Source organism: Lynx rufus, unplaced genomic scaffold (genome assembly GCF_022079265.1).
Source record: "Lynx rufus isolate CCGP_SWC_20201006 ecotype Redwood Valley unplaced genomic scaffold, mLynRuf1.p SCAF_55, whole genome shotgun sequence".
NCBI classification, from domain to species: domain Eukaryota; kingdom Metazoa; phylum Chordata; class Mammalia; order Carnivora; family Felidae; genus Lynx; species Lynx rufus.
In genome coordinates, this window is record NW_025814873.1 from 450439 (window position 1) to 567406 (window position 116968).

Sequence of the window (116968 nt, forward strand, 5' to 3'; positions counted from 1 at the left end):
CTTACACCCGCATGTTGCAGCTGCGCACAAAACCCGCCAGTACTGTCTTTGCTTACAGATGCACTCCGTTCCTTTCTTGATGGTCTCAGAAGACAGTATTTTGGAATAAGCAGCAGGCCACCATAGGAACCAAGTGCTGTTTGTTCCCAGATGTGGGTTCCTGATACAGCTCTCATTTGGGCCGAACTTGGGACAGTGCTGCTGACATCCCAGAAGTCTGGAGTCCCTGTCCCCTCAGACATCAGTGAGCCCCGACCCCATGTTAGCACCGACCTCCTGCTCCTCACCTGCCTCCCCGCGATGTGGACTTGTTTTTGGTTTCCAAAATGCTGCCGTGCATCTCAAAGGTCAAGTGAAATGCTGCCGGAAAGGCAGGTCTGAAGATGAGAGAGGCGGCAGCACCAACTTCCCTGAGGAAGGAGGGGAAGGGCCTGCTACCTCCACCTCAGGTCCTGGCTGGTCTGAGGGTCCAGGGCTCAGACTCGGGTTCCCACGCGTCATGCACACCGGAGGTCAGATGTATTGCCTGTCACTTGTATCCTCTGAGAAGCCGGCACAGCCCCTGGCATGTCGCAACTTTCTAGAAAGTGCCGTGGGGCTGGTGCATCTTGGGTCTGGGCCTTGGCCCCTGGTGGGTACACGCCCAGCAAGGCCGTCAACCCCAGGAAACACATCACCGTGGAAAACACTTGCCACCGCTGCTGCAGCATTCTGGCAAGTCTGGGCTCCTGTTTTCTTTAAAACATTCACAATAGCACCTTGAAAAACCAGTAAAATAAAATTTTATTTTGCAGTTATTTCCAAAGTTACAGAGAAATGGATCAGATGTCCCAATTAGTTGCACAGATTGCAGAAAATGTTCATAACCACCTCACAGGAAGTTTCTCCTAAGTTAACAAATACTTGGAATGGACACATCACGTCTAAACAGTTTCATCCGTAAGTGTAAAGGGTTAACAGCCAGAGGCAGACTAAAGTGTCTGGTATTTTACTGAAACAGGACCCTGGCTGCACTGTCGCTCTCCGGTCCCCTCCCTCACCCATCATGCTCCTCTGAGGTGCCGGGAAAGGCCTAACAACACAGGGCAGTTCAAACCCAGCAGTGTCACGGGTGCAGGACTCCAGACTGAGTGGTTACCAAAGCAAGAACCCAGATGAATAGAATCTTTAATTGACAAATATTTAAGTGATAGAGGTTTAAGAAATGAGAAGAATGTATGACAAGTTCTGAATGGAAGCACTGGTGGCCCCTCCTCCGTGGAGCCCCTCGTGCCTAATGGACTTTGCCGACAGCCTCGAGGGGCTCACGTGGCCAACAGCGGTCACAACCAAAGACGCCTGGGCAAACTGGCCGTAGTCCCCGCAGACAGCGTCAGTGAGGCCCCGTCCTGGCAGACAGGGCAGAGAACCCCAAGAGAGAAATCAGGCTGATCTGCTCGGATGATTCCCTTTTCCATCCTGGGCCGAAGTACAGACCGAAACGCCACATTTTAGATACTAAAGACATTCGTGCTTTTTCACCTTCCTCCCCGAGAAACAGCATCACCGCAGCTAAGCCTGTGGAAGGAAGATGGGGAAGGAGCCGTGTCCGTGGCGGCACCTGTGCGAACCAGGCTGGGGACCTGGAGAGCAGGTCCTCCGGGCAGCCCTCAGGAGCGGGAGATCTTGTCCGGAGGCATGAACCCCGTGTCCCCGAGGGCCCTGAGCGCCACTCGGCCATCAGGCCGAACCACCAGGTGGGTGATGCTGCCATTGTTGAGAGAGAGGCGGAGCCAGCCTTCTGGGGGGAACTGCAGCGCCCTGGAAGAGAAAGAACATGCTGGAACAGGGGGCTCAGTCACCCCTCAGACCTTCCCGGGGCCAGGACCCGCAAAGGGAAGGGCTGGGCAGACACCAGCCCATCGAGTCAGGGGACCAACCCAGCTCAAGAGGTGCAGGTGAGTCAGAAACACACGGTTTCTACAGGTGAGTGTGGCTGATCTCTTTCCAGTGTAATCAGAAGGGGGCAGGGGGCGCCAGACGGTGCAGAAGACCCACTCCTGACCCGCTCACTGCCGGGAACCGGGTGGTGTAACCCATAATCCTTAGAGCAGTGTCTTCTTGTTCTTAGAAATGCTTTTTAGGCGCGATAGTTGCTGAAAAGCCCAGTGTCGTAATGGCTTCCCTTTGAGTCGTCAGACGTCCTTTGAGCCCCGAATGTCCCAGTGGACGAGCGCCATCCCGGCGGCTCACCCTGCGGCCGACAGCCTCGGGGAGAGCTACCTTAGTGCTGCTTTCGAGTCTTCTTCACGTCTCCCCCAGGCTCTGCAGGGCCCTCATGTACCGTGACGGGGATGCTCTGGTTCCTTCTAGCCCTTTGTCACACGGGCCACCTTTACGCCAAACCCACGATTACTTCTGTGTTTTCAGCATTGGGGTCACTTCCTAATGGCCGCCTACGTCAGCCTACCCCAGGCCGTGTTAGAAGATGGTGCTCACACACGGCTGATCCACGCATGCCAAGAGCAGCAGACAGGAGGGCGCGGAGGAAACGGTGTGTTGTACACAGGAGCTCCCAGACTACGCCTTCTGGGGGCACTTTAGCTGGAGGGTGTGGAGCCCCGTCTCAAGTCGCCCTCCGTGTGGCCTGGCGTCCCTGTGCACCCTGCCCCGGATGCTCTGAGCTTCTCACCAGAGGCTGTACGCGCGCCCCACCCCCCAGCTCTGGCGACAGGCCCGAGGGTCAAGCAGGGTCAGCAGAGACCCTAGGCGTAGGTTTGGACAGCACCACAGGCCAGCCGGCCGGGCTGTGTCCTGTCCTGCTGCTGCCATACTTGTCATCTCACGAGAAGGGGAAATCCCACAGCTACTCAAATGCCTGACACACATTTTCTGGTGGGTCCGGGGGCTGGCTGGGCTTACGGCTATTTCACATTCTGCACTAAGTGAGCTTTGGTCAGATACGTAAGCGCCAGCCAGCCTAACCACCTCCAGAGCCCTCTGACACACAGCTGCGCCTCAGGGCAGGCGTCGCTCATGGGGGCTCCGGAACCTACTATAGTGCCAGGAAGTGAGGCCCAGCAGCCAATGCTGGGGCAGCCAGAGCAGCGACGTGCTGATGCGTTACGACCCACGGCGCCAACTAAAGATCTGTGAGTCCATAATCCTACAAACAAACCAATGCAGAGTGAGAGTGAGCTCTTACCAAAGAATCTGAATGAAGAAATGCAGAATGAGGGAAACACGAAAGCACCGTCAGGCAAATGCCGCCACAGGATCCGCTGTGGCAGGACCCACTGGCGGGTACTAGGTACAAACAGTATAAACTGGAAAGAGAATGTTTGCACTGTCTCCCAAGATGGGGGGAAATAGACTGTACGGTGCGAGGAGTCCAGGGCACACAGAGCCCTAAGCAGGTGGCCATGTGGGTTTCACCCAGGAAACACCACTGGCCAGGCGGCCCGCCCTACACTAGGCCAAGCGGCTGCGTCTGTACTGTTTCCTCACCGGCACACGATGTAGCGGATGACATTGGCATGGCAGATGAAGATCTCGTAACTGTCCTCCTGCTGCTTGGCGTCTGCCCGGTGGATGTAGTTCCGGAAGGCGGCCTCGATCCGGGCCCCATCTTCGTAATACTGCTGGGGGCAGAGTAGAGAATCTTAAGCATAGGGGCAGCACGCAGGCCACAGGTCGAGGGGTGTGGAGAGAGTGGGGGGGTGGAGCAGGGGGTGCTCCCCGGGGGAGTGGGGGTTTTACCACAGCCTCTGGCTTCCAGTGGGACACGGGTGGGTCAGGCTCAATGGGGGCGCCTTCCCTCAGCAGGTCTGTGCTGACTTTGGAGACGCCTACAGGAAAAGCAGGGACTCAGGTTACCCCTTCGGGAGAGGCTGCCCAGAGCCCTCCCATCTCAGTCCTGCCGCCAAGGGGCCTGGGGCGGCAGGGCACTCACCTGGCAGGTGTTTGCTGATGATATCAGTGGTTTCGATGGCACGGGTCATGGACGAATGGACAATTTTATTAAACTTCAAGCCCAAGCTTGCAAGTCGGAGCCCAGTCAGTTCAGCCTGTTCACGACCTTGAAGGTGAAACACACCAGAGAATTCCATGTTGCTGCAGCCCCTCTTCTGTTTACAAATACCCCAGTCCTCACCCAAGTACCATGAGGGTTGGGGGACAAGATGGGCAGGCCCTCCTGGGGCCTGGGCCTAACTGGGGGCCAGGCACTCAGCAGGTTAGACCAATGAGATAATCCAGTTACCTTCAGCCCCATCCAGAAGAAATGTTGAAAACAATGACTAAGGTTGAGGCTCGCTGAAGTCTAGGTAGGGTCCTGTTTACTATTTCTGGGTCCCTCATGCCACTTTTATTCAGTTTTGCCCAAAGATGGAGTCGCAACGTGCCACCGATCCACCAGCTGTGCAATCATCACAGATGTCAACACATAAAGACCCGATGGCCTCAGAGTGACCAGCACAGGAGGCTGGAGAACAGACTGCCAAGCCCTCTATGCCATCTGAATTTTTCAATACGCGCACAAATGGGTAAGTGCAGCGCAGACCACTGTGTACTTCTCCTCCTGGAGTTTCTTCTACAGACATGCTTGCATGCAGCACACGGTGGACAGGCATGCCCGGCAGTGCCGCTCACGACGGCCAGAAACTGCAACACGCGGCACTTCTGGCCAGTTAGAGCGGCTGTCACCCGGTCTCGTCGGTTTATCACAAAGCCGACTCTAAACAGACCTGCATGTGCAGACACAGGGTCTTCAGCAGCAGGCTGAGTCAAGCACACAGGGTGCACAGTAGGCACCCACAGGGCGTCGGGGGTACAGAACACCTCTGCTGTGCCTCAGATCTGATCGCTTGCAAGCCTCACCATCGATTTTTTAAAGCCGAGGGTGTTTTCAACGACTGTCTTGTGTCAGTCGGGCTGACGATCACTGTTAATGACCGTGCTTGAATCTTGGCCAGGCCCCTGACACAGGTACAATGGAGCCCGGTGCGACCAGCACGTACCCAGGGGCGTCAGCGTGCGGTCCTTTTCCTGGGAAGCATCCACATGGTACTGGGAGTGCCTAATGAGGAAGATGTGTCGCGTGGCCTTGGCTTTGTAGTGGTCCAGCCTGGAGGCCAGTTCTTCTTCTCCAGATTCCAGGTTCCTCTTCCGCAGGTTCACCAAGGACAGCGGTTCTCGCCTAATGTTGAAACAGGAGAGGGGTGCCTGGGTGGCTCAGTCGGTTGAGCGTCCGACTTCAGCCAGGTCACGATCTTGCGGTGCGTGAGTTCGAGCCCCGCGTCAGGCTCTGTGCTGACGGCTCAGAGCCTGGAGCCTGTTTCAGATTCTGGGTCTCCCTCTCTCTGCCCCTCCCCCACTCATGCTCTGTCTCTGTCTCTCTCTTTCTGTCAAAAATAAACATTGAAAAATTAAAAAAAAAACAAAAACAGGAGAGGTGTCATCTTTGTGACCCCTGTTCACAACTCAGTCTGGAGATTTCCGGCAAGCCAGTCTTTCTGTCTTAGGAAAGCACAGGGACAAGCCAGTTGTCCTCTGCCTTCTGCCACTGGCCCCTGAGAGTCCCTCCTCCCAGAGCACATCTCATTTACTGCACAGACCCAAGCACCAGGCCTGTTTGGGGTGATCAGCGAATGAAGCAGACAAGCGAAGCCCTCGTGCTACCTACGTTCTAGCGAAGACTGGTAACAGCCAGGTGGTCAGTGACATGGGGAAAATGAAACCAGGTAACAGGAAGGGGCAGCGGAGGGAGGGCTGGGGGAGTGCAGTGCCCACAAGAAGGCCAGTATGAACTTGCTGACACAGAGGAATGACAGCCCCTGGCCATGTGGCTACTTACAATCAAGATAATGAAAGTTAAAATAAAACTCCCATTTCTCCAGTCACGCTAGGCACACTTGAAATGCTCAGCAGCACATGGGATAGTGGCGATCATGGTGGACAGTGAGGAGGAAGACGTTCCCAGCATCATGAAGTCGATTGGGTGGCACTCTTGGAAAGGTGAGGAAGAGCTGATGGGAAAGTGGGAGGACAGCAGCAGGAAAGATGCTGAGAAATGACCAAATGTCATGAAGACAAGCATGTCTGGTGGCTCCCAGAACTGAAACTAGTAAGAGCTAAAGGTCTATGTCATGGGCAGAGCTAGGGAAAGAACATACTCAGCTGAGACAGTGGTGAAAGCGTAAGGTCTGGGGGGAGGGGTGGCGACTCAAGGGTTCTGCAGGGCAAACCTGGGGTGCCCTAATACAGATAGGCTGAGATGCCACATGGGTTAGGGTTAGGGTTAGAACCTAGGGCTGAGCCAGAGAAGACCCCTGGGCATGGCAGGCACAGACACAGAAAGCCCAGACTGGATGAGGTTCTTCAGGAAGAGGCTGGAGGATTCACTGGATGAGGTCCTGGAACTCTCCAGCACAGACAGCATCCCCCTTCATAAATCTAGACTTGGTGAACAAATACAGTGTGTCAGCCTCAACCAATAAAGTGAGTCCAGGGCTGCTTCAAACAGAGTCAGAGTCCACCTTGTTTCCTTAAAAAGCCCTAAGAAATTCAGAAGTTGTACTGATGTTAAAAAAAAAAAAAAAAAAAAAAAAAAAAAAAAAAAAAGGATATGACCCTGGTCCAATCATGAGAAAAACAGACAAATCCCATTTGAGGGACGTTCTATAAAATTCCCGATAACCATCCTCAAAATGGTCAAAGTCATCAGAACAAGGAAAGTCTGAGAAACTGCCAGTCAAGAGAAGCCTGAGGAGACATGACTAATTGTCACGTGGGATCCTGGAAGAGACAACAATAACTGAAAACTGAAGAAACCGCAAAAAAGTACAACCGCTAAAAGAAAAAAAAAGTTAACACACAAATATTGGTTCACTTATTATGACACATAAACCATACTAAAGTAAGATGTTAGTAAAAGAGGAAATCAGGTGTGCAGTATACAGGAAGGCTTATTATCTTTCCAACTTTCCTGTAAATGTATTCTAAGTCTTTATTTTAATTAAAGGTTCTAAAAGAAAATACCCGTGAAGTTCGTGATACAACTAGGCTGCTAGTCAATACCAGTTCTGTGCACTCATTCAGATAAACGACAGAGGAGGAGCTGGGGTTGCGTAAACCATCCCACAGTGGCCACTCCCAGACTCCAGACCAGTGCTGTCCAATAGAAACAGGACACCAGCAACAAATGTAAGTTTCCAAAAAGCCACCTTTAAAAAGTAGAATGGGACAGGTGAAATTTCAAAAGTTTACTTTATTTAATCCAACGTGTCAATACCACCACTGCAACACATAACCTATATTAAAAAACCTGCACTGCTTTGATTTCTAAATTTAAATTCACTAACATCAAATAACACTAAAAAATGTTTCCTGATCACAGGTGCCACATCTCAAGCGCTCGATAAGCACGTGTGGCCGATGGCTCGCGCGCGTATCCAAGACGCACATCTTCCCCGCACACAGGTCCCTTGAGGGGCCAGGCTAGCATCCTTTGGGCCCCTCGTCCCCATTCCGCTCAGCTGGGAGGCAAGGATCCTCCAATCCGCGCGTTCAGAAGTCGAGGGAGGGAAACGAAGACAGGGAGATCTAAGCCCTCCGTCCACCGCCCACCATCGCCGCCCCGGGCTCCCCGGTGCGCAGGCAGCGCACTGCTCTCTCAACACGACCCCCGAGGCAGCCTCGGCGGCCCGGGCCGGCGGCGGGGTCGTGCGGCACGGCCGGGGCTCCGGGGGCCGCGGGCGCCTCCGCCCGCCCCCACGGCCGGCCTCGCGGCCAGATCCGGAACACAAGCCCGCACGCGAGCCGGTCTCGCCCGCGCCTCGGCGGAACCAGCCGTCTCAGACCCAACGGGACGGCAGGCGGCCCGCAGGGTCCCCACCGCCCGACCGTCGACGCGCCCGACGCCACCCGCGGGCCCCGCACCTGTCCCAGTTGGAGTCCCAGACGCCCGGCCCGGGGCGCGCGGACCCCGCCCACGCCGGCGCCTCGACCACGCGCGGCTCCGCGTCCCCGCCCCCGCCCGCGCGGGGCTTTCCCACCGCCACGGCCGAGAAGAGCACGGCGGCCGAGCCTCCGGCCAGGCCGCAGGCCGCCAGCTGCAGCGCCTGTCGGAACGCCATGCCCGCGCCCGTCGCGCGCCGGCTCCGCGCAGGCGCTCGCGGGAGGACGGCGCGCCGCGGGGGACACGATTCCTCCGGCGCCCGCTTCCGGCCGGCTGACAGCGCCGGGACGGAAGTCCCGCCCCGGCCAGGCAAAATCAACTTCCGGAAACAAAGTGGAAGGGGTGTGGTGCGCGACGGGGCTGAGACCTTTTCCCCGGATCCGGTGCGGAAGGCCGGCGTGCTAGTCATTCCTGCCTTCAGACGGCGAGCGTTCACGCGGCGCCTCCCGTTTGCCCTGCGCTGCCCGCGTGGAGCCTCCTTCGGGAGCCCGACGGGAGCGCCAGAGCCAGCGGCGGGGCCGCGGGTGTGTGTGTGTGTGTGAGACAAAAGGGGGGACCGCGGGTGTATATGTGAGAAAGGGGGAGGGAGCTGCGGGTCGGGGGGGGGGCGAGGGTGTGTGCAGCGGGGCTGCAGGGTGTTTGTGTGTGTGAGAAAGAGAGCCACGTGTGTGAGAGGGCGGTGCGTGCCTGTGTGTGTGAGATGGGGCCGCGGATGTGTGTGACAGGGCGGGGGGGGGGGAGGGGGAAGGGGTGTGGTCACAGGGGTGTGTGACCCCGCAGGGGGCGGGCGGGGGGTCTACTCCTTGGGGGCCCCCGCCTCTGGGAGTCCCAGCCTTGAGGCCACGAGGAGCTAGGAGAGATGAGGGAGCCTTGCAGAGAGAACCTAGTATAACTAGGAAACCAGCGAGTTTGTTTGGTTTTACTGCGGCAAAATGCATGTAACAAAATTGACCGTTAACCAGTTCGGGGTTTTGTTAAAAGGTGGGGTTTTTTGTTGTTGTTTTTGTAAGTAATCTCTACACCCAACGTGGGCCTTGAACTTACAGCCCTGAGATGAAGAGACCCATGTTCTACTGACTGAGCCAGCCAGGTGCCCCACCATCTCACCCAGGCGTCAGGTACACTCACATTATAGTGCGGCCACTCCACCATCCAAAGTGACACTGTCTGCATTAAACACAGACTCCCTATGCCTCCCCCCAGCCCCCAGGTCCCACCTTTCCCTTTTCTGTCTGGAGGAACTTGACAATTCTAGGGACTTCGTGTAAGTAGAGTCACACAGTATTCGTCCTTTTGGAACGGCTTGTTTCACTCAGCATAGTGTTCTCAAGGTTCATCCGTGTTGTAGCGTGTGTCAAAGTTCCTTTTTAAGGCTGAATAATATTCCACTTTATGCATATATCACATTTTGTTTATCCATCATGCATCACTGGACACTGGGTTGCTTCCACCTTTTGGCTGCTGTGAATAATGCTATGAACTTAAGTGTGCAAATATCTCTTCAAGTCCCTTTCAGTTTGGGAGGGGGGTATGCACCCAGAAAAGGAATTGCTGGGTCATCTTTGCAGATTTTTAAGTAGGAAATTGACATGATCTGACTTACACTTTTTTAAATGTTTCTTTAAGAGAGAGAGAGAGAGAGAGAGTGTGTGTGTGTGTGTGTGATGGGGAGGGGCCGAGAGAGAGAGATTGAGAGATTGAATCCCAATCTAGCTTCACACCCAGTGCAGAGCCCAATGCGGGGCTCAATCTCATGACCTCAAGGTCACGACCTGAGCCAAAATCAAGAGTTGGAAAAAATCACTCTGGGTTTTGGAGAATGCATCTGTTCCACAGAAATACCCAGATCTCTGTTTAAACATGGTGCCTTGGGGGCGCCTGGGTGGCTCAGTCGACTGAGCGTCCGACTTTGGCTCAGGTCATGATCTCACAGCTCATGGGTTCGAGCCCCACATCGGGCTCTGTGCTGACAGCTGGGAGCCTGGAGCCTGCTTCAGATTCTGTCTCCTCTCTCTGTCCGTCCCCCATTCGTGCTCTCTCTCTCTCTCTCAAACATTATTTTAAATAAATTAACAAACAAACAAACGTGGTGTCTTGAAACCATACATTCATGCCTCTTTCTTCCAGAAGGCTGCTTACTAAAATGATAGTAAAAAGATTTTGAAAGGAAAAAAATTAGTCCACAGGAAGAAACAAAGCAAAAAGATCAGTTGACAAAATTTTGGAAGCTGGAAATCAGATCACCTTTGACCTGAGAAATGGAGCATCTGTTGCCAGTATTGTGGGGAAACCAAGAACAAGCTCAGTTAGTCCAGTGAGTCTGGAAGAATCTGGGAGTTACAAGCCGTAGCCCCACCTCTTAGGAAGGGGACAGGGTTGAACAAAGGAGGACTGACTGAAGAGCCTTTAAGAGACTGTCGTCTGCACACCCTCCGTGACCTGTACCCTCAGGTGAATACCTCACCTCCATCATGGCAGAAGACGTTCATTCCGGAGGATTTAAACCAGAAGGACTGTGGATCTGAGGACACCAGACCACAGAGACGAAGATACAGCAGTACAGCTGAGATTATGGAGTTCACATACTAATAGGACCTCTAACTCTTTTCCTCTAGTTAGCCACAAGAATGTTGGCCACTAGGCTTATACCATGCTCTGCTACAACCACGACCCTTCTGCTGGGCAAGAAACTAAAGAATTCCTCTCTGGGAAAACTGACCAGTCTAAGAGAAAAGGCCTCAGTTACTGAAAATGAGTCATCTCCAGCCAAATTGGTCAGCCCACACTGAGGGTACCACCTGAGTGGCTCTGACTCTTAAACACTGATGTATGATTAGCAGACTTTGGGGGAAATCCTGATTGGGAGAAAGAGCAAAACAGGAAGGAAAGAAAAAAAAAAAAAACGTGAACCCTGAGAAAATAGAAACAGCATATGCAACAGAAGAGAGATTTTTTAATATAAAATTAAGATCCAAGGGTATTGTAGCTATGAAACAAGAATGGGATATTGAGAATGAGAAAAGGTGAGAAGGAAGGTTAACGAACGAGTGATAACAGAGCAGAAAATCCACTGAAAGGTGGCGTATGGTTCTCGCAGGGCGAAATCCTGCTCTAGAAGGGCCCTTTTCCAACGGCTCCACGGAGGTAAGCAGTTGTAGAACAGATTTAACCACAACTTTTTTTAAAGTAAAAAAAAAAAAATCAGCCCTCTAGCCACCCATTTCTTCTTCCAAAGTGACAGCAATTATTCTGAGAAATTAAAACCATCACGGAAAAGGCTACATTATAGTTTATTGTTGTCCTAACTCAATTCAGGGTGACAAGTGCAATCATTGCTACTGCATTCTACGACTCTGAGGCAGCATCACCCGAAGACAGTTTCTACCTTTTTAAAACACGAGATTCTTACATTCACAGATTGTTTCGCCATCTTGAACCACGTGATCTGGAGTCAGCTACAGTCTTGACCAGGTGGTTTCTGCTCTCTCACCCTAGGCAGGTGTCCCTACACAGCTGGGTGTGTTCACTGCAGGCCATCTTCACTTCCCCAGAGAGGCCAGGTAGATGTACCAGAACAGAGACACCAGGTTGGCAACAAGCACCCGGAACTGCCAAAGCGAACACAGGCCACAGTGAGCGAAGTCCTGACTGCGCTTCCCAGGCACCCATCCCCCAGGACTGAGCCCATCCGCCTACTACTGTATTCACTGAGCCTTACTTTGTACTGAGCACCGTGCTGGAGGGGTGAGCGGGACTCTGCCTAGCCATGTTACAGGCCAGGAGGGGAAACTGACGAGAACTGTCCCACATCCTCCTTCGCTGAGCACTAGCTCCTGGCTTAGCTTCCCAGCCCAGGACTGGTCAAGTGGTGGCCTCACCCAGCCCACTGGTGGCCGCCAGCCCCCCCACCCCAAGCCATTACCCTGCTTTGATGCTCTCATGGATGTACTCCCACCTGAAATGCCTTTAGTCAGGGAGTCTCCCTGGCATATAAGCTCCATGAAAATAGCGGTCTGGTCTGTCTTGTTAATCACTGTACCCCTAGAGTTTAGAACAGTGGGGCATACAGTAGTTGCTCAGTATTTGCTTAATAAGCTTCACTGCCCCTGAGGCACTTGCCTGCGACCACCTCAAATGGAAACCGTGACCACAGCCTCCTGGCGCTCTGTCCCAGGGTGCCCAGAAGGGTTCCATTTTCCAGGCTCTCCTACTCTCCCATCCACAGACCCCTTCACATCCTCAGCCCTTCTGCCTTTCTGTGTCTATTTCCTTTGCTACATACATTAGAATACAAGGCCCAAAGCCCTCATTGCCTTCCCTCCCTGTTCCTTGGTTATACTCCTTGGCAAAGCTCCATTCTCCCTGCTCCCCTGCCACGCTGGGGCCCTAGGTCCACGCACACGAGGGGCTCCAGTCGGCTCCCTCTGCCGTCCTCTACAGGTTTGCCCCTCCTCTCCCCTCGAAGTACCCATCCTACCTCCTTTTGCCTCAGTGTGGCCCCGCCCTGGCCTCTGCCTTCCCCAAGGAAAGAGGTATGGATGGGAGGTCACCAGTGAACAGGCACCACTCTCTTGTCTTAGTGAAGAAGAGCCTCTGTCCAAAGCATCCCTCTGCCTGTGTCCAAACCCCATGCACCCTCTTTAGGGTAGAATATGGCCTCTCCAAGCTTCAGAGACCCTCTCCTATCACTTCTCCTCACCTCGTCACACACTTCTTGAGAGAACTTCGCAGACTTAACGATTTCTTTTCTACTTCCCCACCCACTGCTCAATTCACAGCAGTCTGGCTTCAGCCCTCACGGAGCCACTGAAATTGCTCCTGGGAAGGTCACTGATGAGGATTGTTGTTAAAGTCAATGAAACTAACTGATTTTCATTTTCCTTTAACTCCCTGCAGTGACTGTGGTTGTGTCACTGCCACCTCTGGTTTTCTGCTACTCCTTGGTGTGTGTGTGTGTATATGTGTGTGTGAGTGACCACCCGGCCTGCACCTCCCTCCCTCTTCCCATCCTTGCAATGGAGCTCTGCTCCAGGGGGTTCTGCCTCAGGTCTGTCTCTCCTTTCTAAAGCAGGGGGAAACCAAGTAGGTTACTTAAATGGTGTGCAAAAAAAGCTTGAGGCTGCTCTCCTTGGAAAGGCCTGTCAGAGTGGCTAGCCCTTGCCTGGGCTCCGGGAACTTAGAGTTCCTGTGGATTCCTACCTTTCCCCAACGGATAAGAATGGCCTCTGTGCTTAGACTGCTCGCTAAAACAAAGCAGTTCTGCTGAGCACTGACTCTCCTGGGAGTCTGGAATTGTGGTAAGCACCAGGCAGAGGGTGCCTATGTGACTAGCTCTCCCCCAAACCCCAGGCACTGGGTCTTTACGGGGCTTCCCTGGACAGAAACGTGGCCTGAGTGTTGCTGCGTTTTGTTGGTGGGTGAGAGCTTGCCCTGCGTGACCCTCACGGGAGGGAGGGAGCGTAGGAAGGCTGCAGTGGATTCCTAAGATGCAGTTGCAAATCCTTGCTCTGAGGCTGTAATACACCCACGGCCGTCAGCAGACGCTGTGCCAAGCCCCGCCTCCAGGTCTCTAGCCCTGGGCGTGGTCTTGGGGCTGGACACAGGTGGGCTGTCCTTGGTGTGTAAAGACGGCGCAGGACGGCGGGCCCCTCAGCCTTGCCCTGGTGAGCTCTTCCTGCAGCTCAGAGCCCCTCCAGGCTCCCACCGTGCTCCGAGTGGAGGCCCAGTTTCAGCAGCCTGCCTCGGGCCGCGACCCCCGGTGCCCAGAAGGGCTGGACCTGGTGCGCGGCGCCCCGACAGCATCCCTGCCCCCAGGGTCCTGCCTGCCGCTTGCCGCTCAGGGCTCAGGCGCACGCTGATGTCAGGGCAGGTAAGGCCGGACTCGCCTCTGCCCCACACCCTGCTGGGCACGGCCACCGCTCGGCTCCCGCACACAAGCCCAGCTGTGACCCACGGGGCCAGGCACTGGCAACGCCGCGCCCCTGGAAAACTCGAGCTGTCCTGGACTGGAGGCTTTTCAGAAATGTTTCTGGGACCAAGGGATGAGGTGTGGGCACACGCTTCGCCCGTCCACATCCAAAGCTGCTAATGATTCTGCGCGGAGAGAAAACCACCCATGGTTCCAAGAAGGAACAAGGCTGGTGGAGGATGAGGCCCCCTCGGGCTCCGCATGGTGTCAGCTGGCCCTCACCTGCAGAGGGACGTAGTTGATGTTGATGAACTGCACCGGGGTCCAGACTCGCCAGTTCATGCGCAGCGCCGGCCAGAAGCTTCTTCTTATCTGGACAGAGAGAGCAGCCGCGTCTCTCCCCTGGAAAGGAGGGGAGTGTGGACAGTCAGTGATCACCACTGCCCTCAGAACTGAAGCGGGGGTGCCACGGTCTGGAGGGCCCCAAACCCTAACACGATGGTTCTGAAAACTGGATTTTGTTCCATTTGTATAGAGACAGCACATCTGTGTGTCTCATTAGCACCGCAGGGATCAGGAGCCAGTCACCTGGTCAGAAAGCCGGCGTGAGACGCCCCTCGGCTCCTCCTGTGCCCACTGCCCGCACAGACCCTCATCGCTCCTCGCAGAGCTGATTAAGTGGTGTGACCCGCACTGCTGGCAGCGGGCACCAGAGCTGCTATTTATGGCCCGGCTGTTCGTGTTTCCCAAAATGGCCTCCAAAATTGATGCGTTTTTCAAGCAAAACTTGTCAGGAGTTTTTAAAAAATGAGCCCCAATAAGGTGATTCTGAATGTCATCTGAAAGGGTAAGTGCATAAAAAATAACTATCTTGAAAAATAATAACAGGGGAGGCCTAAATTACTGAAGATTTAAAAAATACTCTATGGTAATTAATACTAATAATTATGGTAATTAAAAGCTAAAAAATAAAAGACATACGATGGAAATAGAATCCAGCAAAAGATCAGAGAGTCCAGATAATGGCCTGTACATATGAGAATGACAGTATATGATAAAGTTGACACTTCAAGGCACGGGATTGTTTGATAAATGGCAACGAGAGAATTTGCAGTTGAAGTGGAAGAAACAAGCCAAGTGTATCTCCCACATATAATTAAAAAAATAAGAATACTGGAGGAAAATATAGAATATTTCTATTATGTTTGCATTTGTCAAAATGCACATAATATCATAAGAGTAAAAGAACAAAGTTTAAGAGAATATTTCCAGTATCTTCCTTTAAAGAAACCCACAAAGAAAAAGAATCACATATTTGAATACATGAATTTTTTAAACTCCTGCATGGAGAAACACACTATAAATGAACTATTTTTGTAACTTCAAATGTTTAACTTTATATGAAGTTAAAAGATAAACACCTAGGAGCGCCTGGGTGGCTCAGTCGGTTAAGCGTCTGACTTCAGCTCAGGTCATGATCTCATGGCTCATGAATTCGAGCCCCACGTTGGGCTCTGTGCTGACAGCTCAGAGCCTGGAACCTGCTTCGGATTCAGTGTCTCCCTCTCCCTTTGCTCCTCCCCTGCTCATGCTGTCTGTCTGTCTCTCTCTCAAAAATAAACATTAAAAAAAAAAAAAAAGACAAACACCTAAAAAATGGGGAAAATATCTGCAATTTGTATCCGGCAAAGGATTGATCTCCTTAATATATACAAACACACAATCAGTGAGAAAAAGCCAACACTGATAGAAAATAAGCAAAGTTCATAGAATATAGGAGGTGTATAAAAAGATATTCAACCTTATAAAGGTGTATATGTTGTTTTTACATATCAACCTGCAAACTATTTAAAAGAAAAGGATAACCATGATTGTCAAGAATGTGGGGAAACAAACCTCACGTGGAGGAGAAAGAAGCTCTGGGGTCACAAAGCCTGGGTCTGACTCGATTCAAGGGCTCGTAAGTTATGAGAACTTAAGCCATGGGCCTCAGCTTTGTCATCTGTAAAATGGGGTTGCCTTGTGGCTCAAATGACACGAAGGGCTCAACGCGGGGCTTGGAACAAGTGCTCATAGATGTCCGCCGTTTGTATTACTCTGTACCACCGCAGGGAGGACACGTTGAGGACAGCCTTTTTGGATAAGGGACGGACATACGGTGGACTAGAAAACACTGTGTGGTCCAAACATGATGTCTGTGATCAAGAAATGCTAGATGTCGGCACAGCGCAGGGAAGAGAGAAAGGGATGTTTTAACAGAGTCGTATGCTGACACTTGCGGTGAGCATAGCGTAATGTATTGAGAAGTTGAGTCACTGTGTTGCACACCTGAAACTAACATAACATTGTGGGTCACCTATATTCAAATTAAAAAAAAATTTTTTAATGCAGATGCAGAAGCATCTATCGTGTGTGTGGTATAACGTGGTCCAACACAAGGCATTTATGTTGGGCGCTTTACACACCTTGGTAACATACGATACGTGGATTTAGGGTTTTTGTCTATTAATGAAAAGGATATTCCTTTCGTAGCTAGAAGGAAAAAAAGAGACACTCCTGTACCTTCACTTCTAATGTGGGTATCCTTTGCTTCCTACCTCAGGTTCTCTAACGGCTTCCCAAACACTTCTTCTTACTATCAAGGACTTATTAGTGATCATGGTCGAGGTTACGCATCTTTCCTGCTTCCCCCGCAAGGATCACTTTTGGCCACGGGGGCATTCTCTTCAGTAATAAGACCTCAAGGTGCTGCTTCAAAATAAAACCTGCAGAAGCATTTGCCTGCTGTGATTGGTTGGAACGATTACTTTCAGGGCAGAATGTGATTGGTTGGAACGATTACTTTCAGGGCAGAACAGGACACATCTCAGGCACACAGTGGACAGAGAGACGGTGAGAGGCTGGAGGTGTAGTGAACTGGGAAGGGTCTTAGGCTGGGCACGTTAGAACAGACATGCCTAGTGATTTGCGTGAACACACCTCTCCTGCGGTGAGTTGTGAGGTTTTCAGTCTATGCTGGTCTGTTAGCCTCTTCAGAGCACTTATGATGTTCAGGCACTGACTTAGCACAGGCTTCTGCGATACCATTAGGGGCCTGAAACTTCTGTGTCGTGAGTCCCATAGACCCCCTTCTCAGAATCCTGTTTATATAACATATATAAGATTGCCAGGGAACTATACTGAATACAGCTACCAAAATATTCAGAAAAGAATCTTATCGGGGCGCCTGGGTGGCTCAGTCGGTTAAGCGGCCGACTTTGGCTCGGGTCATGATTTCGCCGTCTGCGAGTTTGAGCCCCGCGTCAGGCTCTGTGCTGACAGCTCAGAGCCTGGAGCCTGTTTCAGATTCTGTGTCTCACTCTCTCTGACCCTCCCCCGTTCGTGCTCTGTCTCTATCTCAAAAATAAATAAACATTAAAAAAAATTTTTTTTTAAAAAAAGAATCCTATGATAGACCAGTATATGTGCTTCCTTAACACATTCAGTGACAAGACTTGAAGGCAGGTGCAGGGGGTCCAGAAACATAAAAGATATTTTGGGATGTGTGATATCAAGACCTCCGTGATTTCTTACTGCGGACCGACAGGTACCGCCAATATGACTGGGGTTTGTGTCTGACATTCATAAAAACAAGAGAGAGAAGTTTCAATTTTGGTGTGCTGGAAAGTTCACAGACCCTCTGAATTCCACCCACGGATGCCAGGTCAAGAATCGCTGTGCCCCGCAAAGAGCTATATCGCAAGTACTATGGCAGCGACCAACCTCCAGGAAGTTCATGACGAGGAGAAACAACAACAGGAAGGCCGGTGCAAAGAGGAGGCGGTCCAGGAGGAGCCTCTTGACCCCAGCCCAGGGGACCTCAGAAGGGATCCAGTGCTCCATGAAGAGGTAGAAGAAGTGACTCAGTGGCCCTGTGAAGAAGAACCTGAGGCCCCGCAGCGGGGGTGAGCAGGACTGCCATTTCCTGGATGTGTCCTTCTTGGGTCCAGCTTCACCCCCCAACCCCAGGTCCTAAGCCCTGCTCCCTGGGCCCCCCATCCCTGACCACACAGGTATGTGTGGTCCTTCTAGAAAACAGGCTTTCTTTGAATCTGCTTCAAGCATTGTCTTTTGTCCCTGATAGACCAGATCCCCCCTCAATCTTCACGCGGCCAGCTCCTTCTCAACACTGTCAGCTTGGAGGCCTCCTCATTGTTCTGGACGACGCACCAGCTGCTGTCTCAGCCACTCTCAACTCCAGGTCCTGTTTCACTGCCTTCATAGCATTTATCACTACATGTCCTCATCTCATTTGTTTAGTCACGTGGTGCCCTCTTCGCCCTGCTACAGGTACGCGTCACAAGACGGATTGTGTCTGTCTCATCACTGCTGTGTCCACAGCGCCTAGAACATGGCCTGGCTCAGAGGAGGTGCTCAGTAGTAAGTAAGTGGGGGCACCCCTGGTATTAGAGCTTCTCAGCAAATCCTGTTGGGTAGTTAGCAAGAGTGAAGCCTGGTGCTGGGCACTGGCTTGTCTGTCCTGCTACTGTGCATTCCCAAGTGTAGAACGCTTGGGACAGAACTGAACCCAGCCACGCCATCTGCTGGTAAAACACATCCACAGTTCCGTAAGATTCAGCAATAAAATGGGGGGTAGGGACCTAAGGGTCTTCTCATTTTTGACACTAAAGTCCTTAAACAAGTGGTTCTCAGCTGTGGCTTCCTGTCCTGCCACAGGTTATGTGGCCGGGAGCAGGGTCCTCAGTGAGAGGGAATGGAAGTCAACGCCATAAACCGTGAGTGGGTGAGGCCTCTCAGGTGATCCTGACTCCCTCCTTCCTCCAGGAGGATTATGGCTTCTCTTTATCTACATTACAGGACAGCTGTGGTGGCTGCAACCAGCGGGCTTCCGAAGACGAAGGGATATTTGTGAGTTTTAGATCAAAAACAAAACACGACTTCAAAACAATCCATCTATACAATCACTATTGTTGGCCAGAGAACGTGACGTGGATTTAATTGGGTAAAACTCCTGAATCTCTGTGTTCTTTGCAGTTCCAAAAGTGATTCCGAAACTGGACATTTTTCAGGATTCCTAAGTATTTATTTTCTGGTTGTTTAAGCTATGAAAATAACAGAAACAACTGGCAATATTTGAGTAGTTTTCCTCTTTCACGGTCTTTGTGTCTTGAAGTCTAATTTAGGTTCAGGTGAATTATCTGCCCTCAGATCTCTCGGCCCAATGAGGACAGCCGCCCCCACTCATGCGATTCAAAATGAAAACCATAAAACAAGTTAATGTTATCCATCATTCTGACTTTTTCCCCATGATTACTTCAACGCTTTTTAAAAATTATTTCTCAAAATTAGGTTATTTCAGAGACTTGGTCTTGATACCCTAGCTTTGTCATGGTTAGTCTGCTGCTGGTTAGATCAGCCCCTTTGTGAAACTCACCCATAAATGGCGTATCTGAGAGGCCCACTGACATCTAGCCTTTGGGAGTTTTCTTTTTTCCGCTGCTTCGCCATCATCTGGGCCAGGAAGTTCCCAAGTGCTGACAAAATGCCACTGTGGACAGAGATGTCATCAGAAAACGGGGGCAACCAGCAAGAGGGGGGCCATTCCTGCATGTACTTAGCGTGGCTGTTCTGAGATCATGGTGGGGTGGGTAGAGAGGAGTCCTTTTTAAAGCAGGTTTTTAGTTTTAATTTTTTATTTTTTTAGAGAGAGCGCAAGTGGTGGAGAGGGGCAAAGGGAGAGAGAGAGAATCCCAAGCAGGCTCCACACTCTGCACGGAGCCTGGCGCAGGGCTCAATCCCACGACCCTTGGGATCATGACCCGAGCTGAAATCAAGAATCTGACGCTCGACTGAGCCACCCAGGCGCCCCTGAAGCAGGTTTTTAAGGCAGCCCCAGTGTAAGGTCCCTATGTCAAAAGGTGGGGATAGCAGAACGAAAGCCAGGAAAATCTGATCCGTGGACTGTGTCTGTGCCAGTGCCTGGCTGTGATATTGTACTACACTTTTACAAAATGTTACCCATGGGGGGAACTGGGCAAAGTGTGCGAGGGATCTCCCTGTATTCTTTCTTACACCCGCATGTAAACTACAGTGATCACAACAGAAATGTCAGTAGAGAGGTGGAGACAGGCCCGGTTGCTCCAAGGCTTGGTCTACAGCTACCTTCTGATAAGCTCTGTGGGCTGAAAATGTCAAAATTCTTTGTATGGGTGATAAGCACCTTCTTGAGCTGATCCTTGGCTACCTCTTTCTCATCTGCTTCCTTTCTCGGCTTTTCATTTCTCCAGCAACACCGTCTTCCTTCCGCCCCTCCATTATTAGCTTGCTCCTCCCTCGGGATCTTTGCACCTGAAGTACCCTCTGCCCAGGGAGGTTTGGCTCCCCTCGTTCCCTCCCTTCATTCAGGCCTCCTGTTCAAATGTCATCTTCCCCGACCACTTCATCTGTGCTATGTATTTATCTGTTTCTCCTCTACTCTTTCACTAGAATAGAAACGCCTTTGAGGGTCCCTACCCTCTTGATTGCTGCTGATGCCTGACACGCAGGAAGCGTGCTGTACCTACTTATGAAAAGCTGGCTTTAACAAAAGCGGACAAACTTATAAAATTAAGTAATTAAAGTAATGGAGGAGGACGATGTCTCATAAAAAGTTTAGTACCCCAAATCAAAGGGTGCAACTGACCAGCAGACGGGGGAGGGGGGAGTGCGGAGGGCGGAGGGGGGTTGTCACCTTTCTGCCGAATGCAAAGCTGACTAAAAAAACCAATCTTAACACGTCGCGCCTGAGCCACTCTAACCTCAGAACAAGCGCACCGCCCGCGGAGAAGCTGGGCCGGAGGTCACGTCCAGGGCAGGAGGTGTGCCTGGAGCCCTTCGCTTTGTGCCTTCCTTCGGTCTGGCCCCTGGCAACTACTTGTGAGGACCGAATGCACCAAGCCGCCTATGCTGAGCTCTCGGGCTAACTGAAGGCCTTTGGGAGGTCATTTTGACACCCGGACATTTTGCCTTTCGCACTCAAATCCCTGCACAGGATGCATCTACGTGGCTGGGTCCCCGAGGCCGGCCGAGCTCCGGGCCGCCCCCCGCCCGGTCCCGTCCCCTCCGCGGCCGTTGCGCGCCGACCTGGTGGCCGCCTTGGTGAGCACAGGGTAGAGCCGCAGAAGGCGCAGGTACTGGGCGAGCGCCCGCTGCGGGAGCGCCCCGAGCCCGGCCTCCGCCCGCAGCTTCGACGCCGCCGACGCCATCGCCTCCCGCGCTCCGCGCCCTCCGGGGCCCCACGACCCCGCACCAGGCGGGGACGGCCTGACATTTCCCGCCCCGCCGCGGCACGCAGCGCGGCCCGGGACAGACCCCGCCTTGCGCGGCGACCGCCTCCGCACACTTTTCCCTGAGTCCCTATCTGGCCGCCACCCCTCGGGCGGCCGTGGCCATTGGAGCTCGGTGGGGGGGCGGGGCGGGGCGGGGCGAGCCTCCTGAGGGAGCGGCGGGCGCTTCCGGTCTCTCGCGAGAGTTGGGGGGAGCGCGCCAAATTTCTCCGGGAGAGCCGGGGCGGTGCGAGCGCGGCGCGATGGTTCTGAGGAACAGCGGGCGGCGGCGCGCGGAACCGGGCGCGGGCGGCGAGGCCAGCCGGTGAGGGGCGCCGGGCCGTCCGGGCGGGTGGGCGGCGGGCGTTTGGGGCGCGCGGCCGCGGCGGCCCCGCTCAGGACGCCTCGGTGCGGCGCGTCGGTCCCGGGCTCGCACTGGGTTTCCGTGCGCTTCGCTCCGAGGTCTGTGTGGGAACGTCTGTGGTTGGCGACGTGGCGGCGCAGCAGGTGGGGCCGCCTCCCTGGGTTTGTAACGCGGGCCGGTGGGGGACGGCTTCGTGCAGACCGCGGCGTGTGCGCGCCCCTCGCTCCGCTCCCGACTGGTGCAGACGGAGGCCTTGCGGGCGCGGGGGGTGCGGAGGTGGGGGGGGCAGCGCGGAGGCTGAGCGGGCGCGGGGCGCGGGCCGAGTTCCCGGAGCGCTTCCCCGGCTCTCCGCGTGGACGGAGTGGGTCGTTCGAGTGTTTACTTTCAGCGAGCGCCGCTAGCGTAGGATCTTCCCTTACAGACGAGAGACATACTCCCTTGTATTTGTGTTGACCTTTGATGAGTATCCCAAGTGCTGTTTATTGAGCATCCACTGTATACACCACGTGCATCATATGACTTAATTGTCACGCTCGATTTTGGCAGAACTAGAATCCAGGCCAGATCGGTCATCAGGACTCTTGCTTTCTTGTGTACTGCGCTGCCGGTTTTGCGGGCTCATTGTTGTGGTGGATAACGTTGATTTCACTTTCCAGACTAATACATTTCAGAACGGTCATTTTAAAAATAAAAATACAAAGAAACAGCTTTTTGAGTTAATTGTAGATTCGCAAGCAGTTGTAAGAAATGACACACAGATCGCATGCCCCCATAAGCCATAAGTTTCACCCCCGGGGTAACATCTTAGTTGCTAAAGCACAAGGTTGCAACCAGGAAATTGACGTGCATGCAGTGCATGGACACTCGTGTGTGTGTGTGTGTGTGTGTGTGTGTGTGTTTACTCGTGTGTGTGCACATCGTATGTGACCACCACCAAATCAAGGCGCAGAACAGTTCTAGCCCATGGATCCCTCCTGCTGCCCTTTTGTGGCCACAGCCGCCTCCGCTCCTCCCTCTTCCTCATCCATGCCAGCCACTACTCTGTTGTCCACTCTGATTTTACTCCAGGGATGCTATCTCAGGGGAATTGTGAAGTGTGTAATTTTAAGAGAGTTGGCTTTTTTCACTCTGAATAATACCCTTGATGGGTAAGTTTGTTCCTTCTTATTGACCAATAGTATTGCATGGGAAGGATATAGCCTAGGTTGATGACTCACCTGTTAAGGAGTCCCTGGGTGGTTTCCACTTTGGGTTATCATGAGTGAGCTGCTAGGCACAGTCAAGCACAAGTGTGTGTGTGAATGTGAGTTTCATTTCTCCGGGGTAAATGCCCAGGAGCGCAATGCTGGACTTCGTGCATTTTTAGTATCCCATAAGGCAGCAGTGTCCAGTCACTATTGTTTCTTTTTAAGTTTTTTTTTTTTTTAGTTTATTTTTTTAAAGAGAGAGAGCGGGGGAGGGGTAGAGAGGATCTGAAGCAGGCTCTGTGCTGCCAGCAGAGAACCCGATGCGGGGCTTACACTCACAAACCATGAGATCATGACTTGAGACAAAGTTGGACGCTCAAGCCCCACGATTGTTTTTATTAGTGCTCTGGTTACAGAGTCCAGTGTGTTTTGAGGATCCTGCCTGTCCTGTTTCCCATGACATATGTTGTTTTAATGAGTTGTTTTGCCACATGTGAGGTGTTTTGGGGGATGCATCTCCTGTGTCACATCCAAAATGGTTACACTGAGGGGCGCCGGGGTGGCGCAGTCGGTTGAGCGTCCGACTTCAGCCAGGTCACGATCTCGCGGTCCGGGAGTTCGAGCCCCGCGTCAGGCTCTGGGCTGATGGCTCGGAGCCTGGAGCCTGTTTCCGATTCTGTGTCTCCCTCTCTCTCTGCCCCTCCCCCGTTCATGCTCTGTCTCTCTCTGTCTGAAAAATAAATAAACGTTGAAAAAAAAATTTAAAAACAAAATGGTTACACTGGGTGGACGGAGGGTTGTGGGAATAGATGGCGTCATGATTGCTGAAGACGGATTTCCCTCCTTTCATTCAGGGACGATGGCCCCTCTTCCTCTGTCTCGGCACTTAAGCGCCTGGAGCGCAGTCAGTGGACAGATAAGATGGATTTGCGGTTTGGTTTTGAGAGACTCAAGGAGCCTGGTGAGAAGACGGGCTGGCTCATCAACATGCACCCTGTAAGCACCGGGGCTTTTTCTCGGTCCTCGTCCCGCTCAGGAGGGCAGCTGCACCCCTCGGAGCCGCCTAGGCCTTGGCAGAGTGGGGGATACAGGTGGAGACGGCATTGTTTGTAGCTCTCCTGCTTCCCTCTTTCACACCGCTGGGTCGTGTAGGGGCTACTGGGAAGACCAGGGTGAAGGGTGTCCCTGTTAACCTCTAAGAATGAAGTTTTCAGGGATGAGGGAGGGATTGAGAGAAATCCTCATTTGAAAGGTGTAGCGCTGCAGTTCTTGTGAATGGGGCTGCGGGATGTTTATGCGGGGGCGGGGCAGGGAGAAAGGGTTTGTTTTTGTGCTCAGTTTCCCAGAGAGTGAAAAGCAAGAGGGGTCTTGGACTGTGCAGCGGGTAAGGTGCCTGTGCTGGCTGGTTCTCTCGTAGACCGAGATTTTAGATGAAGATAAACGCCTGGTCAGTGCGGTGGATTACTACTTTATTCAAGATGACGGGAGCAGATTTAAGGTAAGCCCCTGAACCCCAAGAAGCTAAAACCCACTCAAGTGATGAGGTGTAGCTGGGTCCAAAGTGGTAGCTGTGAGGAGAGGGGGTTGGGAGGTGTCAGGGACACGGGTCCCTTGGAGCCACATGGGTCACCATTTAGGATGTCATAAGAGGAGCCAGCTTGGACAGACTGAAAGAGCAGTGTTGTCTGTCTCAGACTTTTGCCCCTGCCATATGTGCAGCTCTTAATTTCCTGCTGCAGCACCTTTTTTTTTTTTTAGTTTTTTTTTTTAATATTTATTTATTTTTGAGACAGAGACAGAGCATGAATGGGGGAGGGTCAGAGAGAGAGGGAGACACAGAGTCTGAAGCAGGCTCCAGGCTCTGAGCGGTCAGCACAGAGCCCGACGCGGGGCTCGAACTCACCGACCCTGAGATCATGACCTGAGCCGAAGTCGGAAGCTCAACTGACTGAGCCACCCAGGTGCCCCTGCAGCATCTTTTAAGAGGTGTCTAAGGGCAAGGGTGCATTGGATCCAGGCTGCTCACGAGTATAATAGCAAACAGCGTGTCTTCACTCGTCTCCCTTTTTTCTTTCTTGTTGCCTCTGAATGGTCGGTGGCTTTCGCAGGTGGCCTTGCCCTACAAGCCATATTTCTACATTGCAACCAGAAAGGTAAGTGTGGTTAGTAGAGTCAGGTCACACGACCTGAGCCTCATGTTATGGGGAGCTTCGGAACTGAACGTAAAGGGGCCTCTAGAGAAACGGGCCAGGAAGACAGATTTCACTGTAGAAAGTCCTTTCACTCTGATCTCAATTTAGGGTTGTGAGCGAGAAGTTTCATCTTTTCTCTCCAAGAAGTTTCAGGGTAAAATTGCTAAAGTAGAGACTGTCCCCAAAGAGGATCTGGACTTGGTGAGTACCACTTGGCCCTTCCAGGATAAATGAGGCTGGGTCTGCCCTGCACATGGGGCGAGATGGGTGAGATGGGAGGAGGCCAAGTTTAGCACCTGTGGGGTGGTACGGGTGGCGGGGCTTCGGTGACTGTCCGTATGTCCTGGAGAAGTCCAGTGGCATAGTTGGTGCCACACGCAGAGTTGGACAAGGTGCTTTGGACTTGCTGACTCTTCCACTTGTGGGTTTACCTTTGAGTCATTCTCCCTTTATTTTCTTTCCCCAATAAAGTCTTTTTTCTCTTGAGCTTATGAACACAATCTCTTCATTTTGTAGCCAAATCACTTGGTGGGTTTGAAGCGAAATTACATTAAGCTGTCCTTCAACACGGTGGAGGACCTTGTCAGAGTGAGGAAGGACATCTCCCCTGCCGTGAGGAAGAGCCGGGAGCAGGGCCACGCCAGTGATGCCTACACAGCTATGCTGTCCAGGTGAGCTTACCTGTCGTAAGCAGCCAGTGAGTCCACACGGATGGGTTCCTGGAGTGTGTCCCGAGGGGCAAGATGGATGGGAGGTAGGAAAACCCAGTGGTGAAGTTACCGTAAGGATTGGCTTGTCCAGTGTAGAAGCACTTTCAAGCAATTAGATAGAATTTCTTTCTTTTTTTTTTTTTTTTTTAATATTTGAGAGGGAGAGAGAGCGTGAATGCACAAGCAGGGGAGGGCCAGAGAGAGAGAGAGAGAGAGAGAGAGACATAGAATCTGAAGCAGGCTCCAGACTCTGAGCTGTCAACACAGAGCCCGACGCGGGGCTTAAACTCATGAGCCGTGAGATCATGACCTGAGCCAAAGTCGGACGCTTAACCAACTGAGCTGCCCAGGTGCCCCTAGATAGAATTTCTTATGTGCTGCATTTTTGTTAAAGAAATGGTGGTTTTTTGGCTTACATTTGAGCTCTTCCTCTTTTCTTACATAGCGGTGGGTTTGTGGCTCTAAAATTGAGTTGCTGTAACAGAGACATTTTGGATTCCTAGTCACACCACTTCGCTTCAGTCTGTTTTCATGGCTTATGGCAAGTGTCAAGCTGCCTACAGAGTTTACTGAATGCCTAGAGTTACATAGCACATCTTCTCTAGAAAACTTTGGGTGTTATACAGAAAAACGTAAATATAGGACACCCAACACTGTTCATCAAGTGTTTAGATATCAACAATAATAGGAAACAGGATAAGAGATTAAGAAGAGGAAATCTTGGGGTGCCTGGGTGGCTCAGTCAGTTAAGTATCCGACTCTTGGTTTTGGCTCACGTCATGAGATTGAGCCCCTCGTTGGGCTCCACACTGAGTATGGAGCCTGCTTGGGATTTTGTCTCTCTCCCCCCGTCCCTAGCTCACGCTCTGTCTCTCTCTCAAAATAAATAAAGAAAAGATGAGGAAATCTTGGCTAATTAAAACTTATGAAGACTTCAAGAGAGCTAATCATATTCTCTGAAAAAAGATCAATTTGGGACCCTGAACATTTCTGCACTGCACCCGCCCCCTGCCCCCAGTATAATTACCTTTTACAGTATTGCAAGGTGTACCCAGAGGCCTATGCCTTTTCTCTAAAACTCGTTGTCTTTTTTTTCCCCTTTAATAGTCCATTTAGTGTTCGGAAGCTTACTGGGCTGATATTAGAGTTAATATTCTAGTGACAGTGATTTCCTGCTTTCCAATGATAAGGTAATTATGGTACGGAAAATTGCTACTTACCAGCTGCTCTGCCACGCAGAGAGCTCTATGAGTGTTACCTCACAACACTCCTGCAGGGTGGACGTGTTCCTGTGACCCTTGTTCTTTAAAAAAAAAAAAAAAAAAAATTTTTTTTTAATGTTTATTTTTGAGACAGAGAGAGACAGAGCATGAACAGGGAAGGGTCAGAGAGAGAGGGAGACACAGAATCCGAAGCAGGCTCCAGGCTCTGAGCTGTCCGCACAGAGCCCAACGCAGGGCTCGAACTCATGAACCGTGAGATCATGACCTGAGCTGAAGTCAGACTCTTAATCAACTGAGCCACCTAGGCACCCCATGACTCTGTTCTTGATGGGGAAACAAGGTCAGCCAGGGTGGTTCACATCTGTACATGTGCCTCCCAAGTAACAGAGCATTTTCCTTTCTTTGTTTCTAATTGGGATGTAACGTACATCCCATAAAATATGTGTTCGGAGCTCTCACTGAATTTCCTGCCCGTAGCCTGCTGCTTGTGGGAGGCTGTCATCCAACGTCGTCCTTTTTGTTTAAAGGATTTTTTTTTTTTTTTTTAGTTTGTTTTTGAGAGAGAGGGAAAGAACATGAGCAGGGTAGGGGCAGAGAGAGGGAGAGAGAGATCCCAAGCAGACTCCACGCTGTCCGTGTAGAGCCTGACACGGGGCTCAGACTAATGAACCGAGAGATCATGACCTGAGCCAAAATCAGGAGTCAGATACTTAACCGACTGAGCACCCCAGCATCCCCGCCAAACCCCCCCCCCACCCCACTAATTCTTTAAGAAGAGCCTGTCCTGGTCATCTTAGCCACCTTCTACCTTTTGTGTTTACTCTACATGGACTCTGGCCCCCCCCGCACCATCCCCCAGCAGACTGTAGTTAGGAGTATCCTCTCTCTGTTTCACAGTGTTCTGCAAGGGGGCAGTGTGGTTGTTGATGAAGAGGAAGCCTCTAAGAAGGTCACTGACCAGTTGGACAACATCGTGGACATGCGAGAGTATGATGTGCCCTATCACATCCGCCTCTCCATTGACCTGAAGATCCATGCGGTGAGTGGGCCGTCGCTTTCGGGCAGCCCCTGGCGGTCAGGAGGTGACACTGAAGAGAAATACCCCTCCTGGGACAGACGTAGACTCTTGATAAACACGCTGCACGTCCCGCAGGCTCACTGGTACAACGTCAGGTACCGAGGAAATGCCTTCCCTGTGGAAATCACCCGCCGAGATGACCTTGTTGAACGACCCGTAAGTACTGCTTGCGTTTCCTCCATCCTGGCTTTTCCACTTGTTTCTAGAGAGATCTAATTCGGTGCTGAAGAATGAATACAATTCAGAGATTTGTTTTCTTCTTTTTCCTCAAATACTTTCTTAAAAAAGTTGTAGAGAAATCTTTTTCCTTTTTCTTTTTTGTCGGTTTCTGACGACGTGTGATTTCACTTAGTGCTTGTATGTCACCATGTGATGTCCTTGTTTAAGCCGGGCTGGATCTGAACTTCAAAGGAGAGCTCTGACTTCCATTTTGGGTGGTTGGTAGCGACGTGATGGGGTGAAAAGCGGATTCGTATGTGGAAGGCTTTGGTTCAGGAACACATTTGTGATCTTGGGCAAGTCTGTACTCTGTTTTCTCATTTCCAAAGTGGAGATGTTGACTCTAGCACAGTCTCCCATGTGGGTTATCGTAAAGGTCAAAAGGAGGTCATGATTTTAAAGTACTTTGTGACTCAAGTGCTCTGTAATTCTAGGATTTTCCCATCGTGCTTTAGCCTCTCGTAGGTGTTTAAGATTTCATACCCTCTGTGAATCGTGGTGTTCTTGACATAGGTTAGTCAACCCAAAATGCCTCTCTCGCTTCTTTTGGAACCTCTCTCTGTGGCTGCTTGGCTCTTGTTTTAGCAGCTGGAGGTGGAGGTGGTGGGTGTCGGGAAGACCCTTGGCGTCTCCAGAGCTCAGCTTGGTTTACGTCCAACTTAATGAGATGTCCCTGCAGGACCCTGTGGTTTTGGCATTTGACATCGAGACAACCAAACTGCCCCTCAAGTTTCCAGATGCTGAGACTGACCAGATTATGATGATTTCCTATATGATTGACGGTCAGGTAAGTGGTGCTTTTTGGGGTGTACGCTTCCTGGGAGCAGCATGCACCCTGTGGCTGGTATTTTTTCAGTGAAAATAAGTGAGTTGAGTCCAGGAAAGTGAAGAAACAAGCCGTGCCCCTGCCTTCCAATCTGAGTCTGACACGTTTGGGGTCTAGGGGCTGCAGCTCCTGGTGGACGAGGGGCCTCCCGTTGCTGCAGACTCTTGTTGCAGGAGCTTCTGGGCCAAGTGTGGGGAGGTGTGTTTGGCTTTTTGTGTCCTAACTCACACCGACTGCTCACACGCTTCCCAGGGCTACCTCATCACCAATAGGGAGATAGTGTCAGAGGACGTTGGAGATTTCGAGTTCACCCCCAAGCCAGAGTATGAGGGACCCTTCTGTGTCTTCAATGAACCCGACGAGGTAAAGAGGTGTCATGTGAGAAACTCCCTGGTGTTTGGGGTGAGACGGGAAGAAGAGCCCCCTGACCCTTGAGGCCTCAGTGCTCATTTGACCAGAATGGCAGCTTGCTGGTCTGGGTTCCTGGCGGTATGGTCCTTGTTCACACTGGGGGCACGGGGTGGGTGTGGAAATGAGATACAGCCTGCTTTTCTGAAATTTTGGGAGGGGTGATTGGGAGTAGCTGGAAGAAGAGAAACACATCCACTGACTGCTACGAATCATTGAATTTAGGTTCATCTAATCCAGAGGTGGTTTGAACACGTCCAAGAGGCCAAACCCACCATCATGGTCACCTACAATGGGGACTTTTTTGACTGGTGAGTCTGATATCTAGTTTGTGAGTAACTGAAGTGTGTCGGGGAGGGGATGTTGTGTGGCACTGTGAATGTACTCACGCTAACGAGCTGTACACTTAGAAATGGTTAAGATGTAGAGGAGAGGTGGGTGGGGGGGTTCCTGGGTTTTCTCGGGAGTCTCGTGGGGCAGTCTTTCTGTATTTGAGGGAGCTGAAGAATACCTGCCGTGTGCTCATCTGTCTGCCCTCATCCCTAGGCCGTTTGTGGAGGCCAGAGCGGCGATCCATGGGCTGAGCATGTACCAGGAGATAGGGTTCCAGAAGGACAGCCAGGGGGAGTATAAGGCATCCCAGTGCATCCACATGGACTGTCTCAGGTAGGCCCGGCGGCTCCTGGCACTGTCTTAGAGGGCTTTCTGTGTGTGGGTCCAAGGCTCCCTTCTTGCACACCCTTGTCCTGTCTGCGTCCCTTTGAGGGAGGATGGTGGCCTCTGTTGCAGCTCCGTCACCTTCAAGGACAGCGGCTGTGGCTGGGTCTGGGGACGTGCTGTCTTCCGTTGTGTGTTCATTACTCCTTCCACCAGCAAACACATCAGTGTCAGGCCTCGGGCTGGGGAAGCCAGAACAGAAAGAGGCCGGGTTGAGTGAGGCCCCGGTGCTGTGAGAGCTCCTCACGGAGGTGAGGGTGCTGCAGCCAGGGGTGTCCAGGCTGGAGAGAAAGGAGCTCTTGTGGGCCTCCTGTACCCTGTGGGGAGGCAGATTTTATCTTGGGGGGTCTGGCATTATGATGGGGGCCGGAGGGAGCAGATGGGAGTGAGGAGAGGGGTGGACTTGGGCATCCACAGACCTGGGCGGGGGGCAGGGGCACCTGGGGCACAGGGAATGTTGGTTCTCAGGGTTTGGGGTGGGCTCTGGAGCAGGAGGGTGGGTTCTAGGTAGAAGCAGGCCTGGGAACCCCACTTACAGGGGGCGTGGTGATCAACGGATTCCAGAAGAGAAGAAAAAGGATGGGGGGGGGCTTCAGAGGAGGCGGCAATATTGGGAGACCCCAGGGGCACTTCTAGGGGTGAGGATGGCCAAGGGTCTGGAGGCTGAGGGAGGGGAGGCTTGATGCAGTCAAGAGAGAGCTGTGGGCGCCAGGGACACGACCACATCCGTCTCGGAGCTGCCTCACAGGGAGGATTTGCAGACAGGTGTGAGGGTGAGGGGCGCAGGGTAGCCCCCGGTTTCTGCGCCGAAGGGACTGTGTAAGCAGAGAGGAGGTTAAGAAGAGGGCCTGAGCCGGGTGGGGGAGAGCAGGGCAGACTGGCAGTCCCATGGGACAAGCTGGGGGGCTGAGGGCTCCCTCCTGCTCAGCGTTCTCTCTCTCCACAAGGGACAGAGGGAGGCCATGGGACTCGGGAGACTGGCGTTTCCTTGTGTTTGTGGGCGTATCTGTGAGATTACCTGGATCTGGGATAGAGGCTTCGCGAGGCGCCTGTGCCACGCGGGGTCTCGGTGGCAATCCTTGGCGTACCTGTTGGGACGAGGCGTCTTTCTGTGTCGTGTCCAGCGGGGCTGCCTCCCGCAGCGCGTGGGCTGTGTCTCAGAGCCATCTCTGACCTTTGCACGTGTTCTTGTTCCTAGGTGGGTGAAGAGGGACAGTTACCTGCCTGTGGGCAGTCACAACCTCAAGGCGGCTGCCAAAGCCAAGTTGGGCTACGACCCCGTGGAGCTGGACCCTGAAGACATGTGCCGGATGGCCACCGAGCAGCCCCAGGCATGCGCCTCTCCTCACGGCCTTTACCTGTAGCTCCCACACGGTGCCTGCCCGGCTCCTTGTCGCTCTTACTGCCCTGTGTTCTCTCCTCAGACTCTGGCCACATACTCGGTGTCAGACGCGGTGGCCACGTACTACCTGTACATGAAGTACGTCCACCCCTTCATATTCGCCCTCTGCACCATTATCCCCATGGAGCCTGACGAGGTCAGTGCGTCTCCCGGCCCCGTGTGCCAGTGTCAGCCCGCCGGCCCTCGGAGCTCGTCCCCGGCGGCTGCCGTGGATGCAGCTGTGTGATTTTGGCGTTTGGTTTGACGTCTGGCTTTTCCCCCGCAGGTGCTGCGGAAGGGCTCCGGGACGCTGTGTGAGGCCTTGTTGATGGTGCAGGCCTTCCATGCCAACATCGTCTTCCCCAACAAGCAGGAGCAGGAGTTTAACAAGCTGACCGATGATGGCCACGTGCTGGATGCCGAGACCTATGTGGGTGGCCACGTGGAGGCCCTGGAGTCGGGCGTGTTCCGCAGTGACATCCCCTGCCGGTTCAGGATGGTGAGCCCTCCCCGCTCTCCCGAGGGCTGAGACCCAGAAGCCTCCAGGGCTGCAGTACAGCCCTCACCCCTTTCTTGGCCTGTGGGTCCCTCACCAGCCCTCCCTTGTCTGGCCTGTCCTTGACTGAGGTGCTGCGGGACAAGCCCTTGGCTTCTCCGGGCCAGTCCCCACAGTGTCTTGCCCGAGGTAGTTGGGTACGTGTGAGGGCGTTTTCCCTTCTCACTTGCGTCCTCTCTTGGTCATCTGTACTAGAATCCTGCCGCCTTTGACTTCCTGCTGCAGCGGGTGGAGAAGACCATGCGTCATGCCATCGAGGAAGAGGAGAAGGTGCCCATGGAGCAGGTCACCAACTTCCAAGAGGTAACGCTCCGGGGGCCAGGAGAGACCGTCTTCACACGCCCTGCTTGTAGACTGGCTGCTTTCAGTAGCATGCACCTACTGTGTGCTGGTACTTGGGCTCCGAGCCTGGTGATACAGAGTCTGTTCTGGTCTGCTTGGGGGGCACAGGACAGTGTTGTGGTTACAGTGAATGACTGGGCTTTGGGAGATGGTAGAGATTCACAAGTTGGCCGTGGGGTCTCGAGCTGGCTATTGCTTAGAACATCGTGGTGGGTGGACGCAGGACAAAGGCGAGGGATAGGCCTTATGCCCAGTTCATTTGGACTTTATTTTGTAGGCAGCGAGGAGCCACTGGTTTTAATTTTTGTTGTTCAGGAGACTTTAAAAGTGATGATAGTCGGGGCGCCTGGGTGGCGCAGTCGGTTGAGCGCCCGACTTCAGCCAGGTCACGATCTCGCGGTCCGTGAGTTCGAGCCCCGCGTCGGGCTCTGGGCTGATGGCTCAGAGCCTGGAGCCTGTTTCCGATTCTGTGTCTCCCTCTCTCTCTGCCCCTCCCCCGTTCATACTCTGTCTCTCTCTGTCCCAAAAATAAATAAACGTTGAAAAAAAAAATTAAAAAAAAAAAAAAAGTGATGATAGTTAATTCCTACAGATGACAGAGTAGAATATAGTGACTGTAAAAACTGTCCAATAAGGGTTAGAAAGCACCATTTACAAGTGCTACGTGCCTAGAGACCCCAGGTACCTCCCGCCTTGCTTGTCTTATTTGAACGTGGCACTTCTCAGGTGTGTCTGTCAGGCACTGCTCAACACTACAGCATATTGAGTTACTAGTGGTTTGGAGCTTTTACGAGTTTTAGGATTGATTTTAAGAAATATGTCATAACATGGGCAGATGAGTGGGTCTGTCAGTTAAGCACGTGACTCTTGATTTTAGCTCGGGTCATGATCTTGACGTTGTGAGATGGAGACCCGCATCAGGCTCCACGCTCAGGGCAGAGATTCTCTCCTCGTCCTCCCCGTCTCTCCTCTCTGTCTCTCTCTAAGAAATGTCTCAGAACAGACTCACTAGGCAGAATTCGAATAAGAATGTGGTTACAGGGGCGCCTGGGTGGCTCAGTCAGTTAAGTATCCAACTCTTAATAGATTCTTGATATCACTTCAGGTCACGATCTCATGGTCCTGAGATCAAGCCACACGCTGGGCTCTGTGCTGGGCGTGGAGCCTGCTTAAGATTCTCCCTCTCCCTCTGCCCCTCCCCTGCTTGTGCTCTCTGGTCTCTCACACGTGAGAAAGCTGTGTTTGTACACTGTAAAGTGCTGTGCAGCTGTTGTTAGCTCCAGCTACCATACACTTTAAGAACTAAGAACAACCTGGGGGCGCCTGGGTGGCTCAGTCGCTTAAGCATCCAACTTCGGCTCAGGTCATGATCTCACGGCTCTTGAGTTCAGGCCCCACGTTGGGCTCTGTGCTGACAGCTCGGAGCCTGGAGCCTGCTTCGGATTCTGTGTCTCCCTCTCTTTCTGCCCCTCCCCTGCTCACACTCTGTCTCTGTCTCAAAAACAAATAATATTAAAAAAACTTAAAAAAAAAAAAAAAAGGAACTAAGAACAATCTAGAAGAGTGGCTAGGCTAAAGAACAAATGTGAGTTAACACCTTAGAAGGAACACACTTTCAACTTGAAGAAACAGTGAAATGAGTGAGAACAAAGATATGCTGATTGGAGGGACTCTAGACACCCTGGTGAATCCAGCACTAGGCTCCTAGAGGACGGAGTATGGCTCCTTCGCGGTTTCTAAAGTGTGTTCTAGGGGCGCCTGGGTGGCGCAGTCGGTTGAGCGCCCGACTTCAGCCAGGTCACGATCTCACGGTCCGTGAGTTCGAGCCCCGCGTCGGGCTCTGGGCTGATGGCTCGGAGCCTGGAGCCTGTTTCTGATTCTGTGTCTCCCTCTCTCTCTGCCCGTCCCCCGTTCATGCTCTGTCTCTCTCTGTCCCAAAAATAAATAAACGTTGAAAAAAAAAAAAAATAAAGTGTGTTCTAGAGGGCACTGGACTCATCTCTTTGTTCCCGAGGGACCATCTCATCCCGAGGATGCTGATGGGAGGTGCCAGCCGGGGATCTCGGCAGCGGAGGTGTGTTCCATGGGAACTGTGTCTCCCTCCCCTCTTACCTGGACTGTCTCCGTGGGCCTCCTCATTGGCATTTCAGGACCTGCCTCAGGGTGGAGAAGGATGGAGTGATTATTCAAATGATTGATTTGCTTAAAATTCAACTAGGAACAAATATTAATACTTCTGGTATTTTCTGTTGTATATGATAAACGTTCTTCCTTTTAGTCATTGTTGCTGTATAGTTTTGGTGTGTTTTTTTATTTTGACTACTTTGGAGGGTTTTAAGGAATGTTTTGTTGTTGTGTTTTGTTTTTTGAGAGAGAACTTGCAGGGGTAGGGGTGCAGAGAGAGAGAGAATCCCAAGCAGGCTCCACACACAGCACAGAGCCTGACGCGGGGCTTGATCTCCTGACCGTGAGATCATGACCTGAGCTGAAATGAAGAGTCGAATGATGCTTAACTGAGCCACCCAGGCGCCCCTTAAGGAGTTTAATACTAAAGGCAATTTTTCATTCAAATGATTTTTCTAATATGACTTCCAAATTTAACATATTTCATTAAAAAAAAAAAAGATGGCTACTCTCCTGGTTAGTCTTCGTATTTATTCAGATGTTTTTTAGTTTTCTCTGTTCTTTTTTAAGCATTTTTTTTTTTTAATGTTCATTATCTTTGAGAGGAGAGAGAGCAGGGGAGGCGCAGAGAGAGGGGTAGATACAGAATCCAAAGCAGACTCCAGGCTCTGAGCTGTCAGTACAGAGCCCGACGTGGGGCTTGAACCCACAAACCATGAGATCATGACCTGAGCTGAAGTCGGACGCTTAACCAAGTGAGCCACCCAGGCACCCCTGGTTTTCTCTATTCTTAAATGTCTATAACAGACGTTGGCAAACTATAGCCCATGAGGCCTGTGTAACCAGCAAGCTAAGAATAGCTTTTACATTTTAAAGATGTTATAAAAAAAAAGATTGTGACAGATTGTGTGGCCACAAAACCTAAATTAAGATATTTATTATCTGGTCCCATCCAGAGGTTTCCTGAGTCATTAGATTAACTTCTAAATATACTAATTCTCCAGTTCTGATGTGTATGTTTTGTGCAGAATGAACTTACCAGATAAGTACATATGAATGTTATGACGTAATCAGGTATTGGTTTTGGGAGAGTGAATATATGACCATTAGAAGACAGTTAGTTTTAGGGGCACCAGGGTGGCTCAGTTGGTTAAGCATCCGACTTCGGCTCAGGTCTGATCATCGTTTGTGAGTTTTAGCCCCACATCGGGCTCTGTGCTGACAGCTCGGAGCCTGGAGCCTACTTCTGCTTCTGTGTCTCCCTCTCTCTCTGCCCCTCACCCACTCGTGTTCTGTCTCCCTGTCTTTCTGATCCTCCTCCACTCGCACTCTGTGTCTCTCTCTCAAAAATAAACATTAAAAAAAAAAAAAAAAAGAAGTGGACTCTTTCTCTCCCTGTTTTATTTAGGGCTTGGTCTTTAGTATTTTTAATTGTGCTAGTTTCCCCACGTTTACTCTGGGAGGCTTATTCTCTCAGGTATCGGCCTCCTCCCCCTGTGTCTGCTGTTGGTCATGGGGGTGTTTCTTCTCACGCTCTGTGATTTTGGGATGTGAATTTGTATTCAGCAGGGAGTCTCCTGCCGCCCTTCAGGGGCCATCAGTTACTTTGATGGTTGTTTGTGGCCGGGGTCCCTTGTCACCTGGTTCCTGGGCCGGAGGGTTCCCAGATCCAGTGGAGTGTAACGTAAACCCCACACTTATTAGAGGGACTAGCCTGCGGTGCCAGATGTGCAGCCCAGAGGAGATGTGATTTTGGTGAGCAGACTTGTAGTTTATTCTTTCACAGAGGTGGCCTTTGTTGGTCCTGCCTTTTTGGGGGGGTTCTGTATCGTCCCCCTGTTGTGTGCAGGCTTCCTGTCCCTGAGGAGGCACGAGAACCGTGCGGGAGTGCACACACCCTGGGCCAAGGCAGCCGACCTCAGAAAGGCCTGCTCGTGAGGCCGGGAGCTCGGGTCCCAGAAGGGAGGTTTCTCTCCTTTCTCGGACAGGAGTCCCTCCTGAACCTCGCTCACTCGTGCAGACCCTGGTTCACACGGAGCATTGCCCTCCTGGGAGTGTGGTTTGGGTGTGTGTGGGCCAAGGTGCCCAGGTGCCCAGTGCTCAGTGAACACTCTGGGCACTGGGTCCATGAGCAAGATGGCATCAGGCACATGTCCCGGTTTGATGCCGGGAGAATTAAGCTCATCCCAGCTTGAGCCGGACCTCCTCCTGACCTTGCCCCAATGCCTTTCCCCTTTGCTGACTGAGTTCTGTGTCCTTGCACTGCGAGTCACTGCACCTGGGAGTGGTCCTAGAGACCCCGACCCAGAGCCTGGCCTCTGCCAGGCCACTGCTGATGTAGCTCTCTGCTCTGGTTTTGAGTCTACTCTTCGCTCTTGCCCTCTGGGGTAACTTAGAAACTCAGTTCTGCCTTTACAGGGATAGTCCTCATATTTCATGCAGGATATCTAGGTGTTAGGTACCAGGAGGGTTTTTTTAGATAACAGTTTAACCTCTGGCTGGAAACAAATCTGATTCATCGGTTTGTAAAGTAATTCTGGGGACCATCTAGCACCGAGGTTCAGAGTGTGGCATTTGGGCTAAGGGCGCCTGTGCTTGAGCCCCTGCTAAGCTCTTGAGCCTCTCGTGTGTCAGGTGAGGGTCTGCTGAGGCAGGGATATCACATGTCCACACTGTGCATGCACACAGGGCACCCAGGAAGGGTGCTGTTGATACTCGAGCTGGGTCTTACACCTTGCTGGCGGGTGGGCCCTGCCATCTGAGGCCACAGTCTTTCAGTTTTCTCCCAGTCCCAAAAGGTCCTCTGGAGTGGAGGCTGCTGCTTCCCGAGATGCTGTGCTCCTTAGGGTTCTTTCCTTGTGAGGTTCCTGTACCTCCCGGACCTAGCATTGGTGGCCAGCGTCTGCTGTCCTTCTGGGACCCACGTGCTTGCTTTGTTACTGTCTATACAGTCTTTCTCCTTTCTCCATAGGTGTGTGATCAGATTAAGACCAAGCTCACCTCCCTGAAAGATGTCCCAAACAGAATCGAGTGTCCCCTTATCTACCACCTGGATGTGGGAGCCATGTACCCCAACATCATCCTGACGAACCGCCTGCAGGTGAGACGGATTCCCCTGGCAGAATCGAGATCTTTTCTGCCCAAATACTAACTGCTGCCCTCCCCCCACCCTCCCCACCCCCAGCCCTCTGCCGTGGTGGACGAGGCCACCTGTGCCGCCTGTGACTTCAACAAGCCTGGAGCAGACTGCCAGAGGAAGATGGCCTGGCAGTGGAGGGGCGAGTTCAGTGAGTGCCACCCAGGGGCAGGGGCCGGGTGGCTCAGCAGGCAGCGGGTGCGTAGGTCTCTGTCACAGACTCTCCTCGGTCGCCCTCCTAGTGCCAGCCAGTCGCAGCGAGTACCATCGGATCCAGCACCAGCTGGAGTCAGAGAAGTTCCCTCCCTTGACTGCAGAGGGCCCAGCCCGGGCCTTTCACGAGCTGTCCCGCGAGGAGCAGGCTAAATATGAGAAGCGGAGGCTGTCAGGTGAGCGGTTTCCAAACACTGTGGTTCCTCTGACTTGGGCCTTTCTGGTATGTCACAGCTTGATGTCATCTAAACTAGATGTTGCACTAGATGAGAGATGAGATCACTGTGAACTATCTCTTCCTAGCTTCCCTTTCCTTATTTCTCCCTCAGTGAATGTTCGGATGATGAATTCTGTTTCCCGGGCTCTTGCCGAATTTGGCCCGTTCACACTGGGCTGTCCTTTGATAGGATAAACCAGCACTGTCTCTCTGAGTTTCGTGCTCCTCCGTACTGACCTGGGAAGCTTCATTTGTTGGTGTTGGCCTTATCCTGACTTCCTTTGGCTACGTACAGGTGGCCCGGCTGTCTCCTGTTTGGGGTCTCACATGCTTCCCTGCTCTCGATTGTGCTGCAGATTACTGCCGGAAGGCCTACAAGAAGATCCACGTGACCAGGGTGGAGGAGCGCCTCACCACCATCTGCCAGCGGGAGAACTCCTTCTATGTGGACACGGTGCGCGCCTTCCGGGACAGGCGCTATGAGTTCAAGGGTCTCCACAAGGCGAGTCTGACCTTTGTGAAGTCAGAACAGTCTAGTTTCTGAGATGAGAGTCCTTGCTTGGTGCTGTCTGGACAGTCATGACTTCCCCAGTTAGGATGTGTGGCTCCCAGCCTCACGCGTTTGGAAAGTAATTGAATGCACAGTTTTGAGTTTGTTTGTTTCTTGTTTTTAAGTAGGCTTCATGCCCAGTGTGGAGCCCAGCGAGGGGCCCGAACTCATGACCTGGAGACCAAGACCTAGGATGAGCTCAAGAGTCAGACACATAACCAACTGAGCCACCCAGGCGCCCCTCGGTTATTTTTAGTTTTGAGGATTTAAGGGCCTGAGGCCTTGAAACTATTTTGAATGATTGCTTTTGAAATATTTATTTAGAGCAGGGATCCGCTGACTATGGGTGGGCAGACTTTTTATAAATAAAATTTGATAGGAACGGAGCCGTGTCCGCTGCAGCAGGGAGGTGAGCAGCAGAGCAGAAGCGGAGGCTGCATGAGCACGGTACTGGCCATATGGCCGTAGTTTGCCAGCCTCCGGTGGGGACAAATTCGGGTGATTTACTGGCCTGGCTCATCCAGGAGGATCAGGGAAGACACATACCACCTCAGTTGTCATGACAAATCGTAGCTTTATACTTAAGCAAATGGGGTTCTTTTCCCTGAAAGACCTTCCTTCATTGTTGGACTCAGTAAGGTCCCTGCTCTGATAGACTTTATCACTGTAAAAGATACGCGACATAAAACCTAACGTTTTTAAGTGCACGGTTCTGTGGCGTTGGGTATGTTCACACTGTTATGCAGCCACCACCCCCGGCCCTTGCCAGAAGTCTTCATCTCGCAGAACTAAAACTCGGCACCATTTAACCACAAGCCCCCCATCCCACTTTCGGTCTCTGAGTCCAGCTCCTCTAGGCCCTCACGGAAGTGGACTCACGCGGTGTTTGTCTCTTATGACGGCTCCTTTCCCTTCGCGTCATGTCCTCCGGGTTTGTCCGTGTAGTCGCGGGTGTCAGAATCTCCTGTCGGGGGCTGAATGGTTCTCCGTTGTGTGTACGCACCACATCGTGTGCATCCGCCCCCTGTCCACGGACACTGGGTTGCTTCCGCGGTTTGGCCGCTGTGAAGAATGCCGCTGTGAACGTGGGTGTGCAAATCTCTTGAAGTCCCTGATGTCATTCTTTTGAGTGTGCACCCAGACGGGATTGCTGGGTCGTGTGCTAATTCCGTTTTTAACCTTTTGAGGAACTGCCATACCATTTCATGTTAATTAACTATTAAGTTACTTATTCTCTCTCTCTCTCTCTTCAGACAAGCACTAAAAGTGTCTGTCTTGTTCTTCAGAGTCTACACAGTACCAGGCACATAGTAGGCATTCAACAAATATCTGAATTGTTTCTTTCTTTTTATTACTTTATTACTTTTTTTTAGAAAGAGAGCGCACGCGGGGCGCCTGGGTGGCGCAGTCGGTTAAGCATCCGACTTCAGCCAGGTCACGATCTCGCGGTCTGTGAGTTCGAGCCCCGCGTCAGGCTCTGGGCTGATGGCTCAGAGCCTGGAGCCTGTTTCCGATTCTGTGTCTCCCTCTCTCTCTGCCCCTCCCCCGTTCATGCTCTGTCTCTCTCTGTCCCAAAAATAAATAAACGTTGAAAAAAAAAATAAAAAAAAATAAAAAATAAAAAAAAAAAAATAGAAAGAGAGCGCACGCAGGAGAGGGGCAGAGAGAGAGAATCTTAAGCAGCCTCCGTACTCAGTGAGGAGCCCAACACAGGCTCTGTCCCACAACCCTGGCATCATGACCTGAGCTGAAATCAAGAGTTGGACACTTGGGGCGCCTGGGTGGCCCAGCCAGTTAAGCGTCCGACTTCAGCTCAGGTCAGGGTCTCGTGGGTTTGTGGGTTTGAGCCCCGTGTCGGGCTCTGTGCTGACAGCTCAGAGCCTGGAGCCTCCATCAGATTCTGTGTCTCCCTCTCGCTCTGCCCCTCCCCAACTTGTGTGCTTGTGCACGCGCTGTCGCTCTGTCTCTCAAAAATAAACATTAAAAAAAAAGAAAGAAAGAAACCATGTGCTGGAGTCTCTAGGGGGTCGGTCACGATGTCTGCCCTGTTCATCTGGCTGTGCCACTAGAGAGAATGGGATAAGGAAACGTGGCAGAGCATCAACGGTTGTTTTTCCGGATGTGTCTATAGTCTTCACTTGTATTGGATTTTGAAGGTTTCTAGAGATTTGACATTTTCACAGTACGAGAATGCCGGGCTGCGGACTGTAGACTGAGCTGGAGGAGCCGAGTTGGTGATCGGTGCGCGTGTGGTTCCAGGTGTGGAAGAAGAAGCTGTCTGCGGCCGTGGAGGTGGGCGACGCCGCCGAAGTGAAGCGCTGCAAGAACATGGAGGTCCTGTACGACTCCCTGCAGCTGGCACACAAGTGCATCCTGAACTCCTTCTACGGCTACGTCATGCGCAAAGGGTGGGCTCCCAGCCGAGGGCCTCACTACGTGGAGCGCGGGGGAGAGCCGGGGCGGGGGTGGGGGCGTCCGGCTGCGCTGACCCAAAGCGTCTGGACTGCCAGGGATCGGTACCACGGACGTGTTGTCAGCACGTCTTGGGCCGGAGACGGTGATTTGGCAGTTGCCAGTGTATTTACGTGACTTGGTGAATGGCATAACTTGGGGGCTGTAGAGGGTGTAGGCCGTCCTGAAAAAGCACCACGTGAGCCATGGGGGGTGTAAAGCTGTCTGAGAAGTCAGGATGGCCAGGAGTGGGGGGGTCTGAAAGCCAAGATGGATGCTCTCTCTGATGGAGATGTGCAGCCAGGTGGGTGAGGGCCTTGGGGAGAGCAGGCTGTAGAGGCCTGGCCGCCGTGGGCAGGGTCGTGAGGAGCAGCAGCATGGAGGCTCTGGAGGAGAACGATGGGGTGCTGGGGTTTGTTGGGTTTGGATGAGGGGGAGGAAAGCGGGGCCGGGAGGGGCCGGCCTCTGGGCGCCCGACCTTGCGGGTGAGACCTGGTTTGGGGGCAACGAGGCGGGTGTCTGGTGGGGAGTTGAGGGTGTTTGTGGGCCTGTGCTTTCCCTGAGAAGTCGGAGGATGAGCGTCGGGTCTGGGAGATGGAGAAGGCACGAGGTAGAGCTGGGGACAGAGGGAGAGGGCTCGTGGCGGGGGGGGGCACGAGACCATCTGGGCGGGTACCGAGAGAGCATGCCGCCTCCAGCCCCACACCCTGAAGCAGGGCGGAGGAGTGTCCTCGGCACGGCCCCGTGCTGCCACGGTTCCTGCCCCACTTCAGACGTCCCCTCTGTGGTGTCCTCCTGACCTCCTCTAAGGACCCTTTGTGGGGAGCCCTACCCACCCCACCCCCAGGCTGTGACTGTCTTCCTCAGGGCTCGCTGGTACTCCATGGAGATGGCAGGCATTGTCTGCTTCACGGGAGCCAACATCATCACCCAGGCGCGGGAACTGATCGAGCAGATCGGGTGAGCGCTGTGCTCTGGTCAGCTGCCGGGAGTGGACAGCCTAGGGGGGGAAGGCTGGGGGGCACAGACGGGGAGTGAGCATGTGGGCATTGTGTTTTTGGGTCCACGGCCTGGAAGGGCCTTCACACTGGGTACTTCCTGCGTGGAGGCCATGGTCCAGCATCCACGTGGCCTCGTTTCTCTCTTTCTAAAGGAGGCCCTTAGAGCTGGACACAGACGGAATATGGTGCGTCCTGCCCAACAGCTTCCCTGAAAACTTTGTCATCAAGACGACCAGTGTAAAAAAACCCAAGGTGACCATCTCCTACCCTGGGGCCATGTTAAACATCATGGTCAAGGTGAGCCTGGGTCTCCAGGGAGGGCCTGCTATCTCTGGGCCTGGGTTCTTACTCTACTCTGATGGGGATTTGGGGGGGGGGGGACTGCATCGGCTGTCACACTGGCGCATTCCCCTTCCTAACGTCACGTCACCCTGCTTGACGCCGTTCAGATTCTTCTGTAGCCTGAGGATCTATACAGAAAATGCTGTGCTCACACTCAAGTGAGTCTGTGTTCCCTGTAGGAAAGCAGCAGACTATTTCGCTTTTAAGTTTGTATTTTGAAGTAACTTCAGATCTACAGAAAAGTTTTAAAAGTAAAACGCAGTTTGTATATATGCTTCGGCCTCTTTCCTCTGACGTTAGTTCACACATACAAACCGTCGCACGCTTATCAGAGCTAAGAAGTTCACGTTGGTGCAGCCCCATAACCAAGCCACAGTCTTTGTTTGGATTTCCCGGTTTCTCCAGGGCTCCTGACTTCTTAGTCCCCCCAGGCTGGCAGCTCCCTGTCTTCAGTAAGCCCTGCTCAGGTGTCTTGTTGGCTGCCCCTCATCTGGGTTTGTTGTTTCTTATCATGTTTGTTGTATCTTATCAAATGAGATTATTTGCATTTTTTAAGGCACGCTAGCGATATGACCCATGTTTCATTCTTTGGCTGCATGGTGTCAGGGTCTGCGCTTCTGGTCACCGGGCACAGCTGCTGTCTCCCCGCCCTGTACTGCTGCTGGAGCGAGGCATTGAGCCTACGCCGGCGGGCAGGGGTGTCGGAGAGTCTGGCCATGTGTTAAAGCCACCAGAGCCTTGAAGAACCCTAGAGGAGATAACTTGAGACTGTGCAGATGTCCTGTGTCTCCCTAATTTTCACTGGTTTGAGTGACGGTGGTTCTGCGGTGACTTTCCCCAACGGTGGCTCCCGCTTTCCCACAGTCCTGGTACACTTATTGGAATCCCTCTGTAAGGAAGCGTATCACCCCTCTTTCCACTCAGCAGTTCTCTTCGTCGTCGATATCGGTTAGACTGGGTTACAACCCAGGCCTGCCCTGGTGTTTTGTGACTCAGCTCATTCCTCCTGGGCTGTTAGGGCCTCCTTCACATTTGCCTACGTATTCCTGACACATGTCCCTGGTCTGTGGTTCGGGTTTGGGGCATTTTTAATTTAATTAATTTATTTCTTTAGCACTTTCTTACTTCTTGGTCCTGAAGGCACTCTAGCCTCATCTTGGTTATCCTAGTCCTCACCCTGGAATCCGCCATTTCTCTGAGGAACCAGGTTCTTTTTATTGGAGAGGGTATTGGAAACCAAGGTCAAGTGCAGATGCTCATTGCTGCTGGGTGTAACTGCTTCTAGCTGTTCTCAGACTGAGCTAGGAGATATGTATATGCCTGATCGCCCTGTCCACGCATGCATCTAGGTTTATTTCTCTGTGTGTGCACTTTAATTTTTTTTTTAATGTTTATTTTTGAGAGACAGAGACAGCATGAGCAGGAAAGGGCAAAGAGAGAGAGCGGGAGACCCAGAATTGGAAGCAGGCTCCAGGCTCCGAGCTGTCACTACAGAGCCAGATGCGGGGCTCGAACCCACAAGCCGTGAAATCATGACCTGAGCCGAAGTCGGACACTCAACTGACTGAGCCACCCAGGCGCCCCTGCGTGTGCACTTTAAAGTACTAAATGCAAGGGGAGCCTGGATGGCTCAGTCAGTTGAGTGGCCGACTCTTGGCTTCGACTCAAGTCATGGTCCAGGGGTTGTGGTATCACACTCCACATTGGGCTATGCACTGGGCATGGAGCCTACTTAGGATTCTCTCTCCCTCTCCCTCTCCACCCCTTTTCCCCACTCACACTCTCTGTCACACGCACGTGCGCGCGTGCTCTCTCTCTCTCTCTCTCTCTCCAAACATTTAAAAAACATACATCTGTACATAAAGGACATGAGTCCACATCTATATGTCCAGCCCCAATCTAGGCCCCTTTCCGTTAGTCACTTCTTTCTCTTGCAGTGAGAAGCCTGTCCCTCATTTTCTCAATATGTTTATTTGTTCACTAGTGTGTGTGTAAAATTGTAAAACAGCTTCAGGATCGTGCCACCGTGTGCCGTAAACTTAACCGACTACGGCACAGTGTGTGTGTATAGTTGCTACTGTCTTTAGTCTGTATTACCTCGTCACAACCAGGTTTGCCAAAGTGACTGAAGCCGGCCCTTCAGTGGGATTGTTTGTCCCAGTCTGCAGTTTCCCTTGGGGTTGCCCGACATCCTGGTTGGATGCTTTTTAATTTGCTTACAGTAAAATTCACGCTTCGTAGAGTGCAGTTCTGTGGGTTTTGAGCCACACAGGGTCCTGTTTCCACCACCGCAGAGAACATGGAAAAGTTCCACCCCTCAGAAGTTCCCGAGTGCTGCCTCTATCACCAGCCTTTCTCCCTCTCTTCCCCTAGACCCTGGCTACCTAGTGTGTTCCTTTGCAACGCTAATTCTGCCTTTTCCAGAATGTCCTGTGAATGGAAACAAGGTGTATAAGCTTCTGGGCTTGGCAGAATGTGTTTGGGTTCATCCACTTCTGGCACGTGTCACAGCTTGGCCTCTTTCTCTGGCTGAGTGGTGTCCACTGTATGGAAGAACCCCAGTTTGCTGGTCTGGTCAGTCCTCACAGGCAACTGGTCACTTCGAAGTTTGGATGGTCAGGAGTGAAGCTGCCTCCACTTCCTCTTGTTTTGCAGGAAGGCTTCACCAATGATCAGTACCAGGAGCTGACTGAGCCAGCCTCACTTACCTATGTCACCCGCTCAGAGAACAGCATCTTTTTTGAGGTTGATGGACCCTACCTTGCCATGATCCTTCCAGCCTCCAAGGAAGAGGGCAAGAAACTGAAGAAGAGGTAGGAATCCCACAGCCTTTGTGCTTGGGGAGAAAATGAATGAGATTTAACAACCCATCCGGGAAGTGGACCAGGAGGCCAGATGGGACTACTTCTGTTTCTTGACCTTTTTGTTTCAGTATGGAAAGCTGTTGCCAGCACAGATCCCGCCATCTCTGCTCTCCACCTGCTAGATTCTCGTTCTACAGGCTGCAGCCTCTTATGTTGTTTTTATGTCAGAAATATGAACCTCAGGGTGGGGAGATGTTTGCTGCCTAGTACATGCTGGAGGGGAGGGTTGGACGGAGAAGGGGAAGGTGGAGAGCCAGTGACTAACAGCCAGCATCCCAGGCCCCCATTCACCGCTGGGCTCGCCTATGATTCCAGATATGCTGTCTTCAACGAGGACGGTTCCCTGGCTGAGCTAAAGGGCTTCGAGATCAAACGCCGGGGGGAGCTGCAGCTGATTAAAATCTTCCAGTCCTCAGTGTTTGAGGCCTTCCTCAAGGGCAGCACCCTAGAAGAAGTGTATGGCTCCGTCGCCAAGGTGGCTGACTACTGGCTGGACGTGCTGTACAGTAAGGTGAGCCGCCCTCCACCTGGCCGTGAGGGTCCTGCAGGCTCCTGGCGAACAGGGTGAGTCAGGGCTGATTCTGATGAAACAGGACTTCGTAGTCGGTGCCTCTCAGTCCCTCTCGGTCGGACCCTGTGCCCAGTGACAGAATGCCAGGAAGGAGGCACCTAGCATAGTGAAAGGATTTGTAAGAGAAAACTTTACCAGTGATCCCATCAGCTTCTTTGATTTTTTTTTACTTTGTAGGCCCTGTTAATGAATATGTAATTTCTACAATTTAAATGACAGTGTTGGCTTACCTTGCAACATACCTTCTCATGGGATCTATCATTATTTGTTACTCTTTAGTCTGTGTTTGTCAAGTTTGCACTACTTAATTTAATCTGTAAATGTTGGGTATCATATAGGCTTTTTTCACTATTTTAATGTTTTCTAAGCGAAAGGAATACTGGGATGGATATTCTAGAACTGTTCTGGCTTCCTTTGCTTTGTGGGCTGCTGCAGCTTGAGGCATATTGTCTTGTTCTGTAGAGTTGGCCCATACATGAGAGTAAGCACCAAGAGAGAAAAACACACGAAACAGGATCCAAACAAATCTTCCAGGATGTCAGGGCTGGGGGGTCAGGGATGTGTGCACATGGGACAGCAGGGCCGGGGGGTCAGGGGTGCATGTGCACAGGTACAGATATAGCTATTTGTCCTCAGACTGCTCCGACTCCTCCCTTCTTAATCCCATGGCTCTCCAGGGGGCTAGTGTCTCCTTTTTCCTGGCTCCTCCTTTCCCTAGTTTTCTTTTTGTTTTAGGAGAAAAATACCACTAATTCTGTCTTTCCTCTTTTTCTGTTAACTTTGGTGTCAGTAGCTCAGTAAATGTCTTTTAACGTTTTCCACATATTTCGACAAAATGGAATTTAAGGTTTTGTGTGTGGATTTGTAGCGTTGCTACTCACTGGCATGAGACAACCGTGTTGTACCGCTGCCTTCAGCCCATCAGGCTGGAGAAGCTCGCTACTCGGGGGAGATGTCCCAGTGAGCTTGGGAGAGCGCTCTGTTCCTTCTGTGTGATCTGCTCGTTGCCTCTCCAGGCCGCGAACATGCCTGATTCTGAGCTGTTTGAGCTGATATCTGAGAACCGCTCCATGTCTCGGAAGCTGGAAGATTATGGGGAGCAGAAGTCCACGTCTATCAGCACAGCCAAGCGCCTGGCTGAGTTCCTGGGGGATCAGATGGTGAAGGACGCGGGGCTGAGCTGCCGCTACATCATCTCCCGGAAGCCCGAGGGCTCTCCAGTCACAGAGAGGTAAGGGTTTCTGGGGTTAAGGAAGGGATTCGTACGGTCTTGGATGTTCGGGTTGGAAGCTTGAGTCTGTTATGGGACCTCTGTCCCTTTGTAGCGATGTCAGCTTCCTTGTAAAGAGCAGGATGGTCAGGAGTGGAAGACAGGGACTGGGCTTTGGTCCCCTGCAGAACCTGGGTTGTGGGGGCCTAGACTGAGGGTGTCCTGTCAGTCAGCAGGCACAGAGATGTGAGAGTGTATTGGAGCGGGGGTTGGTATGATGGGAGCCATCACAGAGTTCGGTTGAGGTCTAGGGCAGGCCCTGGATCACTCACACCCTTGAGGAGACCGTTGTCACCCTGGCTGGAGAGGTCTTTCTGGTGAGCTGCACAGAATGCTCTAGCATCCGAGGCTCCATGGCACTGCCAATGCTGCAGCCTCAGCTCTCTTTACCGACAGACAGAAATGTCTTCCAGCTTCTGAAACACGTTCAGCGTGACAGCAAAGGGTTCTGTCAGACGGCATCTTCCACTCCCAACTACGGAATCTTCGGGGTCAGCAGTGGTTCTCCTGTCACCCTGTCGCTCATCAGGCTGCTTGAACCGTGCAGGGACCGTGTGAATGGAACAGGAAAAAACTGTGTTGAGGGCATGGATTTCTAGAACAATAGGTTTTCTTCCTGCGAATCATTGTATAACCATGGCAGAATTTCCCACCAAGAGCTCAGGGACTAGAAGTGGTTCCGCGGACAAGCCTTGAGAACAGCGGGCAGATGGAGGAAGTGCTAAGCACCAACAAGAGAAAACGTTTCAAAGATGGCCACAGCAGTGCTTCCGTGACCGTTTGTGACAGGGCCTCGTTCCTCCCGTGACACTCCTTCCCTTGCACAGAGTCTGGGCAGTCCTGTGACTTGCTGCGGCCTGTGCAATGTGGCAGAAGTGAACCCTGGTTGCAGGAGGCCTCATGCTTCTGCTCTTGCCCTTTGGCTGCCTGGTCAGCCTGCTGGGGGCTGGGGGTCCCTTGCAGAGGCAGCACCAGGTAACTGCAGCAGCTGCCACACCTGCAGGGGAGGCCACAGCGGCCACACAAGTGACCCCGGGCAGAACCACCTCAATCATAGGCTCATAAGCCAAAACAGTTACTGTTTCGATCCATGGAGTTTGAGGTGGTTTGTAATATAGCAGTAGGTAACTGATAAAGCTAGACACGTCAGTAATCCGCGTTTTCACCTACACTAGGAAGGTCTGGAGTGGAGGGGGTGGGGAGCAAATGAATGAAACACAGCAAATATTTCCTTAAAAAGAAATTCCCAGAGTTCTAACAAAAGAAGGAATTTGGTGTAAGGCTAAAACAGATTACATGGAGAGTAAAATGCAGGATTGCTGTGTATCATTAAGAAAATGGCAACACAGGGGCGCCTGGGTGGCGCAGTCGGTTAAGTGTCCGACTTCAGCCAGGTCACGATCTCGCGGTCCGTGAGTTCGAGCCCCGCGTCGGGCTCTGGGCTGATGGCTCAGAGCCTGGAGCCTGTTTCCGACTCTGTGTCTCCCTCTCTCTCTGCCCCTCCCCCGTTCATGCTCTCTCTCTCTCTCTGTCCCAAAAATAAACGTTGAAAAAAAAAATTTAATAAAAAAATTTTTAAAAAAAAAAAAAAAATTTTTTTTAAATAAAAAAAGAAAATGGCAACACAGAAAGTAGGCAACTTCTGTGAACAGGCAATTTGCAAGTGAAGTTGATGGTCAGTGCATGTAAAGATGTGCAAATCCACTGTAATTGGGAAACAAGTGTGTTAATACCAGTCGTCCCACATGTACACAGCATGGTGACAGTCACTTTGCAGAAGCCAGCAGTGCACGATGCATTAGATGGTGCCTGATTCCCCTCACAATTGAGCACGTCTGGGGATGCGTCCTGGATGATTGCCCCTGTGGTTTACATTGTGTTTAATAGCAAACGTTGGGAATGCCGTAGTGTCCCTCAATCAGAAAATGGGCAGATGTGTTTTTAACGCAGTGAAATGCTATGCGGGCATTGGAACGATTGAATCGCAGCTGCAGCTGCATGGTAAATGCGCAGGCTGGCACAGGCAGTCTACTTCCATCTGTATAAAATTTACAGACATGGACAACGCTTTTGTTTGTTTACACATACGTACGGACAAGAGTAGTATGGGAGCAGGTGTGGGATTGGTAAACGCCAAGACAGGGACCATGTTTATCTCTGTGAGGACAGTCAGGATTGCTGCACAGGGCCTCATCCTTGTATCTGTTTTCTCAAATGTGAAGTAAAATGGCAAGGCATGAAGTTTGATAGGACTAGGTGATAGGTGCACAGGGGTTTGTTGTGTTCTAAGTTTCTTTGTGTTTATAAAAATCACAGGAACAACTGTTTCCTCCAGTGAAAGGAAAGGTATTAACAGTTGCCCTGTAGCCTTGTTAGTGCATGAAAACTGGCGCATTCTTTCAGGAAAGCAGATAGACCTTTCTGTATCTTACTCAATGAGTAACACTTTAGAAATGTCTAATTACATGCACGCACATGGGTATGTAATTTAGGGGAGGGCTTTGGCAATAGCTCTGTTAACAGTGGTCAAACAACGCAGACCAAACGGCCACCAGTGGGGGTATCGTGCATTAATCCGTGGTATTTTAATACAGTGAAGGATTATTTGGTTATTGAATATGATAAACATTAGATATTAGCTGTAGTTTATACAAAACAATGTCATTAAATAAAAGAGGTTACAATCTAGGTTCTAAGTCCTCATTTCCATGTGAAATACATGTACGTGGTCAACGCTGTACAGAGTTAGAGAGATTTCCGTGTTTGTGAGTTTTGTGCCTCTTTTCACCCAGGGCCATCCCACTCGCCATTTTCCAGGCAGAGCCCATGGTGAGGAAGCATTTTCTCCGGAAATGGCTTAAGAGTTCTTCCCTCCAAGACTTCGATATTCGGACAGTGAGTGCTGACTTCTGTACTGAGAAGTTTGGGAGGAGGAGTCGACAGCACAGTATCCCTGACTCGGGTCATCGTTCTGTCTGAGTCTCCACCCTCGATGTCCTCCTCTCTGTACACAGTGGGTGAGGAAGTAGTTCCACTTAAGGACAAAACCAGAAAAACTAGTGCCGGGCAGCGCTTAGATTCTGGTGCAGGGTTCTTGTGCTGGCTCAGCCAGCTACTAACTGTCATCCTGGGCGTCCTTTCTTTAAGTGTTCTGCCTCAGTTTCCTTCTCTGTGAAATGGGTACCTCTTGCCCCAGAATTTCTAGGTGGGATAAGTGTGACACAGGAAGCATTCAGTGTGGTGCTCAGTATAGAGTGGAGCACGGGGCTGCTGCTGCTTTCCTCTTACGTTTCTCCTTGTGCGCACCCAGATCCTGGACTGGGACTACTACATTGAGCGGCTAGGGAGTGCCATACAGAAGATCATCACAATCCCTGCGGCCCTGCAGCAGGTGAGGCCCCGCCCATGCAGACAGGGCCTGATATGGCTCAGAAGCCATGGAAACCTGGGCCTGGCCCCTACTAGCAGTCAGACAAGTGATCGGTAAGTGATTGGTGTCACCTTCTTGTAGGTGAAGAACCCGGTGCCACGCGTCAAGCACCCTGACTGGCTGCACAAGAAACTTCTGGAGAAGAATGACATCTGCAAGCAGAAGAAGATCAGTGAGCTTTTTGTCCTCGAAGGCCGGAGACAGGTAGTGGGCCCAGGGCCGCCGAGCCGTGCCCGTCAGGCCTCGTGGGGGCCCCATGCTACCCAGGCTTGGATGCTCCCATTCAAGTGTCTAGAGTGTTTCTTTTCTTTCTTCCTAAAACTGTGTACCTGACAGACAACTCTTTCCACCTGGAGGGGGGGGGTCTTCTGGCATAGGAAGCCTTGGGCCTTCTGTCAGGGATGAGGACTGTTTTCTGTATGAATAGAGCAGTAACTGGGCTCAGGGACTCAGTGCGTCAGTGTGCCTTGGGACTCCCGTTTTCTAAACTGTGAAGTAAAAACCTGTAGAAACACTAGACAGTACTAAAGACAGTGTAATGAAGGGCTTAGCTGAAGTCAGGGGAGCCAAAAGAAAATTCTCAGCTGCTGGAAATGCAAAGTGAACTTTATTTTTACTATTGTTTTTTTTCCCACCCCCCAAAGGCACACTGTAAACTAGAGCACTGGGGGCTGGGAAGGAAAAGAGAGGACCTGTTCTCTGCAGTATTTTATTCTGTCTTATGAGAAGGAGCGAATCCCAGAGCAAACAAGGGAAAAATAGTCGTACTTGACTGATGTTTTCTATTTGACCTTTTCGCTATTAGAAATCGGAACCAGATCAGTCAGTAGATGCACATCTTTGTGTACAAGTATCTTAGCCTATTCATTTGATCCCACATGTGTATTTCTAGAGGTGGAGTTTCCTGAGAGATCGTGGTGTTTTCAGTCTCCTGGGTCTTTGCAGGTGGGCGTGGCCCAGGCTCCAGAAGGCACACAGAGCCTTGGTGCTCCGGACATGGAAGACCTCGGCCTGGCAAAGCCACCGCGCTCAGTGGTTCCTGTTGCCACCAGGAGGAAGCGTGTCCTCTGGGAGAGCCAGGGGGAGTCGCAGGACCTGGAGCTGACGGTGCCCTGGCAGGAGATCTTGGGGCCGCCTCCGGCCCTCGGGACCACGCAGGTGACACGTCGACGTGGCCGGTGGGAGGGGGCAGGGGCAGCAGCCTGGCCCGAGCTGTGGCTTGAGGTCTCCCGTGGAGTCTGCTGCGTAGCTCCGGGGCCCTGCGTGGGTGAGAGGCGTCCTCACCAGAGACACCTGCGCTGGGAAGCTGTGCAGTGCAGTTGCTGTGCAAGGCTGCTTCTGCTTTACCGCGTGCCCCTGGGTTGTGTTGACTGCCCCCTCTTCCTGACTTGCTTCACCGTCTGCCCTAGGAAGAGTGGCTGGTCTGGCTCCGATTCCACAAGAAGAAGTGGCAGCTGCAGGCCCGGCAGCGCCTGGGTCGCAAGAAGAGGCGGCGTCTGGAGGTGGCAGAGGGCGACCCTCGGCCTGGGGCTGTCCGCGACAGGCCTGCCACCGGGCTGGGGGGCTTCTTGCGAAGAGCCGCCCGCAGCATTTTGGACCTTCCGTGGCAGATCGTGCAGGTGCAGACTGCCATCAGTTTGGGGGGTGGGATGCCCCCCAAGGGCAGCATCACAGCCGATGGGAAGGGGTGTCCGGCCGGCTCACGATCCTGGGGACCCTCCGTTACTTTTGTGCCCTGTGATTGCGGCTGGTGCCGGAGAGCACTCAGGAGTGTGAGCACGGTTTGTGTCGAGGTGACACGTGGTCTGCTCTCTCCGTTCCAGATCAGTGAGACCAGCCAGGCCGGCTTGTTCAGGCTGTGGGCCGTCATCAGCAGTGACTTGTACTGCATCAGGCTGAACATCCCCCGCCAGTTCTATGTTAACCAGCGGGTGGCTAAAGCCGAGGAGGGGCCTTCATACCGCAAGGTACGGGGCAGCAGATGCTGCTGGTCACTGTGGTCAGCTGTCTGCTCCGCCTCTGAGGTGGTGTCCCCAGCGATGAGGGAGCCGCATAAAGGATGGGGCTTTGTGGACGCAAAAGCCTGGTGAGCTGTGACGCTGAGCCGGGTGTGCTGGAGCACCTTCTTGGGGTGCTGTGAGGAGTGAAACGGTGTCTGTGGAGCACCGGGCACAGAGCGAACGCTCAGGGGCTGGAGTTGCCGGTGTCCTGGGGGCGCCATCCTCTTACGTCCGATGTCTGTGTAGCAGGGGAGGGACGAGGGGGACGTGTGTCAGTGGCTGGAGTCTGTTTCCATAGGCGCTTCTCATGTTAGCAGTCTCCCTGGACAGACTTCTCACGCCTCAGGGTTCCCTTGGTGAAAGCGTGCGTTCAGTGGCTTTCCGTGCGTCCCGTCCTGCAGCCTCTGCCACAGCCGGTCCTCGAGCGTTTTATCTCCCTCAGAACAAACTGGGACCCTTTGCAGATCGTCCCCTCCCCCAGCCTGGCTCACCACCGTTCCCTTGACACCCGGGTTCTGCCTGTAGGTTAGCCCGTCGTGGAGTCTGGCTAGTTTAGTTCTGCCCAAAGCTCGTGTACTGAGGCTGTCGTGCGCATTTCTCAGTGGGTGCTGGGACGCGCGGAATGCGCTGACGTCTAGTTGCGACGAGATGTGGGAGTTTGTAACTGAGACTAGACTGCAGAGGCTTTCTGGAGAAGGTGGACTCTGCCCCACCAGGATTCAGGGGCGTGCGGCCCTGGAAAGGGCGGGGCGCGTGAAGGCGGAGAACAGATGGTCTGGGATTCCTGTCGCTTTCCTGGATGCGATGCCGCATTGTAACCTCGGAGAACACTTTTTCTGTGGGGAGGTTTTCCCTTTGGGTGCCCTGCTCTGCTCCGCTCTCTGGCTCCCCCACACCCGTCCTCTGACTGGCAGACAACAGGAAAACAACCTGGGGACACCTGCTCCCCTCACTGCCCCAAAGCTCCTCTGCTTTTCATAAGCCCCAGGCTGCTTTTTGAACCTACAGCCCCAGCTTCCAGGTTTAGTTTTACCCGTGAGGAGAGACGGGCTCTGAGGGGCTCACGTGTGGCTGCGGCTGCACAAGCCCTAGGACTGTTCAAGGGATGCACGGAGTATGCGAGTTCAACAGACGTCACCGGTGAGCCTTGTGACCAGGCTGGCGCGCTGCGCTGTTTCACCAGGTCAGTCGAGTGCTTCCTCGCTCCAACGTGGTCTACAACCTCTACGAGTACTCGGTGCCCGAGGACATGTATCAGGAACACGTCAACGAGATCAATACTGAATTGTCGGCCCCAGACATCGAGGGCGTGTACGAGACACAGGTGATCATCTTCCCAGCTGGATGGAATGGAGGAAGCAAAGTTGCGAATGGCCTTGACGGGCCAGCAGCCCGGCTCTGGGCCGCCCTCCCGGTGAACTCCAGCAGCGTGTCTGCTGAGGACACGCGGGCTGTGGCCTCACCCTGCCCTGTCCACCCCTCTCCCAGGTTCCGTTATTGTTCCGGGCCCTGGTGCAGCTGGGCTGCGTGTGTGTGGTCAATAAACAGCTGGTGAGACACCTTTCAGGCCGAGAAGCAGAAACCTTTGCTCTCGAGCACCTGGAGATGCGCTCTCTGGCCCAGTTCAGCTACTTGGAACCAGGTAGGACGTGTGCCCGCTGCCTTGGCCCGGCCCGGCCCGGCCTCCCACGCACGTCGGGGTGACGGCCGTGTTGCCCTGCAGGGAGCATCCGCCACCTCTACCTGTACCACCACGCGCAAGGCCACAAGGCGCTCTTTGGTCTGTTTGTGCCCTCCCAGCGCAGGGCGTCTGTGTTCGTGCTGGACACCGTGAGTTCCTGGCGAGGGGCTCGGGGAGGGACAGGCCCCTGGGCGGGACGGGCCTCTGCCCCCGGTGCCTGTGGTGATGGCTTTTGAAGTGGAGCCACAAAGGGGTCCCTGCGGCAGCACCTGCGTGGGGAGAGGGCTGACACGGCCCCCACTGTCCAGGTGCGAAGCAACCAGATGCCCAGCCTCAGCGCCCTGTACACCGCCGAGCACAGCCTCCTGATGGAGAAGGTGGGCCCCGAGCTCCTGCCTCCCCCCAAACACACTTTTGAAGTTCGGGCTGAAACCGACTTGAAAACCATCTGCAGAGCCATCCAGCGCTTCCTGCTGGCCTACAAGGTGAGTGGGGTGGGGCTTCTGTGTGTGAGCCCCTCCCCCCAACACCCCCTCCCCGCCAGCCGCTTGCTTCCCTTACATCCAGGAGGAGCGCCGTGGGCCCACACTCATCGCTGTTCAGTCCAACTGGGAGCTGAAGAGGCTGGCTGGCGAGGTGCCCGTCCTGGAGGACTTCCCGCTGGTGCCGGTCCGCGTGGCTGATAGGGTCAGCTATGGAGTCTTGGACTGGCAGCGCCTCGGTGCCCGGCGCATGATCCGCCACTACCTCAACCTGGACACCTGCCTGTCCCAGGCCTTCGAGATGAGCAGGTGAGGGGAGTGGAGGGCATTTCTCCGTTTCTGGGCTCTGGCTGTTCCCGGTTCGTCCGTCCCTTCCCTGGGGCTGACCCCGTGCCCTCTGCAGGTACTTCCACATCCCCATTGGGAACCTGCCCGAAGACATCTCCACCTTCGGCTCCGACCTCTTCTTTGCCCGCCACCTGCAGCGCCACAACCACCTGCTCTGGCTGTCCCCCACGGCGCGCCCTGACCTGGGCGGCAAGGAGGCCGACGACAATCGCCTCGTCATGGAGTTCGACGACCAGGCCAGCGTGGAGATCAACTGTCCGGGCTGCTACTCCACGCGTAGGTGCTTGAGGCACCGGGGGTCCCCGGCTGCTGGCGTTTCCGCCACGCATTGCCATTCTGTGGTGGCGGGAACGCCCAGTGGCGGATGCTCCGCGCTCGGCCGTTGACAGTGTGGGCACTGAGCCTGCAGCAGCATCCGTGGGTGTGGGACGAGCAGGGCTGGGCTGCCCCGGGAGCGGTGTGTTTCCTGAGGTAGCACTTGCTGCAGTCGGCCCACGGGCACCACAGGGGTGTCTCTGTGTGCAGTGTGCGTGGAGCTGGACATCCAGAACCTGGCCGTCAACACCATCTTGCAGTCCCACCACATCAATGACATGGAGGGGGCTGACAGCGTGGGCATCAGCTTCGACGTGATCCAGCAGGCCTCCCTGGAGGACATGATCACCGGCAATCAGGCCGCCGGCACCCCGGCCAGCTACGATGAGACGGCCCTCTGCTCCAGCACGTTCAGGTGCCCTGAGAGCACAGCCTGGCCTCTTGTTCGTGTGCCCAGTCCTCTCCCTAGGCAGGATGGCTGGGCTTGGGATTTAGAAGGAACGTTAGAAACCTATTTATCCTCTGCCCTCGTTTTGGAAAACTAAGAGCTAAGACATTGTCACTGGGGCTTCTCTCCCCCAGGGCGGCGGAACCAGCACCCCATATGGGGCCAAGCTCTTTCCTCCAGTCGCTGGGCTTTGCTGCCCTCCGGGCACCATTCTGGCCCCTTCCTGTGGCCATTGGTGTGTTGTAGGCGTTGAGTGCAGAGTGAGGCCTGAGGGCGCACATGAGGGCCCAGCGATAGGGTTTGGACAGTGAGGAGAGGGGGCAGAGGTGACAGCACGACAGGGGGAAGCTGGTATCAGGGACAAAGGGCCACCCTCCATGGCTTTCTTCCAGGATCCTGAAGAGCATGGTGGTGGGCTGGGTGAAGGAGATCACACAGTACCGCAATATCTACGCTGACAACCAGGTGATGCACTTTTACCGCTGGCTCCGGTCCCCATCCTCGCTGCTGCACGACCCCGCCCTGCACCGCACGCTCCACAACATGATGAAGAAGCTCTTCCTGCAGTGAGTGCTGCCAGCGGCTTGCTCCAGGCCCTGCTGACCCCAGCCCCCCCCCCCCCAGTCCCCAAATCCACAGGAATGGCCGGCCGACGCCCCGGGCTAGTGGTCCATGGCGGTAAAGGTCCCAGGGAGTGCTTAGCTGCTGTCCCAGCCTGCTCAGCATCCTGCACAGGTGTGCCGTGTGCTGGGGTCTTTCTGCGTCCTGTTGGCACAAGTCCTCATGCCCTGTGTGTGTGTTCTGCACCTGTAGTTAAGAGCAGATATTGGAGACCCATGTGTGGATGTATCATCCTAATGGGCACTCGGGCTGCTTCCAGAACTCAGGCTGTTACAGATCACCAAGCAAGAATGGCCTTGTGCCCAAGGTCACGGGAACACATCTCTGGAATAATCTCTAGCAAAAGCACTGGTGCAGGTTTGATAGATCTCTTGACTGGATAGGAAAACGCTAATTTGATTCTTAGCGACAAAGCGCTGTCCGTGGAAGTTGTACAGTTGTTTGTGTGTCCAACAGAGACTGAGAATGTGTGTCCGCAGCCCCACCAGCACGGCAGACACTGGGGCCGGCCTCGTGTGGTGAAGTGCTAACCCAGTGTACTCTTGCTCTGCAGTACTCATAAGTGAATTTGAACTTTCTTTTTATATCCTTTGTCCATTTTTCTGTTGTTTTGTTGTTTTTTTCCTCATTGATTTATATGAGTTGTTTCTACGTAACAATTAGCCATTTTTGTGTGATGTGATAGCATGTTTTCTCCTGTTTTTGATTCTCTTTGGCTTTGTTTATGAAAGAAACAAGTATTTGTTTTGCCCTGAGAAATCTTCACTCTGTTGCGTCTGGATTTCAGGCATATTTAGAATAGCTTTTTCGTTTAGGATCCTTAGCTTGTTTTCCCATGATGTCTCGTGGTGTCCTCTGTGGCATCGCGACTGGTGATTGTGACCTTGGTCTACAGGCTCATCGCTGAGTTCAAGCGCTTGGGGTCCTCTGTCGTCTATGCCAACTTCAACCGCATCATCCTCTGCACGAAGAAGCGGCGGGTCGCAGACGCCATTGCCTACGTGGAGTACATCACCAACAGGTGTTTACATTTCTAGAATTCTGCCTTCCTTTGTGTTCTGATCTGGTGTCCTTTCCCTTCTGCTGAGGGACTTCCCTGTAAGTCACTCGTAGCATGGATCTGTTCGTAATGAATTCTTTCTGCCACTGGATGTCCAAAGAAGCCTTTATTTTACCTTTATTTTTGGGATATCTCATTGCTGGTATAGAATTATAGTTAGATCTGTTTTGAAAGTTTTATTTCTCTCTGTTTCTTTTTGGGTAATTTCCTTTGTTGTGTCCTTAAAGTTGCTATCCTTTCCTGCAGTGTTTAGTCTGCCGTTCATCCCGTCCAGGGTGGTTTTCCTCTCACGTGTCTGTAAGCCTAGCTGGGTCTTAGTATTCCTAGAGTCTGCCGAGCCTGCTCTGTCTTTCCTCTAGCTTTATGACTAGAATCCGGGGTCAATAACCATTTCAGTGTCCTGCTTTGCTCAGTAAAACACTTGTGTCAGTTCTGATTTGTATTCAGTGGTAGGTTTTTCTCCCGATTCCGCATTGCCTGGGAGCCTGGTGATACCGCAATGGATGTCGGCAGTTGTGAACACATGTGAATGCCTTGTCTCATGGATACCTTGGCGTTTTATTCTTCTGTAGATGTTCTAGAGCTTTCTTACTTGGAAACACATTGGCCTTTTGAGCATTTTTTGTGATTTATAGGTAGGCTGGGCCAGAGCCATGTTTAGTCTAGAGCTCACTGTTGCTCACTGGGGAAGCAAGATTGCTGTGAGTGCAGCCCTGTGCACCTTGTGAGTCCTGAGGCTCTCGGACAGCGGTGGGAGCGGGCACTCAGCGGTCCTTGTCCCTGCTCTGTGTAGTCTCCTTGCACACAGAGGGGCTCTTACTTCTCTGGTCCCTCAGCACGGGTCCCTGCCGCTCCCTCTTGCTTGGTGCAGAAGTCGCCTCAGCGTCGGGTTTATCACGTCCTCTGGAAAGTTGGAGGGCTGATATAGTTTGAATCCACCGTAAGTTTTTGTTAAGAAGTGAAGGGTAAGCAGGTACGAAAATAAAAGGAGGAGAGTGGAGAAAAAAATGATTTCATGTGAGCAGTTTCTATTTGGCTTCTTTTCAGCGTCCATTCTAAAGAGATCTTCCATTCCTTGACGATTTCTTTCTCTCGGTGCTGGGAGTTTCTTCTCTGGATGGATCCCTCTAACTATGGTGGAATCAAAGGAAACGTCCCATCTAGTATTCACTGTGGACAGGTAAGATGTCACAGTCTGGAGAGCCCAGGCTGGGGTCTGAGACAGCTTTGGGGCCCGTCTTTGTCTCTTTGCACATGTTTGGTGCTCATGGGTCCGGCGCCTGGCCCAGTTCTGGGCCCCATCCTGCAGCCGTTCCCGCAAGAGCGTGCTGCCCCCGGGGGGATCTGTGAGGGAAGAGGTGAGCAAATGGGCAGATGGGGAACGTGCAGCACTGGCAATGGTAGGGGCTGAGGGAGGGCAGAGAGCGGGCTGTGGGGCAGGGGGCTGACTTAGGTGGGACCGTCACAGAGGCCTCTAAAGAGGGGACAGGCAAGCAGGAAATGAAGAACTGGGCCGGGGGTGCAGTGTCAGCGTAGCCATGACAACAGAGCAGGGCTGGGTGGGGATCACGGGTAGCACAGAGCAGCCAGGAAAACAACTGGAACATCGTACGGTTCCTGCCACAGGCAGCCTCCTTGGGCCCAAAGGCCGAGTTGGAGTCTTGGCTTTTAGTGACAAAGAGACTCTGAGCAGGAGCACGTCAGGGCCTCCACTAGGGCCCCGTGTTGTCGACAACAGCGTAGGAGATCAAGGCTTCAGTAGGAGCCCAGTTAGCATCAGCCCAGGGGAGGGCGGGGGGCAGGGTGGAGTCTGGGAGAAGGACTTGGGTGGGTTTTGAAGGTGGAGTGTACAAGCCAATGGAATGGATGGAGGTGACACCTGGGGGTGTGGGTGCACCCAGGGGTGTGGAGCCACGCGTCTATGATAAGATGGAGGGGGCAGGAGAGCACGTGTAGGGTGAGAGGAGCCAAGCCTGGCCAGGGCGTGTGGCGTGTGCACAAGGTCCGGCCGTCCTCAGTGCTGGGACAGGAGGTCTGTGGAGACCTCGATGGGAGGGAAGTGCAGGTATCATAGCTGAATCAGGAGAAGGCTAGTGGATGCTGCTTGAAGGGTGTGGGGGATGCCGGAGTTCACACGTTGACGTGGAAGGCGCCACTGAGAGGGGAATTTGGTCATGCGGGAGATATCTGCAGTAGGGCCCCTCGGGTAGGATTGTCACCGTCCCAGGACGTGTGGGATTCAGACAAGAGATCTAGTCACCCAAGGTCACCCACTCGTGAATCTTCCCTTCCTGGGAGGTGGGAGTTAAAGAATTCTGAAGCGAATTCACTGGAAGAACAAAGTGAGAATCACGATCAGCATTTGCTGAGTACACACCGGGTGCGTTACCTAAGCAGCTTCATCTCCTAAGTGGCCTCGTCCTTAGAGCCATCCTGCGGGACTTTGACTCAGGCTCAGGGATGTGGAACGACTCGATGAGCATCTCACGAGGCACAAGGGGTCAGTAGAGCCAGGTGTAGAATGACTCAGGTGTGTTGCGTCTGTGTTACAGCAAGACTCCCAAAAAGAAGGCAGAGAAGAGGAGGAGGAGGAGGAGGAGGAGGAAGGTGGGGAGGAAGAGGAGGAGGAGGAAGGTGCCCAGGAGCCCGACGTGGAGGACATGCTGGAAAACAACTGGAACATCGTGCAGTTCCTGCCACAGGCAGCCTCCTGCCAGAGCTACTTCCTCATGATCGTTTCGGGTGAGCCGGCCCGCTAGCTTGCGTCGGAGTCTGGCGGTGGGAGTAATGTGGCTCTGGCGTGTTTGCATAGCAAGGAGGTAAAGGGGAAGTCAAGCCTGGTGGGCGTGCACTGGCTGCGCCGGCCTTGCGGGGCTGGACCGCTGTCCTCTGCCCTGGGGCGTGTCCGCAAGTCCCAGGACTTGCGTGTGCACACAGAGCAAGTAAAAGTAAACACCAAGTACAGAAGGTTGGAAACTTCCTGAATCAGTTGCCCACTGGCTGGTCTTTGAGGCTCAACTTCTGTGTCAGAATCTTCTGTATCTGACTTGGGTCTAGAGGTGCAGTGTTAATAAAGGTTCGGTGTTTACAAACCAGGGTGTCTGAGATCACATGCACACGAAGTGTATACATTACACTCTGTCACACAGAGCTCGTCATTAGGGGAGAGCAGGTGGCGAGGGCTGGGAACACCACTCAGACCTAGCGATGTGCGGCCACAGCGGTGGTTTCGTTTATAACTGCATGTGTGCTCGCCCTTGAGTCTCTCTCTACTTCTCTTTTGAGACTCCTGGGGGGCTACCTCAGAAGGCGTGCCGACACCAGGAGCCTAGACTTGTGTTTGTTATGAGCCATGTTTTGTCACTGTGTCACTGTGCGGCAGGAAGGTTGGTGAGTGTGGCTTACACGGCACTCTCCCTACTAAGGTGCACTTGGACTTGGGCCTCAGTAAGTGCCCTGCTCATTCCCATTTTTCCAATTGATTTTGGCTCGTCCAAATGCAGCCAAGAGTCACGACTAGTAATGATATTTCAGCCCAGGCCGGCTGGAGGTCTGACCGGCCACAGGGCCCCCTGGGTCCTGACTCTCAAGGCCTGTGGCCTGTCTCTGCAGCATACATTGTGGCCGTGTACCACAGCATGAAGGAGGAGCTGAGGCGCAGTGTCCCGGGGAGCACCCCCCTGCGGAGGAGGGGGCCCAGCCAGCTCTCCCAAGAGGCCCAGGCGGTGGCCGGAGCCCTTCCTGGTGAGCACCCCCTTGCTGCCTGAGGCCACCCCTCTGTCCCTAGAACCTGAGCCCTCTGCTCTGGGGGTCCCCGTGTCCTTCCCTTAGTGTCCTTATCGCTGCAAAATGGGGAGCATGTGCCGCGTCCCTTTCCTTCCCAGGAGTGATCACCTTCTCTCAAGATTACGTGGCAAATGAACTCACTCAGAACTTCTTCACCATCACTCAGAAGATTCAGAAGAAAGTCACGGGTTCCCGGAACGCCACTGAGCTCTCAAAAATGTTCCCTGTCCTCCCTGGTTCTCACTTGCTGCTCAATAACCCTGCGCTGGAGTTCATCAAATACGTGTGCAAGGTGAGGCCGCGACACGCGTGCGGGGCAGAGATGCTTAACGCTAATGCGAGCACTCACAAGAGTGTCAGTGTGTGTGGGAAGCGAGGGTGCCAGGAGTACAGTCTTGTTGATTCCACGAACTCTCACTGCTCATTCCTTGCATCTGCTGTGTGAGGCATTTGGGGCTAGAAGTGGGAGGAGACCAGAGCCCCCCCCCTGTCCTCACGGAGCCTGTGCTCCAGTGAGGGCGAGGACAAGTCAGTCAGGGACAGGTGAGCCCAGAGAGGGGAGGCGGGCTGAGGTGGCCTCAGAAGGACAGGGTAGATGAGGAAGTTGGGGCCCGAGACCCCATTGAGCAGGAGGGTCCAGCCGTGTGTGGACCTGAAGAAGAACCTGAGGGTGCAAAGGCCCTGGGGTAGGATGGTCTGGGGGTGCTGGTGAGAGGCACCTGCTGAGTGGGCGAGCTGTGAAATGGCGGTGCTTGTGGATCTGGTGGGGCCAAGGGCCGAGACCAGGAGCAGTCTCCCACGTGAGCAGGCTGTGGTGAAATCACAGAGGAGAGCTTGCTCGGATGCTAAATGCTTTCTGGGAAAGGCGGGCGGAGTCAGCGACGGGATAATATTACCAGATAGCGGCTGTGCAGGTGTCACCCCTCAGAGAGCACTTTCCTGGGCATTCAGTTACAGGATGCTTCAGGATCAGGTGACTTCTGGTTGTGGTGCAGAAATAGTTTAGTTTGCCATTTTATTCTTCTGTTAGACTCCAGGGTTTTTGAAATTCATTTTTACTCAGGTATAGTTTATGTACGGTGAGATTTCACCATCGTGGGTGTGTGTTCTGTGAGTTGTGGCAGAGGCAGGATGCAGGGCATTTCACCGTTCCGCAGACATCGCACCCACCCCTGCCACGCGCTGATCTGTCTGTCCGATGTCCGTGCACTCTCTAAAGTTGACCCAGTCACGTTCGGTCTGTGCGGTGAGCTGTTCAAGCTTTCACAGAGCGATGGGGCTGTGCTGCGGGCAGGTTCAAACGGTCTCCACCTGAGCTAACTCCCCCCGAACCACTGATCTGCCCTTGCACGGCCACCTCTTCCAGAATCCCACGTTGTGGATTATGTGGCCGGTTAGGTCTGGCTCCTTTCACGGCACACACAGTGTACATGCGGTCCTCCACGCGGTCGCGAGTTGGGGAGGTGCAGAGAGGGAGAGGGGGACAGAGGGAGAGGAGGGGCACGGAAGAAATAAAGTGGGCTCTGTGTGGATTGGAACCCACAAACCATGATATCATGACTTGTGCTGAAGTTGGACACTCAACCAACTGAACCACCTAGGTATCCCTCGAATCATTTTAATCTATAGATTAACTTAGGGAGAATTAACATCTTGGTTTTTTTTTAATGTTTATTTATTTATTTTGAGAGAGAGCGCAGAAGCACAAGGAGGGGAGGGGCAGGTGAGAGAGAATCCCAAGCAGGCTCTGCACTGTCAGTGCAGATCATGACCTGAGCTGAAATCAGGAGTCCAATGAACGCTTAACTGACTGAGCCACCTGGGCACCCACAACATCTTAGTGTTGAGACTCCTGATTCATGAACCACTGTCTCTTTCCATTTATTTAGGTCGCCTCTGATTTTCTTCATCAGTGTTTGGGGTTTTCAGTATTTGCACCTAAGGTTTTCAGGCTGTTTGGTGCCATCGTAATAGCACTGACTTTTTAAAACTTCAGTTTCCGGTTGTTCACTGCTAATATATAGAGATACATGGATATTTGTATCTTGTGTCGCATCTTTTTTGTCCATTCGTTTATCAGTGGACATTTGGGTGGCTTCCATAAGTTGGCTATTGTAAAAAATGCTGCAGTAAACACAGGGGTGCATATATCTTTTTGAATTAGTGTTTGCTTATCCTTTGAGTAAATACTCAGTAGTGGAATTGTTGGATCATAGCGTAATTTTATTTCTAACTTTTTGAGGAACTTCCATACTGTTCTCCATAGTGGCTACACCGGTTTGCATTCCCAGGGATAGTGTAAGAGAGTCCCTTTTCTTCACATCCTCACCGACACGTGTTATGTCTTGTGTTTTTTATTTTGCCCATTCTGGCAGCTGTGAGGGGATACGTCGTTGTGATTTTGGTTTGTATTTCCCTAATGACGAGTGACGTTGAGCATCTTTTCATATGTCTGATGGCCATCTGGACATGACACTGATTTTTAAATATTAATCCAGCCTTGCTTGTATTCTTGGAGTAAATCGCACTTGGTTGTGACGTGTCGTCCTTTTTACACGTTGGTGGGTTCGATTTGCTGGTATTGTTGAGGATTTTTGAGTGCACGTGATGGGGGTTGGTCTGCTGTTTTCTTGTGCTGTCTTTGGTATCAGGATGACGATAGCCTCATAAACGAGCTAGAAGTGTTTTCCCTTTTGTGTTTCCTGGAAGATACTGTGTAGGATACTTTTTTTTTGCTTAGTGTTTGGTAAATTTACCAGTGAAATCTTTTCTCTTTGTTTTCCTCTTTAATTCAATCCAGTTTTTTTTTTTTTTTTATAATGGAGATATATAAACTATATGTTTTAAGCAAACAGCTTCATACTAACAGGCTGTCGCTCCTCATTATACATACTTGCAAATTTACCTGCTTGCCGAAATCTACTTGTCTCACTGGATGGGGTGGCGGGCTTCGAATCTGACCATAAATAGTTCTCCCAAAAATGTCTTCTAAGAGGGCTTTGGTTCTGTGGTGTTCTTGGTGTTGAGCTGGGACAGTAGAGTTTCAGGGGTGGGAGGGACCTCTGAAGAGGTCTGTCCTGTCCTGTCCTCTCCATTATGGACAAAAGGAGGAGACACCTCACCTGTGGTTCTGCAGGCACCACCACGAGAGCCAGGCTTCCCAGCGGGCTCCGGGCTGGCACGGGAACCCCCACCGTCGGGGCTGAGAGCACGCACTCTGCCGACGAGACCGTGCGGCCCCGCAGATTTAGGACTTCCTGTCCTTGAGGAGGAGGGAGCCAGGAAGGACGACAGGAAGAGCACGTAGTGCCCCCGTCCCCCGGAGCTGACGGAAACCTGCTCGCAGGGCCGCACTGAGGAAGCCCCCCTCACTTCCAGCGGGAGAAGGAGGGCGCGGTGCTGAGACGCTGCAGCCTGAAGAGTCCGCTGCAGGCTTTTCCGCTCCCGATAGAGACCGGCCCGCGAGGCCATCACTGATGGATGCTCTGTTCTTTGTAGGTTCTGTCTCTGGACACGAACATCACGAACCAAGTGAACAAGCTGAACCGGGACCTGCTGCGCCTGGTGGACGTTGGCGAGTTCTCAGAGGAGGCCCAGTTCCGAGACCCCTGCCGTTCCTACGTGCTCCCTGAGGTCATCTGCCGCAGCTGTAACTTCTGCCGGGACCTGGACCTGTGCAAAGAGCCCTCCTTCTCTCAGGTGGGCGGGGCCGGGAGGCTCTCAGACACCTTTCCTGTGTGCCGGAGCGGTGTCCTGATAGACGGTGGCGGTGACGGTGGTGCGTGCGGGCCGGCAGCCCCCTCCCCCCGGCTCCCCAGCTGGCTCCGCACGGTCCCTGGCTGCCGAGGAAGGCTGGGCGGACCGCTGACCCGGCCCCCTCCTCCCCTGCCTAGGACGGGGCTGTGCTGCCTCAGTGGCTCTGCTCCAACTGCCTGGTTGCCTACGACTCATCAGTCATCGAGATGGCCCTGGTGGAAGCCGTGCAGAAGAAACTGATGGCCTTCACTCTGCAGGACCTGGTGAGTGGCAGGCCTGGCGTGGGGACTCCACCCCAGCCCCCTCTCCAGCGGGCGGAGGGCTTCCTGATGAGCGATTTGCACCCCGAGAAGCCACAGGTGTGCACAGTTCTCAAGTCCCGACTCAGTGCTCTGAGGTGGCCAGCCCTTGGATCAGGGCTCCTCTTGACTCCTTGTCACGCATCTCTGGGGCCCCTGCAGGGGCGGGTGCTGGCTCCATGCACCTTTTGTTGTGATGGAAGAGGGTAGCTGGTGAGCAGGATGGAGTGTGAGAGTCATGGCAAGTGTAAAGACAACAAACAGGGAAGAGAGAGAGAAACAGGGACGTTGTCAGCATTAGATAGAGGGGTGTTCTTGACGAGAGGATGTGAAGGGGTGTCGGGGCCCGGGCAGGGAACAGCCCACATCTGCTCTGATGGAATAGGGAGACCCAAGGAAGGCACAGGGTTGAGGTCCCTGGGACTCAGAGGCAAGGGTGCAGTGCCGCCCGCCCCCCCCGGGAAGGTGTTAGGAAGCAGCTGGCATGTTTGGATAAATCCCGTTACAAAGTATTGGTCTTTCCTGGTTGAGTTGAAGGCCATGGGGTGGGTGGGCATGCCGAGCTCTTGGCTACCACTGGCCACCACAGGCCCAGAAGGGGACACTGGTGACCGGGGCTGCTCCTCATTGCAGATCTGCCTCAAGTGCCAGGGTGTGAAGGAGACCAACATGCCTGTGTACTGCAGCTGTGCCGGGGACTTCGCCCTCACCATCCGCACCAAGGTGGGGGTCCCACGGCTGGCCTGGCGGCCCCCCCTCCCGTTTGCCCTTTCTGGTCTCTGCCATCTGCCTCTCTCCCTACACGCCCGAGCCTGTGCCTTGCATCCCTGTGCCTCCTCTGGTCATTTCTGCAGGTCTTCATGGACCAGATTAGAATCTTCCAGAACATCGCCCAGCACTATGGCATGTCGTACCTCATGGAGACCCTGGAGTGGCTGCTGCAGAAGAACCTTCAGCTGGGCCATTAGCGAGTCGAGTAGCGACTCCATTCCCTGCCCTGACTTCCAGACTTGTGACCCTGGCCAGGACGGAGCACCGAGGAAAAGGAGCAGGTCACATAGAGAAGCACGAGCCAGCCAGAGCAGGAAGTGGCTCCACCTGGGGCTGCCTAGGCCGCCAGCTGTGGTCAGGGCAGCCCACTGTTGGCCTGAGAGGGGTCTCCAGGGCGGTTCCTGCTGAGTGGACAGCCCTCCCTGCGGTCCCGCTCTGTCACTCTGTCCTCTGCTGTTGAGGGGGTCTTCTGTCTGGTGACGACTAGTGGGGTTTGCAGCCCTTGTTTCTCATCACTTGTGACCACGGAGACGGTCTCATAGCTGGATGCCAGCAGGATGTGGGCCTGTTCCAGGGAATCTGGAGCCAAACCCTGAGGGGACCTGGACACCTTTCCCACAATGAGTTCCCAGGACTCAGGCTTCTTGTCTGGAGACTTCCTGGTCAGTGTAGGGTCTGCAGGGGTGGGGCCTGCGTCATGGCAGTCACCTTGTCTGCAGCAGCAAGATCTGGAATCGGGTGTGGCACCCTTGCCCTCTGAACCTGCAGGTGGGGGTGGGGACAGACACGAGCACCGGGCTCGGACTGCCGCACGTGGGTGGGAGGATGCACGTGTTTGTCACAGGCTTTAACGTCATCTGTTAGCACTTGGGTTTATAGGGAAATCCTTCACATGCAAGACAGTCGGTTTTTTCCTTCCGCTTTGAGGGATCTGGTCGGGGGAAGAGACGGGAATAAAACGGCAGCAGCAGTTTTGTTGGGCTTCTAGCGGATCTGCTCTGGCTTTTTAGCTTCAGAGTCCAAGACCTCCGACCCTTGCGGGCCTGCCCGTCCTCCAGGGGCCACTGGGGCATGCACGCCCAGGGTCAGCGGCCCTCACCTGCAGAGAGGGTCAGTCGGGACCATGGCCCCTTTAAACCTGGGCACTTGCCACCAGTTTCTTCAGAGAGCCGGTGCAGCGCGGAGATGTGGGACCTCACTCTTTGCTGACCCTGTGGTGGGGCTGGAAAAGGGGGGGGGGGCCCAGACAGGGGAGTCTGCGTCCCAGTGACCTCAGGAAGACTTTGCTGAGCTGGTCCCTCTGTCGTCACCTGCCCCAGCACAAAAGACCCAACTCCACACTTCATTTTAGTAGTTAGGTTTTATTTTTTTATTTTAGAGAGGAAGCGTGAGCGGGGTGGGGGAGGGGCAGAGGATGAAAGACAGAATTTTAAGCAGGCTCCATGCTCCCCGCTGACGGAACTCGACCCCACAACCCTGGAATCATGACCTGAGCCAAAATCAAGAGTCGAGCCACCAGGCGCCTCACACTTCATTTTTAACTAAATGAGACTGGAAGTGGAAAAAGAAGAATGGCCAGGTTGGCAAGGCAACACACAGGCTAACTGAATCATAAACTCAGACCCCAAATGGGCAGCCTCCAGGGAGGCCGTACGGAAGCCGTGGGCCAGCGTCCGCTCTGGGGCCCGGCTCGAGTTCATCATTGCTGCCTGACTTCTCCAAGTATCTCCTAGTATTTTACACTTTAACTTCAGTTTTACTCTTTGGATTTTGCATTCCTGAAAATTTTTACATGTGTTTGTGCGAGGACAGAAAGAAGACTGTTCTTCTGTTGCAACTGGGTGCGTTGGCTCCTGGGTCCTGTGCTCCGGGTGTGCCCAGGCCCTGTGGCCACGAGAAACCTGACACTGGCTGGAAGGTGGACAGAGCCTGCATCAGCCCCCAGATGGAGATCAAATCGAATTAGGGCTGGGGTGGGGAGGGGAGCTAACTAGGCTTCCTGGAAGTGCAGCAGAGAGCAGAGATGTCCCCGGAGAGGGGAGGGGCTGGGGGCCTGCATACCACTCCCTGTCCTTACAACAGGGCCAGAGGGTGCCGGGTGGGTCCCTCAGAGGCCAGCTTAGGGACTGGAGCATTTGGGACAGCAAAGGGTCCTGGGGTCACTCTCGCGCTTGGGAATGGGAAACCTGAACCCCTGGCCATGGTTCTTGAGCTGCAGCCCGGGCCCAACTGGAAAAGCCAGTTTCTCCAAAACTGGACATCAGGGAGCCAGACACAGGGCATTGCGGGCATTTGGGTGACTGAGGAGTCCTCACCTCAAGGTGGCCGTCGGGGGTGGGGGGGGGCTTCTCAGGTGTGTGCTGTTGCTGGCCCCCCTGTTGGGTGTGGGCAGGTGAGATGGCCAGCTCTGGCCACCTGCCAGCGTGATTTGGACACGGGGACCCCCTGAGCTATCGCTCCACCTCGGAAGAGGGATCCTGGCTGAGGGAGTCTGTGCAAAGCACAGCATGTGCTGCCATAGGCCTGTGTGCTCACCATCCGTGTTGCTAGGGGAACCGCCACCCAGCCAAGTTCTGGCGGCCCCTGGGGGAGGGGGGCCTGGCCAGACAGGCACCAGGCAGCGCCACTGAATATAATGACCGTTGTGGCATCTGAGGGTGTGGTGACTAGTTATCTGCTGGCTCGTGCTCCCCCTCAGCCTCACCGTGACCATCCCCCTCCCCCAGCACCAACTTCTTGCCCCGCCTGGGTCCTTGTTTCAAGTTCCCTCACCTACGCCTTGTCTTCCTTCCTCCAGAGTCCCCATCCTTGCACATGTTTTGAGGGTGGGTCTGGGATCACCCCCCCCCCCACCCCAGGAGGTTGGTAAGCAAGCTGACTGAAGGGCAGGTGCTGGGTTCCTCATGCACCCCGTCTCTGCCTGCCCCCCTGTCCCCCTGCTTGGACACAACATGCAGTCTGCACCCAGGCTGATTAGAGGACAGACCGGACCAGAGGCACCCACAGCTCCCATGCGCAAGGACCCTCTACTGCCTATGTCTTCAGGACCTCAAGATGCTTCTCCCAAAAAATGAGGCCAGAGGTTCTGGACACAGGTTTATTGGACTCTGGGTATGTGACTTCTTGGCCATGAAGCAAGCAAAGGGTCTGGGTGGGGAGGGGTGAGAAGTTTGTGAGGAGGTCAGCTAGGGAGGAGGAGGAGGCAGGAGTTTACCCCTTCCTCCAGGCCCCGGGGACGTTGGGGGGCCAGCCAGGATCCGGTGCCACCCACTTCGTGCCCGCCCACTGCCCGGTTGCGCGGGGGGATCTTTTCGTTCCCAGCTTCTCAGAGCGTGTTGAGGTGCATGGGCAGGGCCCAGGGGAGCTGGCGGCTTGGTCTCGGGACCAGACTTCAGGACCCCATCAGGCCCGCCTTGGACACAGCATGATGGAAGGCATGTGGTGGGCTCAGAGCTGGGCCAAACCTCGGGGGTCCGTGAGTGTGGAGTCCTGCCGGGAAGGCTCGGAGGCACACAACTCTGGTCCCACAGTCTGCTCAGGGGTGTCGGCCATCTGCTCAGAAGGGGCAGAGGCAGGGCAAGGCCATGGGGGCGGGGTGGCCAGGGACTGGCCTGGGTCTGCAGAGCAGGGACGGGGTGGGGGAGGAGCCTGGCCCAAAACAAGAGCCAGAGTCACAGGCCAGCTACCAGAGGAGCGCCTGGGTGTGCACACCTTGTCGAATTTCTTATGGCTGTACACCTTGTTTTTGTTCATGAACGTCAGCAAGATCCAGTCACACAGGAAGGAGCCCTGGGCCAGCAAGACCGACACGTGAGGGCCCAGGAGACCCCCCCACCCAGGCCCCCCAGGCCCAGCATGCATTTCCTTACCACCCCGATGGAGGTCAGTGCTGTGGCCAGATTAATGATGGTGGGAATCAGGCTGAACTTCCCTGCCTTGGGAGAGGAGGCTGCCTTAGATGGTTGTTGGGTCCGGGGCAGGTGGGGCTCAAGGGAGGGTGGGGGAGATGAGGCCGTGCCAGCTGGGCCCTGGGCAAAGCAGGCTGGCCTACCTGTCCATGCACAATGACGTCGATGCGGATCCCATAGGCCTTGATGAGCGTGCGGGTGGCGCTGCCGTTTACCTTGTAATACTTGGCAAACCTGGGACAGCATGACCCTGAGGAGCACGGTGGCGGGCGCCCGCCCATCACCCAAGATGGGAAGCTCCCCTGGACCTTGGAGCACCTGCCCTGTTCTTTTAGAGCCACCACAGCCAGGGCAGATGAGGACCCAGGTGTCCCAAGGCCAAGGTACCTGAAGTTGTAGCCAGACGAGGCTGGGACGTGCTTGGGGTCAAGCCTCCGGAAAGAATACTTGGGGTTGCACTTTGACGCTGACAGGTCCAGGTCACAGTCCCAGTTGATGATGACCCCGATGACACCACCCTGCCCAGAAGTGGGCACAGGGATGGGTGTCAGGGAGGCCGCACAGAGGACCCCCAAGAGCCGTGGGTCCTGCCCTGAGACTGTGCACGGGGCGCTCATCTTGGGGCACCTCGGGCCGCTCAGGGCCGAGAGCCAGGAGTGCCTGGCGAGCGCCCCGCCCGCTTCTGAAGCACAAGGGTATGCTGGTGGCCAGCCGTGTGTGTGACCAGGAGTCAATAATTTAGCAGCAGCCATGCATGCCCCGACCGGTCGGCCGATTGTGTTTCTCTTTCCTTTGCCCGAACAGGGCCAGGGTTGGCCAAGACCGCAAAGGGGGCTGGCTGTAATGGAGACCCTCCGTTTGCAGCTAGGAGCCAGCACCTGGAGGAGAGCTGGCCCGCCCACTCCCTCGGCCGCCCGCCTCACCGTGTGTGCGAGCTCCGTGAAGTTTTCCCCTGCCTGTTCCACAATGAAGCCCAGCTTGAAAATGGGACAGTAGGGGTCGGAGACCTCATCGAATGTGCAGCGTTTCAGGTAGCCGTCCTTCCGGTGCTCGATGTTGCCTCTGAGGACAGGGCCCAGCCACATCAGGTGGGGAGGGGGCAGAAGCTCTGTAACCCACAAACGCCACATTCCCAGGACGTAGCTCCCATCCCGACCCGTGGTCACCACAGCCTGGTGGCTCTTACTTGGAGAACTGGAATTTAGGGTAGTGGATGCTGTTCTTGATGAGGATGGTGAAATTCGGAGCCATCTTGCCGAGAAATTGGCTGAGGAGGCACAGACTGGGTGTGTTTAGTCTCCCCCACCCCGAACCCCTCCCCGGCACATCCCCAGTCCTGGCCAGTGAGGAGAGAAAGGAGCAAAACAGAGTCGTGCTGGGGTGTCAGCTGCGTCCCAGCTAGGTGGGGTCACTGGGCGTGCGCACCTGACCGACGCCCCGTCTTCCACCGGGCACCAGCCCCACACCTCGCAGGTCTTGGCCGACCCTTGGTAGTAGGGTACGCAGCGCCCGGTCCGCAGGCCTGCGGGCAGATGGACGCTCAGGGGGCGAGGGGCCCCGCCCCGCCCCACCCCCAGCCGGCGCGCACTGACCGCTTCCCAGCATGTCCAGCTGTTCTGCCACGCAGTCCTCGTCTGTGTCACAGGAGGCGTTGCTAACCCTCACGCTCTAGGGAGGAGCCGCCTGGGTCAGGGGCCCCGAGCCTTCTGGGGCAAGCTGACCAGGCAGGCAGGGCCCCTCCCTCTGCCCCAGCTCTGCCCTCCACCAGGCCTCACCTCCGGGCAGGTTCCGAGGGTCTGCGAGGGTGTGACCTCGATCCTGGTGATGATGCTGAACACGCTGCCTCCCTGGGCTCAGAAAGAGGGGATGGTCGGCCGAGGCTCAGAGAGAGGGGGTGGTCGGTCCCGTCCCGGGGTGCGCGGCCGCGGGCGGAGCGGGCAGGCGCACCTCGGGGGGCTTCACGTACTCCTCCACGTCCCACACTTTGCGCTCGGAGAAGGTGATGCCCTTGACCTTGGTAATGACGGAGCTCTCGGGGCCCGTCTCGCTGTCCTGGTAGCTCTTCTGCACGATGAACACGTACCTGCGGGACGGGCAGGGCCGCGCTGGAGGCGACCCGGGACCCTCCCCCCCGCCGGCCGCCGCCTCCCGGGGCCCCGAGGCCCCGCGCCCCCCGGCCGCGCCGCACCCACCACACGAAGTAGAGCAGGATGAGGAGCTGCACCGCGCGGTACACGACGCCCAGGCGCCGGTTCTTCACCACGATCACCTTGGGCGTCTCGTAGTCCCAGAACGCGGACCAGCAGCCTCGGGCCAGGCGCCCGGCCGCGGCCGCCCCCGCGGGGGGCTTGGGCTCGGCGGCCGCCATGGCCCGGAGCTCCGCCCGGGGCGCGACGCGGGCGCACCCTGCGGGCTCGGGGCGCGGGCCGGGGAGCCCCGCGGCACCGCCCCGGGGCGTGGCCTCGCGCGCCCCGCCCCTCACCCCTGCCGGGCCGCGCGGCCTGGGGCGCGCGGGGGCGCACCTGGCAGGTGTCTCCAGGTGGGCGCGGCGCGGGCATAGCGCGGGCGGCGGCCTTCGCCCCACCCGCCCCGGGGGCCCGCACGTCCGTGGGGTGGGACACGGAGCCGCGGGGACGTTGTTGAGACGCGGGAGGAAGACCTGGCGAGGCTCCGCAGGCCTCCTGGCGTCTCCGGCGGCGTCTGACGGCGGCGCGCCCTGACCCCGAGGGGCTGTCCCTGTGTCCAGTGCCCTGACTTCGAACACCGTGGGGGGTTAGGTGTCTCAGGAGGGGATTTCCGAAGGGCAGTCCTGGATTCTCCGCAGCTCGGCAGAGACCCCCGGCCCCCCGCCCCCGCCAGGCTCGCACAAACCTGGGTCCTTTCCTTTGCCCAGACGGCCCCTTGGCTTGAGCCACGGGCGCGCTCAGTTCTCGCCCCTCCTCCACCCAGCCGCCCAGCCCTGGCGTCTGTCCTGGACTTCGGCTGAGGCCCCTAACTGCTTTTACCCGCTTCCATCCATTTCCGCTTTCTTTGCAAACCGAAGTGGTTGTGGGTTTTTTTTGAACCCTTTTATATCTTCACCCCATTTCGTTATTTTGGTATTTCACAAAATGACACGTTTCTTACAGCTTTATTTAGGTGAAATTCGTTTAGCATCTAATTAACCTTTTTTTTTTTTTTTACAGTTTATTTATTTATTTTGAGAGAGAACAAGCGGGAGAGAGGAAGAGTGGGCGGGGGCGCAGACAGAGGATCGGAAGCAGGCTCTGCGTTGACAGCTGAGAGCCGGATGCGGGGCTCAAACCCGCAACCCCCAAGATCATGGCCAGAGGTGAACTTGCACGCATAGCAGACTGAGCCACCCAGGTGCCCCAAGTGTGGGACTCTTGATTTCAGTTCAGGTCATGATCTCGCGGCTTGTGGGTTCGAGCCCCCACACCAGGCTCTGCACCGACAGTGTGGAGCCTACTTGGGATTCTCTCTGCCCCTCACAAGCTTGCCCCTTCTCTCCCTCTCAAAAATAAACATTAAAAAAAATCAAATGAAAACACCAGGCAAACTCTCCAGGCTGGGAGAAAACCAGTGTAGACCCTAACCACGGAATTTGTAAGGACAGCCACGGTGTCCGTTAAAATTTATAATTTGAGGGGCATCTGGGTGGCTCACTTGATTAAGCCTCGGACTTCGGCTCAGGTCATGATCTTGTGGTTCAGGAGTGAGAGCCCCGCATCGGGGTCTGTGCTGACAGCTCGGAGCCTGGAGTCTGCTTCAGATTCTGTCTCCCTCTCTGCTCCTCCCCCACTCATGTTCTGTCTCTGTCTCTGTCTCTGTCTCTCTCTCAAAAATAAACATTAAAAAGAATTAAAAAATATTTTTTAAATTTATAATTTGCATGAAACTTTCAAATACGTTAAAGAAATTAGTCAGGAGGAGTGAGTCTCATAATAGTTTTTTTCTGTGGTTGTTTTTTTACTTAAAAAGGCCTTTTACAAGTGAAAAAATAAAGTTATTCAACTGAATTTTAAGACGTTTGGTTAACCGGAAATATTACTCTACGGCAAGAATAGTATAAACATATCTGTAAATAACAATGTAAAAACAGCCTAGTTATAAGTAAAAGTCCCAAGTAAAAATAAAATTAGATTTCCTTTTCTAAACAGCTTTATTGAGATAAAATTCACACGCCATACAATTTACCCATTTGGAGTACGGAATTCATTGTTTCTAGTATATTCAACGGCGGTACAAACATCACAATCTGATTTTAGAACACTCACCGCTTCTAAAGGAAACCCCAGACCCATTACCAGCCCCCACTCTGCTCCCCTCGACCCCGCCGCTGCCCCCGGAGGACCCCCGGCCACGCCTGCGTCTCCGCCCACCGCCTCCGGGGCTCCCTCCTGCTCGTGGCCCCAGGATTCCCGGGCTGGGTCGCCGAGCCGCTCAGACTCCGCAGGGCCCCTGCCGTGCGCCCGGCCAACCCACACGCCCCGAGAGATGATGTGACCAACTGCCCTTTCAGGCCAGCGAGCTCTGGCGCGCGGTGTTAACGCTGCGCGAACGCGGATCCCCGACACCCCAGTCGCGACGGGCCGGGGTCGCTCTGGGTTCTGGCCCAGCCCCCCGCCCCCGCCTGCCCCTCATTCCTGCGCCAGCCCCGACCCCGCCCCGCGTCCTGAAGCGCTTCCCGCCGGCTGCAGGTCCAGACGCGGCTGCCCACCCGCCGCCAGGGGCCGCTCGCTAACCGCTAACCGTCCCAGCTCCCGACACCCCCTCCTCGCTCTAAACCCACCCACCTCCTTCTGCCTGATCTCTTTGTCGACACGACCGTTTCCCAAACTAGACCAAGCACTCTTGGGGGCAAGGAGGGGCGGGCACACGCAATCTTTCCCTGGGCAGAGCCTCGCATATAGTCAACAGTGAGTAAATACATGTTTGCTGAATGACGACGTCCGCAGAGAGAAACGAAGACCACCCCCGATGAGAACAGACCCCTGCTTGGCATCCGGCCACCCGCAGGCAGGTGTGGGGATGCTGGTGGTGCCAGGCTGGTGCAGGTGCCCCCAGGGGACTTGGGGGGGGGTGGGAGCATCCCGCTAGATCGGTTAAGGGCATATTTGACGTCCTGAGTCGGAAGAGGGGAAAGCCTGGGGAAGCCACAGCCACTGACCCAGTGCTGGCTGTCTGGCCGGTTGGCCTGCAGCAGCTGTGGTCAGCCTCCTGGGCTCCTGTGTGGCCCGGCCCCGTCTGCCTCCATCCGGTCCTTCCTGCAGAGGGGGGAGACTCCGGTCAGCTGGAAGGTGGGGCCAGGAAGGAGGCAGGAGAGGAGGGCGGGCCTCGCCCCGGTGAGTCTGTGGCGCTTTGCCCGGGACTCCCTTGGCCTTGGTCCTGTGGATTCTCCCTTGGGGGCTGGAGTCTGTTCTGGAGTTACGACTTGGCCGGTCTCCCTTACAGAGGGGCAGGTGGAGCCCACGATAGAAAGGTAGGAGCACTGAACACTTGAGCAGTTATCAGCGGCCAGGGAGAGATTTTCTGCGAGCACTGTCCAGCCTCACGCATTTGCCCGTGTGGTCTGCTTCCCTGTGTGTAAGCGTGCGGAGGCTGCTGCCCTGGGCCGACGGCCCCGGTCCGGGCCACACTGCCTTCCCTTGGAGGTGGCAAAGGAGGCAGGGCGGGTAAGGCCCCAGTGTGAGGGGTTCGTGCTCGAAATATGGGAGTCACAGTTCAGGGAATAATTTATTGGCGTCTGTGATTTCTGGCAAGATTTGGCATCAAGCTTTTTTTAAATAAGTTTATTTTTGACACAGAGAGAGAGAGAGAGAGAGAGAGATCACAGTGGGGGAGGGGGAGGGGCAGAGAGAGAAAGGGAGACACAGAATCCGAAGCAGGCTCCAGGCTCTGAGCTGTCAGCACAGAGCCTGATGCGGGGCTCGAACTCACGAACCGTGAGATCTTGACCTGAGCTGAAGTCGGACACAACTGACCGAGCCCCCCGGGCACCCCTGGCATCAAGCTTTTATTTGCCAGATTGAGATACTATGGAATCATATTTTGGTGTTGAGGTTTGGAAGGAAAGACCGTGGAAAGATGTCTGCTCTGAGAGATTTATACACAAATATCCAAGGAAAGAGACTGCATTAATAAAAGAACATTTAAGGGGCGCCTGGGTGGCTCAGTCAGTTGAGCGTCCGACTTCGGCTCAGGTCACGATCTCACGGTTCGTGAGTTCGAGCCCCACGTCAGGCTCTGTGCCGACGGCTCGGAGCCTGGAGCCTGCTTCGGATTCTGTGTCTCCGTCTCCCTCTGCCCCTCCCCCACTGGTGCTCTGTCTCTCTCTATCAAAAATAAATAAAATATTTAAAAAATTTAAAAATAAATAAATAAATACATAAAAGAATATTTAAGAATAAGCAGGGGCTGTGAATGCCCTGTTCTCCCAAGTGCAGGAACAGCTACACCTCAGGGCCTCCCGGGCCTCTGAGCAGTGCCGGTAGCCTTTGATTTACGGCAGTGAGATACACATAAAAACTTTCCCATGGTGAACACCGTAACGGGCACAGTTCAGGGGCACCAGTTACCCCCGCACCGCCCTGCCGGGGCCACCGTCCACGTCCGGCACTGTCTCGCCCTCCGAGACTGACGCCCTGTCCCGCTCCACGCCGACGGCGGCCCAGCGCCCGGCACCCGCCCTCTACCCTCTGCTTCTACGAATCTGGCTGCTCCAAGGCCTTCCTACAAGCGGAAGTCTGCAGTGTCCGTCCTCCTGGGACCGGCCCATTTCACTCAGCGCCACGCCCTCAGCGCCCAGCCAGGCTGTGACACGTGTCAGGATTTCCCTCCTTTTTCAGGTGAGTTACGTGTCATCGTATGGATGGACCACGTTCTGTTTATCCTTCTCCCTGGACACCTGGGCCGCACCCACCTCTTGGCTGCTGGCCTTGTTGCTGCCGTGGGCGGCAAGGGCCGGAGCCGCTCCGTGGGGACAGTGGGTGTCTGTGGGCCATGGCTGTTTGACCAGGCACATCAGGCCCGGTTTTATAAACGGCCTGTGAACTTTTCAAGGGCCCATGAGAAATCAGAGACCATAAAGGGTTTTTTTGCCCTGTTCAAAGTACAAAAAAAACATGGCAAGTTTTAAATTCTTAAATATTCAAGTTGTGATTTAAATCCAGCTTTCGTATAGTTGTATTACTCATATTCTTTACATTTGATGTAGTATGGAGGCAAGACTTTCAAGACTGATACCGTGGCTACAGGTTTGCCCATTTATTTTCGGGAATGTTCATCCGACTCCGTTGTCTAGTGTCATTTCTCTGGAACATGTGCTTAGGGGCATCTGAGAGCCTTGACCTGCAGTGAGGGGACAGAAAGAGTTCCCACAGGGGCGCCTGGGTGGTTCAGTCAGTTGACTTTAGCTCAGGTCATGATCTTGTGGCTCGCGAGTTCGAGCCCCGTGTCAGACTGCTGTCAGCACAGAGCCCACTTCAGATCCTCTGTCCCCCTCTCTTGCCCCTCCCCTGCTTGCACTGTCTCTCTCTCTCTGTCTCTCAAAAATCTTTATATATATAAATATAAAAGAGTTCCCACAGCCCTTCCACTGTCCCTCGAGCGCTGGCTCATGGAGCTTACGGATCAGGAGAACAGAGGCCCAGGGGTCAGCAGAATGGAACGCGGCCCGGCGCGTAAGCATGACGGAGGGAGATGTGTCCACACCCCAGGAGAGGGGCCCCGGAAGGGACAGCCCCACCCACACCCGGATCTGGACCTCCAGCCTCCAGGACCGTGAGGAACAACCCGTGGCTGAACCCACCCCGCTCACGGTGTTTGTTATGCAGCCGTAGCAGGCCGGTACGGGTGTCCCACGGTTGCTCAGGGGGCATCGCTGGCTTCGCGGGCTGGTCCTGACTTGAGGACGCTGCAGCCGCTGGCCCACTGCTGGTCCCCGAGGGCCAGCTGAGAGATGGCAGTTGGCTTCCAGGTTGGCTGCTGCGGCCCCGGGGGGCCGAGTCCCACTTTCAAAGACGGTCCGGCCATTGTCCGTCTGCGTGCTCAGTCTTCCAGGACTAAAAGGTGGGTCTTGGGTTGCATCAGGGAGATACTTGGCGACCTCGTAAGAGCTGTTTCTGAATGTTCCGTAAGTCCGGTGGCCTCCAGGGCCTGGGGGTCTGGGAGGTGCTGGCAGGAGCTGCCAGGCGGGCGGCCTCAGCGGCCCCCGGAACGCACGGAGGCCGCCCCACAAGGCTTCGCTCGCCCTCCCCATCCGCCGTGCGGGGAACCCACAAGCTCACACATCACACCTGCCGGCATCTGGGGCCACACGCGGCACACGTATGTCCTCACTGCCAGCTGCTGCTCTTGAGGGGAAAACGTTTCAACACCGGCAGCACGCGCACGCTGAGATAGGCTTCGAAGTGCTTTTCCGGAGGTAAGAAGTGAAAGAGCTTTGGCCCTGCTCGTGCTGCGCCCCGCAGCCTCCCTCTGCTCTCCTCTCCCGTGTCTTTGTCATTCTTTGGTGGCTGCAGATCAGAATAGGGCTCCGCGTTCACGCTGTTGTACCTCTTTTGAAACCAATTAGCAAAACTCGGGAACAAAATGGTCTAGCAATGCTTTTGTGACTTCTGAACTATCTCAAACGGAGTGCAGATAAATTTAAGTATAAAATTGCAGAAAGCCCGAAACTCAGCTGATGTGTGCTGTGATTTGCTATTTTTTCCAAAACCAAAACAAAACAAAAGCCCGATAGACGATGGTAGCCTCCTTCGGCCTGAGATGTCCTGTGTTGCTGAACGTGTCTTCACGGGGATTCACGTGTCGCACGGGCAGCGGGTCGTTTCCGGAGATTCTTGTGGAGGCCAAATGACTAAGTGTGGAGGCGCTCTGGAAAACACCAGCCTCACCGGTTCTGCTAGCGCTCCTGTTGATGTGACTTGAGCAGGAGGTACACAGAGTCCTCGGGGGCCCCCGTGCCGGCTCCCTGACCCCAACCCTGCCATGGGCTCTGGCTCCCGCCTCCTCACAAGCTTCCCCCACGGGAGCCTGCCCAGAAATGGCTGTCCCTGGGCCGTCCCGTGTGGCTCCACTGTTTTGTCCAGCTCCTGGGCTCTCCTCGTCCGTCTGCGTCACCCCACGCGCGAGGACACGGTGTGTCTGCCTTTCTCCCTGGGGACCTTCTGCGTTTCTCAGTTCCAGCTCCAGGAGGACTTGTCTTGTGGTCAGAGGTGCTCCTGGCCTGGGGACCTGAACAGACCAGGAGACACCAAACAGGTTTCCACTGTGCTTTGCGGGGCAAGTGACCCCAGTAAAGAACGAAGGGGCAAGATGAGCACATCTTCACTGGAATCATCTGGAAACCAGAGGTTCAGGGGACACGACATGGGACAACAAGAGGCCACCACTGACCTCATAGATGGGCAGCAAGGTCCTGGAAAGGCTCAGCCGTTCCCCCCACCCCCACCCCACCCCCAAGGGCCTGCAGCACCTGGGACGGAAACCAAAGGCAGGACTGAGTCTGAGGCTCGTGGGCCCTGGGCTGGGAGCTGGTGGTCCTGAGGGGAGCACGGCCACGGGGCGGGAAGATAGACTTGAGGAGGGTTCTAGAACAGGAGTCTAGCTTGTACTGTGGGATGATGGAATGTTCTAGAACCAGATAGAGGTGGTGCTTGCACACTGTTAAGAATGCACTAAAGGCCCCTGAATTGTTTACTTTACAAAAAATTATGGAGGCGCCTGGGTGACTCAATCGGTTAAGCCTCGGACCTCAGCTGAGGTCATGATCTCACCGTTCATGGGTTCGAGCCCCACGTCGGGCTCTGGGCTGACAGCTCGGAGCCTGGAGCCTGCTTCGGATTCTGTGTCTCCCTCTCTCTCTACCCCTCCTCCGCTCATGCTCTGTCTCTCTGTCTCTATCTCTCTCCCAAAAATAAACATTTGAAAATTCTTTTTTAATTTATAAAAATTTAAAAACGGTTAATTTTATGTTCTGTGAATATCACTTCAGTTTTATTTTATTTGTCTGTTTATTTATTTATTTACTTTGAGGGAGAGAGAGAGCACAGGCAGAAGAGAGGGGCAGAGGGAGAGAGACGATCGGAAGCAGGTTCCATGCCCAGCACAGAGCCTGACTCGGGGCTCAATCCCATAACCCCCGGGGTCATGACCGGAGCCGAAATCAAGAGTTGGATGCTCGGGGGCGCCTGGGTGGCTCATCTTTCAGGCATCCAACTCTTGATTTTGGCTCAGGTCATGACCTCACAGTTTGTGAGTCCAAGGCTCACATCAGGCTCTGCACTGATGGTGTGGAGCCTCCTTGGGATTCTCTCTCTCCCTCTCTCTCTACCCGCTCTCTCTCTCAAAAAAAAGAAAAGAAAAAAAAAGAGAAAAGAGTTGGATGCTCAATGGACTGAACCACCCAGGTACTCCATCACTTAATTTAAAAGATAAAAGAGAGGCATCTTGCGGGGGGGGGGGGGGGTCTGTCAGTTATGCCCCTTGATTTTGGCTCAGGTTATGATCTTGCGGTTCGTGGATTCAAGCCCTGCATCAGGCTCTGTGCTGATGATGCGGAAGCTGTTTGGGATTCTCTCTCTCTCTCTCCCTCTTTGCCGCTTCCCCCACCTCTCAAAATAAATAAATATTGAGAAAAAAAAAAGATAAAAGAACTAGGGGCAAAGTTGGAGGCCAAACCGTCAGCTTTATGAATAGCCAATCGGCCAAGTACCCTGCGCGTGGGCGGGGGCGGCTGAGGCTTGGATCTGAGGCTGACTTGGGACTCCTGGCCACCTTCCCCCATCCGGGGCGGGAGACTCACCCGTGCCTGGGGGCTGCCGCGCCTGCTCCCCCAACTGCAGGGCGTGGGCTCACGGCTCAACCTGCCTGCCTCAGCGGGGGGGGGGGGGGGGGGGGGGGGAGGGGGGAGGGCATAGGAGCTGGACTCACAGGAGGGTTGCACAGCCCGTGGGTGCTCTCTGATGCCAAGCAGAGAGGTTCCTGTTCAACTCAGAGAGGGCACGATCCTTCCCAGGAGAAAGGGGTGTTGAAAATTCATTCTCCACTCAGCGATAAACAGGGATTTGCTATCAAGTGAGTGAAGGAAGCCAGTCTGGAAAGGCTGCATCTTGTACGGTTCCAGCTCTAGGATACTGGGGAAAAGGCACGAGGCACAACTACGAGACCAAAAAAGAACCCCCAAAAGATCCATGGTTGCCGGGCTTTCATGGGCAAGGCTGAGCAGGCAGCGCACAGAGGGTTTAGGGCAGTGAAAATACTGTGTGTTAATGTGGTGGCCTTCGTCCAACCGGCAGAACGTCCTGCACCCGCAGTGAACCCGGGAACTCGTAATAATGTATCTGTATCACCTGACCAACTGTAGCCGATGATCCGCTGACGGAATACTAGGGAAACAGGGGGAAGGGGGCTGTATGGGAACTCTTTGTACTTTCTGCGCAATTTCTGTAGTCCTAAAACTGCTCCAGAAAATGTGTGTTACTGTAAACAAACCTGTTTTGCGAGAGAAAGACTGGGAAGGGGGGAAGGAAGCGGGTGCCCACGCAGGTGCCGTGGGGGGACAGGGAGAGCCACCTGGGGCATTGACAGGCCCGGAGCCCCATGGCGTGCGCCAGGCATCTGCTGCTGCTGCTCAACCTGCTGCCTGTGTCCTTGGCCTGGAGGCCCAAGACCGTGTTCCATTTGCATAAGGTAAGCACCACCCCCCCAGCGGAGGTGGCCCCCACTCGGGCTCCTCTCCGCAGGTGCCTGCCCCCACGAATCCTGTCTGGGCTCTCTGGAAAAGAAGGCCCCCGGGCGTTTGGGCCCCCAGGACAGCTGACGCTGGGTCCCCCAGGCCGCAGGGTCCCCGACGATGACGGTCACAGGCCGGGGAGCCAGGCAGGTAGCGCTGTGCCAGGTGCCGGGTGGGGCCACTCCGTGTTCAGCACGTTCTGCTTTGCTTTGGAAAATAGACTTGTGTTTCATAAGAAGCTGTTCTGTAGGTGAACACGGGCTGGAGTTCCTATTTTTAACTAAGTTTACACACACGTACGTAAAACTCTGAGTGAGTACCCGCCGCGGGAAAAGTCGTTACGAGGGACCCACACCAACAACAGCTCTGGGGCCTCAGTAGTTTGCTGAGTCTGCAAAGGGGTGTTGCGACCCGGAGCTCGAGAACTGCCATCAAAGGCCTCAGGAGCAGGGGGCCTCCAGCGGCCGGGCCAGGACCTGGGTGAGGGCCAGCCACGGCTCCTGCCCGTGGGTGACCCCGCCCCGCCCTCCTGGGCCCGTAGAAGCTGTGAGAGTCCGTGGCAGCTCTTCCCCTCCCCGCTCCGCCGCTCCTCCTCTCGTCCTCTGTGCCTTGGTTTACCTCCCGTCCGCGTGGCTCACCACACACAGACCACGTTAGTTCTCTTCCCCTCCCTTTCCGCTGGCTCCCCCCGCCATCAGCCCCGCCAGGTCTGGGACGTTCGGGAACTTGGAAGGGAAGCAGAAAGGAGGGGAGGGTGTTCCTAAATCAAGAAGCCCTACTGGGCGCTGGGTCTGCAGGGGATGCGAGGCCCGTGAGGGTCGCCTGGAGGGCCCGAGCCACTGCTGTGTCCCCAGCAGCCTGGAGTCACAGAAGCTCTGCACCACCCAGACCGGCTCCCTCCGGGGCCGGGCCCGGCAGGAGGCGCCCGAGCGGGCTGGCCGGCACCAGGAGGAGGAGGGTCCCGCCGCCCGGCGCTGGCCGCCGAGGGGGCAGGGGGCCGGCGGAGAGAACGGGGTCTCCCCTCCGGCGGCGGGCAGCCGGACGGCCACGCCTGCTCCGAGCACTCCGAATGCCGGAGCCGCTGCTGTGTGCTCGGCATCTCCGGCCCCGAGCTGACCTGCAGACCCATGACCGTCTTCCTGCAGTGTCAGCCTTGGCGCAAGGTGAGCCGGCGGCCGGGCCGCGGCAGGGAGGGCGGGGGCCAGGGCGGGAGGCGGGCGCCAGGCTCCGGCTCTGTGTCCCCAGCCCAACGGGAGCCACTGCACCAACGACAACGAGTGCCAGAGCAGGTGTTGCCTCGCTCCGACCGAGGTCAGCCACCGCCGCTGCGTCCCCCAGAGAGGGATCCTGGTTCAATGCCTGATCTTGGTGAGTGCCCCCGATGCCCGGGTGGAGGGGCTGCCCGGAGCCCTGGACTGGCCCTAGGGCCTGCGCCGAGTGGACGGGATTCTCCGAACCCACGCAGCGTCCCCTTCCAGGAGAGGCTGTCCTCTGCCGTCTGGACGCTGGCCTCCGCGTCCGCTTCCTTGAGCGGGAAGGCCCGGATGAGGCCTCCGAAAAGGAAACAGGTCACAGACAGGTCCCTCGGGGTCTCAGCAGGGAACAGGTGCCCCCGCCTGGGAAAGGGCCATCTGATGCGTGGCTGGGTGGTGAACCCACCTCACCAGGTGCCAGGATTACCGGGTGCCAGGATTCCCAACATGGGGCTGAGGGCGACAGAAGGGGGACAGAAGGAGGGGGTGGAAGAAGGGACTTCGGAGATGAGGGGGTGAGAGATGGGGAGGGGGTGGGCAGAGGTGGGGAGGGTCGGAGATGGGGAGGGGGCCACAGCAGCTGGAGATGGGCCTTGGGGGGTTGCTGAGAGAACGCACGGGTGCAGTGATGTGTGGGTGTTTAAGTACGTGGTCTGATGCCGGAATCCAGAACTTCTTTCCGATTATGAAGGGGTCTCTGCTCCCAGGGTTAAGGGGCACATTTTTGAGTACATACGACCTCTTTGGAGCTGCGGCACCATCAGCTCCCAGGGGAGCACTGGGCACAGCAGGTGTTCACCGCAGTGTGTGAATGCTGGATTCCCTGTGTGGTCCTTGCCCCAGACGAGCTGGTTCCGCCAGTGAGGGTGAGGGTGGGGGCGGTGTTGGGTGCCTGGCGGGCCCCGCATCTCTCTGTGCTTTTTCTAACTTTGCCCCGTTAGTGACGGGGAAACTCATCCTCGTGGAAGAACCAGTCCGGACCCGGGAGAAGCTCAGCCTGGATCTCGTGCCTGCGTTTAGCTGGGAGCTCAGCTTGCGGTTCCTGCCGCTCGTTCTGGGCTGTGAAAACCCGCAGGTGTCAGACGCGCCCGTCCTGTCGTAGCAGCGAGCTCCGGAGACCGCTCCGTGAGGACAAACGTAGCTCCGGGGAACCTGCAGCTCGATGGCCTCACGTCAGTGAGCCCCGCTGACCGAGTCAAGGCGCTTCGTCACTTCTATTTTTTCTCAGACAATAAAGTAATACAAATCTGTAGAAGACGTGGAGACCGTGGAGAGGTGGAGCCTGCTCAGGTTGCCTGCCTAGGAATGTGCGTCCAGCAGAGACGAGCCTGACGTGGAGGGAAAGGGGCAGAGCAGGGGCGTGCCCTCCCCACGGGGCGTCTTGTCCTGCCGGTAGAAATCGTCCGCCCACTGTCCCAAACTGAAAAGCCTCCCCTGAGCGTTGCTGCCCGACAGGAAACACAAGCACGGGAGCAGAGCGGAGCCAGGACTCCCTGGACGGGCCCCAGGTCCTGCCGCTTCCCTGGGAGCAGACGCGCTGGCTAACTCAGAGCCCGTTCCCGCCAGGGCCTTCTTGGCGTTCCCGGAGTGCAGGGCCTCGGGCGAAGCACCCGGACGACTGCCTTCTGGGGCTCCCGTCACCCATGCTGACACCGGGCTGCTTCTCTGGGCGCCTTAAACATATTTCGCCTCCTCCCTCCCCACCTCGTCCCTTCTGCCCCTCCTCCTCCTCCCCTCTTCCCCTCCCCCCTCCTTCTTCCACTCCTCCTCCCCTCCCCCTTCCTCTCCCTCTTCCCTTCCTCCCCTCCTTCTCCCCTCCTCCTCCTCCCCTTCCTCTCCCTCTTCCTTTCCTCCCCTCCCCCTTCCTCTCCCTCCTCCCTTCTGCCTCTCCTCCTCCTCCCCTCCTCCTCCTTCTTCCACTCCTCCCCTCCCCCTTCCTCTCCCTCCTCCCTTCCTCCTCCCCTCCTTTTCCCCCTCCTCCTCCCCTTCCTCTCCCTCTTCCCTTCCTCCCCTTTCTATCCCTTCTTTCCCACCTCCTCCTCCTTCTCCCCCTTCTTCTCTTCCTTTCCCCTTCCTCTCCCTCCTTCCTTCCCTCTTCCTCTCCCTCCTTCCTTCCTCTCCTCTCCTCCCTCCTCCTTAGCCTGAGCTAAGATGATTGTTGCAGAGAAAGTTAGGAGAAGCCATTGCTTCTATGCTAATAATAATAATGCTAATAATGCTTCTATGCTAATAATAATAAATGCTAAAGGTGAGGTAAGCCATAAAGTATAGCAAAAAAAAAAAAAAAAAGGAAAGAACAGATGTAAGTGTAAAACATAACGTACAAAGCATTTAGAAGAAAAATAGGATATTTTCTTGACTTCGGATTCAACAAAGAGTTCTTAGATGTGACCAAATGTCACTCATAAGAGAAAAGGTAGATAAACCCCTAAAATTAAGAACTTTCATTCTATGATACATACCATTTTATAGGTTTTATTAAAACTTGCAGAAACCACGTGCTTTTAAAAAATGTTTATTTATTTTTGAGAGAGAGAAAGAGGCAGAGAGGGAGAGAGAATCCCTAGCAGGCTCAGCACCGTCAGTGCAGAGCCCGATGTGCGGCTCAAACTCACATGCCACAAAATCATGACCTGAGCCGAAATCAAGAGTCGGACGCTTAACCAACAGTCACCCAGGCACCGCTATTTTTTTATCTTATTATTTTATATTTTACTTTATATTTAATTTCATTTCATTATTTCATTTTATTGTAATCTCTATGCCCAACATGGGGCTGGAACTCAAGACCCTGAGATCAAGAGTTTCGTGCCCCTCCACCTGAGCCGGCAGGTGCCCCTAGGACAGAAACCGTTAAGGGAAACTGTTAACCTAACAAAGGGCTTATATCCAGGGTATATTAAAAAAAACTCTTGGGACTTAACAGTTACTAAACAACCCAATTAAAAAGTAGACCAAAGACTTGCGCAGACATTTCGCCAAAGAGATCCACAGGGGGCAGAGAAGGGCATACAACGTGTTGGCCGTCAGGGAAACGCACGTCAGGACAGACGGCGGAGTGACAGTCCTGACTGTCCCCACTGCTTGTGCCAGATTCACAGGGAGACCCCTGTGACCAAAGTTCGTGACCAAAGTCACTGTTTTCCACGCCTGTATTTCTAGCAGCTGAACACAGCTCCTATCATCCAAAAGCCAAGTTCCCTTTTCTTGAAGGTTTGGAAGAGATTTCTCTAACTGAGCACCAGAGGAAGGCTTGCGTTTGGAGGCCCGTGTGTGAAAAGATAGGTAACATCCAAGTTCCATTTGACGGCACAGGTGTACCAAGCGCCTGGCTGAGAACGAGTGAGCCGCTCGGCCGAGGGAGGCCTGGACCTGAAACAGGGAAGCCTAGGTAGAGCCGGGCCTCTGAACAGCATCCCCCCAGGGACCACGGGCAAGGGGATCTGGCAGCCACTTGGGCGCGCGTACAGCTGGAGGCCCACAGACAGTGAGCCCACGGCGCACGTGCAGACGGTGGAGGCCCCAGCGCAGTGCAGGCGGTGCAGGCCAAGGGCGCATGTGCAGGCGGTGCAGGCCAAGGGCGCATGTGCAGGCGGTGCAGGCCAAGGGCGCATGTGCAGGCGGTGCAGGCCAAGGGCGCATGTGCAGGCGGTGCTGGCCGGGGGAGGTCTTGACCTCAAAAGCGCGGCCAACTGCAGAACCTGGGCCCGGGAGCTGCTCCCAGAGCCACTCGGCATCTGTTCGATCCAAGCAGGATCCCCCACAACGGCACATTTCTCCCCGAATCCAGAGCAGGTTGCGTGCCTGGGCGGGGGTCGAGGGGGACGGTCGGGTTGCACTGCAGAGGGAGGGTCAGAAGCCTCCCTTGCTGGAGAGGCCGGGGCACCCACCGGGCAAGTGGACCACCTGGGGACTGACTGGTGCCAGGTACAATGTGCCGCATCAGAAAGACGGTCCTGGTGTGGGCATCCTAGGGTGGGTCGGGATCTCCACGGGGCTGGGGTGTCCCCGGGGCCGAAGGGGCGGACGGCACATGTGCAGGCCACGCAGGTGGCACAGCCCGGGGCCCGGAACAGGGCGGCTGTAGGAAGGGGCCAGGTCACAGGAGGAGGCTGCTTGGGGCCTGGGTCGGCCTCATTCAGAGACTTAGTTCACACTCGGGCACATGTGCCCCCCCGAAGGCCGGTCTAGAGGCAAGTGTACTACCTTTCGAGGTCTGGGCGGGGCCGGCGGGCTGGTGAATCCTAGTGAATCCTCCCCCAAAGACCCGGGGAGGGGAGCCCATCGCACAGACAGGCCGGAGAGGACTGACTGCTGCTGCGTTCAAGCTGCTGGCTCAGAGAGATTCTCGGGTTGGGATCTCTCCTCCTGGAAGGCCGTCCGGGTGGTTCTGGTGCGGACGGAGCTCCACAGGCAGAGGGCCCCGGCTCCACACACGCGGGAGGGGGGCCTGGTGCGCAGGTGCGAGCCCCGCGGGTGCCTAGAACGGAGCGAACGTGCGGAGAGGTCTGGGGAGGGGAGGGGCGCCCGGCTGTCCCAGGCCTCTGCCTGATTCCGCGCCCTCCGCTCCACAGTTGTGCCTGTTTCACCCCAAAGGTAAAGGCGGGGGGGGGGGGGGGAGGAGCGCGCTGCCTCGGTCGGAGGGGCCGGGGTGGCTGGTTTCCAGCCAGAGACGCCCGGGAGCCTCGATTCCTGGTAACCCCGGGACCCCCCAGGCAGGCAGCCAGGTGCAGGGGGCACGGACTGCGGCGTTTCGTCGCCTGAGAAAGCGTTTGGGTGGAGGGGGTGCCCGTTTTCATCGTGGAGGCTGCTGGGTGATTCCGGCTCTTCCGGATTTCCACCGGGGGCCAGGGCTCCCCTGGCTGCCGGGGTGTGTATCCCGCTTGTACGAGCTGCCCCTGCCCGGGTCAGGGGAGCCCAGGACAGCGGGCGCGGCGAGGGTGGGGTGTGGCCGCGTCTCCAGGCTCGGCCGTAGGGGGTCCACGTGCCCTACATGCTTGCGCCCCAGGTGGGTGCAACCTGCCTAGCTGGGTGTGCTACCCTTTCAGCCGGAGCTGGAGGAACTGGGACTGTCTGGCCCGGGTGGCCCTGAGCCCCCGGACGGTGCTGTCCTTTGATAAGACACACCTGGGAGCCTTGAGGAGGGTAAGCCCGGAGCCTCAGGCGGCCGTTCCAAGCTGGGACTGCGCTTGGCCGCTTGAGAGGGGCATCCAAGAGAGAGGTGTGGGTGGTGGCCCCTCCAGCCTGCAGGCCGTGCATGTGGCCCCAGACCCCCCCGCGCTCCACAGGCCGATACCCCCAGCTGCCCTCCGCGGGCCGACGGGGCGCCTACTGAGCAGGCTCCAGCCGCACAGGCGAGGGTCTGGAGAGGCCGGCTCGCAGGGATGGCCCGGTGGGGGACGTGGCACCTGCCTGTTTGCAAGCGCCAGTCCGCACGAAGGCGTGGCTCCCTTCTGCGGGAGGCCAGAGCGGAGGGATCTGGAAGCCTCGCAAGCACCGAGGCCAGCGCGCGCACCGTGGTACCCCTCCACGACAGGCACCTGGGAGCCTTGTTCGCTGCAGAGACCCGGGACTTCCGAACAGCGAACAGCGAGCTCACCTGGGGACTGCCTCTCACCCACTTCCGGGCCGCCCGCAAAGCGGTTTCAGAGGTGGGCGGGCTCCCTCCGTGTTTGACGCAATTGACGCAACGCAGAGGTGGGGGGAGGTGGGCCCTGGCTCCCAAGGCGGCGGGCGGACGGACGGGGTGAGTACCGTGCACGTGTGAGCCTCACGGGTGGGGGTGCGGGTAGGGGTGGGGGGAGCAGGGCCGCGTGGGGCGAGGTCGGGACACGGTAGCGGGCTTGTGTGGACCCGAATCTACCTAAGGCCAAGCCCTGACCTGCACCAGTGTCACGTGCCCCCTGAAGTCTGGTGGGTTTGGGGACAAACAGTGCTGAGACTGATTGTCTTCGCCACCAGTGTCTTTAATGCTGGTTCACTGAGCAAGTATCTCCAGCCAATTAATGGTTTTTAATATACCATCAAGGAAATAGCAAACTCACGCTCATGCTAGATTAATCACACTGTTTCCAGGCAAGGGGAAATGAAAGGAATAAAGTTCAAATGTAGCAGAGGTGTGTTTTTACAGCCATCGACACTTGGAGAGAACCCCCCCCCCCCCCACTTGTCGACAGATCTGACCTCCAGCTGCCCGAGTCAGAGTTTGGTGTTAGAGCTCGTTTCCAGGGAAGCATGGTTCGGGTGCTGATGGCCCAGAAGTACCTCCCTGAGGGGCCTTAGCCTGGCTTTCCCCGCTGCCTGTAAGAGGGGCTGTTCCTCCCCAGCAGGACACTTCACATCAGCAACTGTAGGCTTGCCCAGGGGGAGCACTGCCGGGCAGTCCTCCGCGCTTGGGTGTCCACGGTCTGCGTATCCCGTTGTCCTCCCTGCTCCTTCCCGTGTCTGCACGATGAGCCCCCGGAGGGGCCCCGTGCCGCCAATTGCTGAGTTCTTCTGGGCGAGAGCAGATGAGACGCTGCCGTCCCGACAGGACTTCCCAGGCTCTTGTGTCAAAACAGCTTTGCTGCCGAGAGCAATCTTGTTCTTTGCCACAAAGAAGTGGGTGTGAAATCCTATCGGACCAACACACAGCCACCCACCCTGTGATTCCGCATCCCTCACCCGCGACTTCATAGTGGGACCTAACGCCCCGTACACATTCAAGTTCACAGAAGTCTCCGTCCACCCTGTGCGCGATTCTACATCATGTCTACATTCGTCGCAGACACTCGTATGTTGTGAGCGTTTTTCCTTTGCACGCTTTTCACCCCACACTTTCACGACCCGTGTAAGCAACTGGACCCCGATGTGATCAGTATGAGCACAGCTAGAAACCTGAACATAGAGCCATATCCAATCGTCGGACGATCCACTGGTTTCAACTTCTGAAACCAGTCCCTGACTTCCCGACACCTTCCTCGTACAGGTCAGTGTCAGAGGCTGGGGTGCTTGCAGAGCACCGTCAGGCACACGTTCGCCGGCCAGGACGTGAGCAGCGGGGCTCTCGTGATTTTAGAGGATGCACTGCTCCCTTTTCAGCTCCTGCGAAGGTCTCTTCCTTGATTAGTCTCGACTTCCAGGTGTACCCTATTGTCTAGCGCACAGCTTCCATCCATGAGGCTAATTTCTGGAAGTTCAGTGTGAGAGTCTCCGGCTTCCTTCGTCTCCTCTGACCTTGAGGAATATCACTTCCTTCCGATGTCACACACAAGACCCGGTTGTACGCAGCCCATCGCGTTGTGTCCTTTTTTCTGCTTTGACTCCGGTAGGTCAGGCTGAGCCTTGGCTCTGAGCGTACTAGCCGGGTCCACACTATCCGGTTCCTGTGTCGTGTATACCTGGTGGAGGAGGCATCGAGGCCATACCCCCCGGCACTCGTGTCCTAGGTAAGCCAAAGGCCTAAGGGTTGGAGGATATTTTCGTGCCATTCCACCAACGTCTCCTTAGGAACAGGTTTCCCTCTATCACTACGGGGCTCTCTGTGGCCTGTAGGCCCGCTCCACTCTCTTTTCATACTGGGGGTCCCCAGAGGTGTGGTCCTGTTTCCGCCTAGAAGTGCCAATAGTCTGTTTCCCGAGGAATCACAGCCACGAGGCTGTGTGGTGGCTGCCTTACTCTGCCCGGGTTTCCTGGCATCTCAACCAGCCAGGATCACCCCCAACATCGTAACTGTCCTAAGAGTATCGCCCTATCTGCCCATCTCACGGAAGCAATTGTCTACACTAGAGAAATCCCTGTCGTGATTTCTCGTGATTTCTCCACCTGCTTCATGGCGAATTTTCATCGCTTTATTTCTGTGTGAAATTTCTCTGTGTTTTGTAATCCACTGCTGGTCTTGTCCATCTGTGTGCCCAGTGATGACAAAGCTGCCGTGGTCTGTGTGCTAAGTGGAAATGATTTGGTTTCACACACTTTTACAGTGCGCTTTGGACGCTCAGGTATAGAGGAAAAGCAGTTGTCCAAATTCCCAGTGGAAACTCCTACCAGTCAGCACAGATTGGTTTCCTCCCTTTTGGCAAATCTCTTTTTGATACAGGTTATACGTTTGGCACAGAGAAAGACGAACACTGAGCACATCGGGGGACCTGCATCTGGTCTCAAAGTCCTGTGTGTTAAATTCCTAGGCATGGCCTGCGTTGTAGGTTCCGATATATGTGAGAGGCTTTGCTCCTTTTTCTTTCTTTAATTTAAATTCTAGTTGGTTACCATACGGCATAGTGTTTGTTTCAGGTGGAGAATTTAGTGACTCATCACTGACACACAACACCCAGTGATCCTCCCAAGTGCCCTCCTTAACGCCCATCCCCCCTCCCCCCAGCACCCTCAGTCTGTTCTGTGAGGAGCTTTCCTAACATAGGCTCCCATATCGTTGGGGTGGAAATCTGTGGTGTGAGAGTGAAACCTGTTCTGAGGTGACGGTGTGTTGTAGGCTAAGTTTTCGTGTGCCCTCTATGCACCTTAAAGGTGTCCCCTGTTCTTTTGAAGCCTGGATATAGTGTCTGTGGATCTGTTGTTAATTTTGTGATTGGTGACTCTGGATTAAATGTCGCAAGTTGGGAGTGTAGTAAGTGATCCGTTTTTTTTTGCCTGTTCTGTTTAAAGATCTAATTGCCCATTACGCACCTTCGGCAGCTGCTCTGTAAATGCTCGCACACAGAGTCAACCAGGAGTTAAGTGGGGCTGTTTTCACAGTCTCTGCCTTGTGCACCGAGCTACATTCCGTTAGGTAGGATTTGTTTGCAAGTACGGGAGACTGTACCTGGTTGTCTCGGTGTATTTGCTGGGTTATCCTGCCAGGTGCCATTTACGACAGTTGAGGCCAGTCTTCCTCCAAGTCACGTGTATGTGAGGGGGCCGCTCAGCAGCCCCCCTGACCCTCGTGCGGAGAGACCTGGGGTTTCCACTCCGGATCAGCCTCCCTGCACCTCCCGGGGAGCAGGCGGGGCGACAGGGGAGGGCGGAGGGGGTGGGCTCACCACGCCGGGGACGGGGACGGTGGGGCCGCTGGTGCGTCCTCGGGGGCGACAAGGCGTCCGGGATGGCGACCGACCTAACCGACCGCGGAGCGGGCAGAGGCTGTCGCAGACAGCGGGGCTGTATCCGGACCGGGAGGCCGCCTTCCAGCCCCGGACGGCGGGTGGCGCAAGGCCTCTCGCTGGGGCCGAGGGGAGGGTGTCGGCGGGGCGGTGAGGGTGCCGTCCACAGTGAGCAGGGACGGACGTGCGGGCCGCGGCCGCTTCGGGGTCTCGGTGGAGGCTGGAGATGCGAAGCGGTCCCGCCCGTGGTCGTGAGGACCGCGTCCTGCGAACGTTCCATCCTTCTCGTTCTCGCCCCTCGAGGGACGCCGGACTCCTCAGGGCCGTCGGTGCGGGTCCCGCCCCGGGCACAACCGCCCCGCATCAGCCGAGCCTGAATATTCGGCATCCGGAGCTGCCGCGGCGAAAGCTGGTGGTGGTCCCCCTACCTGACGTGTTTATAGACCCGTCACACGATCGGCTTTAATTTCACGGGCTGTGCCTTTTGCTCAGTCCCCTGCCTTTGCTTCTCCCGTCTTTATCCGAGAGCGGAGAGTGGCGGTGTTCGGTCGGGCCGCACCTGTTCCCGTGCTCGCCGCGTTCTGCTGCCGTCGTGTCTGCGTGAGCTGCGGGGGAGGTGCCCGTGCCCTGTTCCGGGTTGTCGTCCCGTGCGCGGGGACACGCGTGACGAAGCTGGAGACGGCGTCGGCCCGCGCCGTGTTCCGTGCGGGGAGCTCCGCCATCAGCTCCCGCCCGCGGGTCCGAGAGCGCACCCACGGCCTCGTCGTCCCCCCGGACGGGTTCTCCCCGGGGCAGCGGCCGGTGTCACGGAGGCCGATCTGTCTGGAAAGCGCGCGCTGTGCTCGGGGCCCGAGCGCGGAAGCGCTCGCTGCGGGGAGGTTGCGGCCGGTCTGCCGTGGGCACCGTGGGGCTTCCCCGGCTGGTGCAGGGGGCCGGCCTCCCGCGTGCGCGCCCTGCTCGGAAACGGTCGGCTTCCCGGTCGGGACCCGTGGTGGGGTCGCTCCCCTCCGTCTGCCGGGGTCCGCTTTGCCGGCTCCGGAACGGACGCTGCGGTTGACCCGCCGTCGCTTTAGTCTGTGTTAGTGGCTCTGCCGTCCGTAGGGCCCCAGAGAGCGCACAGGGGAGCCTTTCAGCCGCTGGTCCCTGGCCTCAGAACGCGGGGACTCGTTCGCCCAAAACCCACTCGGGTGAAACCGGGGCCTGCGGCGTTTCGGTCCCCAGTGACCGTGCCGCAAACCCTTGGGGGTGACGTCGCTCGGGTGTGCGCTCAGAGTCCTCCTCAGCCGGCGCCAGGGTCTTCCGGGTCCTGACTGTGCTCCTCCAGTCAAGGCTGCGTCAACCAGCACGTATTAAGTTTCAGATCCGGTGGTGATATGGTTTATAGTAACACTTGTATCTGAGAGTATTCCCTCCATTTTTGCAGTATTAAATTCCTGTTATCTATTATAAGTCTACAGGACTCGTGTTGCTTTTAACCTACCGCATTGGTCTGTTATATGAGATAGTCCACGCGATAATTTGCTCTTTTAGGAGTTTATGGATTTTTTTCCTCTGAGTATGTGCTATTATGTCCATTCCAAGGATGTTTTCCAAATGGGGACATTTAAGGTACTTAGTGTTAATGGCTGGTCTGTCACCAATTGTTCTGGATCTAGGACCCATGTCCCTGGGCTCAATTTTCCTCGTAGTTGTTAGTTAGCTGTCACTCAGAAAGATATTCGGGGCGGGCTTCCTGCGCGCGGAGGCTTTGCAGGTTGACAGGGACCGACTGGAGCCCTCCTGTCCTGGAGGCCCCCGACGCTCACGGGCAGTTGACGGGCTGTGTCCTGGGCGTGTGTTTGCCGTGCAGGTCAGGAAGCCAACGCCCTCGCCGGGGCAAGTGTCTGAGAGGCCAGGTGCCCAGGGTGACGTCTCGGGGGTCCACGGTATCTGCCCCGACTCATCCTCTCCTGCACAGGTACACCTAGTCCTCCTGAGCACAAAGCTGGAGGCACCTACAGTGTCTTCCTGGGTTACCTTGATTCAGGGAAACCTAGGATCCTTGACTACTGGTTTTGGGAAGGAAAACTTTTCCTCTGTCTTTCGAGGTTCTTCTAGCTGGTTCAAGAATTAAGTTGACATGAATGGGGCACGTGGGTGGCTCTGTCAGTTAAGCGTCTGACCTCGGCTCAGGTCATGATCTCGCCTCTCTCCGCCTCTCCCCCACTCGTGCACACACACGCACGCTCTCTCAAAAATAAACATTTAAAAAAATATTTTAAAAAATTGACATGGTTAACAGGAGAAAGAAGCAAGGTTTTATCACGTGCACATGGAGGCCCAACGATGAGACAGAAAGAATGACCGAGGCAGGCAGCGTTTGTACATTTTAGACAAAGAGGCATAAATCTGTGAGGAATTTGCAGGACAGTTAATCGAGTAATCTGGTATTAAATAAGGGGCATTTCTATGGAAACAAAAGAAAAACAGTGGCGTGGAGCAAATGATACACCAATTTTTGAGTTCTGAGTGTGGCCAGTCAAGATTTCTAGACGTCAGGGTCGAAGCATCTTTAGATGGAGTGAAAGCAGACGGCAGCAATCAGAAAGACATTCCTGGTCTGCTGTTGGAATGTCTCCGGTGACCCCTTGGAGTGGCCCACACGGCCACAGGCCTAGAGCCCGTGTGTGAGCTGCTGCGGCCATCTCTCTGAAGCACGCCTCGAGCCGTTCATTTCAGTTTGCAAGGCTTCGGGAAAAAGGGCAGTTTCAGCGTTCAAGGGTTTCAAGTCAAACAGAAGGAAGGAAATTGGAACGTTAGTTTGGAGAGTTGTAGTCTGACATTGCGAGAATCTGGAAGAATTCAGGATCCAGAGTTTTTTTTTTTTTTTTTTTTTAATTTTTTTTTTCAACGTTTATTTATTTTTGGGACAGAGAGAGACAGAGCATGAACGGGGGAGGGGCAGAGAGAGAGGGAGACACAGAATCGGAAACAGGCTCCAGGCTCTGAGCCATGAGCCCAGAGCCTGACGCGGGGCTCGAACTCACGGACCGCGAGATCGTGACCTGGCTGAAGTCGGACGCTTAACCGACTGCGCCACCCAGGCGCCCCAAGGATCCAGAGTTTTTACAGATGGAAATCAGAACCTCAAAACAACAGAACTAGAATCTGATATCCAAAAGCACACATCATAGTTCCAATGGAAGTGAAATTTTCCTCTCAACAATTACCCCCATTTCTATCAACAGTAACCATCGTAAGACTAATTTGCCAATTAGATGGTTTCAGTACACTAGAATTAGCGATGGGTCAATATGGGCTATTTTAAATATGCTTTGCTACAGCTTTTCATAAGGAATCTCAGATTGACGTTTTTGAAAATTTTATTTTTGAAACATGGTTGACACAATATTACAATATTAATTTATACTTTTTGTGCAATATAGTGGTCCGACAAGTCTACACAGTATGCAATACCGTGCAAAGTGTCCTCTGTCATTTGCCGTTGCTGACTGCATCCTCCATCCCGCAGTCTTCCTCCCTGCGACTTCTTTCAAAACGGGGACTCTAACTCTTCAGCCCCTTCACCTGCTTGGCCCATCCCCCACCCCCTTCCTTCTGCAAGCGAGTTTGTTCTCTGAGTCTGTTTCTGGTTTGGGTTTTTGTTCGTTCGTTTTAGATACCACATATAAGGAAATCTGGGTTTTCCCCCGTCTCCGACTTCTTTCAGCACAGAACCCTCTAGGTCTGTCTGTTCTTACAAACGGCAAGGTTTCTTTCTTCATGACTGAGTAGTATTTCATTGTGTGTCTGTTATGTCTTTATCCATCTGTCATTGGACATGCAGGTCACTTCTATATCTTGACTGTTGTAAACAGTGCTGCAATCAACATAGGGGGGTGCACATATCGTTTTGAGTTAGCGCTCTAATTTTCTTTGGGCAAATACCCCATGGTAGGATTACCGGATTGTATGGTGTTTTTAAGTTTCTGAGGCCCCGCCATACCGTTTTCCTCAGGGGCTGCACCAGTCTGCATCCCAGACAACAGTGCACGAGGGTTCCTATTTCTCCACATCCTTCCCAATACTTGTCATTTCTTGTCTGGCATCAGCCATTCTGACAGGTGTGAGGTGATATCTCATTGTGGTCTTGATTCGAGTTTCCCTGACGATTAGCGATGTTGAGTATCGTCGCATGTAGCCGTTGGCCATCTCCGTGTCGTCTTTGGAAAAACGTCTACTCAGGGCCTCGACTGTTTGGTGGGATTGCTGTGTGTGTGTGCATGTGTGTTGTTGGAGTTCTTATATATTTGGATATTAACACCTTACTGGATATAGCATTAGCAAATATCTTCTATTCATTTTCACTGAATTTTCGTTTTGTTGATGGTTTCCTTCACTGAGCAAAGCTTTCCAGTTTGGTGTAGTCCCAACAGCCTACTATTGATTTTGTTTGTTTTACCTGAAGTGAGACACGAGCAGAAAGTTGCTACGGCTGATGTGCAAAGGTTTGCTTCTGTTTTCTCTTGGGAGTCTTACGGTTTCAGGTCTCACACTTAGGTCTTTAATCCCTTTTGAGTTCATTTCCGTGGGTGGCATAAGCATGGGATCCCGTTTCAGTCTTTCCCACACGCTGTCCCATTTTCCCAGCGCCGTGTACTGAAGAGACTCTTCCCTCGTTTCGTATTCTTGCCCCCTCTGTTCAGATGAATTGACCAGGAAAGTGGAGATTTGTTTCGGGCTGTCTGTCCTCCAGTGACCTCTGTCTTGGGCCATTCCCGTACCGCTTTGATTACTGCAACTCTGTGGTGTGCCTCGATATCTGGGATTGCGATACCCCCAGCTCTTTTCTCCCTCCTCAAGATTGCTTTGGTTATTTGGGGTCTCTGTGGTTCAATACACATTTTAAGATTCTTGTTCTTGCTCCGTTAAAAACACTACTGGTATTTTGATAGGGATCCCATTGACTGTGGAGATTCCTCTGGGTAGGCAGGCTATTTTATCAACATCCCTTCTTCCGCTCCATGAGCTTAATGTATGTTTCCACTTGTTTGTGTCATCTTCAGTTGCTTCATCATATTTTCTAGTTTTCAGAGTCCAAGTGTTTCACTTCCCTGGTTAAATTTATTCCCAGGTATTTTACTCCTTTTGCTGCAGTTGTAAACCGAACTGTTTCCTTAACTTCTCTTTATGCTGCTTTGATATCAGTGTGTAGAAATGCAACACATTTCTGTGTGTTGACTTGGTATCCTACAACTCTACTGAATGCGTCTATTAGTTGCAATAGAATCTTGGTGGAGTCTTCGGGCTGTTCTAGATGCAGTATCCTGCCATCTGCAAATAGTGACAGTTTTACTTCTTCCTTAGCAGCTGGGATGCCTTTTCTCTCTCTTTCCTGTCCGGTTGCTGGGGTTTGGTCTTCCAGTACCATGTTGAACAAAGGTGGCAACAGGGGGCATCCTTGTCTTGGAGGAAAAGCTCTCGGTTTATCACCGTTGACTTTGATGTATGCTCGGCGTTTGCCACACGTGGCCTTTATCATTTGTGATAGATGTCCTCTAATGCCACTCCGTTGGAGTTTTATCATGAATGGATGTCGTCAAATGCTTTTTCTGCATCTGTTGAGACGACCATATGGTTTTTATCCTTCGTGTCATTAATGTGATGTGTCACTGTGATTGATTTCGGTATCGAACCATGCTTTCATGTCTGGAATAAACCCCACTTCACTCTGGCATATGGTCCTTTTAATGTATTGTTTTCTTGTTTCTAGAGGTAGGCCTGTATCACTGTACACTTTCCTCTTAGAGCTTTGCTGTTTCCCCAAGATTTTGCACTGCTGTGTTTCCATTTTCATTTGTCTCTGGGTGTTTAAAAATTTTTTCTCTTTGACTTCTTCGATGACACATTTATTGTTGAGTAGTGTGTTGTTTGGCCTCCACGTGTTAGTGGTTTTTCCATGTTTTTCTTGTGATTTGGAAAGATGATGAAGTTTAGATCTTCTTCAGTTTTCTGAGACCTGGTTTGTGGCCCAACATGTGATCCATTCCAGAGAATGTTCCACGTGTACTCGAGATGCACGTGTAGTCTGCTGTTTGGGACACACTGGTCCGTGTGTATCTGCTAAGTCCATCTGGACTTGTGTTGTTCAAGGCCAATGTTTCTGCCTTGATCTTCTGTCAGGATGATCTATCCTCGGAAGTAGGTGACATGTCACAGTCCCTCTCCTATTATTGTATCACTGTCGACCTCTCCCTTTATCTGTGGTAATACCTGTGAATGACGTACGTATTTGGGTCTTCCTCTGCTGGGTGCACAGATACTTACAACTGCCCTATCCTCTTGTTGGGCTGGTTCCTTTATTACTAGGTAATGCCTCTCTGTGTCTCTGGTTGCAAACTTTGACTATTTTTTCTGATAGAAGGATTGTTACCCTGAATTTTTTTCCTTCTGTTTGCACAGATCTCTTTTCCATACCTTTACTATTGGTCTGCAGGTGTCTTTAGGTCTGAAACGAGTCTCTTGTAAACAGCACGTAAGGTGGGTCTTGCTTGTTTTATCCATTCATTCACCTTCTGTCTTTTGATTGGAGTGTTTAGGCCATTTGCATTTAAGGTAATTATCGACATGTATATGCTTATTGCCATTTTGTCACATTTCCTCTCGGGTTTGTGGTTCTTCTGCGTCCCTTCTCTTCCTTTAGAACTGATGACTTTCTTCAGTTTTATGCTTGGGTCCTTTCTCTTTTTTGGTGTATTGATTACAGGTTTTTGGTTTGTGGCTTCCACCCTCACTATACCACAGCCTGTATGAAGTTCATGGTCACTTAAGTTCAAACACATTCTGAAAGCCCTACATTCTCACTCCCCCTTCTGTGTGTCACGCCTGTGATGTCATCTCACATCTTTTAGGAGTCCCTTAACTGTGACTGATTTTCCTACGTTGTCTTTTCACCTTCATACCGCCTTTAAAAGTGATTGATCTACTACCTGTAGTGTATGTTTGTGCTCACAATTTTCCTTTCAGTTTTCTTCCAACTAGAGCCTTTTCTTTGCTACTTCAAGAAGTTCTGTAGACCTTTCTTGTAAGGCTAGTTCAGTGGTGATGAATGCCTTCAACTTCTGCTTGTGTGGGACACACTCTCCCTTTGCTTTAGTTCTGAACAGTGCAGTGAACTTGGATGTGTCTTCCCGTTCAGCACTTTGCATACCTCATGCCACTCCCTCCGGCCTGCAAAGTTTCTGTTGAAAAGTCGGCTGATTGCCCTTGGGGGTTTCCCTTGTGGGCAACTGGTTGCTTTTCTACCGTTGTTTTTAAGATTCTCTCTCTCTTTAATCGTTGACCACTGGATTATCATCTATTGTGGGAGGACCTCCCGGGCCCTCATCTTCTGTGGGGTTGTCTGTGCTTCTTGGTCCTGAATGTGTTTCCTTCCTTCCTGTTCCTCCGGTTAGGGAGGTTTTCGGTTATTATTTAAGTGACTTTCCTTTTCTCTCTCTCCTCCTTCTGGGACCCCTCTAATGTGAGCACTCACAGGCTTTGTGTTGTCCCGGAGCTTTCTGAACTCGGCCTCCTTTTTATTTATTCATGTCTTCCTTCCCTGCGGCTCAACGTGGACCATGACCCTGTCTTTCAGGTTGTGGATCCGTCCCTCTGCGTCCTGTAATCTGCTGCTTCCCTCCTGTGTGTTCATTTCAGTTACCATATTCTCTGATTCTTGTATTTGCTGTCTCTCTGGGGAAGTTCTCACTGAGCCCATCCACTCTTCTCTGGAGTCCAGCGAGCACCGCTATGACCTCTGCTTTGAAGTCTTTCTCAGGTAGATTGCTGATCTGTTTCACGTGGTTTTCGGAAGCTTTGTCTTTTTCTTTCATTTGGAGCATGTTCCTGTCTCCTCATTTTGACTTTCTGTGTGTGTTTGTGAGTTAGGTGGAACAGCTGTCTCCAATCTTGGAGGAAAGGCCTTATTCAGGAACATGCCCTATGCAAACTGCATATGCCTGGGGCTTTGGCTGGCTGGCTGGCACTGTGGTGGGTGTAGGTGGGGGTCCCGGGGCCATCCTGATCGGACAGCTAGAGCTGAAGCAGGCGTGGGCACGGGGACCCCAGGGTACTCCGTGCAGGGGGTGCCCTGCGGGAACAGGCAGAGGTAAGGTTGGTACAGGCCAGGAGGTCCCAGGGCATTCAGTGCAGGGGACACCTGGTGGGATCACTGGAGCAGAAGCAGGGGACCCAGGGTGCTCCACAGAGGCCCCAGGATGGGCTGGATGGCACGAGCCAAGGGCATGTGGACCAGGTGGTTCTGGGGTACTCCACACTGGGGGTTCCCTGGCCAGTCACGTGGAGCTGACACAGGAGCAGGCCTGGCACGTCCCAGGGTGCTTTGCGCCTGTGTCACCTTGCAGAGAGGGCTGGAGCTGCACCGGGTGCTGCGCCGGGGTCGCCTTGGCGGGCTGACTGGGGCCCCAGCCTCGCTGAAGCAGCAGGCTGGCTTCATCTGCACTGGCCAGGCGAAGGGGGGAGGGAAGTCACGGTCTGGCCAGCACCTCCAAACCCCCACCTTTTGGTAGGTGCTCTGGCATGATTTCCTTTGTGTTCTAGTTGCCCTTTCACACCGTGGCTCTGTGTGTCCTGGCCGGATGAATCGGTTCCTGGTCCCTCCACCCCCCGCAGGTCACAGTGTTACTCTCCCGCCCTTCCCTGCGTGGTCTGTCCAGTCATTCCCTCAGGGCTGCAGGAGGAACTACCGACCAGGGAGGAGGTGAATCAGGGTCCTGCTACCTCACTGTCTTTGTAATGCCTGTAGCTGGAGGTTACTTCCTCTCTTCTCGAGGCCCCCAAGTCTCCGGAAGTTCTTGCTCCTGTGAGGAAGTGACCTTTAATCCCCTGGGAAGGCTGCAGGGGCCCTGCAAGCAAGCCATCAAGGGGACATTTCCAAGGGGCTTTAGTGGCTCCATAAAGTCAACCTCAGTTCGTAAAAGCTGGCCAGTTTGGAGTCAACAAGGTCTTTCTCAAATATGTTCCGGTCAAACCTTGGTAATCTCGGCAGTGTTCCCAACCGTGCCCCCTTCCGAGATCAGATTCCCGCTGAGCGTACGCCAGGATGGATGTGAAAACAGGAATGTAACAGAGGTTGCTGATCTCGGCGCATCATGTTGGGCACAAGCCTCCATCCTGTTTACAAAGGTCTCGTTTACGGAACTGCTGTAAGTAGACGTTCTTCTGTCGGGAACACGACAGATGATCGTGAACGAAGTCCTGACAGTTACAAATGCCCTCCCAGTATTCACTTCCATGTAATGAATCCTCGATCTTTGTTATGGTTTCGTGGGGCTGTCGGGTCCCCCTGCAGAGTTCTGTAAATCTGACCCTGGGTCAGTGGTACCATCTGAAATTAACAGCCCATTCTAGCACCTGGGTCTGTGCTCACCCCGTCTGCCTGAGAAGGAAGCACCCTTGCAGAAGCATCGGAGTCAAAGCACAACCGCTGTAAATGAGGAAGGACTTAAAAGGGCCACGTTTAAATACCTGCTTAGTTCCTGTCATGCAGACAAGGAGATTTGGGGACTTCTGTGGCTCAGGGCACTTCAAATGACAGAATTACAGGTGATAACACACCAGGACCGATCAGATCTTTAGGAGTTTTGTACGGCTTCCACAATGCTAAATTTCACATAGATTTCTACAGACACAATCTCAGAAGGGTTAGCACCACTTACCAGGAACGAGTTCTGCAAGTATTTTCTCCAGCTGTGGGAAGGGGTCCTCCCACTCTTGTCTCTACTTGACCCGGACGCTGACCTGGGAAGGGCTCGTGTGCTTACTTCAAAGTCATCAGCCTGCCAGCGTGGCGCATTTTAGGGTGTCCTGTCTCCTCACAGGCATTTGTGTAGGCTAGGGCTTGGAATTTTCCAGATTCCCCGGACCCACAATTTCCCCTTCCGTTCCCAGTCCCTCCTGGCAGGGGCCCTCTCTCAGGCCCGGGATAAGTGAATCAGAGAGGCCTGCACTGGGGCCGGGCACACTCCAGCTTCAACCCTGGAGCCTGTACACCCCTGGCCCGTGGAGCTCAGGCCCATTCCCATCAACCGCACAGCCTCCAAGGTGGAGGGAGACACCTGGGAAATCTTTCTGAAATGTCAGCTTTAAACTGGCAACGCGCCTTCCCCATTTGGACCTGCTGCCCGATGGGGTCCCGGCTTCTCCAGCGAACAAGGTCCCCAGGTGTGTTTTTGGAGGCCAGCCTGGCAGAACCGGCTCTTCAGCTTGGCCTTCGCAGGGAGTAAGCGCATCTGTGGAGCTGAGGGCCAGGAGTAGGCATGTGCCGTGAGCTGTCTGCTCCCGAGGCCAGGTGGCTTCTGCAGCAGGGTCCCTGGCCACCCGGAGTATCGATGCAAGTGAGTGAAAAACGTACCCAGTCAGCCAGTCTCAGGCGACCGGGACAAGGCCGACATGCACCGCTCGGACTAGTCCTCACCTACCTGCATGGCTCCAGGGCGGAGGGAACACGGCCCCTCAGATCTTTCTGAGTTGTTCGCTTTCAACTAGGAAAGGTCAGCCACCCTTTCGAGACGCTGTTCGATGAGGTCCTGGGCTTCACATTAAGGCTGCAGGTAGGTGTCTCTTCATGAGGGGAACCCCAGCAGCCAGACCCCGGCCCTGTTCCAGGGTAGTAGAGACAGATAAAACATGCAACAAAATTCAACACCAATTCATGATAAAAACTAAGCAATATAGCAATCCCTATCAAAAGAACACCAGCATTCTTCACAGAGCTAGAACAGACAATCCCAAAATTTGTATGAAACCAGAAAAGACCCCGAATAGCCAAAGCGATCTTGAAAAAGAAAACCACAGCAGGAGGCATCACAATCCCAGACTTCAAGCTGTATTACAACGCTGTCATCATCAAGACAGTATGGTACGGGCACAAGAAGAGATGCTCAGATCAATGGAACAGAGTAGAAAACCCAGAAATGGACCCACAAACGTATGGCCAACTAATCTCTGACAAAGCAGGAAAGAACGTCCAATGGAATAAAGATGGTCTCTTCAGCAAGTGGTGCTGGGAAAACTGGACAGCGACATGCACAAGAATGAACCTGGACCACTTTCTTACACCAGACACAAAAATAAACTCAAAATGGTTGAAAGACCTCAATGTAAGACAGGAAGCCATCAAAATCCTAGAGAAGAAAGCAGGCAAAAACCTCTTTCGCCTCGGCTGCAGCAACTTCTTACTCAACACGTCTCCAGAGGCAAGGGAAATAAAAGCACAAATGAACTACTGGGACCTCATCAAGATAAAAAGCTTCTGCACAGCGAAGGAAACAATCAGCAAAACTAAAGGGCAACCGACAGAATGGGAGAAGATATTTGCAAGTGACACATTAGATAAAGGGTTAGTATCCAAAATCTCTATAAAGAACTTCTCAAACTCAACACCCAAAAACCAAATAATCTAGTGAAGAAATGGGCAAAATACATGAATAGACACTTCTCCAAAGAAGACATCCAGATGGCCAACCGACACATGAAAAAATGCTCTACTTCACTCATCATCAGGGAAATACAAATCAAAACCACCATGAAATACCACCTTACACCTGTCAGAATGGCTAACGTTAACAACTCAGGCAACAACAGATGTTGGCGAAGATGCACTGCTGGTGGGAATGCAAACTGGTGCAGCCGCTCTGGAAAACAGTGTGGAGTTTCCTCAAAAAGTTACAAATAGAACTACCCCACGACCCAACAATTGCACTACTAGGTATTTATCCAGAGGATACAGGTGTGGTGATGCATAGGGACATGCACCCCAATGTTTATAGCTAAACGTGTATAGCTGTCGACAATAGCCAAGTTATAGAAAGAGCCCAAGTGTCCATCGGTGGATGAATGGATAAAGATGTGATATATATACCCAATGGAATATTACTCAGTGATAAAAAAGGATGAAATCTTGCCACTTGCAACTACGTGGATGGAACTAGAGGGTATTATGCTAAGCGAAATTAGTCCGAGAAAGACATGTATCACATGACTTCACTCGTGTGTGGAATTTAAGATACAAAACAGATGAACATAAGGGAAGGGAAGCAAAAATAATACAAAACAGAGAGGGAGACCAACCATAAGAGACTCTTAAGTACAGAGAACTGAGGGTTGCTGTAGGCGTGTTGGGTGGGGGGACGGGCTAGATGGGCGAAGGGCATCAAAGAAGACACATGGGATGAGCACTGGGTGTTCTATGTAAGTGATGAATCACTAAATTCTATTCCTGAAATCACTATTACACTCTATGTTAACTAACTTGTATTAAGTTGTATTACACTCTATGTTAACTAACTTGTAGATTCCTCAGCAATCTAGGAATGAGGGGAGCTCCCTCAACTTAATAAAGAACACCTACCAGAAACATGCAGCTAACATTACACTTAATGGTGAGAAGCTCAACATTTTCTCCCTACAATCAGGAACAAGGCAAAAATGTCCCCTCACCACTGCTTTTCAACATCACAATGAGAGACAACGACATTTTGGGAGAGGGAAAGGGGGCAGGTGATGACAACTAGAGAGAAAGCCCTAGCTAATCCAACCAGACGGAAAAAATTCCACATTCCCAGCCAGTTATTGTGCAGATATCAACAAATGGATTCTGAAGTGTGTATGAAGAGGCAAGAGATCCAGACTAGCCGGCTCAATCCTGAAGAAGAATGAGGTTGGAGAGCTGACCCTATGATGCTACCCAGTGTCACGACTCCCTGGGGAGCCACGGTGATGGGGACAGGGTGGTCCTGCTGAAAGAGCAGATCAACAGGACAGAATAGAGAGTCTGGAAGGTGGCCCACATCAACACAGTCCACTGATGCTGACAAAGGAGTAAAGACAACAGAACAGAGAGGGTCTCCCGTAAATCATGCCGGGACAACAGGACATCCATGTGCAGGAAACGACCCATGGAGACAGAGACCTTACACCCGTTACAGAATTAATTCAAACTGGAACATAGACCTCAATATAAAACACAAAATGGCAGGCATACCTCACTGTGTTGTGCTTTGCAGATACTGTGTTTTCTACACAGTGGAGGTCTGTGGTGCCAAGGCTACAGGCGCCATTTTCCTACAGCATCTGCTCACTTCACGTCTGTGTGTCCTGCTTGCAGTATTCCAAATGTTTCCATTGTTTCTCTCGTTGTCGTGGGGACCCTTGATGTTACCGTTGTAACTGGGAAACCAGGACGTACGATGGCGAACTTCATCAATACGCACTGTGCGTGCTGTGCCTGCTTCGTGGACCCGCTGTGCCGTGTCCCTTGTCCTGGAGACAAAACAGTATTAAAACCAGGGCAACTAACAACCCTACGATGGTCTCTAGGGTTCAAGTGAGAGAGTCACACGTGTCTCACTGCAAATCAAAAGGTAGAAATGGTTAGCTCTGTGAGGAAGGCATGTTGAACACCGAGAGAGGGCAAAAGCTAGGTCTCTTGTGCCAAGCAGACCAGCTGTGAATAGAGAGTAATGTTCTAGAAGGAACTGAAAAGGGCTACTCCGGTGAGTGGATGAATCGAAGGCGAAGCAGATTTACGTCCGATGTGGAGAAAGTTTGAGCGGTCGGGACGGAAAGATCAGACCAGCCACAAACCTTCCCTTAAGCCCAAGCCTCACCCAGAGCGAGGCCTTGGCTCTCTTCAGTTCCGCAAAGGCTGAGGGAGGCGAGGAAGCTGACAAGTCTGAAGCCAGCCGAGGTTGGGCCGTGAGGTCTGAGGGAAGAAGGCATCTCCATAACATCAAGTGCAGGTGACGGCAGCAGGTGTCAGAAGATGTAGCTGAGGTGACTGGAGGTGGCCCCACTGAACAGCAGATTTTCAGTGTAAATGAACAGCCTTCTGTTGGAAGAAGAGGCCATTTAGGACTTTCGTGGCCAGAGAGAAGTCAGTGCCTGGCCTCAAAGCTTCTAGGGACGGGCTGACTCTCTTGTTAGGGGCTGATGCAGCTAGTGACTTCACGGGGCAGCCAGTGCTCAGTGGCCATCCTGAAAAACTTGGGGCCCTGGAGAGTTATGCCCCCTGCCCTCTGCCTGTGCTCTGTCAGTGGAATGACAAAGCCTGGATGACAGCCCGTGTCTTTACAACGTGACTGTTTTAAGCCCACTGTTGGGACTACCGCTCAGAAAAAAAGGATTCAAACTGTTACTGCTCATTGACCCCTCACCGGGTCACCCATGAGCTCTGACGACGAACAACGAGATGAGTGTTTCCACGGCAGCCAACACAACGTCCGCCTGTTCTGCAGCCCGTGGAGCGATAAGTCTTCAACTTTCACGTCTTTTTAGGAAATACATTTCGTGAAGCTACAGCTGCCATAGATGGTGATTCCTCTGAGGGACTGGGGCAGAGTGAACCGGAAAGGAGTCACCCTCCTAGATGCCACAGAACGGTCGTGAATCGTGGGAAGAAGTCAGAACACCAACATTACCAGGAATTGGAAGGAGTTGATTCCAACCCCGATGGATGACTGTGAGGGGTCGAGACCGGGGGAGGCCGTCCCCACAGGTGGGGTGGAAACAGGAGAACCAGAGTGAGGAGTGGAGCCTGAAGGTAGGACTGAATCGCTGCCGTCCCAGGACCAAACGGGAACGGACGAGGAGGCGCTTCCTGGGGAGGTGCGAAGAGCCTGGTTCCTGGAGAAGGAGTCTCCTCCTGGTGAGGGTGCTGGGACGATTGTGGACGTGACAAGGACAGAATATCAGAGACCCCGTGGCAGGTTGGAGAGCATGCGTTTGGAAAGAAGCTTCTCCTGTGGGTGAGAGGCCAGCAAACAGCACCACCTGCTGCAGAGAAATCATTTGTGAAAGGAAGAAGAGTCCATCGACGTGGCCAGCTTCCTTCTCGTTTGAAAAAATTGCCACGGCCACCCTGGCCTGCCATGGGCACCACTCTGACAGGCCGGCAGACATGGGCATCAAGGGACGACCCTCTGCCAGAAACACGTTACAGCCAATGAAAACTTGGATGATGCTTAGCATTTTTTTTTTTTTTTGAGAGAGTGGGAGCGGGGAGGGGCAGAGAGAGAGGGAGACGCAGAATCTGAAGCAGGTTCCAGGCTCCGAGCTATCAGCACAGAGCCCCATGTGGGGCTCGAACCCACGAACTGCGAGATCATGACCTGAGCTGAAGCCAGCCAAGGCTGAGCCACCGAGGCACCCCAGAGCATGTTTTAATGATGGAGTATTTTTTTTAACTTTTAGAGACTCCCAAGCAGGCTCCATACTTCATGCAGAGCCCAATGTGGAGCTCAATCCCATGACCGTAGGATGGTGACCTGAACCGAAATCAAAATTCAGACATTCAATGGACTGAGTCACCCAGGTGCTCCAGCAGTGAAATATTTTTAAATTAAAATATGAACAGGGGCTCCTGGGTGGCTTTGTCAGTTAAGCGTCCGACTTCGGCTCAGGTCACGATCTCGGTTTGTGGGTTCGAGCCCCGTGTCGGGCTCTGTGCTAATGGCTCTGAGCCTGGAGCCTGCTTCGGATTCTGTGTCTCCCTCTCTCTCTGCCCATCCCCTGCTCTCTGTCTCCCTCAAAAATAAACGTTAAAAAAAAGGAATGGGGGGGGTGCCTCGGTGGCTCAGTCGGTTAAGCGTCCGACTTCGGCTCAGGTCATGATCTCACAGTTCGTGGGATCGAGCCCCGTATTGGCTCTGTGCTGACAGCTCAGAGCCTGGAGCCTGCTTTGGATTCTGTGTCTCCCTCTCTCTGCCCCTCTCCTGCTGATGTTCTCTCTCAAAAATAAGCAAACATAAAAATTAAAAAACACAACAAATGACAAAAATTAGAATTCCAGCAAACTGATCTGAACACAGAAATCCAACGGCAGTTAGAGTCATGGACCAAAGGGGGACAATGTCCAACCCTCCAGGAGCAGAGATGGTGTGGCTTGAACTTCATCAAGCCTTAGAATCATGTTCTGCACGTGCTCGACTTACCAACATCTCCGTTTGCCTGGGTAGCAGCAACCTGGCCCACAACTAACAGGTCATCCTCTCAAGCGTCTCCGTGGAAAACAGGGAAGCTCTAATCGAATAACAAAGTTAGAACGCTTACCTGTGACTTGGGATGTGGACTAGAAGCCCACAGACATCCAGGCCTTTGGTAGAAACGCACACCATTGCTTCCTGTACCGCTGACATCCTTACTTCTGGTGACAACGTGGAGAAGAGATTAACGTCCGTATGGAGTTAATCGAGTTCCTACCTTCAGGGGGTGGACAGTCGACCCAACCAAGAGCCACGTGTCTCACACTACAGTAAAATTTCTAGGCATTTCCTCCGAAGGCAGAAAAATACCACATCGCCCACCTCGCACACAGCATAGGTTACAGACCAGCCCCGACTACAAAGGCGACACAGGACTGATGGGAGACAGCAAGGACCGGGTGTGGGGAGAACAGAGCAACTCATTTACGAAATAACCAGGAGAGTAGGGAACGTACGTGGACACAGACTCAAGACGCAGCCTTGACTGGAGGAGCACAGTCAGGACCCGGAAGACCCTGGCGCCGGCTGAGGAGGACTCTGAGCGCACACCCGAGCGACGTCACCCCCAAGGGTTTGCGGCATGGTCACTGGGGACCGAAACGCCGCAGGCCCCGGTTTCACCCGAGTGGGTTTTGGGCGAACGAGTCCCCGCGTTCTGAGGCCAGGGACCAGCGGCTGAAAGGCTCCCCTGTGCGCTCTCTGGGGCCCTACGGACGGCAGAGCCACTAACACAGACTAAAGCGACGGCGGGTCAACCGCAGCGTCCGTTCCGGAGCCGGCAAAGCGGACCCCGGCAGACGGAGGGGAGCGACCCCACCACGGGTCCCGACCGGGAAGCCGACCGTTTCCGAGCAGGGCGCGCACGCGGGAGGCCGGCCCCCTGCACCAGCCGGGGAAGCCCCACGGTGCCCACGGCAGACCGGCCGCAACCTCCCCGCAGCGAGCGCTTCCGCGCTCGGGCCCCGAGCACAGCGCGCGCTTTCCAGACAGATCGGCCTCCGTGACACCGGCCGCTGCCCCGGGGAGAACCCGTCCGGGGGGACGACGAGGCCGTGGGTGCGCTCTCGGACCCGCGGGCGGGAGCTGATGGCGGAGCTCCCCGCACGGAACACGGCGCGGGCCGACGCCGTCTCCAGCTTCGTCACGCGTGTCCCCGCGCACCCGGACGACAACCCGGAACAGGGCACGGGCACCTCCCCCGCAGCTCACGCAGACACGACGGCAGCTGAACGCGGCGAGCACGGGAACAGGTGCAGCCCGACCGAACGCCGCCACTCTCCGCTCTCGGATAAAGACGGGAGAAGCAAAGGCAGGGGACTGAGCAAAAGGCACAGCCCGTGAAATTAAAGCCGATCGTGTGACGGGTCTATAAACACGTCAGGTAGGGGGACCACCACCAGCTTTCGCCGCGGCAGCTCCGGATGCCGAATATTCAGGCTCGGCTGATGCGGGGCGGTTGTGCCCGGGGCGGGACCCGCACCGACGGCCCTGAGGAGTCCGGCGTCCCTCGAGGGGCGAGAACGAGAAGGATGGAACGTTCGCAGGACGCGGTCCTCACGACCACGGGCGGGACCGCTTCGCATCTCCAGCCTCCACCGAGACCCCGAAGCGGCCGCGGCCCGCACGTCCGTCCCTGCTCGCTGTGGACGGCACCCTCACCGCCCCGCCGACACCCTCCCCTCGGCCCCAGCGAGAGGCCTTGCGCCACCCGCCGTCCGGGGCTGGAAGGCGGCCTCCCGGTCCGGATACAGCCCCGCTGTCTGCGACAGCCTCTGCCCGCTCCGCGGTCGGTTAGGTCGGTCGCCATCCCGGACGCCTTGTCGCCCCCGAGGACGCACCAGCGGCCCCACCGTCCCCGTCCCCGGCGTGGTGAGCCCACCCCCTCCGCCCTCCCCTGTCGCCCCGCCTGTCCCCGGGAGGTGCAGGGAGGCTGATCCGGAGTGGAAACCCCAGGTCTCTCCGCACGAGGGTCGGGGGGCTGCTGAGGGACACCACGTACGTCCTGCTCACGGACTTGGGTGATGGATTCTGGTCTGAGCTCCTCACCGGATCTTGGCAGGATAACCCAGCAAATACACCGGGACAGCCGTGTCCTCGCCTCTGTGCTGCTCCCGTAGCTTTGGACAAGGGCGGTCTGGACACAGCAGAAATTTGTAAAAATAACCACAGTTGAATCTCAGACTTACATTGATGGTTTTCTAGATTCCCCATCACGCTTTTTTTTTTTAATTTTTTTTCAACGTTTATTTATTTTTGGGACAGAGAGAGACAGAGCATGAACGGGCGAGGGGCAGAGAGAGAGGGAGACACAGAATCGGAAACAGGCTCCAGGCTCCGAGCCGTCAGCCCAGAGCCCGACGCGGGGCTCGAACTCACGGACCGCGAGATCGTGACCTGGCTGAAGTCGGACGCTCAACCGACTGCGCCACCCAGGCGCCCCTCCATCACACTTTTTAATGCAAAGTCACCATGGAGGAGGCTGTCCACGCGGTGTGACGACTGCTTCACCGTGAGCTGGACCCGGTGATCGCGGGCCCCTCCCGCCCGCTCCCTTCCCCCACTGCGGGGTCTGCTCGCCTCCCTGCTCCCAGATGCTGTGCCCAGGCCACGGCCAACAGACACTGACGTGCTGAACCCACCTGAGGCGTCTGTCCAACCTTCCAGATGTGGCAGCCAGACACGCGCTCATCTCCCTGCTGCCCCAGACCGTCCCTTGCTGACAACCCACCCACCCACCCCCCGCCAGTCTGGGCTGGCCTGCACCTGTCTTCAGTCCCTGCCCGTTCTTGGCACAGGGATGGGCCTCAGATGAGCCCTAGAAGCTCTCGGGCTGCTGGACACTTGACACCCAGGAAGCCACGGATGGGACGGGAGGGACAGGCCTGGGGAGGAGCCCATGGGGGACAGTTGGCCCACACGTCAGGTACGTGGCGTCCACCGCGTGAGCACGGGGACAGCGGAGGTCAGCAGGCAGCCCCAGCGCTCGCTGGAGGCGAGCAGTTCAGATTAGTCCCATCAGCCCTGCCACTCCGGGTGCCTCACCTCCTCCAGAAACGCCCTCGGGGACACCGTCCTCCACAGGCTGGGGGCCTCCCTTTCCGGGTGCGGGATGCCGGCCCAGGTTGCCACCAGGTGAGGGCCACGGGGGCCGGAAGAGGCCTCACAGTGGGCTCGCTGCTCGTCGGTCCTCTGGAGACACTCACGGGGGCCGTCGGTGGGTCCTGCAGCCAGATGGACCGGAACACAGGGTCGCCCCCACAGAGCTCCGAGGGTCACAGGGCACAAGCAGTTATGGTCGGGGGGGGGGGTGGGTCCCTGACACGGACGTCGTGGGCTCCCCCGACCCTGAGGACACACCGTGTTTCTGTCTGGATTCCACCTCCGGGTGGCGTCCTCGAAGCCGTGCAGGGGGGACGTGGGAACCGGGAACTGGGAGGCCTGCGTTCCCTGAAGGCCGGTCACCCTCAAACGGCAGAAGCTGCTCGGGGCCACGAGGGGACCGGGGAAGCCGCCCTGAAACCGACCGCGGGGCCGCCGCGCACATCCCAGCAGTGGTTTCAACAGCCCGGCGTGGCCGCTAGAGCCTGACTGCTGGCGGGGGTGACGGTGGGCGGGGAGCGAGCGCCCCATCCACGAGGCCATGCCCAACGGTGACACCGTGGTAGCCGCTCGGCCGGATCTGCAGTGCCGTTCCCAGGACACCTCCGGCCCTGGGTCACGCGGTCAAGGTGACGACTCGGGCGCATCCCCCAGTTGTGGCCAGCTGCGCCGCATGTCAGGGCTGGGGTGAGCGTACGTCCCCTCGACTCACCTCTGCTGGGGCTGAAACCCCCGTGGGATGAAGGGTCACGCCCAGCGCTGGGGAGGGGCACTCTGTCCCCCGGCCCGCGGCCTCTAGAACGGTGGGCACGAGGAGACCCTCCAGATATCCCGGCCCCTCTGCCTGGGGCATCCCTGGGTCCGCGGACCGGGAGTGGGGACCTGCCAGCTGACTCCTGGTGCACAGTGGGTCTCGTCGGTGCAGTGTACCACCCGGACTGCGGTCCCCACGCAGCCAACGGGGACTCCGTCTGGTTAGAAGCAGTAACACCCGCGGCAGCCGGACAGCCAGCGCCGGACTCGGAGCTGGGCCGTGGTCACCGCACCAGCCGTGGGCTGTTCCCGAGGGGGGAGCCCTCGTAGGGTCGGGAACGGGGGAGGACCGGCCCGTCCGCGAGAGCCTGGCGTGGCCATCCCTGGTTGCTGCCCCGGCTCGCGAGGCCTGGCAGTCGGGCCGCAGACGCCCCGGCGAGCGACCCCCCAGGAGATCCGGCCGCTCGGCGCCCGGGGGGGGGGGGCGCGTTGCCACACATGCCAACCGCGCTGGGCGCCAGTGGTTGCGTCAGTGCCACGCCACCACGTCCTGTGTGTTCTCAGCGGGACCCAAGGCAGCTGCCACATGGTTCCAGGACCATCCGTGGAGTCCCCACCCGGGGCGGGACTGATCACACCGGCCCCTCCAGGTGAGGGTCCTAAATATGCCCGGTTTGCATGGACACCACGCCCGGCCCAACCCAAGCCTTCCCTGCCACCGTGCAAAGCAGGCTGCCACCGCTAGGGTCGGAGAGAGGCTGAGTGGCACGTGCGGGCGCCTCGCCTCACTGAACAGTGATCGGCGGGGGTGGGGGGGGTCACACTTCGAAGATCACAATGTGCAGACCTGGGGGGGCGCGCGGCGGTGAGCGGGGTCCATCTTGCCCAGAGCCACAGTGCGGGGCTGGTAGAAAGGAGCAACGGAACAGGAAAGCAGCAGGTTGAGTTACAGGGAACGGCACCTTGGCCGGGAACTAACACACCGTCCAGGCTCTAATGCTTCCGCAGGGTCAGCCTGTATGGCCGGTCGTCCACAGCGAGGCAGAACCCCACCGGGGCCCCAGCGCCATAACCACGGAAGCCGCAGGACATAGTCGACGCCTGGCCTCCACCGAGGATCGGCGAGCTCGGCTGCCCCGTCACACCTGGGAGGGGAGGGACGGGCTGGAATTCGCACCGAGAAGTTCCCAGACAGAGGAGTCACTTCACACCCCGGGTGGCGGGAAACGACCCCGTCTCTGCTGGGGCCCCGCTGTCCCACCACAGTCAGACCTACTGAAACGCACTACACCTGGCATGATACACGGCATGGGGAGAAGGGGGAGGGCGGGGGTCCCGGTCTGCCACGTCCCACCCACGCCCCACCTCCCTGGGCCAAAGTGGTGGGTATCAGCCCTCCGGGGGAGAAGTCGGAAGGCCTCGAGGGCCAGCTAGGACCAGCACTCTCATCCGGCACCACCCGTAGCACGTCCGTAGCACTGGGCACGGGTATTGCTTTTCCGTCCAACAATCTATAAATGCAGCCCATCAAACTGCTCCCTGGAAGGCTCTAGAACCGCCATCACAGTCACGGGTGGCTATGCTCAGAATTGGAGTGGGTTGATGTGGCCGACTCCGGATTAAGGACATTTTGGTGTCCTGTCACCCCTATGTCGGAAACAGAAAAATCACCCTCAACCAAATCAACCCAACCGTATCAGGAACACGGAATGGATACCACTGGGGCCACGGCCGTCCTGGCAGATGAAGGGCAGAGACTGGTCCCCCCACTGGGTGTTTACTGGGTGCCTCTAATGGGCCTCCGTCGTTCCATGGCACACGTTCGGCCGTGGCCTTCCCCTGGGTCTCCCCCGGGAGAACTGCCCCGGGGAACTACGGTGCACAGGCTCCCTCTCCGGAGGCCGGATGGGCGCACCCTGCCTTTGATGGGCTGCCCTTCGCTCCATCGGCTTCCTGTGGCCCGGACTGCAGTCACCCAGTGAGCCCCGAGGGACGGCCGGGAAGTCTGTCCTCCCCGAACACCCAAGTGTCTCCAATGAGAACAGCCGTCCTGCGAACCGCGATGGCCGCAGACATCTGTGCTTCCTCCAAGGAGGCGCCCGTGCCCCGCTCCAAACAGAGCGCTGCGTGTTCGGACCTGACGAGGCTCACGAGGACCCCGTGAGCGCCCTGGGCGACCCGAGCCCAGCCTTGGGGATCTCATAAACCAGCGGCTGGGATCACGGGCCTCTTGGGAAAACCTGTGGCTCATTTTGGGAATCACCGTCCCAGTCTGTGCTTTCTCCCACACGTGGCCGCATCACTGCTGTGGCTTCCGCGTCCCCCGCGGCCACACAGCTGCCACAGGAGGTGCGTCCGTGCCGGTGCCGCCCCCTCCCGGCCGCTCGGGCTCACCGCAGGACAGAGGTCCGCGAGCACCGGGCACGCGGGTGGGGTGTCGGAGAAGGTCGGCGAGAGGCTGTGACCGCCACTGGCTGAGACCTGGCCCCGGGCGGTGGGGGGCCCTCACCTCCCCGCCCTCGGAACGGGGGCCTCCCCTGCCTTCCCCACTCCCAGACGCCGCTCCAGGCATGTGGCCTGGAGACAGTCATGTGGCGTTGAGACCACCCGGACGGGATCTGTGACTGAACTCAGTCACGGCCTCTGTGTGAACCTCTCAGAGGAGGCAGGCGGGTGTGGAGATCCACTCCATTCACTGCCGCCCCAGACAAGCCACGCTCCTTAAACCTGCCACCTCCCCACCCAGAGTGGGCTGGCCCCACCCTTGGTCTCTCCCTGCCCTCAGAACAGGGGCCGGGTTCAGATGACATCCGGGAAGCCCCCAAGGAGCTTAGAAAACAACAGTCCCCGATTGGGTCGTTAGCCATCGATCCACGGACACTACGTCCAGACTTTGACAGAAAGCAGACCCCTAGACTCCACCGAAAATCTCCAGAACTGAATAAATGAATTCAGTCGCAGGATGGGGGGGCGCCTGGGTGGCTCAGTTAAGTGTCCGACCACAGCTCAGGTCATGATCTCGCGGTCCGTGAGTTCGAGCCCCGCATCAGGCTCTGTGCTGACAGCTCAGAGCCTGGAGCCTGCTTCAGATTCTGTGTCTCCCTCTTTCTCTGCACACCCCCCCACCCAAATAAACATTGAAAAATTAAAAAAAATAAAGTCACAGGATAAAAATCAATATGCAGACACACGTTCGTTTCCTATACGCTAATAACAAAGCAGAAAATGAAATTAAGGAAACGATATCATTTGCAATTGCACCAAAAACAACAAATCATCTAGGAATAAATTTAACCAAAGTAGTGAAGGATCTGTACTCTGAAAACCGTGAAACACCGATGAAAGAAATTCAATATGATGGAAACACAAGGAAAGACATTCCATGCTCGTGAGTTGCAGGAAAAAAATATTGTTAAAATGTCACTACTACCCAAGGCCATCTACACATTTAATGCAATCCCTATCAAAATACCACCAGCATTCTTCACAGAGCTAGAACAGACAATCCCAAAATTTGTACGGAACCAGGAAAGACCCCGAATAGCCAAAGCAATCTTGAAAAAGAAAACCACAGCAGGAGGCATCACAATCCCAGACTTCAAGCTGTATTACAACGCTGTCATCATCAAGACAGTATGGTACGGGCACAAGAAGAGACACTCCGATCAATGGAACAGAGTAGAGAACCCAGAAATGGACCCACAAATGTATGGCCAGCTCATCTTTGACAAAGTGGGAAAGAACATCCAATGGAATAAAGACAGTCTCTTTAGCAAGTGGTGCTGGGAAAACCGGGCAGCAACAGGCAGAAAAATGAGCCTGGACCACTTTCTTACACCAGACACAAAAATAAACTCAAAATGGATGAAAGACTTAAACGTAAGACCTGAAACCATACAAATCCTACAGGAGAACAGAGGCAGGAACTTCTGTCACATGGGCTGCAGCAACTTCTTACTCAACACGTCTCCAGAGGCAAGGGAAACAAAAAAAGCAAAAATATACTGGAACTACATCAAAATAAAAACTTTCTGCACAGCAAAGAAACAATCAACAAATCTAAAAGGCAGCGTAGGAATTGGAGAAGATATTTGCAAATGACATATCGGATAAAGGGTTAGTATCCAAAATCTATAAAGAACTTCTCAAGCCCAACACCCCAAAAATGAATGACATTTTAAAAAATGGGCAGAAGACATGAATAGACATTTCTCCAAAGAAGACACACAGATGGCCAACAGACGTGAGATGCTCGATATCACTCATCGGGGACACACAGATGAAAACCATGACGAGATACCGCCTTGCACCTGTCAGAACGGCTAACGGTAACAACACGAGAAACACAGGTGCTGGCGAGGATGCGAGAAAGGGGACCCTCGTGCACTGTTGCTGGGAATGCAGACAGGTGCAGCCGCTCTGGAAAACAGAGTGGAGCTTCCTGCAAAAGTTAAAAATAGAAGTCCCCTATAATCCAGTAACCGCACTACTGGGTATTTACCCCCAAAATACAAAAACACTAATTCAAGGGGATACGTGCGCCCTTTATAGGCGCATTACCTACAACACCGGAATACGGCAACAGCCCAAGTGTCCATCAGCTGATGAACGGAGAGGAAGACGGATATGGGCAACAGAATATTACTCGGCAATCAAAAACGAAGTCTGGCCACTTGCAAGGACATGGATGGAGCTAGAGTGTATTATGCTAAGCAAGATAAGTCAGAGACAAATACCATATGATTTCACTCCCATGTGGAGTTTAAGAAGCAACATAAAGGAAAAAAAAGAGAAACCAAGAAACAGACTCAACCGTGGAGAACACCCGTGGTTGCGGGCGGGAGGTGGGTGGGGGATGAGTGAACTGGGTGAATGGAATTGACAGTACTTACGATGAGCAGCGGGTGATGGATGGAACAGGTGAATCACCACATTGCACACCGGAAACTGATAAAACACTACGTTAACTACGCTGGATTAAAAAAAATTAAAAAAATTTTTTTGATGTTTATTTTTGCAGGAGAGAGGGAGA

The 116968-nt window shown here is 54.5% G+C and overlaps 4 protein-coding genes across 6 annotated transcripts; 1 reads left to right on the forward strand and 3 right to left on the reverse strand.

The window, feature by feature from the left end:
• Window positions 1-765: 765 nt before the first annotated feature.
• On the reverse strand, window positions 766-8135 carry PGAM5 (PGAM family member 5, mitochondrial serine/threonine protein phosphatase). Of its 2 annotated transcripts, none has more exons than XM_047101057.1 (6): window positions 7918-8135; window positions 4998-5176; window positions 3932-4057; window positions 3739-3827; window positions 3487-3617; window positions 766-1800 (listed from the first exon to the last, which is right to left on the reverse strand). In XM_047101057.1, exons 1-6 carry the CDS (start codon window positions 8112-8114, stop codon window positions 1650-1652), a joined length of 873 nt encoding a protein of 290 aa, XP_046957013.1. In that variant the 5' UTR covers window positions 8115-8135; the 3' UTR covers window positions 766-1649. The 2 variants fall into 2 exon arrangements, with proteins under 2 accessions (XP_046957013.1, XP_046957012.1); XM_047101056.1 differs by having other exon boundaries at window positions 3487-3620.
• Window positions 8136-11158: 3023 nt separating this feature from the next.
• On the reverse strand, window positions 11159-21181 carry PXMP2 (peroxisomal membrane protein 2). Its single transcript, XM_047101071.1, has 5 exons — window positions 20967-21181; window positions 19279-19392; window positions 17607-17769; window positions 14127-14246; window positions 11159-11544 (listed from the first exon to the last, which is right to left on the reverse strand). Exons 1-5 carry the CDS (start codon window positions 21086-21088, stop codon window positions 11476-11478), a joined length of 588 nt encoding a protein of 195 aa, XP_046957027.1. The 5' UTR covers window positions 21089-21181; the 3' UTR covers window positions 11159-11475.
• A 230-nt stretch (window positions 21182-21411) lies between these two features.
• On the forward strand, window positions 21412-67057 carry POLE (DNA polymerase epsilon, catalytic subunit). Its single transcript, XM_047101066.1, has 49 exons — window positions 21412-21473; window positions 23554-23695; window positions 24117-24197; window positions 24808-24852; window positions 25000-25092; window positions 25408-25562; window positions 27722-27863; window positions 27978-28058; window positions 28801-28908; window positions 29200-29310; window positions 29581-29666; window positions 29902-30021; window positions 31271-31403; window positions 31497-31610; window positions 31740-31952; window positions 32205-32312; window positions 37447-37575; window positions 37660-37762; window positions 37854-38000; window positions 38398-38543; window positions 40851-40999; window positions 41910-42002; window positions 42196-42340; window positions 45041-45198; window positions 45565-45760; window positions 46837-47051; window positions 49883-49985; window positions 50401-50481; window positions 50602-50724; window positions 51466-51678; window positions 51930-52139; window positions 52344-52487; window positions 53704-53844; window positions 54009-54162; window positions 54244-54350; window positions 54510-54686; window positions 54769-54992; window positions 55087-55307; window positions 55557-55761; window positions 56187-56360; window positions 57311-57436; window positions 58523-58655; window positions 60028-60217; window positions 61088-61219; window positions 61360-61553; window positions 64760-64960; window positions 65155-65280; window positions 65950-66039; window positions 66171-67057. The coding sequence occupies exons 1-49, from the start codon at window positions 21412-21414 to the stop codon at window positions 66282-66284; spliced, it is 6858 nt and encodes a 2285-aa protein (XP_046957022.1). The 3' UTR covers window positions 66285-67057.
• Window positions 67058-69199: 2142 nt separating this feature from the next.
• P2RX2 (purinergic receptor P2X 2) lies at window positions 69200-72363 on the reverse strand. Of its 2 annotated transcripts, XM_047101064.1 has the most exons (12): window positions 72188-72363; window positions 71943-72078; window positions 71771-71842; window positions 71588-71663; window positions 71421-71517; window positions 71182-71262; window positions 70919-71057; window positions 70383-70513; window positions 70139-70229; window positions 69957-70022; window positions 69799-69876; window positions 69200-69639 (listed from the first exon to the last, which is right to left on the reverse strand). In XM_047101064.1, exons 1-12 carry the CDS (start codon window positions 72361-72363, stop codon window positions 69535-69537), a joined length of 1248 nt encoding a protein of 415 aa, XP_046957020.1. In that variant the 3' UTR covers window positions 69200-69534. The 2 variants fall into 2 exon arrangements, with proteins under 2 accessions (XP_046957020.1, XP_046957019.1); XM_047101063.1 differs by having other exon boundaries at window positions 69200-69876.
• Window positions 72364-116968: the final 44605 nt, after the last annotated feature.

What these genes read in the sequence shown, in the direction of transcription:
- PGAM5 (XM_047101056.1), bottom strand. Translation starts at nt 8,114, where the DNA reads ATGGCGTTCCGACAGGCGCTGCAGCTGGCGGCCTGCGGCCTGGCCGGA. An exon ending in CATCAGCAAACACCTGCCAG is followed by an intron (nt 3,828 to 3,931) that starts GTGAGTGCCCTG and finishes CTTTTCCTGTAG; the next exon opens with GCGTCTCCAAAGTCAGCACA. An exon ending in ATCCGCTACATCGTGTGCCG is followed by an intron (nt 1,801 to 3,486) that starts GTGAGGAAACAG and finishes TTTCTCTTCCAG; the next exon opens with GGCGCTGCAGTTCCCCCCAG.
- POLE (XM_047101066.1), top strand. Translation starts at nt 21,412, where the DNA reads ATGGTTCTGAGGAACAGCGGGCGGCGGCGCGCGGAACCGGGCGCGGGC. An exon ending in TCCCCTGCCGGTTCAGGATG is followed by an intron (nt 31,953 to 32,204) that starts GTGAGCCCTCCC and finishes CATCTGTACTAG; the next exon opens with AATCCTGCCGCCTTTGACTT. An exon ending in GTGGAGTACATCACCAACAG is followed by an intron (nt 57,437 to 58,522) that starts GTGTTTACATTT and finishes GCTTCTTTTCAG; the next exon opens with CGTCCATTCTAAAGAGATCT.
- P2RX2 (XM_047101063.1), bottom strand. Translation starts at nt 72,363, where the DNA reads ATGGCGGCCGCCGAGCCCAAGCCCCCCGCGGGGGCGGCCGCGGCCGGG. An exon ending in CCTAAATTCCAGTTCTCCAA is followed by an intron (nt 71,058 to 71,181) that starts GTAAGAGCCACC and finishes CCCTGTCCTCAG; the next exon opens with AGGCAACATCGAGCACCGGA. An exon ending in CACTGACCTCCATCGGGGTG is followed by an intron (nt 69,877 to 69,956) that starts GTAAGGAAATGC and finishes TTGCTGGCCCAG; the next exon opens with GGCTCCTTCCTGTGTGACTG.
- PXMP2 (XM_047101071.1), bottom strand. Translation starts at nt 21,088, where the DNA reads ATGGCGTCGGCGGCGTCGAAGCTGCGGGCGGAGGCCGGGCTCGGGGCG. An exon ending in CTCACCAAGGCGGCCACCAG is followed by an intron (nt 19,393 to 20,966) that starts GTCGGCGCGCAA and finishes CTCTGTCCACAG; the next exon opens with TGGCATTTTGTCAGCACTTG. An exon ending in TCGTCATGAACTTCCTGGAG is followed by an intron (nt 14,247 to 17,606) that starts GTTGGTCGCTGC and finishes CCTCCTTTCCAG; the next exon opens with GGGAGAGACGCGGCTGCTCT.